Source organism: Scatophagus argus, chromosome 2 (genome assembly GCF_020382885.2).
Source record: "Scatophagus argus isolate fScaArg1 chromosome 2, fScaArg1.pri, whole genome shotgun sequence".
In the NCBI taxonomy this organism is placed as follows: domain Eukaryota; kingdom Metazoa; phylum Chordata; class Actinopteri; family Scatophagidae; genus Scatophagus; species Scatophagus argus.
Window position 1 is genome coordinate 25,677,250 of NC_058494.1, and position 138,795 is coordinate 25,816,044.

Below are 138,795 nucleotides of genomic sequence, written 5' to 3' on the forward strand. Positions count from 1 at the left end.
TGCGTCCAGACTGTTCATTCTCCTGCGTAGTTACTGCGCTCTCATTTCAGACCCTGCCAATCCCTCCCGTCCTGAAATAATCCTTGCACATCCATTTCCCTTCACCTGACAGCTCCGCCCACCTGCTCACCTGTTCCCACTTCCCTATTATCCCTGCAGCACATACATACCCGCCCATTTCCACCTGTTCCCCGTCAGATCATCAGACCAGTCCAGCCATTTCCCCTTCCTTCACGCTCCTGCCTGCACCTCAGACTTCTGCCTTCGCACTCTTTAATCCCCACTTGGTTTTCAAGTCGTGCTTTTGGGTCCAGACCTGTGACGCTGCACCTCTCGCAACATGCTCTGCCAATATTGTAGTTGATTATGAGCCTGCCAATAAAGCGACATTTCAAATTTAATTTGAATGGAAACCCTCCCTTTGATTCCTGGCTTTCAAATTAAATGGAGTGAGTGGGTGGCGGACTGAGAAGCGGATAAGTCAGGAAATGAAGAAGAAGGAAAGGAAAGGAGCGAGCGAGGCATTGTGTGACGAAGAAGAGGGATAAAGTGAAACAATGTGGGAGGGACGGGAAGAAGAAATGGTATAATGAGAAGGGGGGAGAGTTAAAGAGAGCTGAGGGGGGAGGTAGGTAAGAGGAGAGAGGGTCAAGGGGAGAGACAGAGTGAAGAAGAGAGGGAAGAGAAGGAGGAATACGAGGAGAATCTCAAGCGCTCCGCTCCCGAGTTCGGCCCGTCGTCATGGTAACAGCAGCGAGCCGAGACGAGCAGCAGACAGGCAGACTCGCTCTCCCTCCCTCTCAGTCTCCCTCCATGTCTCTCGCCCAGAGATTAGTGGACAGCTGATCTCGGTCCCTGGCTGCGTCTGTCTTCTTCTTCTTCCAGATGAAAAGAGGACTGACAGCAAGGAGAGCAGTGCCTGCTGCACACACACACACACACACACACACACACACACACTTCAGTAGGACTTTTGAGTGTGAGTGTGTGTGTGTGTGTGTGCGCGTGTGTGTGTTTTGAACTTGCTCTTTGGGTTAGCGAAGATCAAGGGATTAACACACTGTAACCTTTTCTCGTCTAACCCCACACTGTAGTGTTTACACCACAGCCTCACTGTGGCTGACCGCTGCCTTGCTCAGCTGCACTCACTTTACGCTTTTGATTAAGAAAATCCAAATGTGAACTCGTACCAAATCATTATGCCTCCTCACTGCTGGTATAGAAACTGTTGACAAAAATGTCTGGAAATTGTCTCATTTTTCTCAGTTTACTTGCTGCCGTTTATGCTCCTCAGCCTGCATACGTTTTAGTTCAGCCGCTCAGGTTCATGTTTCCCATGACAGCGACTGTTCACTAACCTTAACCAAGTGCTTAAGGCTGCTGTCAGTTTAGCAAAGTTAGCGAAGTCCATTAACTTTAGTGGTAATTTTAATCCAAATCATGATCACTCCCTACGTTACATTTGTGCCCAAAACCAACCAAACTTTAACCTTGGCGTTTGTCACATTACATCACTTGTGTATGTTTCTCCATTGACTGGTAAGAAGTGAGGTCTGTGAAGACAGATGACGTCCTGTCAGTAAGGGCGTCAGGTCACAAAATATTTTCCTGTTATTTCCTGGTTGGGCCATAGTAAGCAATTCAAGATAAATAAAAAATAATTCGATTGTAATTTTTAGTATATTCCAAATTTCTCTTACCTTCTAAATTAAAAGTAGAGCATTTTGCTCTGGCAGGGTGCAGGGCAGCTCTGAGATGAAGCCTTTGTGCCATAAGGGGAAAAAAAAAACACTTTTCTGGGTTTTGATTGACATTACTTTTGTTGCTAACACTACATTATCAGAGTTGACTACACAGCTAACATCCAGCTCACAATCCTCAGTTTCTGACCACTCTGCTCCAGTCTCACAGTTTCAGCGCTGCAAAGAGGCAGAGCCCAGTGCATTATGGTCCGTGAATCAGAACAGCTGAGTGGTTTATAAAATGAAAGGAAAAAAAAAAAAAAAAAAAAACCTTTTACCATAGTGGTGCCAACAGAAATGCATCACATGGTGCCTCAAATGCACTCCAGCAGGAACCAAGCGGAAAGCAGCTCAGCAGGAAATGAATGTGAGCATCATAAAAATGTCCCTAACGCAGTAACAAATTGCACAGCAAACTTTAAATGTGCTACAGCAGCAGAGCTCTGTGGCAAAGTGGTGTAGTGTGATGATTAGTGGCCTGAGCGTAATCAGTGTGAACGAGCTGGGTTTGATGAAGAACAATCGCCTCAGCCCTTGTTTGGATTGAATTCCCGACATGGATGATGTATGCACAAAACGTACATCACTGCATCGTTAGCTGCCCGGCTCACGGTGGCTCTGACCTTTGACCCTCTTGGGTGCTTGTAAGGTCACATATATAGAATGTGATTCATTACCTCAAAGTCCAGTCTGGCTGATCAGCTGGACAAACTCCAAACTCCAAAGCCGCTGAAGCCACCAGACTGCCACAGAGGCCACAGGGACATTCAAGAACGCTAAACTCGCCCACTCACTTTGCCCGTGCAGCCTCATGTGGGCGCTCATACTCACACTCCTGCAAACTCAGACTTTCCAGTTTGTTATCATTTTATGCAGTGAAGGAGGATGCTTTTCATCGTGGGAACCAGGGCGATGCTAACTCCACTGTTGGCTGTTAAACGTGCATCCCTGCAGCATTGCATTGATGGGAAGCTGGTGGGAATCCTAAAAAAACAAGATCCAGACTGTGCAGCTGCTCTCTATTAATTCATTAGCCATTCAGACCGTTTGTAAGGGCAGATTCACTTGTTTTCGTCAGATTATGTGAGCTGTCTGACCTGCTGTTACTCATCTGGTGCCTGTAGCTGCTAACTGATCTCCTGTTGCTGATTTTTTTTTCTGTTTGTTTTATTTGCATGGCTTTGTTTGCCTAGTGTCAGTAAACCTGCCCAAGGACCAAGTAAATCTATTTGTTTATTTGTATTTAATGCTACCTGACCCGCCCAAAGAGTCTGCTCTGGTGCATAATCACTACAGCGTGATGTGTTCACAAAGCCCTCTTTGGACTGTAATTAGGCACTGTTGACCTAAACACTTTAGAGCCATTAGAGACCAGAGAAATGTAAATGGCATCGCACCATTAGGTCTGTCATGATGCTGTGTGGTGATGACTCCTGCACAAACACACGTGTGTTTTCACTCCCCTTTGCTGATTAGAACATGGTCAGAACGGAACATGTATGATTCCTAAAAAGTCAGCCTCCAAATTGGTCGCCCCAAATAATTTTTCAATTTGAATTTCTGATAAAACGTTTGTCTTTGCCTTGTAGGTTTGTGAGGCCTGATGAAGATGGAGTTGAGGTCGCAAATTGATGCCAAGTTCCTTCAAAACAGTGATGTACCGGCCCTCCAGCATCCAGTCAGGTTAAAGGAAGGAAAAGAAAGGAACACTCATTCATATTACACTATATAGACAAAAGTATTGGGACATCTGACCATCACACCAACAGGGACTTTAATGACATCTCATTCTAAACACACAGACAGTTTACAGCTCTAACAGCTTCCACTCTTCTGTGAAGGCTTTCCACAACATGTTGGAGTGTTTCTGCGGGAATTTGTGCCCATTCATGCAGTAGAGCATTTGTGAGGTCACACACTGATGTTGGACCAAAAGGCCTGGCTCACAATCTCCGTTCCAGTTCATCCCAAAGGTGTTGGATGGGGTTGAGGTCAGGACTCTGTGTGGGCCAGTCAAGTTCTTCCACACCAAACTCATCCAACCATGTCTTTATGGAGCTTTGCTTTGTGCACTGGGGCACAGTCATGCTGGAATAGAAAAGGGCCTTCAACAAACTGTTGCCACAAAGTTGGAAGCACAGCTGAATCATTTAGTGGATGTATAATCAAGCAGATTGTCTTTGATTGGTAGAGTAATATTTACATCACCTACCGTAGTTAGAACCAGTCCCAAGGCTCAGTATCTCAAATCTAGCCCTCTACTATGAGAAAACTTAAAAGCTGTGGCCCATGGTGACAAGTGCTTGGCAGCATTTTTGGTTTACTCCTTTGCTTACTCCAACACCTCTCATCTGGTTTGTTTGTGGTCTGTACAAAAAGGCAGTTTGAAGTGGAAAGAGAACAAACTTACCCCCCAAGAGTTCCCAAGTGGTGCTTACGTTGGCACCGCTGTCGCATAGACAATCTGCTTTCTGTTTTCCTCTAGCAACAACACAGGACCAAAGCGAGTTTGTTCACTCATTTAGTCTATAATAGAGGCATAAAAGCAGATAGAAATGGCACCAGACTGCCTTGATTTTCCTGTGGGATTTCGTACCCTGTGATAGACAGAATTGAAAACCGTCGCCCCTAAAGAGGTCTGAACTGCAGAGAGGACAGGATGCTGCTTGGCTGTAGTGAGTGCAAGGACGATGACAGAAACAAATGATGGTGAAGTGGTCAAAGCTGTAAAACGATGAAAACACAAAAACGACACGTCATCATTTCTTGGCCTGCACAGAAATTATGTTCATATCACAGCATGTTCAGGCAAACTGCGTGACGATCGAGACTGAACTGCTTCAGTGAATGTGCCCTCGGCTCTCTGAACATGGCGGATGGTCTTCACTGCCGGGCTCAGTCTGAGCACAGCAGCAACAACACCTTCCTCAGTCCTTTTACTTCCTTGTCTGTTTTTTTCGTTTTGTTTGCTTGTTTCAGTGACTGTAGCTAAAATAAACACCATCGACAACTGATCACCAGCAAACAGAAGCAGGACGATATCAATTCTTCATTCAGATCAGCATTACCCTTCCCTTTACAGTTTCTTTAGTTTATGTCTGTTTCCTCCTCTCTTTAGTGGCCAGTTGGTGAAAACACAGGCTGAAACACAGACTTCACATGGCCAGTGGCATCAGGGCATCCAGGCGCTGGGAGTCTTTCATCTCCTGTGTTCAGACAATCTGGATGTCAATTCTCCGCTTGTCTCCCCAACATATACATATAAGGCCCTAAATGGACTTGCCCCATCATACCTGCAGGATCTAATAGTCCCATATATTCCCAATAGAACACTCAGATCACAGAGTGCAGGTTTACTTACAGTTCCCAGAATTTATAAAAGTAGAACGGGAGGACGAGCCTTTAGCTATCAGGCACCCCTGCTGTGGAACCAGTTGCCAATCTGGGTTCGACAGGCAGACACCACCTCCACTTTTAAGACTAAACTTAAAACCTTTCTGTTTAGTAAAGCATATAGTTAGCACCAAATAAAGTGTGTAGGGCTGGTAGGCATAGTTTCACCCACCTCATGATATATAGCCACAGGTAGAATAGGTCTGACTAACTGTTAATCTTTAAATCTCTATCATAGCTAAGCTGCTATAGGCCTACGCTGCCGGGGGACACAAACATGATCCACCAAGCAGTTTCCCCTCCTCCTTTTCCTCTTCTATCCTCTCCCCTCGTCAGATTAACATGCAGTTCATTATTGTATGTCACTAACTGTGTGTCCAGTGCTCCTCGTAGTCTTGTGTCTCTCCCTCCCTCCCTCTCTCTCTCTCTCTCTCTCTCTGTATCTTTCTGCAGGTATCTCTCCATCCAGATCTTCAAGTTGAACTGTAGCCGGCTCTATGACCAACCCAATGTGTATTGTTGACATCTGCCTGTCATTCCTCTATGTACCGACTATGGGCGGGGTGGTTCTCCCTACGGGCCGAAATTGAACTGATAGGATAGTGATTCTCAACATCACATAAAAAAAAAAAAAAGAATACATGAATGTTACAGCAGTTCATTATAATTTTCAATACTATAAATTTCCTATAACTTGTGAAATGTTAAAATCATATTGAGGTGGTAGCAAAAAGTGAAACTAAACCGTTGAGATTTTGTTTTGCTTATCTTTTTAGTAATGTCATTTCTCATGTTGCAAATTGCTTTCCTGCCTGTACAACATCCATTGCACGTCTGCCCGTCCTGGGTGAGGGATCCCTCCTCTGTTGCTCACCCTGAGGTTTCTTCCATTTTTTCCTGTTAAAGGTTTTTCTGGGAGTTTTTCCTTAGTCGATGTGAGGGTCGAAGGGCAGGGGATGTTGCTGATGTTATGTTAAGCCCTTTGAGACAAACTGCTTGTAAAAATGGGCTATACAAATAAAGTTGACTTGACTTGACTTGACATAACGTGAGATGCCTTGGGAAAAGTGACTCTGGATTTACTGATTCATCACATAGAAGAGCTGAAACACCTTCTGTTTCTGCTGAGAGAAATCAATTGATGCTTATTTTATCTCCTGACCCCCCCATCCGTTCATTAGCCTGCATGGCCTGTGATCGACTCGGTGTACCAGGAAGTTATTTCAATAAGGTTCCTAAAATCGTGCTGAAATGAGAATGAAAAGCTGAGTGAGGAGGACCTTTTCCCCCCTTTGCAGAATAAAGTTTTTCAGCTCTTTTACTCACTAAAATCTCTTGTGATGGAGGTGTTTCGCTCCCACCAACACCTCCCAGAGAAGATCACTCACAAAAATTCAAACAGGTGCAAGAATTACAGGATCAAGTGTTGGCTCTTTAACTACACGTCTGTTACACTTTGCTGTTTTGCCCAACATTTTCAAATTGGTTTTAGATTTCCTTTTGTGCTGTTACAAGCAGCCACAAGCAGTGAGTTCTCATGAACTCTCTTTGGGAACTGGGCTTTTCTGTCTGATATTGAAATAGAAAAGAGACCAAATATCAAAAGAAACTGACTTAAGAGGAAGGAATAGAAGAAAAATGAGATCAGTGAGCTTAAGGACGCTGTGGTTCTTGTGGAGCTTCCCCTTTCTGCACAAACTAAGCAATTAGAAGGTGCCAAAGGTTTCCCATTAATGTCAACGTGAAAGTCGATTAGCCAACTAAGACTGCATGAGATTTGGTCAAATGGACATTATCAGTGGCTGGGAAAGCAGTGCAGACTTTTCAAATCAGTCTGCACTCAAACTGTAGCAAATGTCAAGTGGCCACCAATTATCATGTATTGGAACTGCGGGAAGACAGAATCTGACTTTAGCTCACTTCCAGTATAAAGAAGGTTTTTTTTTTTGTGTTTAGACCCCATTGATGATTTGTAATTTGTTGTCAGTGCAGCTTCTTTTGGGTTATAACAAACGTCATTGTCCTTATACGGTCTAACTTTTGAACTTTGCCATCAGTGTTTTTGATCACAAGAGTAAGATAAGTATTTACAGAACAAGAAGGGATAAACTTCGGTCAGCAACCCAATGAGGATTTTCCTCCATTAAAAACACAGATATTGACACATTTTACTTGGATGATACTCGTTAAAAAGTGCATTGTCTGTACCAGATAGAGAGAGAGTATAGCTACACTCATGGTGGAAAGAAACCAGTGACTGTAGAAAACAAATCTGCTGTGTTAAAGTTCCTGGATTATATGTTGGATTTTTGGGTCTCTTACAGACGTGTTGCTTTACCGTCAGCTCAAAGTGGGAAAACCTGCATGGTTTTTGAAAGGTTAGCTGCAAAACATGTAAACCCACTGCAAGAGTCCTTTTAAGGGTGTCTGAAATGTTTTGGCTCCAAAACAAAGTTGAGGCAAAGGAATAATTTTAATCATTTTGTGTTGGTACTGATAAACAGCCATATAAATCTCTCAGATACATTATATTATTGTGAGCGATGGGCCAATAAAGCTTATTGCATCTCATAGACAGCATCATATTGTTTATTTTTTTCAAACATAATATTTTTTTTCTTTGTTGGCAGGTGATCCCTGAAATAAAATTTCTTCTTCTGTGGAAACGGGGCGACTGCTTAATAGAGCAGCAGGTCGGACAGCAGGCAGGGTGGCGACGGACCTGCCTGACCCTAAACTCCATTAGTCATCCCAGGCCGATCCTCAGAACCTTTTCCCACAGGCGCACAGCCGGCCGGACCAGAAGCATCGTCACCCCAGCAACAGGAACGTGAGCTAACTGCAGAACACGAGGGGCGAATAGCCGGGATGTCCAAGGATGACGCTGGCATCTGCGCTGGCTGGAAGGGATTGTGGGTACGTGTCCGCGGGGAAATGAAAAAATGTCAAGAGCGATTAGGGTGGTGGTGGGGGTGAGGATTGTGTGTGTGTGAGGAGAGGAGAGCTTTCTGTGTGTGAGTGTGTGAGGGGAGAGAGATTTGTCGATGTGTGTTTCTGAGTGTGTCTTCATGCTTCACTGACTGGCTGCTCTGCCACCTGCCAGCTTGTTTGCAAGTGTGTGTGTGTGTGTGTGTGAGCTCATGCATGTTCATATCACTGCTGGTTGTACTGTATGAAGTCACGTCTCCGCAGTTCATTTTCTTTCACACAGCAGGACCTTAGAAAGAAGCACACCACCACCCTCCGCCTCCCTCCCCACACTGGGCTTTGGGCTTTGTAAATACAGGTCAGCCTTTAAGAAAATGTGTTTACATGTAGCTTGTATATAGCTTACATGTAGACATACAGGTTCATCCGAGTGTGAATGTCTGATTCTGTCATGTTAATCTTCTCTCCGGATGATTGCTTGTCCATGTAGACAAAATGCCAAATGTTTTGACATTTTGAAAAATACACTAATTGGCTTTCTTGCCAATAGTTAGGTGGGGAGATCAATATCACTCTCGTGTCTCCACAGTAAATATGAAGCTAGGGTGAGCGGCAAGCTGGCTTAGCTTAGCATTAAACTGGAAACATGGAGAGGCTGTAGCCTCTTGTCATCCAAAATTCCCGTACTGAAAATACTGCACGTACAGTACAAGATGTTAGGAAGTCAAAGTTGCAAACTAAGTCCATTTGCTTTAACGTTATGAAGTAAATGTTGATTGCACAGTGGAACCAGTATAGATTGGTTGATTATAAACTTTGTTTTCACTATTCAATTCTGTCCATCACAGGGTACGAAATCCCACAGGAAAATCAAGGCAGTCTGGTGCCATTTCTACCTGCTTTTATGCCTCCATTATAGACTAAATGAGTGAACAAACTCACTTTGGTCCTGTGTTGTTGCTAGAGGAAAACAGAAAGCAGATTGTCTATGCGACAGCGGTGCCAACGTAAGCACCACTCGGAAACTCTTGGGGGGTAAGTTTGTTCTCTTTCCACTTTAAACTGCCTTTTTGTACAGACCACAAACAAACCAGATGAGAGGTGTTGGAGTAAGCAAAGGAGTAAACCAAAAATGCTGCCAAGCACTTGTCACCATGGGCCACAGCTTTTAAGTTTTCTCATAGTAGAGGGCTAGATTTGAGATACTGAGCCTTGGGACTGGTTCTAACTACGGTAGGTGATGTAAATATTACTCTACCAATCAAAGACAATCTGCTTGATTATACATCCACTAAATGATTCAGCTGTGCTTCCAACTTTGTGGCAACAGTTTGTTGAAGGCCCTTTTCTATTCCAGCATGACTGTGCCCCAGTGCACAAAGCAAAGCTCCATAAAGACATGGTTGGATGAGTTTGGTGTGGAAGAACTTGACTGGCCCACACAGAGCCCTGACCTCAACCCCATCCAACACCTTTGGGATGAACTGGAATGGAGATTCTCTACCGCATGAATGGGCACAAAGTCCCACAGAAACACTCCAACATGTTGTGGAAAGCCTTCACAGAAGAGTGGAAGCTGTTAGAGCTGCAGAGCTGTCTGTGTGTTTAGAACCAGATGGCATTAAAGGCCCTGTGCACACCCACAGGGTAAGGTGTCCCCTTTTGTCTATATAGTGTATGTTTATGAAATTTCTGAAAAGAGTGCGCAAACGAAAACTCACTTCATCAGACTGTTTTCTCAAGCCGTAATACACGAGGTCTGGCTCCATACATCCTCAAGCGTCCTTTATAATTGGAGCAGTCTCAGATCTCATCTCTGCATCCGAGATGGGGAGCCTCGCTTCCTTCCTGACTTGCTGTCAGAGAATCTTGCATCAAGGGACAGAAGCTCTTCCAAGCTGATGTTTTGCGCCTTCTTTCTAAGCACTTTTTTATATGTGCATTAGAAGATAAATATAATAAATATTTTGTATATCATTAATGGTCTTAATTCTTTGTATGGAAGCCTGGGGGAACTTGTTTCCTGGGGGAAATGTCTCTGTAAAATACGTTGTGTTTGCAATAAAAGCCGCCCCTCGTTTCTCTTTAAGAACAATTTGTCCACAAATGAAATTGGTGAGATGAAATTAGAAAGACTAACACTGCGTTACATACACGCCTCATCTCCTGTGAGTCACTTGCTCTGCGGACGGCGAATTCCACTTCCATTAAAAGTTTTAGCTTTAATAGTATCATAGACTTGTGCGATGATTTCATGAAATCTTCACAGATCCTCAGATTTTTGGACCTTCTCCAAAAACCTCGTTCTGCTGACCTCCTCCGTTCAGAGGATGTGTATATTTGTAAATGTATAAAATTTTGAACTGAAGTAACGGTGCAGTCATTAAAAATATGGCTTTTTGGATGCGGCTTATTTGTTCAGTTTGATTGATCTTGTTATAGTTGACCATACTGACATCACTGGAACAAGCAGACAGGATATCAAGCACAGGTGACATCAGTTTCATAACAATGGCTCCTGTCACCATTACATTGTTCATCATTTTGGCCTCCTGAGAACAGTTTAAAGTGTATATTCTCACAGCTTTACAGTCAAACATTCTCTGAAACGGAGAATTAAAGCTCAAGTCGAGCTAAAGGATTCTTTTTCAAAAGCGCCTGGATGTAAAGTCACGAGCGAAAGGCGTTCCAAGCGTCATCCTGTAACTTCAGCTCTCCTGGTCAAGCACCACTCAGGTCGAGAAGTGCCAGAGTAAATCACACATGGAGAGGCTAATCCTCGAAAATCCAGCAGAATCGCAGTGTTTTGTATTAGACTCTCAGCTGATCCTGGATTAATTTGAGCCAAAATGGAATCTGAAATTGGCATGCTGTTGAATAGTCGCCTACCTCTCAGTGCTTCGCGGGAAGGAGGACGCGGCTGTACACACACATAAAAACACAGCTTGACCCGTCCTCTCCGGTTCATACTTATGGAAAGCAGAGGCCAGATTGACACAACACATAACTGTAGGAAAGAATCAGGGTCCGGCTATGAAAATGATCAAACTGGGACAAACAATGCGGTTTGTGAGGGTTGGGATGGTAGAATTTATGTCCTTTCTTTCCTTTGCTTTTTTCCTGTGTGACTCTTTCATCCCTCCATTCATGCATTCTTCTTTCTCTTTTGGCTTTGCATTTCTCTCAGTGCTCACATCTCATCTCTCTTGTTTCCACCCGTTCCTCCCTTCCTGCCTCCTCGTGTACCTCTCTCTTCATCAGCCTCCAGATTCCCTCCCTCGTGTTATTTTTCCATCCTTTCTGTGTCTCAGTGACTCTGCCTTGTTGTCTCCCCTCCCCTCCCCCTCCCCTCCCGTCAATTCCACCTGAGCCACTGGAGAAATCTCGAGAAATCCCCTCCCTCCGTTTGCCACCCACGTCGCTGGCCATCGGTCTCTGAATCTATCCAATCCACGGGATCACACGGGAGCTCACCGTGACCGTTTGGTGAAAGTGTGGCATGTGTGAGCCTCTTTCATGCACCAGAACAAGGCCGTGCTGCCGCCAGAGCCTCTGAGTGGAGCTTTTCCAATTCATTAGCGGGTGTTTGTTGGCAGGCTGCTGCCTCTCGGTGGCTGCCGGCGGTATGCTTGGTGCCATTCACAGCTGGAGTTTTGTGCTTTGCGGCGTTTCCATAATGTGAGGAGGATTCTCCCGGCGCCCCTCGCACCATCTGTCTCAGGGAGTTTGCTTTGCCCAGCTGAGCCCTTCTTTCTTTCCACCTTCCACTCCTGGTCTTTTATTTTCATTTCCTTAACCGTCTCACAGGTGCTGCTTTTCTTCTTGTCGATGAAGCACTTCACGGCCCTGTTAATTAGATGAGCAGCAACTTTGGTTTTAATCAGAGCGATGTGAGCGATATGCCTTTTCAGAGGCTGTGCCCGATTCTCCAGAGTCACGTGTTCCTCAAAGAAACCAAAATCGTCAGCGGTAAGCTTGTGATGAGGGCTTGTGGGATCTTTGAGCGACGTCTGAGGCCCAGAAGTGAGGCATTTGTGTCCAACAGCATCAGAAGCATCGTGTCCACTTCACCCGGCGACAAGGCAGGAGCGTAGACGTGAGGAAACTGGCTGTCATGTGTATGACGGCTGGCACTTCCTTCAGACATGTTTCTGACCGCTCTTGTGAAAATGAAGCATGGTGAGCCTTGCCAACTGCCCCGCCACGTGACCTCTGCAGTTCATCCTGAACGCAGCATCCTGGCTGATCTTCAGCCTATGCAAGTTCTCCTTACGCCAACACGGCTAGGAGCTTTCATCCCACAAACTTTTCAGTAGTCCATCGCAGGAAGGTCTAACTGTGCCACTAGACTGTTTACTAATGTGCAGCAGAGTCACAGGGGCCGCTTGCATCATCTAAATTCAGGGAAGAGAGAGCTGCTTTTATTGGATCCTTTTCAAATAGGACAGGCCTCGTTGACCCATTATGACAAATCTGATCTGGAAATGCAGACTTCAAAGGATTCAGACCCTGAATTGGGACACAGCAACTATCTGTAATTTGATTTGCTCGCTCACCCTCTCTCTCTCCTCCTACATCATTCAGTATTCCCTTTCTTCTTCATGTCAGAGCAGCATCTTCATGTGTTGATCAGGGAGGGAGAAGTGTGGGTTTTCGTTTGGATATTTTCAATACAGTTGCTCTGGAATTATTTTTGCTTTCCATTTCACACTTATATATAATTTACAATGTTTGCAGGAGTGGTCACTTTTTTTTTCTTTTTGTAATGCATCACAGGTGGGCTTAACTGACTGAGGCGAAAAAGGTAACTGTTGGCGGTTTTCAAGTGTAATAAGGGCCTCATCTTTGCCAGAGGATGCTGACCACAGCTTGTTTAACAACCAGAGGTCACTTTGAAACACAGACCCTCCAAATATAAGAGAATGGGGCAAACGAGGAAGGGAATATTTTAAAAGAATATTTTATTTATTATAGCAGCTGAATCATTACAAAAAGCAGTTAGCAGCGGTTACGTCTTCATCGGGGTGGCCAAACCTTTTTCTCTACCGGATGTCTCGACACATGAAGGAACAAAATTCATCCCTCATTTAATCAGAGTCATTCAAAATCAGCACATCTGGAAATGAAAGCATGAAAAAAATGTCAGATGAAGAGTAACTAAAGCTGGCAGACAAATGCAGTGGAGTCAAAAAATACAATATTTGCCTCTCAGATGAAGTTAAGTGGAAGTAGAAAGTTGTATAAATGAGGAGTATGAGTACCTCAAATTTGTACTACATCTTTGCATTAAGCCCGTGCAGACTGGGCCAGTACAGTCCTTTTAAACTTCTCCTGAGGATGCTGACATCATCAAAGTCAGTCAACTTTGCTGCGTGTGTGTAAGTGTGTGTGTGTATGTGTGTGTGAGCTGCAACTTCTGTCATTATTTTTTTTGTCGCTAGCTTGAATCCATAACGTGCAAAACTGTTCACAGTTGACAAACATGCGAGTAGCAGTAAACAAGTTTTCACTTTCCTTCACACATCTGTCACACACACACACACAAAATCATGGCCGGCAGCCCAGTCACACCTGCCATGCCTGACGTCTTTCCATTAAGCTCGACACATGCAGGAGAGGCGAGCCAGTAAAGCACGACCACGGAAGGACAAAGGCAGCGAGATGTGAGCGACGAAACAACTGAGGCAGAAAACAAAAGATGGAAACATGAAAGAAAATCTGAGAGGAGAATGACGGAGGAAGGAGGCGGGAGAGAAACGGAGAAATAACAATAACGATGCTGAGAAGCCACAAGAGACTTTAGAAGCAGGAGGCTGAGGATCCAAACTCATGACACAAAGTTGGAAGCACACTGTTGTCCAAAATATCATCATGTGCTGTGGCATTAAGATGCACCTTGACTGGAACAAAGGGGCCCCACCCAGCCAGGGACAGCTGTAGACATGTGGACAAGCCTGTAACACGTCAGTGCTGGTGTCCCGCATGGGGACGAGCTTTCCACTTGCTGTTGCTTGAATCAATGGGAACTTTCTGCAGTCTGTATCGTTCTTTCTTCATTCTGGACTGAAACCTAAAAGCCACCTCCTCCATCATATTATTCTTACTTTTCTTCCCAGCGCCCTTTCTGGCCGGCTCTCCTTTACAAGGCCCCATCGATTTACTGTGATAGACAGGGGAGATGAAAGAGCGTTCCTCTGACAGCTGTAACAGTGTGTCTCCGCTTGACCCGGTCCTCTGCTAGCACAGTTAGTCCTGTTTATGGACAGCAGAGGTCATAAATCTACTGTACAAGCAACACAGACAAAACACGTGGGAGGAGGAAGCAGGAGTATAATATTCACGACAAGCTTCATGACATGACAAGCTCTCTGTCTGTGCAGTTGAATATACAAGATGTACATAAACTGTGCATATGAAACGTTCTTCACGTCTTTAAAAGGTGCGATATGGAATATTGCACCTTTTGCTAGATTAATATCCATCAATCATTACCAGGTTCACAATGAGATGTTTGCTGTAAACACATAAAAGAGCTGGGAACACTCAGCATTCATCAGCCTTTATTTTTTTCTGCAGTTTTATTTGCTTTTCCAGAAAATCTGTAGCTTGGCAGAAGCTTCGCCCCCCTCGTTTTATTCCCGTTGATATCCTGATGATTACCATTTCGTTGTCCATTTTGACTGTTCCTGTCCTGACTGGGTCTTCCTTGTGTAAAAACAAGAAGGGATGCAACCTCAAAGACAGTGAGAAACAAAGAAAAAAAATACATTTACCTGCAAAGTCACAGCAAAGGGCCACTTTTATATGACTGCATTACAGATTTAAAACACACGTTGGTGCACATATGGTAACGCTTGTAATTGTGTTAAGACTGAACTAATTACATCCCAACACATACACAAATTTAATTGCCATTCAAGTGTATCAGCTGAAGTGATTTTAATCAGATCAGTTAAAGAGGCGTGTGCAAAGAGGCAAAATTATTCCACTGGACTCTTTTTTGAAGGTCTTTCAACATTAATAAGAGTTATTTTCAGCCAACGTGTGGGTTGAATATTCTGATTTCCCAGCACCTGAGCACTTTGATGTCACATGCTGTCATAAACCTGCACTTTGCTCTCTGTTACCTGAAGAAAGAAAATAATTAGCACCTCGCGTTGGAGGAGACCAAAACAAAGCGAAAAGGAGAGCTGAATATCGAACTTTTTCTGGTCTCCAGAAGGCCTCCTGATTGTTGAAGTATTGTTGGTGTGTAAAGAGGGAATTAATGCTGTAACACCTTAACAAGGCAATAAAAAGTGCTGTGATTTCCAGGTTGGGGATCTACTGACTTTTCATTTATAAAACATTAATGTTATAAGGTGTCCAGTGTCGGCACCCAGTTTGTTCTCTGTTCTGCACAAGCTTGTACAGAACATCTGTAATGTGATGTCTGAAAAACTATCCATTAAGTTCTCACATCTTTTTAAACGACTGATAAAACTGAATTGTAACTTTCTCAGTTTCATTTTATCTTTACCTTTTTATTCATTCGGCGGGTTTTCTCTGAGAGCAACACTCTCTCTCTCTCTCAGGAATGTCCTGATTACATTGACACATTCACAGTTTGATCTTCTGCACACTGAGCAGCTCCACGGGAGCTTCAGAGGCTGAGGGCCTTGCTCAGGGGCCCCTCGGTGGTGGTAACGAGGGAGAGGATTTTTTCAGTCCAAGTCTCTAACCTTTAGGCCACCGCTGCCCCTGAGCAACTTTTCAGACAAAGTCCAGTACCCCCAGTAGTTACTGTTACAAACAGCAAACGTCCATTAATGCTCTTATGTAACAGGGTACTATTAAACATGATTTAAAAACATTTTGTTATTCTGATTGAAATGATTTAGTTTGAGGGAAATTTGCTTGTAATCAGTCAACATGATGGTTTGCATGTTGGCAGATACCACGGATACAAACTCTTTCTATATGCTGTTATTTTGTTTCAAAGCTTTGTTTTCTTTCCTTACGATGTGCCTCCTTTAAACCATTTTTGTTATGTTTTTGTGTGGCACTTGGACTCTGCGTGTATCGGCGGTTGTGTTTGGATGAAACCACAAAATGTTCCACACAGCATGTGCAACACAAGCGAAACAAATCTGCATTGGTCACACGTCTTCTAAACGCCGCTTATCGTCTTACTTTCCATTTATGAAAGCTGAAGCACTTTGTAAAGTGTAAATACGAACACAGTTAATTCTGTAAGCGCTGGAGCAAATTGATTTCACGCTCACGGCAAACTCTGGGGCTCGCGTTCGAACACTCGTGCTATTTACTCCACGTGATGAGTCTTGGCGTTCTCGTGCAGGAGTGCCAGGGCCACGCGGTCGCTCCTGCACATTTTCAACCACTTTCCATCCACTTCACACAAGCTGGCCTCATGCGCATCCTGCAGCACATCTGTATTCACCACATCTCCATTCACAGCAAACAAGCAACCTGCAAGCTGCCGGCAGCACGAGGCCTCTGCCTCCCAGTCCTACGCTAACAGTTGATGGTGTAGGTGTTAGTGTGAGATTCGTATTCACACTCTAACCTGGTCTTTACCAGATCGATATGATTGGCCAGCAAATGGGAGCCAGTTTTTCAGGCCGTGGCGGAGGATCAGGTTTAAGGTATGTCAGACGTGATCTTTGTCAAGCTCTCAGTTTTTTATCAAGCTTTCATCTGAGGTTAAAAAAAGAAATGAATAAATGCAACTGAGACAAACAAGATGAGCGAAAGTTCATTTTACTTTCAGCCGTGGCGTTGGAGGTGCCAACACAGCGATTGTGGACAAAACTGAGTAAACACAGAGACAGATGGAGGGGAGGAGGAAAGGAGGGAGATCACGAGGTTTGGACAGGGAGGGAGGGAGGATGGGACTGGGTCAGGATGGTTCATTGTGTGCAGACTTCATAGGCACAAGGACATCGTCCCCTTTAAAACACAACACACACACACACACACACACACACACACACACCAAGTGTACGCACAGAATCAATGGAAACCAAAATGAATTAATCAGCTTCAATTGCTGCACTGCCTGAAAGTAATTCAGGTCCTGTTTTTATGATCATAAAGAGACAGTAAAGCAAAAATATACATCTAAATTTAATCCCTGTGAGCAGAAACTTTAAGAAATACGTACAACAGAACAGCTGTGAAAAGTGCTGCCTTGTCTTAAGTGCTTCACTCCCTCATCTAAAATCTTCCAAACAAAGCAAAACGTTCAGCAGTCAAGACACGTGAAGTCCTCATCTTCTTCATGCAACACTTTGTTTGTCCCGCACACGTGAAGAAGAGAAAACCATCTGGTCACTCCTGTAAGCAGCTCCTGGAGGCGAACGAGACCTTTTTACCTCTGAAAGTTCCACTTCTGCACCTCAAACTGTTTCATCAAATAAAATCCATCAGTTTTTTCTCTGCATTCAGACAGAACCCAGGACGAGAGCTTCATCCAGCGGGATCACCAGCACGTGTGCTTGGAGAAGTCAAAGTCTTTTCCTGAAGAGTTCAAGGACACCAGCTGGTGAAAGGATACAGTATGCAGTGGACAGTCTTAAACCTGCAGAAGACAGAAGTGTTGAATACGAACTGAGTTTTCAAAATCAAAAAAAGCCCCCCTGCAAGGCTGAATTCTGCATGTTTGATGCAGTGTAAATGCTAAGATAAGTGTTTACATATTCTGCAAATAAAGTGATCTGCAAATAGCAAACCAAATGTGGCTCTCCGACAAAAACATTTTGCAATCTGTTTTTGCAGTTATATGGTTGTCGGGCCTAAGAGCAAGGCTCATAAGCTCAATAAATATAACGTTTTAACATCTGATAAAGTGCATCTCAAAAACAGGCAGTGAATGAAGCAAGTCAGCGTATACTGAGTGTGGATCAGCAACATGGGCTGCTGTAAGGTCAGTGGCTGCTAAGGCAGTCAGGATGGCAGGATCTTAAACTTCTACGTTACATTTAATTACTTTTGATACAACACTAAACAGTGACCCTCGCCGACATATGAACATTAAAGTAGGAGAATCTCAGTCGCAAAACTTCCAACCAGATGAGGCTAAAAGTAACAGCGAAGAGCAGCACCGCCTTTCATTTGAGTCCATGCAGCGTGCAGCGTGCACAGTGAACTGTGGCGACTGTCGGTTTGCAGTGTGCGTGTTAGAGGGGACATTAAGTTATCTCTGACTTTGTGTTGTCCTCTGTCGACTGCACTCATACAAACGAGCTGCTGCAGAAGCTTAAGCAGCTAAAAATAGTCGGGCAGAAACATCTGACAAAGAGGCCACACAGCGATATCACAATGTTTAGGCCTCTTTATGATTCTTTTTATTTACCTCCAGCACGGAGATCACAACATGTCCTCCCTCCTGTTAGCTGGTGTCGGTTCAGGGAGCTTCCCTGAGCCCCACCTGGTGGCCCTCTTAGCTTTAACTTCACTCTGACTGTCCTTTTCATGACATGAGGTGCAAACAGGTGATGCAAACCTCTGCAGAGAAGCTCATTAACCCCACTTCTCGTGCTGTGTGATGACACGTATCTGACATCTTGTCCCTCCCCAACTGCTGGGCTGTGAAATTGTGTCAGCAAAGTCTTGTGTCCTAGACAGTCCACACAATTTTGTTTTCATCTTTTCATTTCATCATGCCATTTATTATTGATTGCATTTCCACTGACATGATTTGTGATCGCAGCAAATCTCATGTTGCTGCATTCATGACCTGATTTCTCTGGTAAAACAAACTTAGTTTCCACAACTATAAAACGAAGAAAAAGTCACATATACAGTGGCTTGCGAAACTATTTGGCCCCCTTGAACTTTGTGACCTTTTGACACATTTCAGGCTTCAAACATAAAGATATAAAACTGTAATTTTTTGTGAAGAAACAACAACAAGTGGGACACAATCATGAAGTGGAACAAAATTTATTGGATATTTTAAACTTTTTTAACAAATAAAAAATGAAAAATTGGGTGTACAAAATCATTCAGCCCCATTGAGTTAATACTTTGTAGCGCCACCTTTTGCTGCGATTACAGCTGCAAGTCGCTTGGGGTATGTCTCTATCAGTTTTGCACATCGAGAAACTGATATTTTTGCCCATTCCTCCTTGCAAAACAGCTCGAGCTCAGTGAGGTTGGATGGAGAGCGTTTGTGAACAGCAGTTTTCAGTTCTTTCCACAGATTCTCAATTGGATTGAGGTCTGGACTTTGACTTGGCCATTCTAACACCTTGATATGTTTTTTGGTGAACCATTCCATTGTAGCTTTTGCTTTATGTTTTGGATCATTGTCTTGTTGGAAGACAAATCTCCGTCCCAGTCTCAGGTCTTTTGCGGACTCCATCAGGTTTTCTTCCAGAATGGTCCTGTATTTGGCTCCATCCATCTTCCCATCAATTTTAACCATCTTCCCTGTCCCTGCTGAAGAAAAGCAGGCCCAAACCATGATGCTGCCACCACCATGTTTGACAGTGGGGATGGTGTGTTGAGGGTGATGAGCTGTGCTGCTTTTACGCCAAACATAACGTCTTGCATTGTTGCCAAAAAGTTCGATTTTGGTCTCATCTGACCAGAGCACCTTCTTCCACATGTTTGGTGTGTCTCCCAGGTGGCTTGTGGCAAACTTTAAACGACACTTTTTATGGATATGGATAGAAATGGCTTCCTTCTTGCCACTCTTCCATAAAGGCCAGATTTGTGCAGTATACGACTGATTGTTGTCCTATGGACAGATTCTCCCACCTCAGCTGTAGACCTCTGCAGTTCATCCAGAGTGATCATGGGCCTCTTGGCTGCATCTCTGATCAGTCTTCTCCTTGTATGAGCTGAAAGTTTAGGGGGACGGCCAGATCTTGGTAGATTTGCAGTGGTCTGATACTCCTTCCATTTCAATATTATTGCTTGCACAGTGCTCCTTGGGATGTTTCAAGCTTGGGAAATCTTTTTGTATCCAAATCCAGCTTTAAACTTCTCCACAACAGTATCTCGGACCTGCCTGGTGTGTTCCTTGTTCTTCATGATGCTCTCTGCGCTTTAAACAGACCTCTGAGACTATCACAGTGCAGGTGCATTTATACAGAGACTTGATTACACACAGGTGGATTCCATTTATCATCGTTAGTCATTTAGGTCAACATTGAATCATTCAGAGATCCTCACTGAACTTCTGGACAGAGTTTGCTGCACTGAAAGTAAAGGGGCTGAATAATTTTGCACGCCCAATTTTTCGTTTTTTTATTTGTTAAATAAGTTTAAAATATCCAATAAAGTGTGTTCCACTTCATGATTGTGTCCCACTTGTTGTTGATTCTTCACAAAAAATTACAGTTTTATATCTTTATGTTTGAAGCCTGAAATGTGGAAAAAGGTCACAAAGTTCAAGGGGGCCAAATAGTTTCGCAAGCCACTGTATAAACGACTTGGCAGCGACAGCAACGCTTTGAATATAACAGACATTCATCTAACGTGCAGTGATCCAGCTTTAAAAATTCATGGCTTCCTGATTACAGTGCTTATGTTATTTGGATGTTCAAGCAGCATACAGTTTCAGTCCAGCAGAGTCAGTTAATCTGTCCTTTAAACGATGCTGTGAACTCTTTCATGTGAAATTTCATGTGGACGTTTGTGGTCTTTTTCAACATCAGGCCAGATTGCACATCATAATCTTACTGTGATAAATTTTCTAAGCACAGAGAGTAAACTAGTAACATTACAAAATTAAAAAAAAGTATGCAACACTACACAGAATAACGTGGGCAGAGTTGTTCATACACTGCACGGACAAAAGTATTGGGGCACCCGACCATTGCACCAGCAGGGACTTTAATGCTATCACAGACAGCTTTGCAGCTCTAACAGCTTCCACTCTTCTGTGAAGGCTTTCCACAACATGTTGGAGTGTTGCAGTCATGCTGGAATAGAAAAGGGCCTTCAACAAACTGTTACCACAAAGTTGGAAGCATAGCATTGTCCCAAATGTCATGAAGTCAGGGGCGAGAAACAGCACCATAAAGAGGTGTGTCCCAATACTTTTGTCTATATAATGAATCTCCTTGCCAATGAGTTAGCGGAGGAAGAGACCAACCTGGACGGGTCTTCCTCCTTCGAGAATTTCCCCTTCACCTCGATGCTGTTCATCTTGTTCTCAAATATCCCGTAGCTGAGAGTCACCTGCAGTGCAGAAAACACACACACACACATCCATCAGTGTGTGTGTGTGTGTGTGTATGTGTGTGTGCATGTGTATGTGTGTTATGTGTGTCTCACTACCTGGTGTGATATGCTTCTGTGGCTGATGAGCAGCAGGTTTTCCAGGTGGGAGTGGAATAAAGGACAGTGGACCATGGAGACTCCCAGCCTCTTCTCCACGATGAAGCCCACCGTGCAGTCGTCAGGGAGACGGATTTTCGCCGACGTTTGCTCGAAGCGGGAGCCACTGAAATACATACACATCCAAAACATTTTCACAGACAGATCGCATGTCGTTAGAAATCAACAAATTACAGTTTAAAGAAACTTCACCAGTGAGGCCAAACGGAGGCTGAACCTTGGAAGCACTTCACGACCTTCCATTGGTTCATTCCGCTGCCTGTCAAAATCTGTCTGTGATCCTATTGGCTAGTTTACGGGAGCTTCTTCTCTCATGCAGCTTAAGTTAATTAAATGTGTCGTGTGTCCAAATAACTTCACACTCCCTGCATTTCCCTGCGTCCTCAGTGATACGCGAGTGGATGAAAGGCTTTTGAGATATGCAAAGGAAATACAGACAGACAGAGATTCTTTGCTTTATACTGACACGTCATTTGTCGAGTTAACAGGGAACTTTTCAAGTAGAAACACTATTAAAGTGTCCAACTTTCATCCTAAACTGATAATATTGGTGATTTTGCATGTTTTGGCTCATTAAAACTGTCTGTATTTTACTGCTGACCTTTTCCCATGAACACCATAAATCGTACGATCGATTCCCTCCCGTCCAGCCCTGGACGGCCATTAGTCTCAGTTCTTTGAGAGAAGCATAAAAACACACTAACAGAGACCTGAAGTTTTCATAAGATTTCTGATTTATTACTCTAAACACTCAGTCAGTTTTTTAAATTTTTGGCTGTGCTGCTGGTTGATGCAGTTTTTGAATGGATGAAATTGTGACAAGAGAGTTTCCACCAAACAGCAAACGTATGAACTGTACTGAATTAAAGAGAAACGATTATGTAAGGTGGGCCAAAATAAAAGTTTTAGTGTCTTCGAGTTGCTTAGCGTGCCACTGAGTCAGTCAAATACCTGGCCCAGGGAGCCATCTTCTCCGCCAGTCGCCGACTCAAACAGAACCCTGCTCCTCCTGTCGCGAACCAGAACTGCACCTCCCTCTGGGACAGAACACACACACACTGATATTAACACACACACTGTACATGCAGACACAGGACATTTACATACACACATCTGTTGGCCTGCAAAGTGTTCGGGTTTGGATGTCTGCCTTTGTTGAGTCCTGTTTACCCCTCATGTGGACGTTTTGACACCCGTAAACACACATGAAAACAGCTCAGGAATGTCTCAAGTACCAGACTCCCCAGATCCCAACCTGATCCACAATCTGTGGGCTGTGCTGGAATAAGCCGAATCCATCCTCCCATCAGGTGAGGCCTCCCACCTGGAGGCTCCACCCTCAACACACAGGACCAGAAGGTTCCAACATTTGAATGCTGGGGCCCACAAACTCCCCCCAGAGGTCCTGTGTCCCCCCATCTGAGAGGTCAGAGCTGCTCTGGCAGCACAAAGGAGGACCTACAAAATACTAAGCAGGTGGTTTTAATGTTGGGGGCGTATTCCTGTGAAATATACAAAATCTGAATTCAGAGAAGCATAACACATTCCCACTGTATCTGTAACAGATAAGAGAGAGAGAAGAGAAGGTCCGCTGACACCCAGTAATAAAGTCTAATATTCCCTCTCTGGTTTCTTCCTCAGTATCAATTTTTCGCTCTTTTCCAAACCAGCCTGATAAGAATCGCGCGTCTTTATCTGCGAACTCTCTGCCATTTCTCAGGCAGAGGCTTCGCTCGCTGTTTGTTTCCTGCGTTCAGGTGGTTTTTGCCAGGAGAAAATGTTTCTTTCTGCTGGTTTCTTTGTGCGTTCGTCACAGGTGAGACTGCATGAGCTCAGTGCAGGCTGTAACTACAGACTGTGTGCGTTTTCTGCTTTCCCTCAGTGACTTCTCCATTTGTTTCTCTTCCTTTCCTCTTCTCTTTCCTTTCCCATCCTTCCATCCACTTTCCTTTTTTCCCCTTCTTTTCAGGCATTTCCTTCCTTTCCTTTTCTGTCCTCCTTCTGTCCTCCACATTTATTTTCCTTCAGTTTCCATCATTTCCACACCTTACTTTCCTTCGTCTCCCTTTCTCTGCCTTTGATCTTCTCTTTCATCCTCCCCTTTTTCATTTCTTTCGCATTCCTTTCATTCTTTTGTCTTCTATTTCCTTCCTTTTTGTGGGAAGGCCATCCTTTAATTTCCTTTTCTCCCTTTCATTTCTCCTAATTCCAGCTATTTATTTCCTTTGGCTTTTTTGTTTTATTGTGAAACCCTTTTCCTGTTCTTTCCTTTCCCTTCCTGCCTTTTCCTCCTTCCTTCTCTCGGCCTCACAATGGTGACGGGAAATCGAAAAATGTAAGAAAAAGAGACGAGGAGGAGACAGCGAAGAGCCTGACATCCGTGTTTGTTTTCTCTGTCAGTCATCCGCCCTCAGCAAAGGGTGGAAAGATGATGAAAAAGGAGAGAAAAGTGAGGGAGAGCATCGAGAACAGAAGGAAGGAGGAAGGGAAGAGGGGAGAGTTAGGAAGCAGGGATAAGTAAGGGTCTATTTTTCAGTGTAAATGGGAGCAATCAGAGTGGAGAATGAGACACGGAGGAGATGGAGAGCAATTTGAAGAAACGAGTGAGAGAGATTGATAAGTGCAAGGAGAGAGAGAGAGAGAGAGAGAGAGAGACAGAGAGAGAGAGAGAGAGAGTCAGAGAGAGAGAGAGAGAAAGAGAAAGAGACAGGGAGAGAGAGAGAGAGAGGAGCGACATGCTATTCAGAGAGCTCGCTGGAATCAGGATCCACTTTAACTCAATAGGAACCTTAATTTGACTCTAAAGCATGTGAACTCAATGACACACACACACACACACACACACACACACACCTGTGAATAGCTGCATCTGTATTCCAAAAACAAACTATCGACCTCCTGCAGTTTGACAACCTCCTTCCCCCGGGGAGTCTTCCTCATTGTGTGTGTGTGTGTGTGTGTGTGTGTGTGTGTGTGTGTGTTTAACACCAGTCAATATCCCAACAAGATACTAATCACACATTGATCTACTTGGGTCTGAAAATCCTTCCCATGGGAACAAAAGCCACGGAACCACATTTCCTGTACGGTTCATCCATCCATCCATCCATCCATCCATCCATCCATCCTTCCCTGCCTGCATCTTTCCCTCGTGTCTCTTTGGGAGTCAGAAAGTGTCAGTATAGGTTTGTACAGCATGGATTTCGACTGGCAGCAAAACCAATAAAAGGAAAACTCAGCTTAGTTTTACGGTTCGTTTGCTCATTATGTGGCTTTTACTTCTTCTCCGCACATTTCCCAACGGGTGGATCTTCAGTGACAGGAAATAGGAGATGAAGTCTGAATGGATCCCAGTGGAGTTTATGACTGACCAGATCTGCACTGTAGAAACATTATGGATGAGAGACAACTGAGGAGCTAAAAGTGTTGAAGCCCTTTCTTTAAACAGAAACAGTTACTGTAGCTGCTAAGCTAAACGCGTTAGCACACAAACATGCTGTGGGATCTCGCAGCTTCTGGAGACTCTCATTATGCCCGGTGGGATGTATGGAGCCATTTATTTTAAATGTGGGGGGTTTTTTTCTGTTTATTTGGGGGGTTTTTATACATTTTAAAACAATTCCAAGCTGCCTCAGTTGTTTAGCAGAAAGCTTCAAACCTGTTTTTACTGCAAGGCTCCAGAAATGTTTTGTAGACGAAGAAACTCCACCCAACTTCCCATCAGCATGGGGGTGAGTTGATTTTGGGTGAACTGTTCCTTTAATAGAGGTGAACTTTTGATCAGGAAAACTATTCTTTTACCCGCTTGGGCCTGTAATTTATCTTCTCATTTGATCATCTCCATCTCATCACTTCCTGTTGTCTTTGTCTGTCCCGACTGAGATGCCCCTTTGACCTCCTGAACTACCACACTTTGCTGTCTTTAGCTGTGATGAAGCATTATTTCGGATACGTACAAAACTGTCTCACGCAAACAGAAAAACCTGCACTCGCCGTGTCAATAAAAAAAATCTATTTTTGATATGTTTCCTTTTCTTTAAGGAAGAACATGGAGAAAGGTCAGAAAACTAGTGGGATGTGCAGAAGACAACCTGAACCTGAAGGACTTTGGGCTGGTTTGACTCGTGATCCATCAACAGCGCAGCAGCATCAGGAAATAACAAAGAAGCTAAGAAAGCTAAGAAGGAAGGCAGGAAGGCAGAGAAACAGCGAAGGTCTCGTTGGGATGGAAGAAAGAAGTGGTCAGGGGAAAGGAAGAAGGAGGAAAGATGGAGGACGAATTCAAATGGGTGGAGAAGGAGTTAAAGAATCAACAAATGTGTAGAGTTAAAGACAGTAACGCATCACAGAGGGGTCAGCCGCCTCGGGGAGTCGTCAGTCCATATGAAATCAATGCTGTTTGGCTTTCAGGGAAGCGTCCGGCTGCTGTGCTGTAAATTCTGCTTCGGGGGGAGTTTTGATCTTTTCTATCTTGGAACTGCTGAAAAGCTTCACGCATACGTAACGGTGACTCATCAAACGCTTATCTTTAAAACGGCAGAGTGAAACGTGGCTCTGAAGTCACGTGTCGTGAGAACAGCAGCGTAGACATACAAGTCAAGGTCGTACATTTAAATTTAAAGTGCAAACTATAAAAGTATTAACATCTATTAACATATACTTAAAAGTACCACAAGTGAAAATACTCATCATCTTTCTATGTTTCCTGTGTCTTTATCTTAATCCCTAATATTACATCATAATGCATTTGTTGATTAGATTTTGTATTCATGGACTTCATGGTGCATTCATGTGCACCTCGTAATCTCAGGAATCTGTGCTCATAATCATGGCTGCAGATGTTGTTTAAAACACGTACGTTTTGTTTTTTCCCCTTGTTTTCCACATAAACGTACATCAGTGGTAACTTTCTTGTTCTTTCACTGCAACATGTTTAGTAATCAGATGCTATAATCACGATGATTAGTCTACAGAAGCATCAGTCTGGTACCGTTGCATTCCCCTCCAGCAGTTCGTGAGCGGTGATGGGCTTGTCCAGACTCGGTTTGCCCACGTAGATGTCGCCGTCCTGGGGGAAGGCTGAGAGCAGAGAGAGGAGGGCCTCCGGGTTCACGTAGTTATCATCGTCCACGTGACAAAACCACCTGAGGAGCCACACACACAGACAGTTCAGATGTAACACTGGTGCTTTCAATGATCTGAATACCGATTTTCCTCCTGGCTGGGTTCATTCCTGCACAGAGTGAAAGCGAACAATCTGCGCTACATGATGCGTCACATCCACATGAACATTTGTGTTTAAAAGTGGAAAGTTTCTGGCTCATCGTCGTGCCTGAGTCGGTTGCTTTTATACCAGTGCATCCATTTTGTTGCGATTACGTTATACTCCCATAGGAAGAAATGTGAGTCTCGCACATGAAAAAGGTGTTGCTTGCCTTTGCGTCATTTGTGTGGCGGATTCACGATTTTAACTGATTCGGTTTTCCACAAAAAAGTAAAACATTACTGACCTTTACTGTACCGACTTCTGTAAAAACCAAACTGCTTGAAAAGTGCTCTAAAAGTCAGTGATTTATGACGACTTTTAAATCTTACAATGGGAGGGTTTCCTCCACCAGTGTGGCAGTCTTTGACTCTTTTTACATTTAACACGTACAGCACCTACGGAGTCTCGGAGGAGTCAACGCAGAGGCGACAGCATATCGGGCCATGTCTGTCCTCTGTCTGTCCGAGTTTCCTCTTGTCCTCATAGCATGAGTTTCGCACATTGAAACAAGCGGTTTGATTTCCTCTGCCACCTTAATTACTCAACATGATGTCAAAGCCTCCTTCCAAAACCAAACAGACTCTCGCTGCAACACATTACAGAAACTCAAGTGTCTTTCTCCCTCTGCCATCTTGATGGCTGCCCAGCAAAAGGCTTCCATCCAACCCAAACAGTCTCACTCCCCTCCTCAGTCCAAATTACAAAATGGGCCCCCGGAACCTGGAACGAGACTACAGTCGAGGAACACCAGACACAAGCTGCTGAGCCTCATTGTCTTCTCTCCGAATCGAAAATACGATCGAATGTTAACAACACTTTGCTCAGTATGTGATGTGACAGACTGAGGTGAAGCCAAGTCAGACAAATCCGCGTCTTATTTCCTGAAACTTTGCTTCTTTATGCTTCAGTTTTCAGTTTTACATTATGACAAAGCTGTGCTTCAGGTCTGGTTCGGTTTAGGCACAAAAAGACTCTCGGTCAGGGTGAGGAGAAGATCACGTGTTGTCTTAAAACACCTGGTTTTGGGACCACAAAGACAGCTGGAAGAAAACTCTCCCGGACGTGTCCCTCAAAATATCTGCACCACCGACGCCTCCACCTCCTGATGCCAAAGTGGGCTCAGGTATACGTGATCTGAACAACAAAGATGCAGACAAAATAAAAGCAAAAGTCCCACTGTACTAATGTTCTCTTATATGTAACCTTGGAAGACTGTTAACGTCTCTGATTTCTCCCGTCACATCCCCATTTCCCTACGGTGATCATTAAAGTTTGTAATCTTAATCCGATCTCTAAATCCAGTTTGGGCCGGACGATAGACGGACGTTAATCTGTCTCACCTCTTGTCTGAGGCCATGAAGCCGTCGTACTCGGCAGACATCTTGCAGGACAGAGCCTGCTGGCTGTGGTCTGACTGGCAGCCTGTTACCACCATGTTATGGCCTGGACGGAGAGACATGGAGAGACAGGTGTGATTTGGACAGCTGGATTTCCTCAGATTCAGAAGTGTTTATAGTACTGAGGATTATGTGCTCTTGTGGAGGACATTTTCACACCACATGTTCAGGCCAAACAGGACAGGACCTTTCATGTGTTGTTGTTGTTGGCTGCTGCCTAAAATATCACATTTTACATTGTGGCATTAAGACCTGCCTTGTGTTTTCAATTCCATTGTATATGTGACTGTGCAAAGACAACAAAGACCTTGTTATCTTATCTTAATTTCAAGCAAAGGGAGTAGACATCCAGTGTGTAGATCTGAATCTAAATCTAAATCTGAGGGGATCAGTTTCGAGGGAGATGCTTACCTTTTGAACGCAAGTCCTCGTCCTCCATGTCTGTGAAAATGAAGGTCTGGGCAAAAGAAAGGAGAAAGAAATGAGTTTAAATACACCAGCTTTCAATATAGCACAGATGGATGGATAGATAGATAGATGGATGGATGGATGGATGGATGGACTGATAGGTTGATGGATTTCTGTAGTGCCACACTGACCTCTGGTGGTGCCAAATGGTAAAAACACTCGCACAATGAAGCAGCAGATTTAATCTTATTTTACTCTTTCCAGAGAAACTTTGTCACACACTAAACTGTAGAATAAAAAGGTTCAAAGTCATCGTCTGACGTCTTTGTCTACCGACATCCGTGACGAAGGTGCTGCCATAATGACACACACACATGCCATGAAACACACACGAGCAGACAAATGATGATGATGCGTGTAGCTGTCGTGATATGCCATCTAACTGTTCAATGTAAGGACACAGTTTGCAGACTTCTGTGGAAAATATCACCAAAGACAACATTTCCACCCAGCAGACTCTTCACTCAGAAGGTAAACAAATCCACGCGGCTCGTGACTGGTGGGACTGGGGAGGCTTCGTGCACCAGGGGATTTCAACTGGCAACCTTTGCGTCACACTCGATCTGCGCGCCTCCTCGGGCTGAACCGGACCAGACTGGGACAAATCGCCCGTTAGATGAGACAAACACAAAGCATAACTCATGTTTAATTCAGCTCCTGGAGACGTGCGTCGCTGCCTGTCGAGGACCACGAGAGCGCGAACACCTGCGAGGCCCGTAACGGTCAGGCACCATTAAGGAGGACCCGATGATCCATCTGGAACTCTGAGCTCCCGGGATGCGCGGTTACCTGCGGTGCCAAGAGTCTCCGAAAGCAGAACGAGAGCCTTTGGCTATCGAGCTCCTCCCGAGTGGATCCGGGTCTGCTTCGAGGCACACGCAGCTCGCTGCCATGAACTCAAAGCAGGACAGAAACCTCACTAATACCTGCAAAGACCAGCGCGACTGAGAAGTACCGCCTCGTGCTACTGTGTTGTTAAGATGTGTGTGTTTTTGTTTTGGAAAACTTTTAGTCTCATGAAACATTCAGCATCAGATTAACACATTCAGCATCAGACAAGTGCCTTTAAAACGATGACAGCTGAAGAGACGAAATTAAAACAAAAAAGCAACACAAATTTGACTTAAAAATGTCATGAAAATGTTGAACAGATATGACAAAGGACAGCGGAGGAAAGAGACGTGACTTAAACCAGACAGGAGAGAGAGAGAGGACTGTGTGTGTGTGTGTGTGTGTGTGTGTGTGCGCGCGCGCACAAATGGCACACAATAAGAGCCATGCAGAAGTCCGAAGGTTTCCAGACTACCCAACAGGCAGCTCCAGCTGAAGACCGGATTCTCTGGATTACGTCATCATCAGATTTGAAAAAATATCATCTCGTGACACTTTTTTTTTAAAAAAAGAAAAAAAGTAAGTGGTCTGTTATTTTACATGAATGAATACTTCTGACTTCATCGACATCTGATGGTGAAAAGCGATCAGAAGGCCTGAGGACCAAGAGGAGAAAAGCTGTTCTGCAGCCGTCCAGCAGAGGGCGACAGAGGTACTGTTTCATCCAGGTGTGTGTACACGTGTGTGTGGCTCCGTATGCTAACACGTACAGACACACTGCATGTCTGTGTGTACGTGTGGGAGTGGGCACGTCATGGGGGAAAACCTGGTCACACACGCACACACACGTGTTGTGGGTTCCACAGAACTTGTCACCGTTGGGGTTCGTATGTGGCTTTCAGTTTCACGTTACCAAACAGTTGAGTCTGACAGTAAATTCTCTCTTTTCTGTTTCCTATCCGGATTTCAGCCAATCACAGCCTCTTCGCTCAGCTCGTTGCTCAAATCACTTGATAAATGTAATCAATTATTCTTGACATTTTTTGAAGGTAGTTACATCACTAATTACTCAGCAGCAAAGGTCATCAGAGTTTCTCCACCTGATGTGATAACTAATAATACTGCACAAAAAAAGGTTCATAATCTGCAGTTTTTGCCCATCTGAAGGCAAGAAAGGCTGAGCTGTAGTGAGCAAAGATGGATGATTCAATGTCCCACAGTTCCCCTGCTGTCCGAACTCAGTGTCAACATGTGTCTCTGAAGACAGAAACAGTGAAGGGACACCAGCCCCCCAAAGTGGTCAAATTAACTCACAATTACTGATAAATAACTTTTACATAATGAATAAATTCCTGTCTTTAATCCCTCAACGCCGTTCAGTCCTGGTACTCATGTGAGTGCAGAACAGGTGATGATGAGGTGTGTGTGTGTCCACAACGAAGACTGCATACGTACTGTACCAACCCCAGCTCGCCAGTGGACGCAATGGATTTGCCTTTGGCCACCCCTCCGTCTCATCCCTCCATCACAGGAGGAGGTGGAGGCGGAGAAGCAACGACAAACGAGTAAAAACTCCCTCGAGAAAGCGGCACCTCCCCCTCTGCTCGTAACTCAGACTAAAGTACCTGCACTGAAACCAGTCAGCCCCGTCCGAGGGACCAAAAATGGCCGCCAACCTGCAGCGGCTCATAAGCGGAGTTTGTAAGGACATTTCGCTGAGGTCAGGCAGACGCGCATAAATCTCAGCTTGCTTTTCTATGCTGTTAAAGGGCCATTAAGTAATATTTGTGCTGCCCCCATAGCACAGAACGACTGCAGTTTGTCTCAGTAAGCTTCCTGAGTGCTCCAGAGACTCCTTGGCTTTGTGACAGGAAAGGGTTTTTTATTTAATTACTTTATGTAGATTTATCCTGTTGCTCAGGTGATTCAAGCCAAAGAGGGTCACAACAGTTTATTTACACCACATTAATGTCCAAAGTTACTCATTTTTACAACTTTATAATCTGCAGAAGTGTCTGACCAAAGCCTTTTAGGATTTAATTGAGAAAATCAACACAGCGCTATGGCGTAAAACAACAGAGAGAAATTTAGGACATTTTAGGTTACAATTATCTTTCATCTGAGAGCGCTAGATTGAACAAGCGACCATAATGTGAGACGAAAATACTCAACGGGATGTCATACGTTATGATGTGTCAGATATTACATCCTGACAGGCCCTGACAGTCCACATTGGTCCATTTTTTTCTTTTGTAACTGTTTTTGCACACTTTTTGCTTTTTGCACTCTTTTTCTGTTCTTGTGAGCTGAGCTAAATTTCCCCACTGCGGGATCAATAAAGATCATCTTATCTTATCTTATTACAGCCTCACAGAATAACATTAGCTTGTCTGTTGAATTTTACTCTTGGTTCATTTAAGTCTTTTCTAGCTGGGGGGGTTGATTAGCTTAGCTTAGCATAAAGACACAGAGGGAAACAGCTCACCTGGTTCTCTCTTCACCACACACAAAGATGTAAAAATGATAATTTGCAGTTTTAGAGCAACTGATGAGCTGAGGATGCCTGGAAGCCAACGGTAACAACACTTAACTCCGTCTAAAACCACATGTTGTTGGTTTTAGGTTTCTGTTTGGGTGCTACTTTGTGAGCTTTATAGGTGCTAGAAGAAGACGAGTTTCATTTTTTTTTAGACAAGCTGTTTCCTCCTGCTTCGTGTCTTTTATCGCTAAGCTAAGCTAAGCTAATCGCCTCCTGGCTCCACCTCCAGACAACTCAATGCACAGAGCTGTCAGTGGTATAAAGCTTTTCATCAAACTATTCCTTAAACGTAATGTAAATTAGAATAAAAAGTGCACATAATATTGTCTGACTGACAGGGTAAACAAGTTGTGAATGCAGAAACTCCTGCAGCACCAGCTAAATCAGCTTTTCTGAAAACGCACACCTAAACGATATGTTGACTGTTTATCGGATTTAATCAGGCAATGCTCGTAAAATCATTCGGTCACAGTCATTTAAGTAGCCAGAGAAAATTAAATGAAATGCAAAATATGTCACGCTTCCATACACATGCAAGTGTAAATTGAATTTACAACATGCTCCTTTTCTCTCCTTTGTTGTTTTCCACTGCTTCCCTCCAAAGTCGCTTAGCAACACTTTAAATTTTAAACTGAATTTGACACAAGCTGTAAAACTCACGATGAGCTCTCACGTCCAATAAATAACAAACACTTCAACCTTGACAACAAGCGTAGGCAGCTGTGGCCTGGAGGTTGGAGAAGCGGCTTGTGATTGGAGGGTTGCTGGTTCGATTCCCCCACCGGATGGGCAGGAAAAATGAACAGGAATACCAGCAGCCTGAACACACCGTGTCATTAAACACAGCCATACTGTGCTGTAATTTCCTGTTAACAGCAAATGTCCTAAAAGCTTTTGGACCACGGGGGGGACTATGGGTGGACAGTCATGTGTACAGCAGCCATGAGGCCCAGATGAGTTTTCACCACCAGGATATCAGCATCTAAAACATGAACTGGCATAAGATTCTTGATTCCCGCATGATAACTTGCCATCACTTTGTTGATCCCGTGACTTACAATGACGTGTTTAAACAGGAAGTGGGAGGGGACTAACCCAGAAGTTGGGACTTTCCTTCACATTTTCCTCGATAATATGGTTAAAAAAGTACAATTAAATACAGTCCCATCAGCCTCAGCTGCACTTGGTGTGCTTTGCTAATTAGCTGATGTTAGCATGTTAACACGCTAAACTAAGATGTGGAACGCGGTAAACATTTCACCTGCTCACCACAGCATCATATCAGCATTGTGCTTGACATTAGCATGTTAGCCATTAAAATGTTCATCTCTGGCTTTGCCCACTTCACTTTATCTCCACCAATAAAATCATTTCTGACCAGCAGGTGCCGTTAGAGGGATGGAAAATGATTCAAGCTGCCCCGAGCAGTAAAAGGCCCCTCAAGCATGTCGTCATATTGTCAGTAAAGTTCAAGGGCCCCAAAATAAGTTGTTGCTAGGGAGCAGTTTCTCTCTAGACGCTCCTGTTTCCGGCTTCTTAGCTGATATGCTGTTTAGTGACAGCAGCTGGTTAGAAACGACTTTTCACCCTGTGATGTGACAAAGCCTTGTGAGGTGTGTGTGTGTGTGTGTGTGTGTGTGTGTGTGTTTGCGGGGGTTGGGGGGGCAAAATGAGGTTCATTCTGCTACACAATCTGCCTTTCCACTTCCTGTTCTATGACCAGCTTCCGTTTCTGTATTGTTAACAGGGTCGCTACGCGGCGGCTGCTTCCCTTCGGCCCAGACAATCTGCCTGCACAACTTCCTGTGTGAGAGTGTGTGTGCGTTTGTCTGTGTTTGGGTTATCTTGAGGTGTCTTTGTGTGTTAATGCATATCTATCTATCTATGTACATATGTATAAATGGGTTTGGGTTTTGTGCTCACACGTACATTCATTGGCCAAAGCAGAGGCAGAGGAAGGCAGCGTCAACCTCTTCCTCTTTCACTCTTGAAAATGCTGCCTCTTTTACAGAGCATTTAAAAAGTTCTTCTCCACAGCGAGACAGAAAAGGAGAAGCTGCGACACGAAGGCTTCCTGTCGAGATCATTTCTCATCTGTTTGACTTACTTCGAAGGGGGAAATGAACTCTCTCCCACGAACCACAACATGGAATCAAATGAAAACCCAGCGCAGTCACAGAGCAAAAGTGGCCATTTTGCAGTTGATGTACATTAATTAATTCTGGTGAAATCTTCCCTTGTTCCTTACTGTCTGCATACCAATAATGTCATCCTTTAAGTCATCATTTCTGGGCCAACAGAACCAGTTCAGAATTTCACCAGGCAGCAAATCAAGCCTCTGCAGCACCGACATCCAGAACTTTAAGGTAGTAAAGTTTTGTGTGTGGTTTAAAACAAGCCAGTTCACTGTGGAAGCCAGCCTACAGTGTGTGTGTGTGTGTGAGTGTGTGTGTGAGAGAGAGAGAGCAGCGAAATGCTCTCTGAACCCGATTAGACTCTGTCGTCGATTATGTTGATGATTTTGCTTCGGCAGTAACTCGTTTTGTGTCTCATTTCAATGAACCATCTTTGAATGTCACATCAACTAAACTGACGGAAAAGACGGGGAGAAAAAACAATCTGTCACCGATTCCTGAAACCCAATAACACAACTATCACGTGGTCTCGGGGTGGACGTGCGGGGGAATAACACATACATCCCAAATACAAGGCTTGTCTGACAGCCGTGTTGCTTTCTGACTGAACCTCGAAAGCTCCCGAACTTCAAACCCAATCTCACCCTCACTGGAGCACTTCAGCCAAACTAACCGAAACTCGTCTACCAGTGTAATCCCTAAATGCTACAGGTGAAAACAAGAAAATCTGGGGATTCAACAGACTCCGAAAAGCAAATGGAGACCATTTCTAATGTTAGGATTCAAAAAGTTTTCATCTGTCTTTACTTTAGTACATCAACCTTCATCAGCCGAGGCAGCCGTCAGACCTGCAGCCGGAAGGAAGTGAGTGTTTTCATTTCATCTTAGGCCTTACAGCACATGTCTGCTCACAGGCCTGCTGATGCGTCACATGTGTTTTTGAATAAATGAACAAATAGCAAGTAATGGCTTTCAACGAGTTCAGGGGTCCCATCTTAATTCCCTGACAAAGTCTAAGAAGTGACTTCATAAGTCAGACGAGGCTGAAACTGCAACCGCCAAACTCCTCCTCCACCTCGGGACTTTTCTATCCTGATCACCCTGCGTTCACAGGTGAGCAGCTCTGCCGGGGTCTTACAGGTGCAGGTGTCTTTGTCTGAGAGCATCCTCTGAGTGTAAGCGAGCAGCATTCAACTCACATGCGCCTTGGTCCTGGAGATCCACGTCTCCAAAAGGAGCGCAAGACGCGCCTTGTGGAACCTCCCGGTGGTCTTCACGGCGATGAAGATGTCTTCCAGCTTCAGTTTCGGAGGGGTGACATGTGCGCCTTCAGTGGCCCGCTGTCCTTCGTCCCCGCTGCTGCTCTTCTTCTGCGCCTCCTTGGCCGGGGATGGAGCCTGCTGGATGGAGCGCTGAGGCGCGCCGGGTGACGGACGGTGAGCCACAGTCAGTTTGGGGGGACTGCTGGAGCGTAACTGAAAATCCACGTAAAGAATGATGAAGAAGGTGAAGATCACGACAGGCAGCCTGCGTCGCATCCATCTCTTATGCATGATAGAAGTTAGTCCGAGTCCACGAAGCACTCAAACGGTCCCCGCACAATAACTCATCGCGCTCATCTGTTCTGGTCTAACGTCGTGGCGGCTCCTCCATCACCTCTGCGTCTTCCTTCGGTGTCATCGATGTTGTTCATTTCTCAGCTCATAATTACGCTTGACCTGCTGTCAGAATAATAATCCAAACTTAATCCCAAACACTTTTCAGAGCTTCTGTAGCTGCATGACAGGACCGACTCCCTCTCACTTTCTGAGCAGAAGCCGCCGCCGCCGCCGGGTTGCATTTGACTTTGTCCCAGCCGCGGCTCCGCTCCCTCTGCAGCGTCAAGCTGCACGGAATCAAACGAAGCGACTTCCTGAGCGCAGATTTCAAAATAAATCGACAACAGAGAGACACTTCCGGTTATAATTGGCTCTTATTTGAGAGCACTAAATTAAACAAGCGACCATAATGTGAGACAAAAATACTGTAATATCATACGTTATGATTTCTCAAATGTAATATTATGATTTGTCAAATATTACATCCTGACAGGCCCTGACAGTCCACATTACAGCCAAACACATTAGCATTAGCTCATCTGTTGAATTTTACTCTGGGTTCATTTAAGTCTTTTCTCGGCCTGCCTGATATAAGTGCCATTCTTCTCTCAGACTGGAGTGAGAATATGGTTTGGGTCACTTCTTCCCTCGAGTCACTTTCACAAGACTCGACGTCGCTGACAAATGTGGGACTTGTACAAAGTGTGACTGACAGGATACGAAGAGAAGGCCAAACTTCACAACATGACTATCAGTCGCAAAGTGCACAGAAGACAACAGAGTCTGTTGTCATGTCTTCACTCAGCCAGAAACAGCAGACCACAGCAAAACACTCCGCCTTCTTCCTTCCTCTTCAGCACGCTTTTCTGAGAAGTTCAGCTGCATGCAAAACTGCTTGACATGCGTAGAGGGTTTCGTTCCAGAAAGTACAGGTTTTGTCTGTTATGCTATAATTAAAAAAAAACAACTCTGAAATGAATCAGTTAATATTTTAGGTTGGTAATATCCTCTGAGATGTGATGATTTTGAAAGTGAAAGACCAAGGATGACTCATAACATCTGTGGTAGGTTTACTGGCACTAAACGTCATGATAAGCAGTTTTGTCATCTCATTTTGAGAAGTTGAGCTCAGCGACAAATGGTGCATTAAAGAACCCCCGAAAGGTACGTGACTGTTAAAGAGCTGCAGGTCTCTCTGGGCTGGTCCACACTGGTCCAGTACTGTAGCCACTGTCTACTGTTCCCTGTGCTGTCTCTGGAGACTGTCACCAAAGAGAGAAAGAGCTTGATACAATTAATTCACCTCAGACCCTCATCGCCACCTTTGTTTATTTGTCCTTTCTCAGCGTTCTCGCCTTACATCCATCCCTCCATCCCTCCCCTCTCCTCTCCTGGGTCTCTCTCTCTCTCTCTCTCTCTCTCCCTCTCTCCCCCACTGACCAGCTGCTTTCCTCTTCTCCACACTCTCCCCTGCTACCTGGCCCAGGAAGGACCAGCCCGCCCCACCCCACCCCTCCTGGTCCCGCAGGTAAACCAGAGACGCCCAGGGCACACCCAGGCTAGGAAAGGCCCAGGATCGCCTTACGGCCTACCTGAAAAGGGCCCTTTCTAAAACAGCGAGTACATCACAGCCCCACTTTGAACAAAGGGCCACGGGAGTCGAGGGACCAGACCCCTTTCAGGGCTTTGTCTGTCCGCCTGCTCTGAGCTCTGAGTCAGACAGAGACTTGGACTGCGCTCAAGGACTGGGATCGGAGAAAAGTGGGGAAGCCATAAGATCAGGGGCCGCAGGAGATTTTGCTGCATTTTAAATCTGTCTAAGAAGCCAAATTAAACATAACCTTTTAAAAACAGAACATAAGATAATAAGATTAAAAACAAAGTGAAGATATAGTTTTTAGACACCAGGCTTAGTTGTAATCATAATTATAACAACATTTTGGGTTACTTGAGTCAAGTGTGAAGCTGCTCTTTACAAAAAATATGTAAAGTGTTATTTCAGTCCTCATTTTACCTGCTCGAAATCCTTTTGTAAAAGCATCAGTGCATTTAAGGGGACATGGAGGACTAATCCTGAGCCCCACTGACAAACTAAACCTCACAGAGGAAACCACTTAACTCCACAGGCAGGTAAAGTGACCTGTGTGTGTGTGTGTGTGTGTGTGTGTGTGTGTGTGTGTGTGAGACATGGTCAGAGCAAAGCTTAAGAACCTGAAAATCCCCCTCTTAAGCTTAAATCTCCTGCTGAATTGCTGCTGAAATTCAATTCACAGCTGGCACAGAATGACAGGAAACGTCTGAGACGACAGCAGACGACGTTCAGTTCGCTCAGCGTTCATACATAACAATTCGAATTACATGAATTATAGCCTGATGAGAATTAACGTAATCACTCGTGCCAGTAACTCCACTGTGACTGACTGACTGAGTTTTTCCATCCTGATGTCTCATTTGAATCCAGCTGTCAGTCACAAAACGTGACAGAACATCAGCGTAGTTACTGATTCACTGACAGCGTTGAGGCATCAGGATAAGTCAGGTGTGTGTCGCCGACTGGAATGTGGGTTAAATGAAGGAGTGTGTACACAAAGCACCGTGGAGGTGTGCATCCTCACTGTATCACTCAGACACAACAACTTTAGGCCTTTAAACTCCGTCCAAACAGTTGGCTTGCACATAAATCACAAGGTGCAGTGTTTACTGTGGCTCATCCCTGCTGCAAAATCTCTATCAAAGCTCTGCATATGCATCAAATGGCTTCAAAAAAAGCATTTAATTTAAAATAATTTTATTTGGCTCCGGCAGATTAAGTACAGAATACCTTTGATGCACCCTTGAAGTTCTAAATAATGTCGCTGATCTGGATGAGCAGCCCTCAGTGTGTCCATCCGTTGATGCTGTCTTGTTTTCATTTTCGCTTTTAATTCCCAAATGTTTGGAGAAATTGCAGCGTGTCGCCACTAGGGGTCAGTGTGCCCCCGCGTCTGAAAAAGTGGCCCCTTGGGTGGCCCAGTACGAGAAGACAAGTGTCCTGTTGACAAAGTGAGACTGGGGAACCCCCTGGGGTCGGTGAAGCGCGGGTGGGTTTGGGGGGGGGGGGCAGTTTTGGAGTCTTTATGCTCTTTATGCTGGGAGTCCCCCAGCATAAAGGGGAATATTGTATTTTACTTTAATTTCATTCATGAACAGCACATTTTCACAGAATGTGTGTTTGGTCATGAGTTTCATGCACTTTCTTGTAGTAAATCATTTAAAAGCAAAATCAGATGGGGGCCACTGGGACAAGGTAATTTGGGGTCCTTGGTTTAACTTGAGTTACACAATACGGCACTTTAAATCTTAATCAGACCATTTCACCATGAATATCTCAGCTGTACTGAAGTGGAGGCAGAAATGTCAGAGGCAGATACGCGCAGTACCTCGTTTTCTCAGAACTGAACCTTTAATTCCTGCCGTTTCCTGTGAGACAGAACTGAGGGCACAAAAGTCGTCACCACAGTGATGGGATGGATGACATTGCGGAAGGGCTATTCCTGTATCCTGACCCCTCCCCTTCACAACAACACACCGGGAGTCAGGAAAAGCTTCTTCATCAACAACACGGGAGTCAACAGGCGGACCAGGAACCGCCCGAGGAGCCGATCCCCGCCGCAGTGATGGCCCAGGCGAATATCTCGGTGACGGAGAGCCAGTTCAGGTGTCCCGTGTGCCTGGACATCTTGAAGGACCCGGTGTCCACCCCCTGCGGACACACCTACTGCATGGCATGTATCAACAACTACTGGGACCAGGCGGAATCGGGCCACTTCAGCTGCCCCCAGTGCCGGGAGTCGTTCAGCCCGCGGCCGGTGCTGAGGAGGAACACGGTGCTCGCCGAGGTCGTCGACAAGCTCAAGCTGAGCGAAATGGTCTCTGCGCCGGAGCTTTACCTCGGGGGAGTCGGCGACGTGCCGTGCGACTTCTGCCCGGCGGAGAGCAAGCTGAGGGCGGTCAAGTCGTGCCTGGTTTGCCTGGCGTCCTTCTGCGAGCTCCACGTCCTGCCGCACCGGGAGGTCGGCACGCTGCGCCGGCACAAGCTGGTGGCCGCGGTGGAGAGTCTGGCGGAGCGGCTGTGCGCGCAGCATCGTCTGGGTCTGGAGCCCGCGGGAGCCGGCTCAGAGCCGCAGGCCGCGGCAGAGTGGAGCGGGGACTGCCTGCTGTGCGAGGCGGACCAGGAGGAAGTGCATAACGTGGACGCCCAGAGACCCAGGAAGCAGGTACGGACACACAGGGGTTTTCAGAAGGCAGACACTGCTGGTTCCCAAAGCTTGGAGGAAAACCAGACCCCCAGGTCTGCGTGGTTTCACTGAGATCAGATTCTCTGGGAAAACTCATCAGTCTGGTCCCCAAACAGTTAAATATGGAGGGTCTCAAATGTTTGTTTGTTTTTCTGTGGACCCCATACAGACATGTGCCACCATTAACCCCACCTGCATATTATACTTATACACTATATAGACAAAAGTATCGGGACACCTGCCCATCACACCAACAGGGACTTTAATGACATCTCATTCTAAACTCTCAGACAGCTCTGCAGCTCCACCAGCTTCCACTCTTCTGTGAAGGCTTTCCACAACATGTTAGAGTGTTTCTGTGGGAATTTGTGCACATTCATGCAGTGAAGCATTTGTGAGGTCACACACTGATGTTGGACCAAAAGGCCTGGCTCACAGTGCAGTTATACAAAGAATATACAAGTCTGAAAATATAAGGAAAACACAAACCCACACATACACATGGACCTGATCAGGTAGTGAGACGTAGTCTACCAAATGTCCAAAAAGTGTGATCAATCATCGTCAGTTTCCCAGAGTGTCCAAAACAGCTTGTGATCGGAGGGTCACTGGTTTGATTCCCCCACCAGATGGGCAGGAAAAATTTGGGTGTGGTGGAGTGATTAATGCGAAAAGTGCCCCCCCCCCCCTCCATTAGCTGGCGTTTCACTGCATGTAATTTGCTGGGTGTTGCATGTGTGTGTTCAACTAAGGATGCAGAAGACAAATTCAGTGTGTGTATGTAAAAATATATATACTGCTAATAAAGTGATTCTTCTTCTTCTTCTTCTTCTTCTTCTTCTTCTTCTCTATCAGCTGCAGCTTCAGGAGTCTCAGAGGATAATTCAGGAGAGGACGCAGAGAGGAGAGAGAGAGCTGGAGGAGTTTCAGCAGAGCTTAGAGTCCCTCAAGGTGAGACACACACGCACACACATGTTATCAGGAGCCTGAAAGCTTCCAAGAACACACCTGGATACACCTGTTCCTGGAACAAAGCAACTGTTTGTTCCCCAACAAAGACAACATGAAACAGTGAACAGAGTAACTTTACTCTTCTGGTCTTTGTATGATGCAGCTCTGTGAAATTAATTCAGTCATAGTTACAATAACAACGTTGGTCTCCACGGCTAATTAAATGAGATATCCAATATCCTGTGGCGATACTTTATTTGCATAGAATCTTGCAAGCATACAAGTTTTATTGAAGTTTAGCTAAATGGAAGAACACCGAGACGAGGCAGAGGATGCAGAAGTTGCACGGCGGGTGTGTGTGGTCAGAAATGCAGCCTCTCCACGCGTTTTTTTGTCTTAATCTCTGATACTTTTAATGTTGTAACCTTTCCTGAGCTAATGCGGCGGTTAGCGGCGCAGAGGGCGACACAGAAGGACGAGCGCAGAGCTGCTAAAACCCCTCAGAGCCTCAGAAATCAGCGGTAAAACTTTCAGATCAGTTCTGAGGGAGACAGGAAGTCGATGTCAAAAGAGCGTCGAGACAGAAAACAGGAACAGCAGCGACTGGATGACTTTGTGTCAGGATGTGGTCTGACTTTTGCAATATTTCTCAGGTGATTAAACGTGTCTTCCTGATGTGTTCAAGAAGCAAAGATTCAACTTGTTGTTTAATGAGGCCTCAGATTGAGTCCACTCTGCCAGACTCCACTTAGAATTTAGCGTTTTTTAAGATTGACAACTGTAACTCGCATTCGTGTTAGAGTCTCCATTGTGGTGCGTTAAATCAAGTGCTGCTCATCCACAGGTGAACCGTATTATTCTAATTACACAGCATTTTGTTATACATAATTTGTCAGTACGATTTGCGCATTTGAATGTGAGTTATTATAGTGATGTCAGTTAATATTGTGCAGTGAGTTGTATGAGTAGTTGGATCAGACACAAGTGTTTTCCTCCCAGGGATGGATCTTATATTTCCGCTCACTAACTGTGATCCCGACACTGAGAAAAGAAATTCATGGCAGGTCATGCAGCCCTGATATGAAGCAGTTTATACACCAGTCTGTTATGGTATGTGCCATGTACATGAGACAAGGACTTATATAAATAGACTCAACCTGACAGCTGGACAACACAACAACCTCCTTTGTAACATCAGTTTCACCTACTCGCCTCTCTCTCTCTCTCTCACACACTCTCTCTCTCTCTCACACACACACACACACACACACACACACACACACACGCTCCTCCTCCCAGGAGCTGTTGTATCAGTTTCCACTGCAAAGCTAATTTAAGTTCCAGTTTCTGTGCAGCTCCTTCGGGCTTCCGGGAAAGCCCGTGGTCCTCCCTGAGCGCCGTCTCCGTCCATCCATCTCCATCCATCCAGCTCGTGGCTGCTTTAGCTTTTTGGAAAAGCACTCAAACACGACACTGAAACTTTTGTCAGATGTTGGATGTCAGTTTGTTGTCTTGTCCACTGCTCAGGCCGTTCGTTCCTGATCACAGCTACGTGAAAGTCCGGTCTGGATGATCTGCGCTGTTCCGAGAGGATTTGAATGACTTTTCTGAGGGTTAATAATACAATCTGGCAGCAGGCCATAAACCCTCATAATATAAATGGAGCATTAGCACCAATAATCAGCACAAAATATTACTGTGGTTTAAAAATTTCAGAAATCCAAAACTTAATTTTTTTTGTGATTTGTGAAAAAGCATATCAGGTGTTGTTTTTTAGCTCGTAGTTAAAGTTATCATCCTTAAAACACGAGGTTTTCGCTGTGGCTGCAACGTACAATTATTTTTATGATTACATGACACAACATGACGTCTTCAGATTGCTTCTTTTGTCCAACCCAACATCAACTGCCACTGCCACTTGTGTCAGAGCACATGTTTTGTGTTAGAGGCACAAATTGGCACATTAAAGACCACTTTGCTCAATTAATCTGATACGATTCCTGCCACGGGATGCCGGAGCCGGACGGGACACGTCGGTCTACACTGTGAGACTGATGAGAAGCAGATGAAGTTGCCCTTAAAGATCCTTCATTTGCTTCATGTTGTCTCTGACATTTTGCCTCTGCTGTTTAGCTTCCCTCTGAGCCACTTCTGCTGTCTGTGTTTGTGTTTCAGGTGTCAGCGTCGGCTGTTTTGGAGGACAGTGAAGCTCTGTTTGCAGACATGGCACTGCGCCTGGAGAAAACCAAGGCGGAGGTGAGGAGCGGCGGCTACGAGTATCAGCTGTAATGTCAATGCTAGTGGGAGTGAGAGTGTTAATAACAGCAATTCTTTTAGAAACCGGTGCAGTAGTACTACCAGGCAGTACTCAGAGGAGTAGCTGAAGTACACTAAGGAGCAGTAGATCTTAAAATAGTACCACTATCTGTAGTTGTGCTTGCAGATAAAAGATCAACTGTAGCACAAGTAATAAACTTGAACAGATCTGAGGAGGTTAATGGGAGAAACCCTCCAATGGAACAGAAGCTAATGCAGAACATGGCTGGACTTTCAGCTCTTCATCAAATAAAATCGTTTTATTTTCTGATTTTATGAAATGAGAAGACGCCTTCCACAGCTTAACACCTCGAAAATGAAAGGTGTCTCTTCACTCACGGGATTCAAACATGCACTCGTGCACCTGTAGGTTCGAGCGAGGCTGGAGGCGAAGGAGCGGGCGGTGGTCGGGAGGGCCGAGCGGGACATCGAGATGCTGGAGAAAGACCTGGAGGAGCTGAGGAGGCGAGATGACGAGATCAGCCAGCTTCTACACACAGAGGACAACGCCCACTTCTTACAGGTGAGCTGCAGAAAGGCCATGCTGACACACGGCTAAAGGTTACAATCCTGATTCTTAAAAAGCCACTGATTTGTTTCACAGTATTCATCATTAGCATCACAGGAAATGCCTTTGAGGGCTGTTGGAAAGAAGTCCAGACATGAACTGGGCTGTGACTGAGAGGTACTGGTTCGACTGTATCATTTAAACTGAACCGTGGAAGCTACATCATGCTAGCAGTGCACTCTTTGGCTCAAGTCCTGGACCTGAGAGCAATTCACTTACTTTTGTCTGTTTCATTTTATTTGATACTTCAACATCACAACATTTATACAGCTTTAGTTAGATTCATCACGACAAGCTTCTAAAGTAGACGGCAATGATAAAGATCAAACATGAGGCTTGTGACATCTAACCAAAAAGTGCTTTCACTTTTGGATACTTTAAGTGGCCGATGAAAGCCATTAGCCTGATATGATAGTTTAGTCCTTGAGCAGGATTTTAAATGCAGGACTTTTACTTGTAATGGAGTTGTGGTATTGGTTTCTCCATATAAGTACAGGGTCTACATGCTTTTTCCACCGCTGCACATTAGCAGCTCACACATTTGATATTCACCCATTACATCTAATGCATTCTGGAGAGCCGTATTAACTTAAGCCAGAGAGTGCGCTAAGACATGCCGAGGGAGACGAGTCTGTAGATGAGTGACGGAGGAGGAAGAATGGATGAGAGGGGAGAATGAGTCAGCAGTGACCAGTGGAAAAAGGCAGCACACGCTTAAGTGCTGTTTTCAAATTCAATTGTACAAGGAAATAAGGGCGAGAGGGAGGCAGGGCTGTGGATGCCATGTGAGGCTGTATTTTCCATTCTCTCTCCTTATCGACCCAGGCGGCTCCTCTGCTATGCGTCCCTCTCGCCACCGGTCGGCACTCCAGAGCCCTCAGCCTGCCCACAGAGGCCTTCAGCGGCGCCAGGAGAGCGCTGTGTCACCTCCGCAGCCGCATGGAGGAGGTCTGCAGGGAGGAGGTGGACAAGATCTGCCGCACAGGTACGGCAGATGACTTCCACGAAAGAGGACATCATTACGGATGACGTGATGTGCTCAGTGTTGATAAATGAGACACCACCGAATATTCAGCGGGGATAAATTACTTATCAGAATTTTATACTATGATTGCATTTCTCTTGCAGTTAATGAGAACTACGTGTCTGGTGGAGAGTGTGTGAAAGGTAAGCATTAGAAACACGATACGCAAAACACACACAGAATCAGGTCTGAGGTGACCCATTTTTACCCGCCTAGAGGTTTTGACATGACATTTAACACTGCGAGGGACAGTTGGACGTGTTAATTATTTATGCTGAAGAGGACAGGACGATGTCTGACACAACACACTCTGGCTCATGTCAGTTCAGTTTACTTTTAATTGGAAGCATTCAAATTCAGTCCAGGTATTTAGGTTTGAATGACGCCACAGAGGTTGCAGTGCGTTTCATGGGGTAAATGTTACAGCGAGTGGTTGCATAACATACCGAGACTGGAAACACTGACATACCTGAAAGCTTTCATGTTCTCACTTTGACCGTGTTAAATTAAGGTAGACAGCGACATCTTCTTCCAACAGCTTTGTCCTGGTTATGTCATAACGTGGTAGACAGGAGTGAAAACTGTCCACAGATGTTTATGTGGATTCTCCTGCCTAACTGGGACGTTGTTATTAATACATCAAATACGATTCATATCCATTTCATTGGGGAGGTGGCAGAAATGTGAGTGCAGAGAACTCCAAACCGCAGCAAATGACACAATCTGCAGGCCATCACGGGGGTAAGTTAATAAATGTGGGCCTTTCTGGTGGACTGAACCTTTAACTCACACAAACAGCAGATTTCAGCTTTGTTAGCATGCTAACTAACCGGCCGGGTGATTTATTTTACCAACTGTAAAGAGAGAGTTTGGCATTTTGGGAATCACAACTTAATCACTGAGTTAAGTGAGGAGATTGACATCACTTTCATGTTTACTTGTTTGATGTGTACTGTATGATTTATGCTAAGATAAGCTGACTGTTTCCTGGCCCAGCTTTACGTTGCACAGACCGATATTCGAGCGGTACATCGTGCTGAGGTGGGAAGTTATTTCGGAGGCCTCGCACAGATTTTTTCACAGACAAAGTTACTCAGTGACTCACATTTGGCACCTTTAGAGTCTGGAGGGACACGAAATTATCAGTACAAAAGTTTAATTACTGTGTGAGAAAATGTCTCACCTGTTTGATTTCAGAACAAACGTTTTGAAGGTTCAGGATTGTGTACATAACCTCTGAAGGCACGGGAGGCAGATGTTAACTGCCTGGTAACTCAAGCTGCATTTTGTCAAAGAACATTCGATCACTAAGCTTATAATTCTGTGACAAGCACTGCTAGCACACGGGAAACGTTAGCCTTCAGGGCATCCAGTGTCTCTCTGATCAGTAACATTAATGCTATTTGCAGGTCTATTTATCTTATCACACAACTCCTATCAAGGCAGTGAATGAGTGTTTTTCCAAAAATGCTGAACTACTCTTTGAATGATAAAGCCACTACGTGTAGGATTTAAAAATTACATACTTTGGCTTCATCAAAAACATGAGGTGATGGGGCAACATGCAACGATTTGGACCGACGTCGTCTCATTTTTGCATGAACAAAAGTGCCAGTGAGACAAGTTAAAAGGTGCTGCTCAAATTCTACACCTGGTGACTTTGGTGTTTTGAACTAATCCTGCAAAACTAATCAGAAGTGTCGTGTTCATGTCATCGTTCCCTGGCTGTTGCTGTCCTCATTACTTCCTGTTTTACAAGTCACACGCATTCTGTTCATATTTTCCTCAGTTTCCGTGTCACTCCTGCACAATAACTTCTGGTCTTATGTTTCTGTCTCTCCTTTTTTTTTTGTCAGTCTCTCAATCGTTTTGTTCCTTTCTATTTATTTCCATGATATGGACAAAAGCATTAAATGCCGGTTTCTCTTCTTGTCTCATGTGTGTCTTATCAGCAGTGCCGGTGTCCTTCCCTCTGTCCTCTTTGTCTCTGCAGCCAGCTGACCAGAGGATGCGGGCCGTGTTTCTCAGGTGTAAGTACCAGGTCCTCCATCCTCCGCCCCTCTGCTTCTTCAACTCTCCATCTCTTCTTTAATTTTCTGTCGCCTTTCCTTTCTCTCTGCAGCGTATCTCCTCTCTTTCTTTTGCCCTCTTTACTTTTCCATCCTTCTTTCTTTCTTCTCTCCGTGCTTGTGGTTCCATAGAGAATAAGAGTCTCGCTGTGAAATCTGAGAGCCCTCATTAATGATGGATGGCAATCATACTGTATTTATGACATCCAGCTTTGTCATTAACACCAGCGTCTTGTCCCAATAGAAACAAGCCAGCCAACACAATGACAGCGTACCATCACCTTGTTAGGCATAAATAATCAATTTGGTCAGTGGAGGATTAAGGTCAAATGTGTCATTTATCCCATCTGTGCCAAAATGTCATGTGAAACACTGGACGGCTTAACGTCTTAGCATCTGTTGGCTGATCCGTGTCTGAACTGAACTCTGGGACTTTGGAAAAACTCAGAAAACTATGATGGTGACAGAGCAGAGAGGAGAGACAGGGAAGGAATGTCTTTGAGGTGTGCAACATAAATGATTTCAGCCAAATCTGGTTCACTCTTAGCACTGAGAGCAAAATTCATTTTAAGCATGCAGATTGCACTTCGGGCTGCAGTTTTAGTTGCAGGTTTGCAGTCAGATTTAGTGTGGGGTCACCATAGTTAGGACAAGGTTTCATCCTCTGGGAAAATAAAGTTTCATGGTATTCCAGTATTTGATGAGATGTTTGAGACAGAACAACATTACCCTAACTAGAGCTATGCTAGCTATGCTAGTGTAGCTATAAATAATGAAAACGACAGTTCAAAGTTCCCAAAGCCAAAGCATAAGACTTTGAAGAAACACTGAGTAGATTTCTTGAGAAAGATATTTGGGTTTGCATTGGCCCCGAGCCACCAACCCAAACCCAACCACTTGGTTAGGATTAGGAAAATATTATATTTTGGCTTAAAACACCGAGATTTAGATTCCTGATGGAAAAATCTCAACATCATGTTAAAAAAGGTGGCTGCTACACCACCATGTCCTCCTCCACCAGATGAGGAACTCAGCTCATATACATAATGTGAAGTACATGTCTTCAGAAACGTTGATATGATGCACATGAAACGCTCAAAGGTAACATATCCACGGTTTGCAGAAATGTACAAAGCCAACATTTTATTCTCGTGACTGGGCTGCAGTTTAGGCAGCCAAACAGCCGCCTTCACAGAACCAATTTTAGTCCTTGGACAACAAAGTGTATTTAACCATCTGACCAGTTACTTCAACAACGAGACAACTTCAAATTTCAGGATTTGGGGCACTAGTTGTATTAGTTTCTGAAGATCAAAGGAAGGTTTTTGGTTACAGGTTTGTGCCTCCACAAAAATCCCCTCATGGCTACTTTTGAATCTCGGCATTCGACGACTCAGAGTCTTGAGTGGTAACCAATAGCCCGTCAGTCAGAATGTCATGGTCGCTTTCTTTCGAGATGTAAGTTCTCTCTTTCCTCTTGTTTTTTTTTTTCCTCCAGTTTCATGCCGTCTGTCTTTGGACCCTGATACAGCCCATCCCACTCTGGTTCTCCTGGAGGGGCCCCAGGGTGCCCACTGTGGCGAGGAGCCCCAGTCCTACCCCCCTCACCCTCAGCGCTTTGATTCAGTGGCCCAAGTCCTGTGCAGGGAGGGCCAGTTTGGTGGTGCCAGCTACTGGGAGGTGGAGTGGAGGGGTGGGGGATGGGTTGACATTGGTGTCACCTACCGTGGTATCGGGCGCAAAGGCGGCGGAAAACCATGTCTGCTGGGGCGCAACGAGAACTCTTGGCGGCTGAGGTGTACTCACGCCGGATACGCCGCCTGGCATGACAACCGCAAGACCACGGTGGCTGCACCGCCCTGCCCCAGAATCGGCGTGTTCCTGGAACGCCAGAAAGGAGCGCTGTCCTTCTACAGCGTGTCGGACACAGTGGTGCTCCTGCACACCTTCCGCTGCCCGTTCTCTCAGCCGCTGTACCCGGCCTTCCGCCTGGACCTGGACTCCACCCTGCTCATCTGCCCCCCTGAGGGAGGCAATGGAAACCAAACCTAACCTCGCCGCCTCCTCGTTCAGGACCCTGAATACTTGAGGAAAGGGCTGTTAACTCTATGAACATAAACACTAAAGAATGAATCAGGATGGCATTACAGTCAGGAAACAAACACTCTTCTTCTTCCATACGAGTCTTTTTGCATAGTTTCTCCTTCTGTGAGTGTCTTTTTTCTATTTATTGTTGTCCAAAATGTTCTCTTTGATTGTAAATACCCAATTGGATCATAGTCAGGCTGAGTGTAAAGCAAAAATGCATTTTTCACAGGGCACATTGTGACTCGTCATAGTAGGAAAAGCATCAGTGTTGCTCGTGTTGAGGTTTATCAGCACGAACAACACCAGGACACCGAAACTGAAGCAGCTAAGTCATTCATCTTCAGATGTTTTCTTTGGATTTATGTATTGCATCTTGTGGTTTGTTTGTTGGCAGACTGTGTTTGTGTGTTTGTATGTTTGTTGTATTTTTATTGTGGGATATTTCCTGAAGGGGTTATTAAGGGGAGGTTTGTGTTTATGGTTGGCTGATGCTGATGTGTTGTGCTATTAGAGGACGGTGGGTTAACATGTTAAGACCAGACCTGAAAACAAAATATTCATTCATGTGCTTTTCCTGCTGTGACAAAATGTCCACTGTGAAAAAGGTCTGTTCAGCACAGATTTTCTAAGCAAAGAAGGACGGTGATGAATGGAAACGTGAAAACTGGTGTCCGCTGGCAAGATCTTTTTTTAAATTTGCTAATCAACAGGAACGGTATGTGTGGGACATTACCTTTTAGTCTGAATCAACTATATGAACACGCTAAAAAGTATTCACCCAAACTTGTGTTTGACATTGCTTACTTTGTATAAAATGCTGTTTGTAAGTACAGTTATGGGGACTTTTTATACATTGTCAGAGGGTGGATATTTTTATTTAACTCCCAACAACGACTGGCTGAATATTTAGTACCTGTGACTACTTGAATACCCACAGCAAGAGATTTGTCTGTATCAACCTCACTGCCATGTGTCATGGGAAACCTCACTCAGTTTTCCAAAATGAAAACCTGCAAAAGTGACCTCAGCTTCAGTTTTAGACGAATTAAGGCCATATTGTAGCATATGTTTCTTCCTTTGGGTCATCTTTGTCATGTTTTTCGAGGTAATTTTCTTTGATTTGGCTGAGTATATCACATTGCAGGTCTGTCTTTAGATTAGTGTACAATTAATATCATTAGCTAAAGTTAACCACCTGCTGGTTGTTACAAGAATCGTCCTCTAATCCAACTCTTAGCAAGAAGGCAGAGCATAAATCCCAAATTTCAAACTGTTCATTTCCACATTAAAACTAAAAACTTGTGGATCTTTGCTATATATTTTGCTGTGTTGCGTACTAAAACGTGACTAAATGTAGCAAAACATTAGCTCATCTGTCAGCATTTCTGACTCACATCAAATTGTTTTTCATTTGCAATAGTGTTTGTTTAACCACAAGGACCACAACTCCCATGATGCCTTGCCACTTTAAATTAAACTTCTGTTGTTAATGTTTTGACTGGTAGATCCATGGCTGCAGAGGTTGCATACTGGGCCTTTAAGGCAGCAGGACTTCTTTCTCAATTTCAAATTTCTGTTAATGTGATTGTTTTTCCACATCACGTGTCAGTGTACAACTAATAATCAGTAATAACAGATGATTACATATTTTAAAGTTGTGTTTTCAGAGGTGCATGCACACGCTGTAATGCTTTTTTTTTGTCTCCACTGTGCTAATGCTGTACCAGACAAGCCATCACAGCCTGAGATGCAGACACATGTGCTTTGCATGCTTCCAAATCTGATCCTATTATTATTATCTCATATCCAATCATATTTAATCAAGTTCAGTCTTCTTATTAACTGGTACCCATTCGATCAAGGTTCCATTTGAAAAAACTGTGATTTGCCTCAACTTCAAACTCTTCACATGGGTAGGAGAGCATCAGATGGGTGTCAGATAAAGGGAAACATGTCAGAACAAGAACTTGAAAGGTTTAACTAAGTCGCCCACTGTTATCCCTGACTCCTGTTTCCTTCCTTCTGTCTGAGAGGATGTCATACTGCAGCCACAGTTTTTCCCAGATTATGACACAGTTTGTCGATGCCTCATTGAAGTTTTGTTTTTGAATGGTGCTATTTCATTGGTTTGCGATCACTTGACCGAGCACTGTGTGAGGCCTTTAAGCCAAACTATTTTTGGACCGGAAATGTCACACCAAAATGATCAGCTATTTTAATTTCCAGAGACAATAACACCACACAAGTACATATTAAATTTGTATGTGAAATATTCTTCAAGGGCATGTTCAAAAGTAGCCTTAAAAAGTCAGAGTTTCTTTAAAACAGTAGGAACAGAAATGTATTGCACATATTACTAACAGAAATCCCGAAACGTATTATAAACATGCTGCAAAATACCTTTTAACTCCACACAAGTTATTTCTGAATTTGCCAACCTGGACTTATCAATCCAAAGTAAGAAACACTTTTTTGCCATGAAGTGCATTATTCCACTCCTGTAGGACACCGAACTGAAAATTTTATCTTGTAGCATTTATCCACCTGTTCACTCACTGTACTTTAATTAATGTTTATTAATGTGACTGTAAAATATGTTGTACATGTCTGAGTGTTGCTTTATGATGAGTTCTGTTCATTTCACCTTGGCTCACAATAAACTAACCCATGGAGGTCTGAATTAGCAATCTGAGCCTGGTTTGTGTTGTTAACTCGAAACATTAGTACACATTAACAAGGATTCATCTTCTCTCCACAGCTAGATACTGCCTTTGTTATTATATGCACAAAGATGAATTTACGGTAGTGTAGACTATATCCAGTATGTACAATAATGACTAAAAGTAAACGTTTGAAATTGTAGCGCATCCTCCCCTGAGTGCATTATCTGTGGTGTCCTACAGGGCCCTGCTTTGAGCCCCATCTCATTTTCCCAGAACATGCTGCCATTCTTTCAATGCCAGGCAGAAAACACTCAAGTGTGACCACGCCATGACCTCCACAGTGTTGTCAGGCCACCAGGGCGCCCTCCAAAGGCCTTTTTAAATGTTAGAAGGTGGAGTCGCATAATTTTACAACGAAGGGTTTTGAATTGCTCAATCATTTACTTAATTACAAAAAAAATCAGATCAACAAATCAATTGATAATGGGAAAAAATCCATGGGTGGGAAAACCAATAATCCAAATATGTGGCTCAGCTGTTCGGCCATCAGTAACATAAGATTTAGTTTGCGTGTTTTTCCGGGTCAGGTCACTGAATACTCCTCACTCAGCCTCATTTCGCCAGTTCTTATTTTTTAAATCACCATTCTGAGCTGCCTGAGAGTCAAAACGGAGGGGCGACACTCCGCTTCTTCATCGAGGAAGTCCGGTCACGTGACCCGCTGCACATAAACAGATATCATATGATCTGCGCTTCATTCTGTAACATGGCGGCCGGCTCGCAGCAGCTGGCTGTTGGCTTTCTGTTCCTCTTCAGTGGCGGTTTAACTTTTCCTCTCGGCCAGGACAGCAAGCAGACAAGCACCTGCGGATACGAGGTCAGCTGTGTTCACGTTTACGTTTTGCGGTCGTGTTTTAATGGCTTAAATGGTGTTTAGTGGTTTAGTTGGCACTGGATAGCTGAAGCTCAACACTTTTTGTTTGCCACTTTGCGGCTACTTTCAGTTTCACTCATTCGCCTTTTTGCTTAGTCTGCTTGTTTGTTTGAGGAGATGAAAGAGCATTTATATTCGCTGATAATGTCTTAATATTAGCTCTTTACTGGTTTTCCTAACAATAGAGTAGCGTTGCAGTCCAGTACTGTAGATGTAGTGAGTGTGTGTGTGTGTGTGTGTGTGTGTGTGTGTGTGTGTGTGTGTTTGCAGTCATGTCACGCCACCAAACCCAACATGCTGAACGTCCACCTGGTCCCTCACACGCATGACGATGTCGGCTGGCTCAAGACGGTTGACCAGTACTTCTATGGAGGTCAGTCTGACACACACACACACACACACACACACACACACATACACATCAGTGGTGGGGTCTAACTGGTACACAGTCAAGTACACATTCGAGGTACTGCTACTTTGCTTGAGTATTTCCATTCTTCACAGCTTGTACTTCGCTACACCTCAGATGCCTGCCTTCATCTTACAGCGTTTGTTTGTTTATTTATTTGATCCCCATTAGCCACAACCAAAATAGCACCTTTCCTTTTTTGGGGGGTCCTTGCATTTGTACATACACTTCCTGTCCAGTGAAAACCATCTCCAAATCTGAATTGACTGAAGGATTGAGGACAAAAACAGAGCTGTTTTCATATTGGAGTCCCGTCATGGCCTCTTAATGTCCACTCATTTGTCCTCTGTCCTCCGCTGTAATAACAGGTGACTCGTTTTAGTGCGGTTTGCTTGTTTCTGCATCACATGTCTTTTTTATTGTGCGAAGAGGTGGCAGGTGACCGTCCTCTTGTGTGGTTATGTAAGCAGAGATCATCAGCCATCAGCCTGTGCTGCTGCATAAGCACAGGAGTTTGAATTTTAAGCTTGAGATAATTGAAAATAGTGTAAAAACATTCATTTTACAGACACACACAGTTTCACAAAGTCATGATTCCCCCATTATGAATTAATGTCACTTTTGTCTCCAGTCCATGCATGTTTTCATGTGTGTGTGTGTGTGTGTGTGTCGGTCTCTGAGTAGCTCGTAACGACATCCAGCATGCGGGGGTGCAGTACATCCTGGACTCGGTGGTGGATCAGCTGCTTAAGAATCCGGACCGCAGGTTTATCTACGTGGAGACGGCGTTTTTCTACCGCTGGTGGAAACAGCAGAGCTCAAGCATGCAGCAGACAGTCAAACAGCTGGTTAATGAGGGTACGTGAACCAACACTGTACGCTCATGATGGGGTTTCATTCCACAGCCTGACTGAACGCTTCTCCCCTCCGCCTTCCTCCAGGCCGTCTGGAGTTTGTGAATGGCGGCTGGTGTATGAGTGACGAGGCCACCACCCACTACAGCGCTGTTATCGACCAGATGACGATGGGCCTGAGGTTCCTCAACGAGACTTTTGGGGCTTGCGGTCGCCCCCGTGTCGCCTGGCACATCGACCCCTTCGGCCACGCCCGCGAACACGCCTCCATGTTTGCGCAGGTGGTTCATCTTGGAGGAATAGTCTGACATTTTAGGGAACTTAGAAAAAGTTAAAGTCTGAGTTAAATTAGAAGGTGATTTGTGCTGGACAGTATCTTGTCTGGGTGCAGTGACTTACTGGAGTCCCTGGTGTCAGACTTCAGGAACACTTGAAGCAAACTGAAGATGTAACATGTCAGTTAGATTTGAAGGTCCTGGTAGGCACATTCTTCCTTCAGACAGAGCCTAGCCAGCTGTTTCCCATTGGTTTGCTTTTTATGTTAAGCTGACTGTAGCTTCCCTACCAGCCAGAGACCACATAAAGCAAGAAATAAGCATATTTCCCAAACTAACCATTCTTTTAAGGTATATGTGGCCATAGCTTTCATAGTCAATCCATGGCTTCATGTAAGCAGCAGAACATCTGACTCTGATCTTTAGACTAACCGTTTCCTGCATGTTTTCTTCCAGATGGGGTACGATGGCTTCTTCTTTGGTCGTCTGGACTATCAGGACCGAGCTCGCAGGATGGTTGAGCAGGAGCAGGAGCTTCTGTGGAGGGCCTCTGACAGCCTCACACCTCCCATGGCTGACCTCTTCACCGGTAACAAAACGTCTTGCTTCTTGATCTGTTCTATGTATATTCCCACACACATTCACACACTAATTTTTTGTAATTTGTTTGCACTGATCCTTTAAACTTTGCCCTGTTTGCCCACCACACCCAACAGGGATCCTTCCCAACGGGTACAACCCTCCTGAAGGCTTCTGCTGGGACCAGCTCTGTGACGACCCACCAATCAGAGATGACCCTGACCTGGAGGACTATAATGTTGTTGATGTGGTGCAGCGTTTCCTTACCATTGCCAACGGTCAGGTTAGACAGTTTATCAGTGTAGCCGTAAAGCATTATGAATGCATTATAATACACTGCTCATGCCTGCAGACTGTACATGTGGAATTTAACTTCTGACTTCGACTGATTGGATCTGAGCAGATGTTGACATGCGGTACCTTCTCATACGTCATTATTCTCATGATTTTTGTTGCCTCTTTGTAACCATCAGTTTTCCTCATCTTTTTCCTCTCTCTCAGTCTACCGTGTATAAGACCAATCACATCATCATGACCATGGGCTCAGACTTCCAGTATGAGAATGCCAACCTGTGGTACAAGAACCTGGACAAGCTGATCCACTACGTCAACGCCCAGCAGACTAATGGCAGCAAAGTCAACGTGCTCTATTCTACGCCCTCGTGTTACCTCCAGGAGCTGCACAGAACAAACCTCACCTGGTAGGGTGAACTTTGAGTGAGCTTGTTGGTGTAAAGATGTCAGAATTGCATCCAGAATAAAGAGATGCTTTGTGTATTCATGCCATAACTTCCTCCTCCTTTCTCCTCAGGCCTTTGAAGACGGATGATTTCTTCCCCTACGCAGATGACGCTCATGATTTCTGGACAGGCTACTTTACCAGCAGACCAGCGCTGAAACGTTACGAGCGGATCAGCAACAGCTACCTGCAGGTAGTTTGAGGTTTGCTCTTCATGTCTGAACACAGATTCATCCAGTCTTCACATTGGAAGCTGACGGATGATGCAGTATCACATTTGGGAAGTTGCTTTTTCTCACTGGTTGGTGCGCAGCAGTTCTTTGCTGATTTTTAACCGTTTTTGCTTTCAAGGTTGGTAATATGCTTAAATTTGAATATATCAACATAATCTGATGTTTGATCTGTGTCACTCATTAAATAATCTTATGTGATGGTCTGGTGTAATACTTGATTCTGATTGGCTCCACTGGATTTTAACTTCTGAAAATGGACTGAGTAGCTCCAGTTCAGCTCTCAACTTCGGGATGCGGCTGACGGCACACGTGGGCTGTAATTTATTTGTGTGGATTTTGATATTGACATGGCCGGCTGGCTTTTCAAATTATATTCACAAATTAAATTTATTTGTATTCTGTCAATCATAAGGATCATTATTGACTCTGAATCTTGCTAGCATAACGTTATCTTTCTGGCATGTTGTTCTCTGCATTAGTCAACAGCATCTGGACCACAAATGCTATACTAAATGTTACATTAATCCACGTGACGGTTGTAAAAGCACAGGACTCTGGTGAGGAGGTCTGCAGACTTCACAAACTGTTTTGCTTTTTGGTTTTTTTACAGACATGTAACCAGCTGGAGGTGCTTGGTGGTCCTGTTTCCAGGAAGGGGCCGTTTGGAGAGGGCGACAGCCAAACCATGAGTGAGATTTGGTTTCTTATAGTTCGTACTCACTGACGGCGTCTGGTTAGTGGGGGGGCAGTCATTGTCTTTTTGTAAGCCAACAGTCAGACTTTCATAATTCTCAGCGTCACTTAATAATACTGATTGATCTGACTGGGAAGCAGGCGGAGGGCTCACTCACGGTCTGTTCTGTCCTTGTCAGAGAAAGCCATGGCGGTGGCTCAGCATCACGACGCGGTCTCGGGCACGGAGAAGCAACACGTAGCTAACGACTACGCCAAGAGGCTGGCTAACGGCTGGCAACACTGTCAGGCATGTCAAGCTTCATACGGCAGAGTCTCTGTGTATTCTGTTTGTTATTTTTACGTGATCTGTTTTCTCAGATGTGATTGTGGAGGACGTAATGCGCCTTTCGTTTGCCTTTCAGGTTCTGGTCAGCAACAGTCTGGCTGCTCTGAGTGGCTCATCTGCTGAGCGAATCTACTGCGACAACCTCAACATTAGTGTGTGTCCTCTCACCGAGTCCAGCAAAAAGGTGTGTCTCACACACACAGAAAAATGAAGTGCGTGTCCATCAGCCAACAAAAGAAAAACACACAGAAAAGTTTTGAACCAGCCTGGCCACAGAGCGTGATGTTGCATGTGAAATGGGATGATATGAAGGAATTGTACCGTTTCTAACCTAATTTGTTGATGAAAGATGGAAAAAGTGGTCTTTGAATAGAACCCTGTGGAACCCCTTTGTTAACAGTCAGAAAGCTGGACTGAAAAGCCACCGGCCACAAACAGCTTGTTCTACCGCTGAGATATTTTGCACACCAATGACATGATTTTTCATTAAAACCTCTCCCTCTCTCTCTCCCTCCTCCTCCCCCTCTCCCTCTCTCAGTTCTCTGTCAATGTGTACAACCCCCTCGCTCGCCCCGTCACTTGGCCGGTCAGGCTGCCGGTGAACGGAACAGCGTACGCCGTGTCAGATGCTAGCGGCAAATCTGTGGACTGCCAGGTCAAGTATAAGATTAGTCACAGCAGGCCTGTAGACTGTAGAAGATTAATTCATTTGCTTCTGATCTGCATGGAGCATTTTGTTTGACAGTGAGTTGGAGTATCCAGCATTTATATCAACTTGCTTGTGTTTTCAGTCAGTGCGCTTTTTATATGGGAGCCGTTTGTCACTTTTGGGGTAATAATTACTTAAAGGAGGAAGTTTTCTGTGGCGGTAATATAATCTGTAAATATTGTGAGTTTGTAAATGTTTTACAGTCACATCATCTGAGTGGCAGCACTATATTGATAAACCCGTTGAAGTTACTCTTCAAAGGTGCAGTATGAGCATCTCTAAAAATGCTCTGTAATAATTTGTACTAACGTGACAAGATTTCACAAAATAATCCAAATCTTATAGAATTCAGATTATTCTTCTAGCCACAACACCACAGCTCTGGTGTATTTGTTTCTCTTTTTTTAAGGCTTTAAAGCATTTGTAAAAGACATGAGGCTAACAGCTCCTCCGTGTGTGCTCCAGGTGGTTCCAGTGTCCACAGCCACCTGGGCGCTGAGGAGGAACCGAGGCTCAGCTGTCCGCGAGCTGGTGTTCCAGGTGCAGGCTCCTCCTCTGGGCTTCACCCACTACACCGTGTCCCTGCTTCAGGACGAGCATCCACCTCCCCGCGTGGAGCACCGCCCACCCACAGCCATCCAGAACAAGGTGTCCACCACAGCTTTGTCAGCTTCATGTAAAAAATAAACACAGAAATAAGTGTGTCATGGTGTACAGACAGGAAGTCCAAAGCGGCTTGTTTCGCACTGAGGGAATTAAACAAAGAGTCAAATATAAAATTGGAAGAAGAGTTTGGAAAACTCGTTAGGATTTAAATGATTTTATTTCAAAACAAGTTCAAAAATTCAAAAAACAAAAGTTATCATTTCACAGTCGATAACAGCTTAAAACAGATTTGATCACAGGATTGGGTTGTTAAAGCTGTGCGGTTTGTACATGTTAGTTGCATCTGTGTGTATGATGTGCTTCTTCCTGTGTTCCTACAAGTTCCTACGAGTGACCTTCGACCCCGACACCGGCCTCTTGAGCAGCCTCAGCAACCTGGAGACCAAACAGACCATCAAACTGACGCAGAACTTCTTCTGGTCAGTGTGTGTCTGATTGAAATGCGCACAAACACCAGCACATGTCTGCTTTTGTGACCTTCCCTGACCTTTGCTCCCCTGCGTGGTGCCTGTTCCAGGTACAACGCCAGTGACGGCAACAACTCGAGGAGCAACCAGCCTTCAGGTGCTTACATCTTCAGACCCAACTCGTCCACACCTTTCACCATCAGCAAGACGGCCAAGACGGAGACCATTCAGGTGGGGAGGGAGCAGCATCGCGCCCGGCTTCATTTCCCTCCAACCCTTTCTTTCTTTTAAACGGCACAAACATAAAGATTGTTGTTCATTGATCCTGAAAGCCCCTCTCGTCCCTCCAGACGTCTGTCGTGCAGGAGGTGCGGCAGTGGTTTGCTCCCTGGGTGTCTCAGGTGGTTCGTCTGTACGCCGACAGCAGAGCTCTGGAGCTGGAGTGGACAGTCGGGCCGCTGCCCATCGAGTGAGTGTGACCCGAAGCTGTTTTATTTAACACTTAGAGCGTGTTTTCTCAGTCTGGGGCCAAAGTGCATCACTTCGTGTCTCCCTCACTCTGTTCATCCGTCAGCGATGACCTGGGGAAGGAGGTGATCACCCGTCTGGACACCAGCATCAAAACCTCTCAGTACTTCTACACCGATTCCAACGGCAGAGAGGTGCTGCAGAGAAGGTTCGCTCGCTACGAGTTTTTCAAAATGTTGGAAACATACTGTAATTAATTTGACCTTTGATAGATGTGACTCGGTGAGGCTGTTCTCGCCAGCGTGTTTCATTGTTGTTGTTCTGGCCTAAAGGACAGATTACCGGCCCACTTGGCATCTTAAGCAGTCAGAGCCCGTCGCCGGAAACTACTACCCCATCAACTCCCGCGCTTTCATCAAGGTGCGTGTGAAAGCTTTTTCTTTGGTTTTGATGCCTCAGCACCTGTGAGAGCTACAGGGATTCTGATTTGGAGTTTGAAGTCGGTATCTCAAGAACACTTTGAGGGGATTTCTTCAAATTTGGCACAAACGTCTACGTGGGCTTGAGGATGAACTGATTGGATTTCAGTTGTCACAAAAAACACAGCGCGACGATTCATACGCTAATTATGACGACCTGATGACACTTCGTGTTCACAAGGTCAAAGGTCAACTTCACGTGGCCACGTCACCTACCTCCAGCTCACAGAATTCAGCTGTAGTAGCGGGGTTTCAGCCTGTAGGGGGCAGCCGCTATGCATATTTCTAACACAAAGCGGAAAGTTCAAGTACTTTCCACTGAAATGTCAAGACTTGGACCTGAATCAATCAGTAACACTACTAAACACATATTTAGATTGATTTTCAGCAGAAAAAGGTGGTTTAGGGGTTTAGTTTCTAACAGTGAGCTTTTTAGCCTACCCAGAGCGTAGTCTTCTCTGCCCGATTCTTCTCCCTGGACGTTTGAGGTTTTCTAATGATTGTGATCCAGTCTAAAGTCATGTTACTTTATGTGTGTGTGTTTTCAGGATGATGAGGACCAGCTCACTGTGGTGACAGACCGCTCTCAGGGAGGAGGCAGCATCTACAACGGCTCTCTGGAGATCATGGTGAGAGTCTCTGACGCACGCACGCACACACACACACACACACACACACACACACACACACACACACACGGGTAATCCTCGTCAGGTAGGTCACCTGGATCTCATTGTTTACTCCATTTTTAGAGTCCACGTGTCTTTGTGGACTGTAGTAGAGATCTTTGCCTGCTACAGAGGCTTGTGCACTGGGGTCAGTTACAGCCAGCCTCCCTCATCACACCCTCCTCCCCCTCAGCTCCACCGCCGCCTGCTGTACGATGACGTCCGTGGCGTCGGCGAGCCTCTCAACGAGTCCTCTGACATCTACCCGGACGGACTGGTGGTCCGAGGGCGCCTCCTCCTCTCCCTGGACCGCCCGCCCAGCGCGGCCGACGCGCACCGCCCCCTGGCTCAGGAAGTGGTGCTGCAGCCGCTGCTGACGTTCACCGACGGCGACCTGCACGCCGGCACTCGGCTGGAGGTGAGTGAGGAAGAGCAGTAGGACGAATCCGCTTCGTGGTCGCAGTACGGCTCACAGAGCAAACACGTCTTGTGCCATTTTGGAGATCTTGTGAGGACGTGGCCTTATGCAAGCACTTTGTAAATGTAAAACGAGTAGAGAAAAGACGCGAGCATCTTAACCTTACCTAACTTAGAACCGTGAACATGAACGATTTCTGCTGCTTCCACTGTGCGTCCTCGAGTCTCTAGCTGTCTCACCTACCGACTTCACTTCTCTTCCGTTGTCTACATATTTGCGTTTCGAGAAGTTGTTCTCGTTTCACCGACTCTCAGGGGAGTTTGCTGAGCTGGTGTGGCTTTCAGCTGTGTTTGCTCTGCATGCTGACGTGTTCTCAGTCAGTAACGATCACATTGTTTTACTGCTGACCGTCAAAGTCCTCAAACAGAACCACTGAGTGCTGTGAGTGGACCCGGGGCCCGTATGACCACTTCCCCTCTGTCTGTCTGTCTGCAGTTCTCTGCGCTGCAGGCTGCGCTGCCCCCTGCTGTCCACCTGCTCACACTGACGCAATGGGACGAAGACTTGGTGCTGCTGAGACTGGAGCACCAGTTCCAGAGCTGGGAGAGCAAACTGAACTCACAGCCCGTCACTGTCAACCTGCAGGTCATACATTCACACACTAACCGTGAAATGGCGTTAGATTTAATTGAACCCAAGAATTGCTTGGTTTAAGCTTTTTTTTTTTTTTTTTTTAAAGTGATTGTTTTGTTTGTCTTCCTCATGCTGTCTGGACATTTTACACATGGATCATTTCTTTTTTAAAGTAATATAAACCAGTCAAGTACATTCAATGGAGTGTAAGTAATTACTGATTTGCTGTTTCATCTTCTGTATTTCTTTCTGTCTGTGCAGAAGCTGTTTTCCGCTCTGGAGGTTTTGGGCATGTCTGAACTGAACCTGTCAGCCAATCAGTGGAAAGACGAGATGACACGTTTTCAGTGGAGACCACAGACAGGTACGCACACCTGCCACTGACTCCACTACGGTAGACGCGAATGTGGTAAAAGTCATTTTGGGCTTGATAGTTCACAGAGTTTGTGATTTAAAATCCCAAGTGTTGACAGATTTGACTGTTTTTAAGTTTACGTATTCAGGTGTTTACTCAAAGAGTTAAAGCAAGGCGTCTGGACTTGTGAAGATTTGGCTTGAAGTCCAGACGCCTTGCTTTAACTCTTTGAGTGAATATGACCTGGATGACTGAGAATCTCCACAGATATATTCAGGTGTTTGCGTTTCAGAACTCGTTCAGCTTTCGTGGCTTTGTTTATTAAAGGAACAAAGGAGGTTTTGTAGAAAAACATTGCTATTATAATGAGATGTCTTTAAAAAAAATATTCTTTTAGTATCTGAAACTTAACCATTGTATCAGCAACAGTGCGGTTTAGTGCAGATTTAAAACGCCCACTGCTGCAGCAGAGTAGAATAAAGTGAAACATCATCAAACAGAAGTTAAATCCTGAGGCTCAGTGAGCAGCTGCAGTGTTTCCAGTACAATGTGGTACAAAAGCGTCAGTTAGTTTGGTATGCTGAGACCTTCACCGAGCAAAAGATTAACGTAAGACTTGTCTTGGAGATGTAATCAGCGATTCAGCCACTCGAGGCTTCCTCCTCTCTGGGACTTAATTGAAATGAGTGACTATGTGCTGATAAAATTATTGGATCGAGTTTTAAAGAAAAGTGCAAAGCGTAAAGCTTCATTTTCTGGTGAACATAACTGTTCCCGGTTGTAAATTCACCCTGTAGATTTTAAACTTACAATGTGCAGAAGAGTTCATTTTAGGCTCATGGCAGCAGTAGAGGAAAGGTCGGGGGAGTCGGTAGAACAGCAGACGGTTACCGTAAAGCTTCGAGAATCTTTCCTGTGGCTGTTAAAACACGCTGACGTTTAACCTCCCGTTAGGGAGGCCAGACGGCCAGATGTTGTCCAATTTGTCTCATCTGTCAGCTCTCTGGCAGGAAGCCGCCGCTGGTTAGCTGCCAGTCACTGATGGGCCACTTGGCTGGTGGCTCAGGTTCCGGTTCGGTCTGAGCAGAGGAGGGGAGAGCGAACGCGGAAATCCACAGACGCTGGCGCTTTTTAATTCTACGAGGGTGGTAATCACCGCTCCATTACAGCCACAGACTACTCCCCTGCAGGGACTAATCAAGCAGGCGGCGGAATATAATGAGTCATAAATGTATTGTTGTGGTTAACAGCTTTAACAGTAAACTGCAGGCTGTTTTTAGTGGCCCAACAAGAGGAGGAAGATTTTGCTTCACTTTCCCTGCATACGGTCGTCTTTCCCCATTCATGTGTTTTGTTCCACCTTTGTTCCAGGTGAGAAGCCCCCGCTGAAGACGTTCGAGGACCCCTCCGCGTGGGAGGTGACCCTGAGGCCGATGGAGATCCGAACCTTCCTGCTCAGAGTCAGGCTCAGATAGCCAATCACACGCCTTGGTTTTTCTTTTCTTTTTTTTTTTCTTACATGAAATTGCAGGTGAATGAGCAACCGGTTACAATCAGACTACATTACTGTGGCCTCAAACTTGTCTTTGATTCGATCAAGCGCGGTCAGTTTTTCGCGTCACTCGAGAAGGGATTCAAAGGGCTTCTGTTTAGGGCTCACGACTCGGTTTATAGAGTGAACAGAGACGCCACTGCCCACCAAACAAAATCAGATCATGACAGTCATGAATGTCTAAACGGGGAAAAAAATGGACACTTTTACTCTTTCATGATGCACACAATTTGCTGAAGCTGCCTTTTGCACCGCAGACACATCAGTCCCTCCAAAACTAACCCTGGAACATTTTTCAGCCCTTAACTGACTTTTTAAACAGATTTTTTTTAAGCACAAATAACACATAAATCCAAACTGTTCCTTTAAACAGTTCACCAAAAAGTGCAAATTCAGTTATCACCCCCATGCCGGTGGAACAAAACATTACTGGAGCTTCACACCCAAACAGCATCATCCTCCAGCAGCACAAAGTTTTGCGGACTTCACTTCGTCTTTCCATCGGCACAGGGGTGAGCAGATAAAGTCTGGACATTTTCAAAGACATTTTCCTTCCTACAGAAAAAACTCAACTTGTACTGACAGGCTGATGTGTGCAATAACGTTTATATTTTTTGCTTATGTCTATGGTGATTATGAATGAAGTGATTTTTTACCGATCATCAAGTAGCTGACAATTAAAATCTGTCTTTCTTACTTTGTGTTCCGCTGCGTGTTGATGCCACAGCTACAGACGTGCTGTCTCTGAAGAACAGACACGAGGTTCTGTCCTATCATCAGCGTTTTCTTTTTTAAGTTAAATGCACGTTTAGATGCGTCTCTCGGTTATTGAGAAGCTATAAACGTGATTTACAGCTTCTCATCTATTCATGAAACTCAGCATTGAAAAAATGAATGTGCCGAAACTTAAACGTCCGTATTTCATATTTAAACTGCGGCTGACGCACACACCAAGTCACACTAACATCCTGCGGTGGTTAAAACTGATGAGTGAGACTCAGGTGTATCACAGGAGGAAACCGAGTGAGTAAAGTCAGCACGAGGACTTTATTGGACTGAAACACTTTCTTTAATAAAAAAAAAAAAAAAATCTTAAAACAAAAAGGATCCAACATAAAACTGAATAACTGACATGTTCCCCACCCAAATACTGAGTGCAGCCACTCATTCTCACTTTATCCCTCCATTTTCTCCTCTTCTGTCGGCTCTGAGTCGTGGGAGTAGCAGCATTTGTCTCCATAGGTGCAAATTCCCTGTAAAAAGACAACATAAATAACAAAACTCAGAGGCAGGTGGACCCTGATGTTGCCTCAGTCTCTTTACAAGTGTACTGTAACTCTGAGCAAACCTAAATGCTACACTATTTATTTATTTCAAACAATTTTCCACCTACTTTTCATCACTGATATATAAAACAATGTTGATTCAGCCTACAGCCAGTTCTTAAAAGTGGCTCTCAACACTGCAGCAGGTAGGCAGCGAGGACTTCTGAATTATTCATAAATCGTTAATGAGCTTTGGTGTCATTAGCATTCGTGTTAAGAAGACTGAATCATTTCAGGTTTAAAAGGCAAAGACACATTGTTCAAGTGCTGATGGGCTGTTCCAGGACAACAAAAAGAGAGTCGGGTTGGCTGTTTCTCAGAAGAAACGAAAAACACACACACACACACACGCAGGTTGTTATTTCCAAGAAAGCAGCCGTTGTCACACAGGAGGAAATGTGTCAAATGTTTAGCAGGAGCTGCCATGAATTAGTAAAGAGCTGCACCAACAGAACCTTCATCGGGAGAAAGGAAAGAGACGACAGAGTGCCGCTCAGTCTGCTTGACTGACGGGTGAAGCTTAGGCAGAGCAGTAACACACTACACACTGGAGGTGTGTAGTGTGTTACTGCTCTGTCGTCATGCTCAGCAGGCTCCCACGCGTCACACGTCTTTTCACGTCCCTTCGTGCCGTTTCCTGTCTGTGGGTGAACTGACCTGCCTGAACTTCTTGCAGGGGAAGTCTTTCAGCTGAGACGAGTCTGTGATCTGGTTCTTCCTCTTGTTCTGGCACTTTTTCCTCTTGTCCTGCAGGTCAGTGGAAATGCCACCTCTGGGGAAGGAGGGGGAGGGAGGGGGGGAGGAAAGGTTGGAAAAACAAATAAGATGAAGGTAGACAGGAGTTAAAAACAAGAGGAATGAAGATAGTAAAGCAGAATGGAAGATATTTGATTTGTACTTGGGCTCAACCGTTTGTCTAATTTCACCTTAACATCTAAACTGTGTTTTGGCGTTCTTGTTTAATGAGCAATCAATAATTGTAATTGTTACTTATTGTCAATGAATTGATGAATTTGTTCTTGAAAGTAACTGCAGTAATTCTTAGCAGATTTAAAAATGCAGAGAAAAGTCTTTCCTTCATCACAGTGTCAGAAACATTTCCAGAGTTGCAGCTCAAGTTCCTCTTTAACACATTTAACAAAATACTGCCTTTGCTAAGACCATCTGCAAAACCGTGGCTGCTGTGTGTGTGTGTGTGTGTGTGTGTGTGTGTGTGTGTGTTGTGGGAGCGTGTTGTGGGAGCTTGCACGCTGTGTTAGTTACCCTGCTTTGGCACGAGCTTTGGGTCCCCAGAAGGCCTGAGGATTCTCCTGGAAGCGGGTCAGGTGGCGTTTACGGGACTGAGGGTTGGCGTCCTCCCTCACGGTGAAACAGGCTTCTAAGCTACACACATACACACACACGTAAACACACTTTGAGGTTACACCAAATGTGTTTTTGTGAGAAAAGTTAAGTGTAAATGAACTGTCCTGCAGTTTAAGACCATCATTAATGCAACTGAACCCTCAACCTGCCGTTGCTGACCAACTGAAACAGCTTGAACATTTTTAGCTTTCACTTCTAAAAGCAGCATTTTAAAGAGAGGAGGAAATTAATGCACCTTTTATAAAATTATCTTCACAATCCAGTTAATTTGGAAGACCGGTCTAAAAATCAGATGAGTGGATTTTAAACTTCTGAGAGAGCCTGAGTATCAATCACTTGATGCTGGGATCCTGCTGACAAACTGCTTTGACTGTCACGTCTTCCTTGTGGTCTCACCTGGGCTCCGTGGACAGGATCCTGAAGGCGGGACTCGTCTCTGACAGCTTCTCCCTCTTGACGGGATTGGTCTTCTCCTGTGGCCAATGAACCAATCACATCACAAGCGTGTAAGGTAAACGACGTGTCATGTTTTACTTCTTGTTTTTAGCTCTGTCACTGTCTCATCGTCACATTCTTGCAGCAAAACGTTGAACGTTTAAATGTATTACAAGTTAGATAGCGTGTGGGAGTTTGTCCTCATCTTATGAGGTCACTAATTTACCCAGCATCGCATGATGTCCCAGAGGACTGCAGGAGGAGCGTCCGTCTTGATGGCGTTCTTGCAGGCGTGAGAGAGGGAAACCCTGTGGCCAGCATGAAGGAGAGCAGACCTGCAGAGGGAATTTAACCCATAAGGTGGGGCAGAAACACATTTAATTTACAAACGTTGCTCTTCGGGAAGAAAAAGTGAAAAAACACAATTTTTGTTAAAAAAAGGAAAGATGTTGGCAGTCACTAGGAGTAGCTTGTTAGCCTTTTTAGCCAAACTTTAAAGCTGCATTTTGGTCACTTGACGGCAGCAGAACAAGCTGAACATGAACATGAAAGTATTCCCATTGAATATCTGAATTTCTGAGAGCCATAAAGAGCTAAAACAAAAGGCTAAAAGAGTCTAAAAGGCACCCCAGAACGTAGAGTGTTTGCAGAGCTGTCTGGTAAATCTGCGAGTTTATCGCCACATATCACAAAGTGCACTATAGTCCTGATACACTGCATGGTGTGTGTGTGTGTGTGTGTGTGTGTACCTGAACTGCAGCAGGGGTGGAGTGTTGCAGTGCATCGTGCTGCTCAGACTGTCCACAGTGTAATAAAGAGGAACGTCCTCCAACTCCTGAAACAAACGGAACATCACGGGTGAGAAAGTGTTGCTCTTGCGGCAGGAAGCGGTCACTGCCACACAATGTGAAGTCACCCGACGCAGCACAGGGCAACACAGCGCATATAAAAAGGAAAAGGAGTACCTCAGTCATCATGCTCAACATGCCCTCGATGCGTTTGGACGTCCCAAATCGGGACGGGTTCCCCGACACGGCGGACAGAACCTTCTGGACGAACGACAGGTCGTGGATGGGCTCGGCCCACAGAGGACCACCCAGCTGCAGGAGAAGGACAGACGCAGGCTGTTTGAGCACTGACAGCTGACAAACTGACTGTTTGAGCACTGACAGCTGACAAACAAGCAGAGACGTTGTGACACAGCAGCGCCCGTCAATAAATTGTCATTATCATTATCTACACTCCCAATACATCTGGTATTAATACTGCTGCTATGCATCTCTGCTTGTGTGCTCCTTCTCTTACGCCACCCCCCCCCCCTCCTCCTCCCCCTTCCTCTCTCTCTCTCTCTCTCTCTCTCAACCAGTCAAGGCAGATGGCCGCCCATCTTGAGCCAGGGTCTGCTCTGAGGTTTCTGCCTTCTAAAAGGCAGATTTTCCTCGCCACTGTCGCCAAGTGCTCGCTCAAGGGGGAATGTTGGGTTCTCTATATTACAATTTAATTCAAGAGTTTGTTTTTGTTGTGAATTGGCGCTATATAAATAAACTGAAGTGAACTGAAATGAGGCAAAACATGAAAGTCGATGTAAAGGTGGTGAATAAATTTACAGACTGGGAAAATCCACCAAACAAAATCCAATCTAAGGACGTCCTGTGTGAGTAACTGAATGCAGAAGAGAAACAAGCTGAGACAGTGTGTTACTTCGTGTGTGTGTGTGTGTCCAACCTGATGTCTCTGTCCACAGTGCTCACACTCTGGTCCGACTGGGGGTCCGGTGGCTGGAGAATACTTCATGCTGAAATCACATTCATCACATTCACTTTTCACACTGACTTTGTACAAACAAACGAGTGAAGAGGAGGAGAAGTAAACATGAAGTTTTACAGACCAACAGGTAACTCACTGATTGGACAGTTTTGGTGATTGTAAATTGGACCCAAATCAAATTGCGTTCATTGAAGTTCTTTGGAGTCACAAAGAAGTAAGTGACTGATTATAACAACAGATGCTAACGGTACAAAATGCTACACGGCATCGTGGACAGCACGGACTCAGTCGACTGTTACTGCAGGATGGCTGTCAGTCGGATGAATTTATTTGGGTTTTAGCTTGTTTTGTCCTGGTCTCTGAGAGGAAATGCTCCTGAAACAGCTGCTCCAAACAGCCTCAGAGTCCGGACGGGTGCAGAAGATGATGCTCACAGTCTGTGGCGCCGACATGCTACACATGTGGCGTGCTGACGGTGAATGTCGTTCACCTTGCAGGCGTGTGTTAAAAACCAAAGTGCTGGACTAACTGAGATTCTGACCTGCTGATGGCGCTAGACTGAAGGTTCATCAAAGTGATTAAAGTCCATTCAAAGAAACCGACCCCACAAACATCTTGAGATTTCCCTCTAAAAGTTCAGATGTTCAGGTCTTACTGTTTTCCATTGGCTGTCCTCCTGCCCATCCTCTGAAGGTGAAAAGACCCGCAGCCGACACAGTTGTAGACCAGAGCCTGTTTACTGCAACACAAGACGGGAGACACGAGCTGCGAGATAAGTGAGACTTCACCTGTGTGTTGTTGTTCTGTGTGTGTGTATTTAATCACCTTCTAGCATAAATGTACCCGATGGAGTTACCTTTCACTTCCACTGGAGCACGTCTGCATGTGCAAACACACTGTGCATGTATCTGCAGGGCTGTTCATAAAATAATCACAACATTTCAAACGTTCCCACAGTTCTAATATTTTTCTTTCATTTCTCCATCTCGCCGAGTTCTGCTGCTGCCATTATTTTTAGCATTTGTTGCTGCTGCAGTGACCCAGTTTCAGTTCATTTAACTTTCATCGTATATCAGCTTTTGTCAGAAGACGGTACAGTATACGTGTGTGTGTGTGTGTGTGTGTGTGTGTGTGTGAGAGAGAGCACCTGGCGGAGTTTTTCACTGTGGCCTGTCCTGTGAAGACACGTACAAAGACCCTGATGTAGAAGTCGGCGCTGATGGCCAGCAGGGGCTGGATGTATCGCTGGTGCACCCCCGCCCTCTGGTCCAAACTGTGGAGGATGATGCGAAGAGCCTGCAGGGGCAAAGAAAACAAAGAGAAAAGCACAACGTTCTTCTTTTTTTCTTGTGGGAAGAAAAACCACACAGAAATTTTTAATGGAGACGCAAAGACAAGTCAAATTGTTGGGTTTGTGAGTCACTCTCACTGCACTGCTTCCTCCTTCCAGCTGTTTAAATGAAATAAATTTAGCAAGAACAGAAACAAAAATGTTTACACACATGCATGCGTAGATGTAGAAAATTAAATTTAAAAAAGTGATCTGCCTCACTGATGAAGCAACTTGTAAAAGCAGCACGTGACCAGAGCGACTGACGGCTGCTGCTCCCTGTACGCTTCGCTGTAGGCTCCTCTGGCTGTAGCCACCGTTAGCTCGTTAGCCGTGGAGCTACTGGCCCTGTAGCTGACTGGACTGGGCCTGGTCACCGCAGCAGAGGGGGAAGTGATTTTGGAAGGACAAACCAAGACAGTTTTTGGTGAGTTTTGTTTTGTTTATGTCTTGTTTGAATTGAGCACGATTATTCAGCTAAAGAAGGAAGCTTGATTTCAGTAGTCGAGCAACATTTGGGAAATTCGAACAAATCTACCATCCACTGTGCAGCAGTGCTGACTGCCACAGAAACTCCTGATGCATTACTGTCTCTCAGTTTATCCTCCCAAACCACAGAAATCACTCAGTTGTCATATGATTAAATCATCTTTCAGATTATTCTCACGGAAAAAGCTTTTGCTTTGCGAACAAATATTTTTATGCAGTAGCTTTAAGCTCGTTTGTCTTCGCTTTGGGGCCCTGGCTCAGTGCTCTTTGCTGTGGGTATCTTCATCAGTCATTTCTGGACACAGAATCAGTTTTAAATGTCACAGGAAGTGATAAAACAAGAAGGAGCCGCAAGCAAAGACACGGAGGCGACAGACTGCACATGTCCGACTCCTCAGCAAGGTGAAAAACTTCACTGCTGTTGTGTGGGAAAACCACTTGGCCTGCGCTCAGTGTGAAAAAAGGCCAATTATTGACTGACTTCCTTATTAAACATCAGCTGCTCTTCTCTTATGTTTCTGACTAAAGTAGCTGCTGAGTTCTGGGCTAACAAACCACGCCTGCTCTGACTAACAGTAACACTCAGCGTCGCCAAGTCAACCAGGACTGAAACCTCAAGGATTTCATCTTTAAAGACGCCAGGAGCAGCAAAATGTCGTCAGCTCGTAAGGTTTTTCACTGAGTGAGTATAGAAATACAAACGCTCACACACACAGGACAACCCAGTTCACCAACTTGTAGCCTCAGGCCACAATCCATAGCAACATGTTCCTGTCAGAGCCACACACACACATCCTGTAATGCACTCATTCACCAAGGATTAAGACATCATGAGTGGAAATACAGTGACGTGTCTGTGCAAGCACTTAATGTGTACTTTGTACATATGTGCGTGTGTGTATGTGTGTGTGTGCGCACACTCTGTATCCTCACCATCTCATGACAGTATTTGGCTTTGATGGAGACTGAACCGTATTTGCTGTAGCAGGTCTCTCCACTGTTTCCTGCCATCACTGCCATGTCTGTACATGTTATACACAACAGACCTGAAACACACAAACACACCGAATGAGTCACAAAAGAGAAGAGCATGAAACAGAGGAGACTATCTGTAAAATGTGGAATGCAGTACAATGAAGTGACTCGTGGTTTAACCTTCTGGTTGCACCACACTGGTGGAGGTTTTCAGATCAGGGCGGGTCAGATAGCGGATCAGATAGCGGGTTGGATAGCGTCCCATTCACTCGTCAAATCTGAACAGTTTTCACCTTTCTGTCCCATAATGCAGCCTCAAACGGGATAAAAGCAAACAAGACTTACTTCACAAACAATATCTGACCTACTTCTGATCCAGCCGTCAGGCTCATTTTATGCCAATTGTTGAAGTGTCATGAAAAATAAAACGTGGTTTCCTTCGCCCAGTGAAAGCAAATTAAGGTGAAAAAGCGTCAACCAAATCCACTAGAAAAAAAGGAGAGTGAAAGAAGACTTCCAGGCTTGGACTGTTATTGGGCAAAGTGATGCCAATTCCTCCAAAAGCAACCAACAATATCTGAGGGCACCACACACGGGTCACAAGTTACAGGTGAGATTATTTTTGATACGTTTCCTTTCCAGTTTTACTACTGACCTCAGTAAACTGCACGCGGACCAATAGCAAGCAGCAAATAATCTACTTAGAACGAGTCCAGTGCTCTCTGGAGGCAGTTTTTCATTTTCAGTCTGATGTTGTTTCACTACAGGATTGCTCTGATTGATCACGTATTTAATTTGGCCAAACAGAGGGAGTCTACAGGACTCTGAGCTGAGCTCTGAGCTCCACGTCTCCGCATTTCTCAAAATTCTGTTTGTGCTCATTTCCCTGGAGCCGCAAGCTGTTTATGTTTCACTCTTCTTCCTTTTCCTCCCTCATCTTCTCTTCCTTCTCTCTTTTCAGGCTCCTCTGCTGGTTTAGTGCATCCTTATCTTCTCTCGCTTATGCCTTACAGTCCACATGTGTCTGTGTTTTTGTCACCAGAATTTGTATGTATTGCGACTGTTTTGCTCCTCGCGTGGCCTGTCGTCTTCCAGGTTACCGCAGTGAAGAGGAGGTCGAATGGCTCAGCTGCTGCTCAGCGACACCTGAAGCTGCTCAGGTGGCCTCCTCCATCCACATTCTTAACATGTTTTGTTATCTACGCGTATCAGAAATGCTGTCACTGTAATCTGAGTATCCTGCGGTTCTGATCTCTGCTGCTGCAGGCTTAACGTCACGATGGTCCATTAAAAGCATTTCAACCTGCGCAGCTACTGCAAAGCTCCTGTCCCGTTTATTATAATATTGATGAAATATGATTTGAAATCCTCTTTTCCATGACTGCAAAACGATAATTCACTGTCAGTCTGAATGAAACCCAGAACAGACCCAGAGACAGAAGGATGAAAAGCAGAAGAGCTGACTGAAGGACTGAGCTACTCGCCTCCCTCACTGACGGCCTGCACGGCGGCATCCAGGAAGGTGGCAGGACTGCCGTAAGGATCCAGATCGATTACATCATAACGCTCCTTCTTCCCCCGCATCTCGTACATCAGCATGCTGGAGGAAAATAAAGAGAGCGGAGTGAAAGGAAACGTTAGAAAAACCCACATCCATGACCAATGACAGGGCTGCTAAGACAGAAGATAATTTTAAAAAGGAGCAAAGAGGGATGGAGAAAAGAGAGGCGTGGAAACAAGATGAGTCAAAGCCCATTAAAAACCAAGAGCAGATTAGTTCAAAGAAGAAAGGCTGAAGAGGATGCGAGAAGAGAGGCATGAAGACAAGCAAGCCAAAGTGAAAAGAGGAGAGCGAAACGACCGAAAGCAAAGGGGCCAAAAGAGTTCATCAGAAGAAACAAAAGCAAAGAGATGAGAACAGCAGCAGAGGAATGAACAGAGCAAGCGGTCAAAGGTGAAGCCTGGAGACGAATGAAGACGAGAGAAGCACTGGTTAACAGCAAGAGGCGGAGGAACAAACGGAAAGCAAATCGGTGAGGCAGAGAGATAACAGGGGCAGAGGCAGACCGGCAGCAAACAAGCGCTTCCCTGAACGTGCCGCGTAATCGTACCTGGCGTCCTTGCAGCTGGCCTGGAGCAGGTGGCTGACTCCGTTGTACTCAGCGTTCCTGGCGATCAGCGCCGCCGCCTTGGTGGAGAAGTCGTTGGCGGTGACGCTCTGCAGGCCCGGGACTTCCAGAGCGAAACGCACGGAGCGCAGACCGGACGCCGCCAGACCCTCCAGCACACGAAGACCGCGCTGAAACAGAACGGTTGAGGAAACAACCTTTTAGGCCACTTGGGGGCAGCAGAAACAAGCACAATACTGACATGTCTATACAGTAAGGTGCTAAACTGACAAGCCAGTTTAGCCAGTTACAATATGGAGAACTTTACTTTACACATCCAGGAGGCACTGAACAGCTGTATATGTAAGTATAATATTCACTTTCCTTCAAGCTCTGTTTTGGTCTCTACCAACCAAAAATTTCTACCTCTTCAGCCACTAAACAATAAACAATATCCTCACAATATCCACGTGCCAGCCAAGAATTTTGTCATTCTGCCAGACAACACTGTGTTTTTACTTCTCACAGCAACAGGAATTCAACTCCAGCTGTAGCCACAGAAAATGTAACTGAAGCTGTAGACTTTCCACTCTGAAGTTCACTTTTACATCTTTTATAATCTTTGGCTAAAGTACTCAGAAAATGGCCAATCGGATCCTCCCGTCCAGAATCAAACTGGAATCATGAAAAAGCTGAACATCTGTTGCTTCTGTCAGTGCACAGCAGGATAAAAGTTGGGTCTTTGCTGACATCTAATGTCACCAGGTCGACATAATGGAAAAAAAACTGATTCAATTAATTCTCCACCACCAGAGTGTGAAATTAGTTGGTGCAACATTAACATAAGTCATTTCAGTTATTTATAGCGTGGAAAACCCCACCGGGACTCCAACCACTAGCCCTGACAGTGTCAGAGCGTTGCTCCAAGCTACACTCATGGCCTCAGCAAAAAACAGAACAACAATCTTCATTCAAACTGCACAAGCTGCACACATATATTTCTAAATAGATCAATAAAGACGCTCAGTGGGGATTCTCGTTGGAACAAAACTGTAGCAGCGAGATCCTTCACAATTACAGGGTGAAATCAGCCCAGCTTACCTCACATTTCTCCCCCACTGTTGCAGTTACAGCTGGCTCCTCCGCTCCGTTTTTGTCCTCCGTCTGCACGTCCGTCTCGTTGGCCTCCTCTGAGAGGGAGACCACCACCCTGTCTTTGTCTCCAGGGACCACCACCTTCACCCCACGCTGAGCCAGCACGTCTCTGGCAAACTCTGTGATCACAGCACATCTGGGAAGGTAAAAATATTGATTATATATATATACATATATATATATAAACATGTACTTTATGTATCATAACGAGGTAAATAACAGAGCATATTAAATATTCATGACACTCACTTTCATCTAAATATAACTTGCACAAGATGAGAAATATTGTGCTGATCCATCTGTGGTTTAAAATCTGCAGAAGTTCAGTTCAGCAGAACTTTGAAATCATAAATTTAGTGCACTATACATAATTGGCAAGCATATGAGGCCTAATCCTATGGTAAATAAAAAAAAAAAAACAAAAAAAACAAACAAACATCGTGATTCATGCCAAACTGATGATCGGCTCAAACGTCTCCTTACTGTACTGAATCACTGAATTAATCTCTGGAGGCTCGTGTCTGTAGTGTAAAGTAATTATGTGTCTTCAAGGTAAAAATCCAAAGCAGCGCAGTGTTTATGCTCACGTCAAATCTCTGTTAAACTCCTGGACTGGGTTGTAAAACACCTCGTTAGCACTGGGAAACAAGATGGCTGCCTTGCCCTCCTTAACCACCGTCTCCCCAGGCAACAGTCCCCCAGCAGACGTCCTCTCCTTGCCTGCTGCGGTGTCGGTGGCTGCCGAGCTCGTAGCTTCAGCTGAAGGCTCGGCGGGTGCAGGAGGAGGTTTGCTGGTGGGAATCTCGGGGTCCTGAGGAGCTTTTAGGGGTTCCATGGATTTCAGGCCCCTACTGGCAGCAGCAGCAGCAGCAATGCCTAAGCTCCAATGAAACGTCTGACTGGCAGAATGAGTCCAGGAAGGATGCAGATGATGGGAGATGACGCAGGGGGAAAGCCGAGCCGTCCACAGCAGCATAAAGTTACACCCTCTGGAAAAATAAAACAGAAATAACTTAATGCTGCATATCGTTTTGAGTGCTTCACGTTTGTTTAAGGTACACAACAAATTATGAGAAGGACGTCCCTGTTTATAATTCTGTGGCTCTGACAGCACTATGAGCAGGATGGACAAACAGCGTAATGACAACACTGTCCTCCATACATGTGGCACCTCTGCGTCGCAGTTTCTTCTGGTTACTTGTAAGCCAAAATATACACCAACACTGATACACTGAAATCAAGCGATAAGGTCATCCTTGTTAATGTCGGGTCAGACCGGATCATGTGGGGTAGGATAACCCTGCTCAGCACTATGGTGACCATGTGACCTGCGGTTAACAGAGAAACATCAAAGTGATCATCACATCAGCTCTCCTCTGCTTCCTTAGCCATTAATCTGAGGCTTCATCCGCCTGGCCACATGGTGTGAATGCAGCCCATGTGTCCAAGGCTCCACCTGAGGGGTCAAACGTCAGCATGCTGAGTGTGGCTGCATGAGGCGAGCTCAGAAAACTCATTTCTTATTCACTGAGTTTCATGCAGTCGTGTTTATCGCACAGGTTCATATCACAATGACGATGAAGATATGATTGGCTTATTCTAACGATTTAAATCTGACCATAGCAGCTGCTCCTGAAGCCTACACGTCATCTTTACGTCGCTTTAAACAGTCCCAAATCCCCGATTCACACCGACAACACGCAGAAAAGCAGCGATTCTTCACATCTGAGAGGCGGGGACCAGGAAACACATAACATGCAGTGATTCTTTATCAAAGTTACTGTTGATTCCGAGCAAATCATCACAACTGAGAGATCCTACTTTGCATTTTGCTCAAAGAAATGCCCAAAATTACTTACGGGTGACCAAAACTGTTAAATTATTCGGCAACTCTTAAAAATGAATTAAAAATGAAAGAGTCGTTTCAGCAGTAGAGCAAAGCAGGGATGAATTCGGTGCCTTTAGCTTCATGTCTCTCAACAGAAAAACAGTCAGTCAACATGTCAGACTGGCTGCCATTACGGTGTTTGCTATTGTGGTTAAACGAGGGTAAACATGAGCTGTTAAACGAGTCGAAAACATCAAGCATAAGGTCACTTCATAGCAGCAGTTAGCCGCTTTAATGCTAATCTTAGCCTCGTAGACTTTGAGTTTACCTGCGACACGCCCTCCTGGTGGACACCGCTTTCTTAAATTGCCAGGGGTTTAACTGTAAAAGCGACACGGGTGGCCGCACGGTAACTGTTCCCTCACTGCGCTAAGGCTCGGTGTGTGAGCTTCGCTCTCACGTTAGCGCATGGAAGCGGCCATGTTTGGAGCGCCTCTACGGAAAGCCCGGCGGCCCAAAAAAGAGAAGAAGCGCTAGCGCCGCCAGAGTCAGAGAGCCGAGTAACGTCAGGGAAGCGGTGTAATGTAAGGACAAGAGGGAGAGGGTCGATCCGTCAGCCGCTGCACACACTCTGGCCTACTTTTCCCCCCGCAGTGAACATGTGAGCAGACTGGAAAACACATCAGTCCGCGTTCATGAATAATCTAATTTAATCTCACCGCGTCTGAAGTTGGTGATGCATTCTAATGGAAATGCTAAACATAGCCTATGGATTAACCAAAAATACAACAGACCCGTGATGTGAGGACATGAAAACTGCCTCGGAGGAAATAAGGTCGGTGCTGAGCCGTGGACAGTTAGAAGTGAATTCAGGCCGCTGTGTCATGAGTGCGATGCTCTTTAAGGACTGTGTGTAAGACAGGCTGTGTTGCTCACAGTTTGCAGGTTTGAAAAGAAGAAAAGGCGAAACTTGCACTGACAAGTATGAAATACAAGCAGTTCGACGTTCAGAATCAGGATCAGGATTGGCTTTGTTGCCATGTAAGTGAAGAGGTTTCACATTACTGGGAATTTGTCTTGGTGATTGGTTCATATGTACAGCGTAAGAACGAGTAACATATAATAATAGAAAAATAGAGTAAGGTGAAACAAAACAAAATAAGATAAGTAAAATAAACATGGTTCTGGAGGTAGTACAGAGTGGAAGTAGTGCAAGTAGGTGCAAATGATCAGCAGGTGGATCATGACATGAGCATAGATCAGTGTGCTCCAGAGTACCTGAAATTTACCAGAAAATTAAAATATAAAAAAACCCCCAAATAATTAAAACGAGTTTTGTTTTTTTAAATAGAATTATAATTGAGGATGGTGGGGTGTGTGAGTGATGGGGAGCCCTGCTGGTAGATGAATATTTCCTGTGTAGTATTACTACTTCTACACTGTCAGAGTACTTGCACTGAAACGCAAGTGTTTAACAGCTGCTGTCATATCATCCACCATCACTCTGTTTTTGGTTTTTTATTTCCTTGTTTCCACCGAGTTGAGTTCCCACAACACGGATGACTGTGGATGGGAGCGGGAGTGTGTGTGTGTGTGAGGGGGGGAGAGGAGAAGCCCCCCCTCTACTGTATGCCTGTACGCACCGGAGCCTGAACATCTGGATGGGGGCGCTGTGACAATAAATGCCCAGAAGAGCGTGGCGCTATACATCTGACACAGGAGAATTATAGAGTTAATAGTATTTGGTATGACAGGGAGAGAGAGCGCGGAGCGCAGTGCCGTGCCTGAATGCAGTCTCATCCTGTTTAGTATTCACTGTGCGCAGCGCCTGGAGGCCCCGGAGGGCTCACCTGCCCGGAGTCTAGACGCACTGTCACACACGTTAAGACAGCGGGATCGAAGCGGAGGCCCCCTGCGCGGCGGCGTCGGTCAGGAGAGACTCGCTTCCACCACCCGAGGGAGAACACACTCCGGTGAGTAGTGGTGAATGGGTTTGAGTGGGTGGACTGGTGGGTGGGGCTCAGACAGTCGGGTCGGCTGGGGACGCTGCCTGTCTACCTGCCTGCCTGCCTGCCTGCCTGCCGCGGCGCGGGGGCTCCAGTCTGTGATCAAAATGTAATCCCGTTACTTCTGTTTCTGAGACCTCTTTCGTTACTTTAGATATTCCAGGCAAACGAAATCGTTATATCAACACACAATTGCTAAATAAATAAATTTAAAAAAATGATACAAAATGACCCGAGGAGGATCGATTTCAGTTATGTCGCCCTTTGTTTTGACTGGATGAATAAACTTTTCAGTTCTTGTCCGCGTGCCAAGTTATTTTTAGTAGCCAATGTTGAGGAAAACAAAGTAAAGGTGTGGAGGTGAGCCAGTCATACGGTTTAAAGGGTTTGGTGTCAAAGGTAAGTATTTAATGAGATCTGCTGTGATAACCTGCCAGGTAAACTCACCTTCTGCTTTGGTTTAAGGTACCTGGCCTCATCACCAGGCACGTGCATCTTTGCATCGTTTGAACATTAAACGAACACGTTGGCGGGTTTAAATGAATAATTTCCGTTTGGCCTATGAATCAGCCCCGTTGACATGTTCATATTTGTCATCCATGATCGCAACGTATAAATAAGGCGCGTGGTCAATTCACAGGCAAAAGTGATGAGACGAGGCCTCCTCGTCTACCTGTCTGTCTGTCTACCTGTCTGTCTGTCTGGCCGATCGGTAGCTCTGCGATCTGTCTGCAACCCCTGGGAGAGTTAAAAAAAATCCCCGCTCTGCTCCTCTGCGTCCCCCCTCCTCCCCCCTCCTCCTCCTCCTCGATGGCTCTGCGCTCATCTCTTCTCCTGCATGTGTGTGTGTGTGTGTGCCCAGTCGCGCGCGCGCACGCACGTGAAAGTATGTACGTGTGTATGCACGGACTGTGTGCGTGCTCTCCGGCTGCTGGTTCACAGCATACAGTCACAATGAATGGCTGCCTGTAGCGAGGCGGAGGGAGACACTAGACTGCTTATTCTGAGCTGGTCCTCCATTGAAACACTTTTCCAGCGGAATACAGCCGAGGGGGTGAGTTGAGCGCGGCGGGTCACCGAGGACAACGGTTCGGACTCGGCCCGGCGAGGCGAGGCGGTTCGTCCGAGCTCCGAACTGTATGCGTGTGTGTGTGAGTGTGTGTGAGTGAGTGTGAGTGATGGTGGGTGTCTTCGTGAATTCGGATGGGTGAATTTGGATGGAGCTTTGCTGTATGGTCTGCGGCGCTGTGCTGAAGTGTTGAGGGGGGTGAAGCTATTGTTGTTTTATTGTTTTGTTAGGGGATGGGATGGTAAAGTTGTGCTGGCTACTATGGGGGATGGGCTCATGGGGACAGACCAAACTTTAACCACTTCACCGGCTTCACTCACTCGTCGCCGCGGGCTGCCTCCCCTCTCTCCCCCTCCCTCCCTCCCTCCCCTTTCCGTCGGTGGGTGAGTGACTTAATGGATCCTCCGCTCTTCTTTCTCTCACATTCCTGAACTTTCTCATAAAGTACTTGGTGTTTGGGGCAGCAGATTTTCTTCTCAGAATCACGCTGCGTTTGAAAACCGCAGGCAGTCACTGATTCGCCCAGTATCACGATGTCCTGTCGGTAAACGGGTTAAGATTTTACAGCCAGCCCCCTGCTTTCCTTTCCCCTCCTCTCTCCTCTCGCCATGCCGGATCCATCCGTCTGTCTCGCCCACAGTTGCAGCGCATTTGTGTCCCGGGATGACCTGTTGATGTCGGGTAAAGATGGAGTGCCAGTATCGCCCTCCCGTGTAGACCCCTTTCTGCTCTCTGGGTAAAAAAAAAATAATAATAAAAAAGAAGAAAAGAAATAACGTTAACGCAGAAATATTGAGCCAAGTGACTGTAGCTCGTGTGGCTTCTCGAGTTACCGACGGAGATTTAAGAGTTAATAAATAATTTATTCGCTGTGATATATCATAAGCGACATTTTGGAGGGGAACAACGCGTGTCTGTCCCGTATCGGTAGCTGCCATTCGGCCGGAGGAGGAGGAGGGAACTCGGTCTAAACGGACATCGCACCGCGCTGGCACGGAAAGAAGGGAGACGGGCAGGACGCTTAACTGCTGAATATTTTATCCCCCCTCGAGTATTTTGTGGCAGATTTCGTGTTCCCGGTTCCTCGGACGACAAATGTGTGTGCGTGCTGGGGGAGGGAGTTGAAACCGGGGGTAAGCATTCAAAATAAAATTTAAAAAAAAAGAAGAGCTTTCTCTTTTTGTCCCTTTTCCGCTTGCCGCCCGCTCCCTCCCTCCCCTGAACGCACGCACGCACGCACACACCGGCCCGGGCCAGCCGAGGACTCCCAAATCCTACCGGGCATCGAGGCTGGCACACGGCGGGGTACCGAGAGCTCTCTGGCCAGCCTGTCTGCCCCGCTGCCCCGCTGCTGGTGGGCTCCTTCCCCCTGTCGAGGCGTCTGTCGGCGAGACATCGGCTCTGCTCGGACTTCCATGTGAGATTAACTGATGTATAATTGATGTGTATAAATAACATTCCGTTTTTGAAGTTTCAGCTCTAGTCGTGCTCGGGGGAGGCTACACTTCCAGCCGTATTTTGGTGCCCGTCTAGCAGCGAGTGTCGTTAAATTCAGCGTTTTCAGCCCTAAACGTCCTGAAACTAAAGGCCACACGAGGCTGGGTGTTATTACATGTGATTTAAACGCGTCTTTGTGCATTAAATGTATGGGTGAAGTGGTTTACTAATGCTAGCCTTAGCTTTAGCTTGCTACTTGCTAACAGGCCACCTTTAACCTCCCTAAACCAGGAAACTGAATATGATAAGTTGGTGATTGATGTTGATATCACGGGCTTGTGTTCGTATCGATTCAAATAGTTGCCTGGATTGATTCTGTGCAGGCGATGCTGATTGCAGTGATCAAGTTACTCCTTTTATAATTTGGCATTGGAGTGTTAGCTGGAGCATGTGTTCAGTCTGCATGAAGTAAACCAGAGTTTGTCACACTGGGGATGAATTTGAGAAGTTGTGGAGGGCACACACACACACACACACACTCACACACACACACACACAGTTTAGCATTAAGTCTGAGCATATAATGGGGCTCATGGGGGACGGCAGGGCAAGGGTCAAGTGGTGTGAATTAACTCCCCTTTATGTTTCCTGGAAGTTGTTGTGACCTCTCTGACCTGAGAGGAGGGAAAAGTGGCTGGTAGGATGTCCTTGGATGACATCTCAATGCTCCACAGTGTGTTGAAAGCCAGTCCGGCATGCAGCTCGCCGCTCAGCAAAGAAAGTCTGCTTTAATTGCCTCTGCTTAAGCAATTTCAAGTTTTAACACAAATAACGGCGTCTTATAATGAATATCAGCCTAAGAACAGAATTGTGTGTGTTGATACTTTGTGTTTTCGCTTTGATTATTGAGGGGAGTTGTCTTAGCAACTGCCTGCTTGTTATTCATAATGACTGCACAGATTTACACCTGGAAACAAACAGATGCATTGACTGTTGGTTGCGTTGAGGCTCTGTGGGGACGCTTGTCCGTTCGAATCGCTCGCTCCAGGCCAGGTGAAGTGCGGCTGTCGGGCAGAGCACAGTGTGGATCGAGTTTTCCCAGCCACTTCACGGGTCACAAGCAGCAAGTTTTAATCTTAATCCTGCTGCTCTATCAGCAAACTGAAAGTTCTGCAACCCGTGTTGATAAGACAGAAACCCACAGTGCCATTAAGATCATGATATACTAATTAAAGTAGGAGTAATGTATGTAAACAAATCCTGGATAAGGCACAGCGTGCTCGGAGAAAATATCACCCTGAGCCTCTTGAGCTGAATAATAATTACGTTAATGTAATGCATATTGATTTCTTTGCATCGACATAAGCTGCAAAGGAGCAATAATGTGTAAAGGCACAGCGGCCAGCAAAGACTGACCAAGTTGTCTCAAAACATTATCGACTTCAGAGAATAAATTTAGAAAACAGCACTCAGGTGCTGATAGTGTTTTAATGTTTTATAGATATTCAGATCAAATTGTACAAAGTGCTCCCAAATCCAGTAAGCAGACTTCAGTCTTAATTGTTTTTTGTTTTGTTTTTTTCAGAATGTGTCTGCCCAATTAATTAAGCATAATCAAATTTTAATGGCAGTTTATGCAATTAATACACATACTAATATTGCCTGCTGACGTTGGAAACACCCAGACATGCTGATACCCGCCGTTGCTAATTTAACCCTGACTGAGAACATTTGAAAATGAAGTGAAAACACTTTGAATGGAGCACTGGGATTTTAACGAGTCATGCTTTACTGCTCTTCCTCCCAGCCCGCTGCCCCACACACTATCCTCATATCTGTCAAAGTTAAGCAGTTGCTATAAACATAAAACTTAATTATGATGAAATGCTGATGGCCCTGTAGTCTCAGCGCTGCCCTTATGTGGGCGTTGGACAGGAGCTCAGGACTGCTTCAGCACGCCTTTGTTCCCCCCCCCAACCTTTCAACCAGGGAAGGTTTGCTGAGCGTGCATGCTACAGCACCCTGTTTCACCTTCACACCTGGAAGTTTCCCTTTGCAACTGCTATCTTTTATTGTTGACTGGGGAGCGGCTCCGCTGAAGGAGAGGAGCATTTCTTTTGCCCCATGTGCCACCAGCTTGTAGGATTAAATGCTTTTTAGTGTAAATTTTTTTACTTGAAGAGCCTTGCTGGGGAGCAGCTGGATGTTAGCTGGTGAAGGAGTGGAGGACCAGCCTCTCGTGTGTGAGTGCGTGTGTGTGTTTCTCATAGATGTATATGGTGAAGACATTTTTGTCCCCAGGCTATTTCCAAGCTTCCTCTCAGTAAGTTGTTTTGATGAATGTTTTTTATATCATGTGAGGACGGTTGTGCTGAGTGGATTGTGTTTACACTTTTTCAAGCTAACATTCAAGATGGACCCAGTTAAAGTCCTTCTCTGTGCCTCTTAACGCTATGACCCAGAGCGAGAAGTCGCCCAGTTCCTCAGACTGACACTTTGCAAAAGCCAGTCAGTTAAGTTTAACAGATGTGATACCCTGCGATGCACAGCTTCTTGTTTTCACTGCGTTCGTGATGATTCGCGCTGCGATTTCCTACGAGGGAATGAATTTCAGGGCCTGTAAGCTCCAATCAGTCTGCATTTCTGCGTTCGCTTAAGCCTCAAGCACAGTGCTGGGCAGTACATCAGGATTTCTTAGGCAGCATTTATCGTTGAACTGTAAAATACATATCCATTACTAACCCGGGTTTCCATCGTAATGGTGAAATTTGAGATGTAAGCTTTTTTTTTTTTACACTTTTTTTTTCAACTAAATGCTCCAGCAGCACAAAGCTAAATCGACAGGGAATACACACATTACATAATGAAAGTGCAAATACAATTTTTTTTTTCCCCAAATCATTTCATATACTGAGCCATTAGTTCATGTACATGAATCTTAATACTGTGCTGAAATAATTAGTCGATTAATCAATTCATCATTCACTGCACTTTCTTGGAAATGACAAGGTTGACATGATGACCAAGTTGAATCGGTTGACGGACTGATAATTGACAAAAATAATTACAATCAATTGTTTTAAGTTGTTTCTTGAACATAAATGTTGGCTTGAGCCTCGTTTGGGAGGATTTTCAGGTTTTTTTTTTATTACTTCATGTCATTACAGACTGAATCCCTTTGGGTTTTTTGGTTGTTCACACAAAACATTCATGTGGAAGTCAACACCTGGAGTTTATATTGGACATTGTCTTCAGAGTAAGCAATCAATCATAAGACTATAAGATAATGGATTATTAATTAATAATGGAGATCATCAGTTGCAGGCGAGTGGTGCAGCAGTGAAGCAGCTTCCTGTATGTACAGCTGATGATCGTTTCTTTTTCTGTAGACCAGAGCTGTTTTGCTGAGAAACAGTTTGACAAGTGTTGCTTATATTATATTCTATACTGTTTATGTTTTGCCAGCGAACCCTTATCGACACGCTCACAGTTTGTGTTTCTTGTGACTTTTTTCTTGTCTCAGTTCAGTCAGCTGGATGGCAAAAGTCGGTCACCTCGAAACACGAAATTTCTGTGGGCGAACCCTTTTAAAGTGGCTGCTGCGTCAGTGTCAGGGATGGACATCGTGAGGATTTTACTGATGCAGCTTATCTTTGATACCCTTATTGACTCTATTCTCCATTATTTGGGGAGAAAAATTTAAGACATGACATAAAAAATATGTGGAAAGATTCAGCAGTTAGTTTATGATTATTATTATCATTATTATTATTATTATTATTATTAATATAGATGTATTTTGCAGGAACAAATTGTTATCTGTGTTTAAGGGAGGAGCGATTGCCTCAAATGTCTGGTTCAACAAATGTTTGGTTTTGATGTGCCTTAATGCTGCAGTGTGCCAGAGTCCTTCTGACAAGGCAGAAGACTCGGTGAGGTTGAGATGTTGGCTGCAGCAGCTACTTTGGCTCATTTTAGTTAAACTGCCATGTCGTCCATCTTTATTTTAGTCAGTGAGATTGTTACAGTGCCCTAAAGAAACACAGCCCTTATAAATGTTAATAGCAACATAGCTTGTCCAAGAGCTTCTCAATATTTCGGTTTGGTTCTTCATATCCATCCATGAAGAGTGCACATCCTCCCCAACTGTCATGAGGACAGCTGGAGGCTGATGAAGCCGCCTGCTGTGTGAGCTAGTAGGTCTCGTCTGCTGGAGGATTTGTTTTGGGTTGTGACCAGCAGCTCGACGCCATCTCCTCAGAACCTGCTGTAGTCCAGACGCTTGTGGGTGTCCACTAAGCTTGTACACTTTAAGTCACTTCGAGGTCACAGCCTTGTATAAAATGCCTGTCACCCACCTTTCGTTCTCACCTGTTCACTTCCTCTCGATCATACTTGGCCTTAGAGAAGTTCTGTGTATGTGTGGTGCTTTCATACACAAAAGTAAAGGGTCCTCTCAAAAGTGATGGCACCAGTCCTGAGGAAAAAAGAAAAAGATTTGAGAGCTGGTTTCCTTGTTTATTTTTTTGTCACGAGCTTGACAGTTCCTTCACTTTTGATCACAGGCTTCTTTGTTGGATGGTGACGAAGACGAGCAAAGTGGCTGAGTTATGTAAGCGACTGTGTTTTGACTGAGAAGGAGCGTCGAGAAAATAACAAAGTAGGCCGAAAAAAAGCACCAAACGGTTTATTAACTGTGAATTAGATGTAATGAAACAAGGTTGAAAAAACAGAAAAAGATGGCTTATATAACCGTCGCTGGTGGCCCAAAATTCTCTTTCATTTGGAGGTTAGAGTTCTGAATTAAAGTTGTTTACCAAATACTTAATTAATTAATCATCATACACTTGTACTCTGTTTCTTTATTTTAAATCTCTTTCCTTCCTCCCCATTTATTTCCTGTTTGCCTCCTGCACATCTTCCAGTCCTCCTTTACTCTGTCTTTGACTCATCGTGTCTTTAATTTGCCCCTCTCCTGTCCTGCTACCTCGTCTTGTCCCCTCTTCCTCATCCCTTCTCTGGTCCTCCCACCACTCCTCACCTTCCCTTCAACACGTCCCTATAATCCCTTCATCGAGTCCCTTCTTCCATCCATCCAGATAGCTCATCTGTCCTACATCGATAGGGAGATAGATTCATTCTTTATTCATCCCCAAGGGAACATCCCGTCCATTCGTCCCTTCATAACTCTTCGGTCACCTCCTACTTTAACCTCCACCTTTGTGCTTCCTGCAGACCCTGTGGTGCTGGGCAGAGCGTTATGGCTCAGACGCTGCAGATGGCGATCCCTAACTTTGGCAACAACATCCTGGAGTGTCTGAACGAACAGCGGCTGCAGGGCCTCTACTGCGATGTCTCCGTCGTCGTCAAGGGACACGCCTTCAAGGTCCTTCAAACTTCTTGTTTTATAACAGTTACCCATTCAGGCAGCAGCAGCTGATAGTCAGAGAAAAGTTCACCTGGGAGCGTCGCAGTGTGACCACAGTCCTCTGTTGTGGGTCACTTAACAGCTGCACCGGATTAATTGGCGGCTAAGGAATTTTTTGAAGAGCTTCACACTGACCTATTGAGCTCGTAGATGCCTCAATAATTTAGCATTTGTCTTGAATTATAAACGTGTAACTTGAGCAGCAGAAACAGATTACTAAATGCTCAAATAGAATTTACAACTTCAGTAACGGCAATTTTCATTGTGTTTGCTTCTAGCCAAACTTTGCAGGGTCTGTGTTTTGACATTCATTTGTCCAGCTGTTCATTGGCCCTGTAGGACTGGTTGTGAGGTGTTCCTCGGTGAAGAAATTGACTTTGATATTGGTTAAGATCAATAACCAAGGCAGGAAAATATGGCCCAGGTCAAGATCTGTCCTGCTTTAAATAATTTCTAATAGATTTTCTGAGTTCCCTCTGGTCGCCACTCTGGCCAGGGGAGCAAGTCTGAGGATTTACGACCGTTCAGTACAGAATGTAAGGCTACCATTAAAATTGACTGTGGGGCTGCTTGATTTTGGCAAAAGTCATGATCAGGATTATATTTGGTCAATACTGAGATCGCGATTAATTACCACAAATGAGTTTTAACTTCAGAGATAATTCAACTGAAAAACAAACAAAAATTAAGTCTTATTATATTAATACTTTATGGTATGACACGGAATATAATAAGGCTCATTTAATATATAAATATAATGTCCTTTTTATTTGTGTGTAAAATAGGAGCAGTGATTGCTGAAATGCAACGCTGTCACCCTTTTTGATTGCTCCAAGCACCCGTACTGTAACAGCAGTAGGGAAAAAAAACAGATGCAGCAGAACATCATTTTATCTCAATCATCTGACCAATTTGGAATTAAAAATAAATACTGATGAATCGTTCAGTCCCACGTACGGCCGAGAAGTTACCCCGATCAGCTGCGTTCCAGGATAAGGATCATAATATTCCCACAGATTCCACTCAGACTCACCTTATTTTTACACTCCTGTGGCTTGCCTCTCCCTGCTGTTTACCCCTCAGGCCCACCGTGCGGTGCTGGCAGCCAGCAGCTCCTACTTCCGTGATCTGTTCAACGCCGGGGGGAAGAGCTCGGTGGTGGAGCTTCCCCCAGCTGTGCAGCCGCAGAGCTTCCAGCAGATCCTGGCCTTCTGCTACACAGGACGCCTCAGCATGAACGTCGGAGACCAGTTCCTGCTCATGTACACCGCCGGCTTCCTCCAGATCCAACAGATCATGGAGAAAGGCACAGAGTTTTTCCTCAAGGTAAGCCGCGGTTTCGCACAGCATTGTGTTGTCTGTGTTTGTGACTGAGATGCCGTACTGACACTACAGGTTCCTTCTACGGGAGCCAGATGATCTGATTAGATCTGGGATACCTCACTGCATACATCTGCATGTTAATGAGGAAAATAAGTTTTGCTTGAAGGAACCACGTAAAAGCTCCCAGATAGGAGTTAATACGGCCCTCGTCTATGTGTTACCTGAAGTGTGTTCATGGCTGCCGGACATGTTGGTCTTTTTGTAGAGTTTGGTTACCAAGGAAAACTGGGAGCTTTACTGAAAAAAAAAAACAGGCCAGCTTGTAGTTTAGTGAAAGTGCTTCATTTAATACAAATATATTTGTCGACACAATGTTTGTCCTTCATATTACATTATTACATTAGATCTAAGAGTGTGCTGAGTATCTTTAAAAGCATTTTTTATACTGTTGATTTAGTGTTTATTTTCAATTATAAAACATGTCAGGACTGTCAGAAATGTGCATCACAGCAGGCCTACAGTCTAAAACAAGGAGACATTCAGCTCGCAGTCATACGACCCTCATTCCCAGAAATAGCTGTGACACTGAGTAAAGCACAGTACACATATTTGCAAATGAACTGTGTTTATAGACCACAGTTTTACAAAGTGCTCCCATAAAATAAAATAATGTACTTTCACAGAGGGGTGAACCTCAGCCTGTCCTGCCCCTGACTTCTACTGAAGGGAAATCTTAATGCTTCAGCACACCAAGACATTTTGGACAATGCTATGCTTCCAACTTTGTGGCAACAGTTTGTTGATGAGATATTTTTCAGCTCGGTTGCCTGCCTGCTGAGGATGGGGAGTTAAAACCTTTCCAGTCTACATTTTCATATTTAATTCAGTTGGTGAAATGAAAACTTCATTATTCTTTATCACCACCACTTGTCCAGGTCTCTTCTCCAAGCTGTGACTCCCAGGGTCTCCACAACGAGGAGACCCCGACCTCTGAGCCTCAGAGCCCCGTCACTCAGACGGTGGGAGGCGGCGGAGTCGGCGTGGTTGCCACAGCCACGGGCAGACCCACCCCGTGTCTGACGCCCCTCCCCCTGGTCTCCAAGGTGAAGACGGAACAGACGGCCTCCACGCCTCAGCCCACCCCGCAGCCGCAGCAGGTAGGCCGCCTCTGATCGTCTTGACAACAAGCAAAGTGTTTGCACTGATGAAGCAATTAACGACATCTGAGGCTGCGAATTATGTGAAGTAGTCTGAAGAGATCATAAATCATCGTTCGGTATTAACGTCATTTCAAACAGGGCATCATGAGTAGGTGTCTCTTTGAGTTTGAGATTTGAAAAGGCTTTGATAGACTTTCAAGGAGAGTTCGCTCCCAGTAGCTTCAGCTACAACAAGGAAAAAAAAAATTTCATCTTCCCGTAACTGCAAGCTTTTTAAAACGCACAATGTATCCATATTTTTGATGAATCATAGCCCGAAGGTTACTGCTGAGCTGTGGCATATACAGTTTTAAAATTTCTTTCAGGCAAAGGCATCAGTTATTGTAGCGGTCAGAGATCGTCATTAAAATTGTGTGCAGTCGCACAAATTTCTAAGTGCTTTCACTGGAGGTGTTGAGAGACGAACGCGGTTTGTGTTTTTCATCGTATCACCGTCCATACTGTGGGTGTTAGAGGAGCATGAACTGTAGTAAAGGGTTTGTCTCACTTCGTTTGCCGCCACATAAAAGTGGCTTAATACAGGAACTGGAATGGTTTTCTAGAGTTTTCTTTCTGTTTATTCTCTTACTTTGACATTAAATTATTGATGTTTAGAATTTGGCTCGCCGGCTAAAACACACACACCCTCCATGAACTATACACAACACAGTTTTCAATTTCATCATAGTACCAGGTACTTTTTCAAAATTTTTAGATCAAATTTTAACAGTGATACAATGAATAAGGGATAGTAAATGTGTAAAAGAAAAAGAAAATGGGAGCTGTTGAGTCATTCCAGCTAAAGTACAGGTGAAAGAGAAAGTGGAGGAATCTATTTAAGAGGAAAGCATCTGTTGGCTGTTCAAAAATAGCCACCGTGTGATGTCAGGTGCTTTTCTGCATCGCAGCTTATCTGCTCCAGTCCTCACTTTGACACCAGCAGAGTCGTCCTCACGTGGAGTCAGGTAGCCCAGATGAGCATCACATGTACAGATCTGTCTGTTCTTCATCGCTGGGAGCCGTCACCACATTCGTCATCTGTTGTGAGAAGGAAATGTTAAGACTTGTGATAACCGATTGGTGCATATAAAACTCACCTGTCCTCTACGGTCAGCCATGTTTGATTTGCTCACAGCTGCAGACGTGTACAACAGAAATGCTTTAATGTTAATGGGAGTATCCGCAGCAGCCAGTGAAGTGGGATTTGTATCTGGTTTTATTTGCCAGAGATTCACGCTGCTCGTGAGATCTCGCCATCCAAACAGGGTCGGGAGGTTCATTTTGGTGGTTGTCGGCGTTGTCCTTCACACCCCTCGCACTCTGCGCTTCCGTCACTTTGGATTTGACCTCGACGCTGTGTCACAAAAGACTTGACACAAAAGATGGAAGAAGTTGTTGTAATCCATCTGGATGGATTTGGGCTGACAGTCTTAAAATTTGACCCGTCCCATAAAATATTATCTTGTTGTTTTTGATAGAGTTCATATGCAGCTGCCCATTTTTAGATAACATGTTATATTTGTGAGCTTTAGATATTTGGTTCAATGAAAATAGTGTGAAGAAAAGGGCAGCAGTAAGATTTCAGATGATTATGATCATTTTTGGATCAGTACCAAGTCTCGGGTGTGAGACTGGCACAGATGAAGTCCAGCTCTGTGACCCCGTTCTCAGTTTAAGAAGAAGCCACATGAAGGGAGTTTTGGCGTTTTGTCCGCTGAACGCCTCTGTGTAAACGATATGAATCTCCTTATTGTTAGTGTTGTTTATGTCTGTCAGTTTTTTGTCTCCAGCTGAAGATGAATAACTGGTGTTTGTCCCTCAGCAGGAGGGCTCCCCCTACTCTGTGGTCTGCACCCCCGTGGCCAAGCGGCTGTGGGAGGGGGGGAACCGTGACGGGGGAGGGGGTTTGGGAGGGGGCGGGGGAGGCGGGATGAGGAAGGCCGCACGCTACTCTTCTTCCTCCTCTTCCTCCTCCTCCTCCAACAACACTACCCAGGATGCCTCAGGGCGCGGACCTGGCGCCAACGCCGCCGCAGCCGCCGCTTCGGCAGGAGCAGCCGGACTCAACAGTAACCATAACAACAACAACAATAACAACGGCGGGACCCCCGAGGGCACCAGCCCGGGCACACTGAGCATGTACACCAGCGACTCGCCAATCAGCTACCACGACGACGAGGAAGAGGACGACATAGCGGACGACAGCGCCGAGGAGCAGTACAGGCAGATCTGCAACATGTACACCATGTACAGCATGCTGAACGCCGGAGCGGCAGGTGAGCTCTGACGGCACACGAGCACGGCAGCACGAGTTCAGTTCAAGGTCCCCGTGTTTTCATGGAAATCTCAGGTTTCTGTCTTCTGATCTGCGACTCTCGCTGAAGCGCTGCAGAGTTTGTTTATCCAGAACTTCTCAGGAGTGCAGGATGTCGAGGAGAATGAAATGTTCAGAACACCGAAAGCTGCACATCCTGCCTGAAGCTTATGAATTGTTTACAGTTTATTTAATCAAAGGGACGATCGGATGGTTGATTGAATTAAATATTCACAACACTGTGCTGGTCACACAGACTGACCTTCTAAAGTTAAGTGGTGTCCAACCGGACTTCATTTCTCTAATTCTGACTACCTACAGTGTGACTGAAACACACACGGCTTTGGCTTAGGAGGTTGCGTTGCGAGGACTGCGTTGCTTCTTGTCAATAGCAGATGTTGGTTGTCAGTGTAATTATCAGTGTATGGATTCATAATCATTTTTTGTTCTCAACTGCGCATCCCTAAATGTTTTTTGTTTGGTTTTTTTGTGCAGACACCAACCAATTATAAGTAATTATTACCTCAGAACACAGTGTTACTTAGTGTTTACTTGTATTTTCATATGGAGAATAAGTCAGCTGTATGAAATCAGGTATTTAAGTATAGAAACACTTAATTTTCTTCAGTTGACTCATTCACTTTGTGTTTAGCACCTGGAGAAGTTTAGCATTGTTTCCTAAATAAAAAACATCAGTTATCTTCCTCAAAGTGAGGTTCTGTATCCGTTCTGAAGTTCTGACACTGGCATCATCAAATCTCTTGCTCTTCCCTCCTCAGTGGTCGGGGAGCGGGTGGAGGCTCTGCCTGACTTGGCTCCGGACTCGGGAGGCGGGCGGGGAGGCAGAGGTGGGCGGTCCCGGCAGGACCTGGCGTCGCTGCCCGCCGAGCTCATCAGCCAGATCGGAAACCGCTGCCACCCGAAGCTGTACGAGGAGGGCGACCCGGCCGAGAAGCTAGAGCTGGTGAGCGGCACCTCCGTGTTCATCTCCCGCGCTCAGCTCATGAACTGCCACGTCAGCGCCGGCACCCGCCACAAAGTGCTGCTCAGACGCCTGCTGGCCGCCTTCTTCGACAGGTGAGTGTTTCTCGCACCTGACGGTTGGTTTGTGGAGTGTTGTGTTGTTCGGGATGAGCGATAGCATGAAGAGAGAGAGCTGTGCAAGCTGCAGTGGATGATGGACTGCAGCACTGGACTACAGTCATAATTAGTCCACTTTGAGTGTTTCTCCACACAGTCACTGTGTGTGTGTGTAATTCTCTGCTGTGTTTAATTGTAAATACACACACACACACACCAGCTTGCCCCATCCTCCTCATAAGCAGGATGTGTCATAAAGTCACCCACAAACACGGTTCGCGTTCTGGATTTTTCTCACAACAGCAGGTGAGCCTCGTGTGGAGGAGGTTTGCTGTTACAATCAAAGCCAGAGTGGACGATAACACAAGTAGGCCTGCAGTAAATGAGAGCTCGCAGCACAGTCAGTGCCTCTTCAGGAGGCTCCCTGTCTGTCTTTCTCTGCAGAGCGAGGAGACATCATCCAGTTGTTGATCGATCACTGATGCCGTTGTTCACTCGTACAGTCAAAAAAAAAACAAAACAATTTACTGTCTGAATGGGAAACTTTGGATTCAGTTTTTTGTCTGTCAGCAAACTCTGCGTCTCGGAATGCAAAACGAATCTCATATCTCATGTTGTTCTGCGTTGATGTTGCTCAGGAGCACTCTGGCTAACAGCTGTGGAACCGGCATCCGCTCCTCAACCAACGACCCGAGTCGTAAACCGCTGGACAACAGAGTGCTGCACGCTGTCAAATGTGAGTCTGAGTGGGATTTTTGAGCTGCCTGTTTGAAAAGCTGCAGCTGTGAACTGTAGCCTTTAAGACCCTGCATCACCCGTTGTTTTCCTCTTTTGCCTTTGGTGTTTGCCGTTCTGGTTTCATTGTTCGACCTCCTCCATTTTTCACCTCTTTCCCTTTTTCCAGTTTACTGCCAGAACTTCGCGCCGAGCTTCAAGGAAAGCGAGATGAACGCCATCGCGGCGGACATGTGCACCAATGCCCGCCGCGTCGTCCGCAAGAGCTGGATCCCCAAGCTCAAACTGCTGATGGCTGACAGCGACGCCTACTCCGCTTTCCTGGCTGACAGTGTGAAGATGGAGGCCGACGCGCTGGGGGCAGAGCAAGGCTTTGACCCCGCCTCCCTGGAGGCTGTGGCGGCGGCGGCGGCTGCCGCCAACAATAACGACGTTGGAGGCGGAGCCACGCCGGCAGACACCCTCCAGGGGACGGGAGGAGACGGCAGCACTTTGTTTTGAGTGAGTGATCGGACAGATAGATGAATGGACGGATGGACAGATTGATGGAGGGGAGGGATGGATGGCATTTTTCTGGGGCGATGAGTAGAGAACGGCGGCCGCTATGGCCGCGATGTTAGCGGTTACTTCTTCCCCCGGCGCCACGTGTTCGGGGATCTCTTTCTTCCTTTCTGTTGGTCCGTTCGTTCTTTCCTGGCTTTTTGTTTTGTCCACCGTTCTGTCTCTCTCAGCAGCCCAGAGCGCTTCTCTCCGGGTTGTTCCTCCTTTCTTTTCTGGTAAAGAGAGAGACTGAAAGATGGATAGAAAGGTAGCAGAGGGACGAGGATGACAAATGCCCCCCCCCAACACATCTTCATTCCTCTGCGACCTTTCAAGATTGTTTCAGCCTTTATTTTTTATGTTTTTAAAAGTGTGGACTGTCACCAAGGCCCTTTTCTTACCATAATCAATCAGACATTCCCTGGGGAGGGGAGGGGAGGGGAGGGGAAGGGAGGTCATCCTGTCTGGAGAAAGTGATATTTCCTTCTCCAAACTCCGGTAACACTGTTGTTTTGATATTGAATGTATGCGTGGAGGAGCGCGTGGGCCGCGGCATCGTGACGTCGGTGGAGGATCAGTGAGCGTGTGCAGAGCCCCGTCTGGGTTTGTTTGTTTGTTTCTTTTGCTGCCTTTCGTCCGGACGGCCCGATGAAAGCTTCTCTGAGAGTGTGGGGGTTGAGGGGGTCAGGGGATGAAATGGATATTAATATGTATATTGGCATGGTTTATGATGTCCCCAACCCCACCAGCCCTGCTGTTCCAACCCCCGCTGGGCCAGAGAGTTTAGACTGACACTGTGGTGGCAGATGGGAAGAACGAAGGTTTTCTTCCTTAAAAACAAAACCTTTCACCCCCCCAGTCTCCCCCACTTTTTGACCGTAAAACAGAAAAGTCAAAACATTTCATTTTTTTATTAATTTTTAATTAATCCTTTTTGTGTGTGATTTCTTTTTTTTTTTTTTTGCCAAGCCTCCTGAGGGAGAGGAAACTTGTTGATGATGATTGTCAAAGAGTTTGCGTGTGAGAAATGCACTGTGTTATTTCCTGCGGTATGAGTACAATCGAATTACGTTTTTGTGCGTATCAAAAAGAGAAGAGAAGGGGTGGATTTATTTAAAAAAAAAATACAGGAAAAAGGAGAAAAAATATGAGCTGAAATCCAATTTATATATCTGTTTATCACCCATTTAAAAAAAATCTCAAGGAAAGTTAAGAAAAGTTTCTGCCTGTGAGCTTAGGATTGTGTGTGTGTGTGCGTGTGTGTGCGTGTGTGTGTGTGAGGGGACAGCAGTGATGTTTCGCTAAGGAAATTTGCAGCCGTGCCAGTTAGCGGCACAAGTTTCCTCAGGCTCTGCTGCCTGGATGCGCACTCGCCTGGCATGAACAAAGGCGCTAATTCAGGCATCGGTACACGCAGCTGTGTGTGTGTGCGTGCGTGCGTGCGTGCCGCAGCAGAGAGGAGAGCGTGAGGCCAGACGGTGTGTTTTCACACACGCTCGGTCAATTCATTCACCCATCGCTGCAGTGAGCACACACACACACACACACACACACACACAAATGCTAATACGCATTTGGGCGCCGTCAGCTGCATCAGCTACAGTACACCAGAGTGACGTGGGAATTAAAGGCAAATTACACCAAAGCAGACGTGGGAGGCTGTTTGTTTGCCACATGCAAGCATTCGCCTTAAGTGTATTTTGTAGACGGTAAACGTTCGCCACGCCGGCTGAAAAGTTGCATTTGTTGGGTTGACAAGTCGAGTTGCTGGATTTATGTGAGGGATTTCAAATTGTAAAAACAAGAAGAAAGCTGCTCAGTAATTTGCAATCACAGAGGAATGTTGGCATAGAAACAACCCTGAAAGTTTTATTGGAGTCACGTTCACTTTTGATACTGGCTGAATGGTAGCTTTTGCGGGGGGGGGGGCAAGAACAAAAATACAGAAGGAGATCTTTTGTCCTGCAGGAAAACCGACCTCCATGATAAAATACACTCATCAGCTAAACCCTGGAGAGAGGGCTTGTTTTCTCTTGTTTAGTCTGAGGCTGAGTACGTGGGCTGCAGATGAACTTTTTTGATTGAGTGCCACTGATACCTTACAGTCAGTCTGTGTCTGCTTTATCCCAAAATCAATCAGTGTTTCTTGGGACAGACCTGACACATCTGTCTGTCTGGCACTGGGGAACCATAGGCTTAATGAAAGCAGCAGAGTGAGTAACATGCTAGCAAAGTTAGCCAAGTGTAAATGGATGTACTTTTGTGTGTGTGTGTGTGTGTGTGTGTGTGTGTGTGTGCGCGTGTGTTGAACAGACTTGACACGTGTGCAGCCCGTGAACTTGTATCTTACAACACAGTGAGGTAAAACTAGAAGGAGTCTCCTCAGCGTGATCTGAAATAAATCTGATCCCGGTTACCCATTGGTTACCTAACAGCGTGATGATACTGGCTGCTTAATCGCCGTAGGTTACTAAGAAATTGATTATAGGGTTGATCCAGTTTGACCTCGGTCTGTAGTATCAGAAATGCCTCCAATGTGCATGAAATGCTGGATCAGGTATTGGCAAGTCTACAAGTTTATGCATCGTTACCACATAATTTATTTATAAGAACCTTGCTGCTTTCCAGCACCTGTATCAGACTTTACAGCACAAGCTGCCGTAAAAGGCAGGTGGTTCAGTAGCGTACAGGTATCTGTCAGCATGCAAGGTTCAGGTGTTGGAACCACTATGAGGAAGGAATTTCTGATTGATTATATACCAACAGCTGTTTTGATTGTCAGCGAGAACATTAAAAATGGATTGAATTTTATTGAAAGTTTTGACCTTTTTTTGAAAAAAAATGTCTTTTGGTCCAGTAATGAAGTGGCATTAGATGACATGGAGAGTTTCACTGTGGAGCCCTGAGTTTTCTCTGTGTGTCAGACTTTTGGCAGAAGTCGTTAGACTGGAAACAGACTTTGTTCCTCTGAAAGTTTGGAATCGAGGAAAAGCAGGCCTGCACTGTGATATGTTGTTGTGAGGACTGAAGGCACCGTCATGTAGGCCAGCAGACACCTGTGAGCCCCGACCAAAGTCCTTCTGGTTCTGTTTGTTCGCTTGCTTCGGTGTGTTTGGCTAAAACTGTGATAACTGGTGGCCACATCGAGTGTGTGTGAGATGAGAAGTGATGGACGGACTGTAGGGGGCAGCAGTGAGCCTTCGGCGTCAATGGTGCCATCATGGTTAACGTGTGTTTGATGTGAAAGATAATCCACATGTTGCATCAACATTTATCGTGTATAAGTTCCCCAGTGTTTCTTAAGCGTGATAATCATGAGGACGAACACTTTAATACCCAAACGCGTTTTATTGTAAACTCAACACGTCAGACCCAACTGACACTCTTTTGTTTATTTCTTGTTTGTTTGGTTGCTTGCTTTATGTGTATTCGGCCTGTTTTTGTTCCTTTTTTTTAAATGAGAAGAAACCTCGAGCACCTTATTGCCAGTTTGGCATCAGAAATGGGCAGAATCCGCTGTGGTGATCTGTTCAGTGTCACTGTCGCAGCTTTATATTGATGCCTGGACTGACACACACACACACACACACACACCCGCGCGGCCCCTCAAGGTGAAGGGCCCGACGTTAAACCGTCTCTTGAGCGAAACACAGAAACGCATGTCGAAACACCCCGGACGAGAACCAAAAACCAGCCTTTAAGGCTTCGTCACGAGCTGAACCCGTTTTGTAGACCAGTGTTATATAGACGAATGTCTGCTTTTTGCAGCCTGGCTTTTTGAGAAGATGTTTACGTGACTGTTAGTGGGGTGGGGGGTGGGGGGGTTAATATGTATTTACATGTATATCAAGGTTTTTTTATTATTTCTTCTTTTTTTTTAAAAAAAAAGGCTATCAGTCAAAGAACCCTTGGTCCTGAGACGAGCACCTAAAGGTCCTGTGGTCAGGAGGTGGAAGCTAACTGCCCACCCCGCCCCACCCTCTGTTCCCGGAGCACATGGTACGATCCGCAGAGACTTAACCAAGTTCAGTGGCAAGAAGAAGAAGAGAGAGAGGGATAAAGAAAGAAAGGAAAACAAAGTGTAAAGGATTGGGGTGGAGGACAGGGAGGGAGGGGGGGTGAGATAGCAGAGACAGTTTGCACATTTCCGTTTTGTTTTTCTCTTTTTAAAAGAAATCTTTTTATTCCAATGCTTTGTTTAAAACCGCTGCCTTAAACGAGGAAAAAAAATGTCAGAGGGAGATAGAGAGGGAAGAAGAGGACAGTCTGAGCCTCCCCAGAGAGGACGCATGAATTGGGGAGGGGTGGGGGTGGTGGAGGGGGGACTTGGATGATTTGGTGTGAATGCATGCATGCTGGAGTGTATGTAAGTGTGTGTGTGTGTGTGTGTGTTGTAGGGTGGGTTTGGGAGCTGTTTGTAAAGGCTTTGTGAGTGTGTGTATGTGCGCGCATCTGTGGGCAAACACAATACGTGGGTGTGTTTCTGACGTTGGTGTGTGTGTGCGTGTGTGTGTGCATATTAATGTATGTATGCAGTTTTTTCTCCTTCCCTGCTCGCTTCCCTCCATCTCCATTTATGGCATGTTAATGTCTGCCTCCTCACTCGAAAGAGCCTTTGACAGTGGTACTGTGTGTGTGTGTGTGTGTGTGTTCATTGCGCATGCCTATGCCAGGCTGGGTCTGCGTCTCGATCTATGTGCTGCATACGTGTGTGTCTGGCTTCGTGTGGCGACTGCGCATGTCTGTCACTGTGTGTGGGTGGTTTGGGTGCACAGCTCTGCAAGGTCTGTGTGTGTGTGTGTGGGTGGGTGGTATGTGCGCAGAGGTTGAGATGAGTGGCTGTTTGTTTTTGTCTGCCTCCTCTGCCTCACACACACACACACCCCTCTGCAGAGTCACATATCTGTATCCACTGCACACAGTCTATACGTCTGTGCCAAGCCAAGCTGCAGACGCATTACAGCCGTGTTGCACATCATGGTTGCAGCTCTGCTGTTCCTGGATCAGCCTTTTGTTTTGTTAGTTTTTGTCTGTTGAGAAAAACCATTTAAATGTAGAATCAGACAAAGCAGATCATCAGCACCTCTGTTGCCTCCCTAAATGTCCCGTCGCTGCTCCGTTAAATGCCCTGCACTCCTGCGTGGGACAGCAACACAACTGCAGCCAGGACACACACACACACACACACAGTTTTTCCCGCTCCATCTCTTTCATTTCCATGTTCCACTCTCCTCTTCTTTCCCTCCCTCTCTGCCCTCGCCTGCCTCTCTCTCCGTTTTCTGTTTTCTTTGTTTACATCTCTTTTTGTCTCCTCTGCTCTTTATGTATACATTTCTCCCGCCCTCCCTCTCTCTCTCTCTCTCTCTCTCACACACACACACACACACACACACACACACAAAAGAGCCAAATAGTCTCTCTCCCTTGTTGCTTCATTACATAAACCATCATTTTCTATCCACCGCTGCTTCATTTCTGTGTCGACTTCATTTCCTTCATAGGATGCAAATCCCTGCCAAACTCTCTCCCGTATATGTGTATCCCTGTGTGAGAGAGTGTGTATGTAGTGAGTGTGTGTGTGTGTATGTGTGTGTTTGCTGTCTACAACAACAGATGGGGCTGCCAAATATGTGCTGCTGTGTGTGTGTGTGCATATTTGAATGCAAATATGCAAATAAATGAGTGTAGGTACATCTGACCAGGCATATCAGCCTTTTGTGTGTGTGTGTGTGTGTGTGTGTGTGTGTCTGGTCCACCGTGTGTCCTGCCCCTCCCCCCTCATGGGACACTTGTGTCCAGTTGTGTGATTGTTTTGTGTTTAGTGCACCTTTTAATAGTCAGACGATTGATGAGGAAGGTCCCTGCGCTCCCCGGGCTGCGGCGGCCGACGTATCCTAACGTCCACATGCACCCAATCGTGACGTAAATATCGACCACACTGTCGATCCAAGTGACCAAGTGGAGTTAATAAATATAATTACAGTCATCCTAGACTTGAGCAGTGAGCAGGAGGAGGAGGAGGAGGTGGTGCTGTTCTTCCTGAGGAGGAGATGTTTGTTAAGAATCTCCCAGGACAGATGAGGCATTGCGGCAGTCTGCCATCACATGAGCGAAGCCACAATCCAGACAAAGACATGAGTGAGGGAAGAGAGAGAGAGGGAGAAGAGGCTAATGACAGGGAGGTGGAGGAGGACGTGGAGGAGGAGGAGGAGGAGGAGATCGTCTCTCTATGGCCTTGTGCCACCAAGATAAATACCTGTGTGCTTGTTTATTTATGTAGCGTGGCATTTCGCAGAGGGGTGGGGTCCTGGGCTGAATGAATAAACGCTAGTCTTGTCTAAATCCCTAAAAACAACCCCAGAAAGACAAGCACCCCCACCCCACCACACTGGACGATAACAGGGATCCAGACAAGGACGAAAGCTTCCAAAACTTTAGCTAAGATTAAGGAGAAAGAGCTTTGATCTTTTCTTTTTGTTGCCCACAAAGTAGAAATTGCACTAAATATCAATAAAAGAGTGGAGAAAATGTCTTTAAAGTCCAGAAACGCATTTGGCTGAATGTGCTACCCACACACACTGTCCTTTAGAATAATGTGAAGACATTTTTACTGCAACTTGGCCGTCGCCGGCAGGCGCTTTGTGCTTTGTTGAACACCAGGCAAATCCTCATCTGTAGCCAACAATTACGGTGGCTTTTTGAATTAGCAGAAGGCTCATATTAAGGGGCGGTGCTGTTTATTTAGTAGGACGGCGGCTCCCAACCTGTTGTGCTTGTGAGCCCAGACTCCATACAAAATACACGCAGTCCACCTGAAATTGCATGTCCCACTCGACCCGTGATGCTCGCTTCTTAGATTGTTTCATTTAAGTATTAAGTATAGTATAATATTTGATTAGTTTATCAACAGGAAATTAGTTGGATTTTGATGACTGAAAATTTTGGCTTCAGCTTCTGTTGTTTTCTTAGTCATCTATGACAATAAATTGAATATCATTGGGTTTTTTTGGACTGTTAAACAAGACTTGCAGTTTTGAAGATGTTCAATTGGACTGAAGCAAACTGTGGCTGGCATGTTATCTGAAGATTTATAGACCAAACCATTTCACAAGAAGGCGTGAAAGTAAGTGGAATAATAATAATAATAATAATTAGTTGCAGAATAAGAAGAATAATAATGTGTAATCTCGTGTAGCAGAGCTTGGCTGGTATCAGATGCATCTCTCAGCTGCAGGCGGGGAGTCGCTGTAGCTGCAGCATCAGACCCCAGTGTTGCTTTTACAAACACACTAAACACAGGCAGCAGATCAAGGTTGAAGATAAAATGTTTTGTACTTTACTTTTGAAAACTTTTACTTTTTTTATCACTGTGAAAGACTTTGAAAAAGAAAGAAAGAATGTAGAAGTTGTAATTAAAGAGGGTTAAGGTTGATCCGACGAGCTTTTTGTCCGAGTTTCTGCCGTCTGCGGGGGTCCAGCGGGTTCAGATAACATTTCAGAGAAATTTGACGTACTTCAGAAGAGCACAGCAAAAGGGATATTTTCCGCAATATTTGTCTTGTGTCTTGTGTTTTGTTTCCTCTTTGAATGCGAGGAAACGTTTCGAGTCGGTAGCTGAGCGCTGCTGAGCGGTGAAAGGAGAGAAGGATTTTCATGAATAAGTTTTGAACACTCCCCTGCCCTGCAAAGAGCAAAAATGAAACTGAAGAGTAGAATTTGGTCAGCATATCACAGAATCGCTTATATCCTTTTGTTTTGCTAAGGAAATATTAAACCCATAAGAGCTCACAGGTTTTTCCTCTTTGTAGGGCAGCCGTGTCTGAGCACAGTTTTACTACTAAAGGTTGAGCGGGGCCAGAGCAGGTGGTTTTTCAAAGCGATACGAGTTGAGTCGCGCTTTTAGAAGAGCTTTGTACACATTTCAGTTTTAATTTTTTTTTCTTTTCGTTTGAAACATACACATTTCATTTTCTGTTGCATTTTGTGTTATTTTCTACATTTGAGCTAGTGTACTGTAGTCCTTTGGAGAGTTCTTTTTAAGACAAGATGCTACTAATAATTCGACATTAACACCTGTATGTAGAGTTGCCAAGTTGTGTAAAAAAAAAAAAAAAAAAAAATTACAAAAAGACAAAGTGGAGACATGATTAGCTGTAAAATAGTTTAGAGAAAGAGAACCACATATTTTTGCATTGCGATTGTTGTATGACTGAGGTGCTGCGGGCGGGAGGGATGAGGGTTGGGCTTTTAATGCTGGACCAGATGTTTGCTTTTTACTGTACTGCAGCTGTGGTCGGGGCGGGAACAGGGATCACAGAGAGCAGACGGACAGACAGACTGATGGACGGATGGACGGACAGTCGAGGCAAACAAAACACTGTTGTGCTTACATCATTTTAAGGCTGCAAGTCTGAATGTCTGTTTTAAAAAAAATCTCTTCATGGATTAAATCTTACTCTCTGTTGTTGTCTTGTGACGATATATAAATACATTTCTTATCTAAGCTTGCATAAACTTCCATTAGAAATCGACCCAAAGTAAGTTTACTTGACCTGGTCCTTGAGCCAGCCTTTACTCAAAGAATAAGCTACTGCTGCTTGAATGTAGTGTTTATTTTCTTCAGACGCCACCTGGTGGCTAAATGCAGCTACTGCGGCTCAGAGAAGGTTGGGGGGGGGGGCTCAGTGGCCGTTGTAGCTGACAGCTCCACCAGGTGGCGATGTCCCACGAAGCAGTGATCCTACACAAGCTACGATTGTACTGAAAGAGTCTCGATCACTGTATTCATCCGAGCACCTTAACAGCAGACCGCCGGAGGCTCCTGCTGCTCATCTTACAAATCCGACACAAGACGCAAACCCGCCAAAACGTCCACCGCGTGTGGACCAAGATGCCAAATAAAGTTGTCAGTGGATTGAAAGTTGCTGGCAAGACTTCCAAACAGAAAGGGCACAGCAGATGTTTTCACGCTTTGACTTGTCCGTCCACGACTTCGTCTGTCTGTTTTTTGGTTTTCTGGTCTCCGTCTCGCCTGCCGACCCACAGAGACGGACAAAAGTGACAAGGAGAGAGTGGGATAATCTTTAAAAATAAAAAAGCACCTTTGGGCGAGTGCTCAACTGTCCCGGAGAGCCAAAGCCCTCTGCACCTTTCTGAGCATGCTCACTGTGTCACTTCCTGTCCATGGGTTTGGGTTTGGATGCAGGTGTCAGAAGTGGACTTTTGTTGATTTTTTTTTTCTTTTTTGGGAGGGAGGGGATCAAGATGTAATGTGAGGGTTCTTTTTGTAAGTTTCTTATTTTTGTTGTTTTTATCTTTTTGTACTATTATTCCCTTTTTTTATTTTGTATGTTTGTTTTCTCTTCTCTCTATGACATTTGTTGTTTACTGTAAAAATGATGATGTGCCCATCGGCCTGTCTCCCCCCCAGGTGGGGAGTGGGAGCATAGACTGAGCAAACTCTTCCTCTGAATGGGGGTGGGGGAGGAGTTAAAGTGGGGGGGGGTTCAGGTGGGTGAGGGGTTAAGGGTGAAGGTTGGAGTTGATTCAGACGGGGTTCCTATGCAGATCTGAAAACTGAGACCAACTGAATTCTGACAAAATCAGCAAGCCAAACAAGCCCTAAATGCTTAGCGGCAGTAAAACCACAGTCAGAAGTTCTCTAAAAAACAGCTTCAGTCTGATGATCAGGCAGATGTTCACATCTGATTTCAAAATTAAACAAAGATGGACGACTTTGATGTCTTTCCAGCCGTCAGTCCTGTCAAAATGCTTGTTGAGTTGAACCTGTGCTGTCGTATGCATTACATGGAAAAGTGTACGATTTGGTTGAGGGTTGTATTTACCCATCTTAAAGAAAACTGAAACGAGTAAAAATGTTAAAGGAAAAATCCACCCTCAAACACCTGCACACATATTTTGGTGTTTTTGAAGTCTTGGTGTGTCTCCCATCCAGCATCCGTTTGGCATTGCCTTTCTGACCACCTGATGAATGTAAGTCTCATAAACACTCTGCTTTTAGCTCCGTTTTTGGTCTCCTCCGACTTCTGAGGGAAGCATCTGGCTCTTCAGCCATGAAACGCTCCACCGTCTTCACCAGCTAACTTTGCCCATCTGCTGTTCGGTGCGGGACAGTCGGTGCACCGTGAGTTAAAGCTAAGAGCAAAGTCTTTCACATTACACACTAATCCGATGTGAGACGTGTAGATTAGTGCAGCGTTAGAGGAAGAAGCACAGGAGACCTGCTTCTATATGAACCACAAAACCAGACTGCCAGGCAGCTACAACATGTTACGGAAAGCTAAAGCATGGTGGCTACGGCGTGTGACTACAACAATAACAAAAAACTAAATTTCAACACTTAATACCAGACTAACTATTGGAAGCAAAGGGTGGATTTTTCCTGTGTGGGGTCCTGGCTGAAAATCTAAAGGAATGCAAGTGTGTAAACGAAACAAAAAAATACAGAGGAGCGAGGGAAGTGGACGCGAGACTCTTGTCGAAAGATCAAGATGGTGATGCTGAGGTGAATCCCCATCGTTTATCTCTCCCTCTCCGCCCAGCCGCCTTCCTCCTCATCTTCCTCGGCGCTGCGGCCCGACCTCATCGACCCTCGCCCGACCTTAACCCTCGCGCTCCTCAAGCTCCGCGAGTCTCTTCCTCCTGCCATCTGCAGCTCTGTAGTCTTGTACCCAGAAACATTTACTCCACTCCTTCCCAAATCCCCACACACCAGAGACAACACACACTCACACACACATATATATATATATATATATACTGTAAATGTATAAATGAATACAAAACAGGCAAACCTCTGAGAGACAGAAGTTCACACACACACTCTCACACACACACACCTGCAGACTCTCAGGATGTGTTGCAGGACGTGTGTGTGGTGCGCGTGTCTTCGTGTCGCTGATGCAGTTTTTAAAAAAAAAAATAAAAAATAAGTACCAGTTTACCTCGGGAGCTCTCAGCCATAGCAGACCTTAATCTCCACAGATAACTCAGCGCTGCGAGCAGCTTCTGAACTGCTGTGGCTGCCGTTACAAAGCAGGTACATTTTTGTTTTTCAGGAACAAACCCGGGAGCCTCAGCAGAGAGCTCTCGGACCATCTGAATGCATACACACAACGCAGGGTTTTTACACAAACGGGACACGAGTTGAGAGTCCATGTCAACACAGTCTTACCTCAGAATCATACTACAGAACGGGGGAGGGGCGGGCTTCTATATGAACACAGCAGCCGTGAATGACTATTTTTTATTTCTTCTCTTCCTTGTCTCTGGTGTTGTTGGGTGAAAGTACTCTGCAGAACTCTTTTTTTTTCTTTCTTTTTCTCGTTTTTTTTTCCACTATAAATATATAAATATATAAACTGTACATTACGACATAGAAGCACTATCGAAGTTTGATTGTTAGATGTGCACTCGCAGCATGAGGTATTATTCTTTATTATTCTTCATAACCCAGAAAAATGACAAAGTGAAACGAGAGCTTTTGGAAGTAAACAACAAAGGATTTAAAAAAATAAATAAATAAAAATTAAAAAATACAATGCAGTAGCATCTACTGATGTCAAAGAAAATACCCAACCTCGCCCTGCCACACACACTCCAAACCCTTCCCCCGGTGTTACCCCACCCTGTCCCACCCCATCCAGCCAATCGCCCTGATGGCCCCTCGCGGCCCGCCCCGGCCCCTGCCCCGCCCCGTGTACATGCCAGTGTTTCCCCCATGTGTTCCAAGTGCCAATAACTTTGTGAATTCCTAACTGTGACCCAGTAATAAATTGCACATTAACTACTGTAAAGAGAAAAAGAAACCAGACTGATTTAAAAAAATGAGGAAAAAAAATCTGAATATCTTAATAAAAAGGTTTTTAACAAACAGGATTGACCTTAAGGCTGCGTAGCGTCTTTATTTACCTTTTCTGAGATCCAGAAGCTCCGCTGCTGTTTGTTCCACTTGTCAATAATCCCGCATTGAACTTCCCATGATGCCCTTGGGTCAGCTGCTTTAAAGATGGCACCATGAAAGGAACAGAAACATCGACCCAAGAACCATTTCAGCTTTTTCAGCTGCGTAATTGAAACTATGTGACGCGGTTCTGAGATGGTCTTCACCTGGAACGCGAGCAGCTGCTGTTTCCTTCCCACTTTTAAAATCTTCATCTAAAGCCAAACAGCAGCCTGGTGAGTCGGGAGGTTCGTGTTTCTGTCAACATTACGAAACTTCAGCATCCAGAATTCAGATTCTGTTCCTGAACGGCAGCCGTTTTGATGACTTGATGCCAGTTTAACTTCACTCTGTTCTAAAATGAACTGAAATTGGTGGCTGACCAGAAGTTGAAGGAGAATCCTTAAAAATGTTGGATTTTTTTTTTTTTTTCCCAGTTAAAAATGTGGCTTCATTTACAATTTTCTAGAGCCGTTCAAGAGGCAAATCCCCTACGGTGGCTGACAAGTACAAAAGCGCTGCAAATACAGAAACGTGCTGCAAATAAGAAAAACAAATGCAAAAAGAAAACGCCGCATATACAGTCATACAACGGAAGTGCTCCAGGCCTCTAGGGGCAGTGCTGAGCTTCACCCGAGAGACAGACAACCGACGTATAAACGTGTGGAGCAGATGAGTACATGAGCAGAAGAAAGTTATTGGTGGGAGAAAAACTGGAATCGGGAGAAGCTGCATGAAAAAGTTGTCTTTCTCTCGGGTGGAAGCTCAGTGCCGCCCCTAGAGGCCTGGAGCACTTCCGTTGTATGACTGGATACGCGTTGTTTTCTTTTTGTACTTGTTTCCTTATGTGCTGCGCGTTTCTACTTGTCGGCCACCGTACAATTCCACCGGTGTGTTTCTTCAGCTGCTTCTGCATCAGAACATTTGAGGAAAGAGTTTCTCTATGGTGAGTGCTCCAGCCCGCGCTAACAAACATTTACATGAACTTTTATTCACTGAACCACCACATTCTGCCACTGCTGCATGTTGGTGGAGTAAAAAGGCCTCTTAAAGGGCGTTTGGACAGCGGCAGCAGAAATCTGTGCTGCAGAATCATCACTTCCTGTCCTGGGAGCAGGTCAGAACTTGGCTGACAACAACTGGCATTTAGATCAAAACTCTGTGGCTGCAGACAGTAAGTGGTAATAATTTGATTTAGCACAAGCTAACGGGCTAACAGCGTGAGAATCTGTTATTGATTTAGCACAAGCTAACGGGCTAACAGCGTGAGAATCTGTTATTGATTTAGCACAAGCTAACGGGCTAACAGCGTGAGACTTTGCATTGTGATCACTCAGGTCACTCAGCTCCTGCAGACTTCAACAGGACGTCTGCTGCCTGCAGTTCACTGAGCCACCAGGGATTCGCGCTCTTCTCACCGCAGCCACACTGCATGTAATCTCACATGATGGCTCTGATGATGGTGATGATGATGTCTAAAACCCGAAGTTACCTGAAGTGCTCACCGCAGGAGGGGAAGTGGAGCCAAAAAACGCTGTGCTCATCCAGACATGCAGCAGTGTAACAGGGTAATAGCTTCCCTTGGTGTTGTTGTGGTTCCACTATGGTTGTGGCTGTGTGTGGCAGTTGTTGGTTCCCCATGGACAGTATGGATTGGTGCACCTGTGGAGCCCCTGCGAACTTGGCAGGGGACACCGCACTACTGTTACTGTGGTCAAGCCAGCCTGCGATTCCAAGACTTTCATACATTTATTCAGTTATTATGTTTCTTTTATTTATTTAATGATTGAATGTAACTTTGCCTAGTTTCCCGGACGCTGCTTTTATTGCGAAATCGGTTCGAACTCGGTATTACCATAGTGTCTCATATACGGAGGCACTCGAAAACACTGGGGAGGCCGGCTTGACCACCGCAGTCTACTGTTGCCAGTAACTCCATTCTGTCCATGTGGTGAGTTGTGTAGCGATAAGCTCTGCCAATCAAAAGGACGAACTTTTATTATTCTACACTGTAACTTTATATAGTATTTGTATGGCTTGACATTTCTTAAATGCGACAGTAACTGGCCTGTAAACGTTCCGTTTTACTTTTATACGTTTAAGTGCACCCCATTGTAGGAAAGCCGCAAGCTTAAATGCTACAATAGTGGCTAATCTTAGTTTGTATATTTCAGTGTGTGTTCGTCGCGGAGTTTGTTACAGTCCTGCCTGTGAGACGCTTTTGCTCCTGTTTTCCCAGGTACACATTATTATTATTATTATTATTTTATTGACTACTGTTGCCAGTTTGCTCCATGCTGTCCATGTGTGTATGTTCGTCGCGGAGTTTATTACAGTCGTGCCTGTGAGACGTTTTTGCTCCCGTTTTCCCAGGATTTGGGCAATAAATGGCGAGTTGAACCAAATTCACTGAGTCGGCTTTTCACTAAAAAAGGACACAACGCAGGGACGAGTTACATCCTTCATAACGGTGCGATTTATGCGATTTATTCATGTTGAGAAAGTCTCTTAGCGAGTCTTTTGGACACATTTTAAAGACATCAGAGGGAAGCTCGTGATTTAAAAAAAAAAACACCAGACGTGTCAGTCGTGTCTCGTGGAAGAAGTTTAATGCAAGTTAAAACCTCAGTGAACACTTTGAATTATCATAACGTCTTGTTTTTGTCAAAGCAACGACAGGCGCCGTGTGACGTTTACGTTTCAAAGTAAATCCCTGGAATTAAAGCAGTGAAATAAAAAGCGACGAGTGATTTTTATTTCAGTGGAGCAGGACACACTGCAGACACGCGTGTGCTGCTGGGCATTGAAGGTCACCATGGCAACCAGTTTTGTGTCCTCCCAGAACTGGTTCGTCAGCTGATCATTGGCACTTTAATATGTGGCATTACTGAATTAAAATGTCTCTTTAAAAGGAAACGACCAATCCAACACAGCGAAGTCCGTCGCTTCCGGCTATCGGTGCGTCTCGTTTGTCACTTGCTGCTGTGACTGTAAAGGAAGTCGTGCGTAAAACTTTAGAACTTCAGCTCGTGCGTGAACGCTTCCGCTTAAGACCACAACTCCCATGATCCCACACTGCTTCACTGTGTGTTGTGGTTTCATTATTTGGCTGAGAAACCCGAGGCAGCAGGATCGCGTGCCTTTCACGTTTGGAGTCTAAGAGCTGCAACAGTTATTGGATTAATTGATCGAAAGTAATGCTAATCGATATATCATTTCAGTCATTCAGATCAATCAAAAATGAAACCGTTCATCAGTTGCAGGTCAAAGTCAATTCTCCACAGTTAATACTATGAAGGTTTGCTTATTTATTTATTTATTACCAAAAATCGAAATAAAATTGTAAAGCTTTGATGCTTTAAAAATAAATTGACAGAAGAAGAAGCAGCAGCAGGTCAAGATGATGTGAAAAACGTACCAAAGAGTTTTGACGCATGTGCTCGTAATGTGCGTGATTTCACCGCGTCGACGCAACAAAAGAATCAGCTCGGAGAGAAAACCTGAAACGAGTCTTAACTTAAGACCAGATCTGATAAAGACCCAAAGCGCAGCAGACCCACTTTAAGACTCTTCCACACAGAAGTGATGTTACAGTATCGTGATACAAACTCAAACACACACACACACAAATCAAAAGCTTCTGTGAGGATCCTCCGGGGTTTCCAGGTGCTTTTACCTTCACGGGCCTCTCGCTCTCGCGTGTTTCCCACTGACTCATCACCGGAGTGGAAACCACATGAGTGCTTCAATTATGCTTGCAGCCATTTTCCAGGCATTCACTTCATTCCCCCCACTGAAGCATTTGGGCAATGAGGGCTTGCATATGCAAAAGCACGCGTGAACTACTGAGCGGATACGACGAGCCGAGCTGTGACGGGGACCGGACGTCCCCGAACCGCATTAAACTGCACTAAGTCCTGTCCATCTGACCTCTGACTCCTTCTGGAGTCCGGAGAAACCTCACGTAACTACCGCATGCCTCGTTTTCTCTGCAGCTGGGGGACAAAGAGCGACGTGAGGAGAAATGTGGACGACACGGGACTGAGAAATCAAGGGTGAGTCGGGGTAAGTACGGGAATCACGTCCATTTATACACAAACTTAAAGCATCGTGGTGTGTGTGTGTGTGTATTTCTACAGCGCTGCAACACACCCTGGCGTGGGCGGTGTTACCTGACATGACACAAAGAAACAACACGACCGCCCGCCTCCAGCAGAGGGCGCTGGAAGCCCAAAGCTGCGCTGCGTGCAGACACATCCTGCCCAGCAACTGTTCATCCTCTCATCGGCTGAAGCTTTTCAATAAACCAGACAAACCCATTCGCCCTGAGCCACGGCTCCCCGTCATCACCCAGCGCGAGGAACAAAGGCGTCAGCCAATTGTGCGCTGACCCTCCCGCGGGGCGCGAAGGCGGCCGGCTGCAGCCCCGACTTCACCTCGCCGACACGGATCACAATCAGGGCGGCAGATGAACCGCGACGGCCGGGAGTCATTTCGGACAAAGTGAGCAGCAGAGCGAAACCGGCATCAAGTCTCAGCGATGGGCAGCCTCGTGTCGAGTCTGCTTCGGGTCTACGTGCTGTTTGTTTGTTTGTTTGTGACCAGAAACAACACAGCAGCTGACGTCACAGAGGAAGGAAGAGAAGCGGAAGGAAAGCCTGCAGACCACAGCTGCCCACTGGGCCCACGACTAGTGCGATTTGTTGACTTCCCACCCTGATTAACATGTAGGCACAGGAACTTACTGCACATTTCACAATATAAAAATATATTTAAGGCAACACTGAAACTCTCCCCATCCTCATCTCCTGCCTCCCACGCTGCTCCTGTGAGCTTAAAACACAAATAACTGCATTTTCTGGATTAATAAATCCGTACTTAACGTCCCAAAATCACTTTCTTTTTGGGCCGGAAGCTGAGCCACAAATCGTCACAATCTTTCCCTCCGTCTGCAAAGCACTTGTGAAACAAACATTTTTCTGGAGGTTCTGAGTTTGCGGTTCATCGTGGAGTGCAGCTTCATTCAATGACTAACGGTGACCAAAACGACGGCGTTTTGTTGTTTGTTGGAGGAAGGAAACTGCGGCCGAAAAGTGCAAATGCTGTTTCTCTACTTCAATATCAACATAAAAAAGTGTTACTGGATACTTTAAAACCCCGAAGTTTGTGGGAACAGACATAACATGATCTTGAATGCATCCTGATTTGAGAATGCAGATTAGTGTTTTGAGCCCGACAGCAGCAGCCTCCCATTCAGTACCATAATTTCCAAAAACACCCTAAATGCATCAGTATGAAGTACAGAACACTGCTGGGGTTTGGCTCCTGCGCCGGCAGACGTCGGCAGGACTTTGTTTGGGTTTTTTTTTTTTGTTTTTCATTAAACGCAGAGAAGAGGAGGATCAACGCCCCAACTTCTCCCTGCAGGTCACCAGTTCCTCCTCAGTGTGAAGAAAGTGAGGAGACGCGCTCCTCTTCCTGCACCGCCTGTCCGTCCTAACGGGGGAGGAGTCGCTGAGCGTAGCCGGGAGGTCGGAGGTCGCTGGGATCAGAGAGCGAAGAAGAGGATGAAGACAACGATCATGATGGCGACCAGCACGCCGATGGCACACCACTGCCTGCGACCTGAGGAGCAGGGAGATCATTAGACGCAACACGGGCCCCAAAGCGCCGAGTGGTTTCTCAAAACCAGATGTTACCTTCAGTGACTTCAGACGTGTGCAGTGCAGCGTTTCGTTACAGGACTAACAACGCAGTGATTTTGGGTGATCTGTGAGACTATCTGTGCACACTTTAATATCAGTTCATTTCACTAGTGCAAACCAGACACATCACAGTACAAAACCTTTTTCTCAGTATGAACTCTGAGCTCTTTTTCCTCTGCTTTCGGTTTCTGGTCGGTCTTCAGACTCTCAGGTGAAGCAGCTACAAGGTTTCTCAGCCTTCACAACCCGCAGTCAATAAAACAGTCTGAACCATAATTTCAAGATCCTTTCTCTACCTTTGTGTGTGTGTGTGTGTGTGTGTGTGTGCAAACTCACTGCTGGTCATGTGAGACACCTTCTCCAGCTTCTTCAGGACCGAGTCCATGCGGGACGACGTCTGGTCCATCTCGTCTCCGAAATCCCCCAACATGCTGCACAACAAGAGGAGCGATTCAACAGAACGTCACAGAAGCAAACGCCGAACTCCGTCAAATCAGGTCGCCCGCACTTAAACTTCCGACATTAAAAACCGCCTGCGCCTGCAAACTCATTCAGCCGCTCAAAGCGACTCTTCTGATCGAGCCGACGTGACCCTGGCCGTTCCAGGTCGACGTGATATTACGAGAGGAGAAATGAAATCTGGGGGTCTGAATGATGTAACTTCTGGAGGACCGCTGGCACCTTCCAAGGCCACAGTGTCCACTACATCCCATAATAACTGAGTGAAAGGGAAACACTGATGATTTTGCTTTTCATGGAGAAAAATGTAAAGTCTGTCCTGAGGGTGGAGCCAGAGGAACATTCAGGGGGTCAAACAGCTTTAGAGACGATGGGACCCTGCAGGTGGCAGATAATCTGAGCACCCGTTTTATTTAACTGTGACTCCACTGTGACGCGCTGTGAGTCACCGCCGACTGACGACACGGCTTGCGTGTTTCCGCTGCGAGGACGCGTACCTGGCTCGTTTAGTCGGCCTTGTGTTGACTAAATCACCTTTAGACGGAATAAGTGAACGAGTTAAAAACCCTGCAGTGGGATGTTCAGCTCTGCCTCCGCTGTCCTCCAGAGGAACAATCAGAGAGTTCAATTTAAAAACACATAATAAAACAAAAACAATAGAAACGATGAGGTCCAAAGCAGCCAACGGCCATAAACAAGCTTCATTATTCAGACTCGGCCATTAAGACTCTCCTTAATAAGCACCAAAGGGATTCTAACTCTGTGATTAACTACTTATTACTATTTCTGGCTGTCGGCTGAGGGTGGCATGTGGACGTACGGCGAAGTGAGGGGCTGCTGTTTCATCAGTTTAATCTGCTGCTTCCCCGAATGATCGAGGTATCGCTCGGTCTGCAACATCTCAGAAAACGGACGGAAATCACAATTTTTTACGACCAAAATCTGCTGGAGGTCAGAAAAAGAAGCTGCAGGCTGAAGCTAGCAAAGACACTTCACATAACGTGGTGAGTTCAAGTCCTCCAGAAACGTCCAGCCTGAATCCGCTTTCGTCTTGTTTAAGGCTCCCTTTTTCCGTTTGACAGCTTATAAAAACTTCTGTTGTGTCATAAAGAAGAGACAAGGAGGGACCTGCCTGTGTGTGTGTGTGTGTGTGTGTGTGTGTGTGTGTGTGTGTGTACTCACACAGCCTGCTCATCGAGCTCGTCCCCGATGCGACCTGACATGTCTTTTAGGACTCTGATGCTGCCCGACACCAACTCCAGCTGCTCGTCCTGCTCCTGCATGATCAACTACTCTCACACACACACACACACACGCAGACAGGCTGTTGAAAACTCCTCAATGGCAGAAACTCACTTTTCTGTCAATAAATCAAAGGTGTGAATAAGCACGAGCTTTTTCTTTCACTTCCTGCTGAAACCACAACCTGACGCGGGACGTGTGACGAGACGACACTGAAAATAACCTCAACACGTGGCTCGAATCCTCTCGCGCTTCATTCGATAACGATCTCGGCGGGTTCTTAAAAGCACTGCGGTTCTGCACTCGTTCTCGGGTCCTGATCCTTTGATTACATCTCCCGCCTCGTCTGTTAAGCATCATGACGTCTTCAGTCTGACAGGCAGGATGCTCTCGCACCGGAGTTCACATGAACTCTCATTTTACATGAGACCATTTGTGTAACTGGGGATAAAGTGACGCACAGCACATTTTCAAATGTTGAAATGTAGTGCGACTCTACAGATGAGGGAAGAGCCATCATTTTGGAAAGTAATTCTGGTCACAGCTGCGTGTCAAATCTTCCTCCAACTTTATACTCTGACTTGAATTCCCTGTCTAAAAACTAGAGAACAGAAAACAGATGATCCTCCTTTTTCACGCTCTTGTTCCCTTCTTGCTTTCACCTTTCCATCGGCCCACATTTGATTCCTCTACCTGCTGTTGCTCTTGTTGCTCCTCGATGTATCTGGAGTTTGCAGACACCATATGAGCCTCCAGTCCGGTCGACCGGTCCTGACCTGAAGAAGTCAGCAGAGCCTGGACCAACACACACACGCACACGACACAGAGTTAACAGGACAAATACATGACTGTGTGCATCTACTGAGCATGCTCTGTAGAGCAGAGAAACTCATATTCAGAGTCATATGCACTATATAGACAAAAGTATACAGACACTCCTCTTTACGGGTCTGTTTCTCAGGGTTTGGGCTGACTTCCAGTGAAGGGAAATCTTAATGCTTCAGCATACCAAGACATTTTGGACAATGCTATGCTTCCAACTTTGTGGCAACAGTTTGTTGAAGGCCCTTTTCTATTCCAGCATGACTGTGCCCCAGTGCACAAAGCAAAGCTCCATAAAGACATGGTTGGATGAGTTTGGTGTGGAAGAACTTGACTGGCCCACACAGAGCCCTGACCTCAACCCCATCCAACACCTTTGGGATGAACTGGAACGGAGATTGTGAGCCAGGCCTTTTGGTCCAACATCAGTGTGTGACCTCACAAATGCTCTACTGCATGAATGGACACAAATTCCCACAGAAACACTCCAACATGTTGTGGAAAGCCTTCACAGAAGAGTGGAAGCTGTTAGAGCTGCAAAGCTGTCTGTGTGTTTAGAATGAGACGTCATTAAAGTCCCTGTTGCGTCACGTCCCAATACTTTTGTCTATATAGTGTAATTTAGAGCATCTAACTAATTCATCACATTTCACCAAGAAGTGTACGTATGTAGTGTGTCTGTATACAAACGTCCACCAACCTGTCTGTTCTTCTTCTCTGCCTGAGCCACAGCAGAAGGGCTGGACAACTGCTGCTTCATCTCCTGCACACACACACATGCACACACACACACACAAACACAAAGAGCAGAAAACGATTAACAACTCCAACCACACAATCTTTCTCAATCATAGCAAAAAACCACTTTAGAGGCCCAGCTGAGTGCAGACGGCTCTATTAATGAGATCTTCTGCTGCTGTTCCAAAACCGCCGGATGGCAAATCAAAATGTCAGGAGGTCTTTTGTTTGCTCTCAGCAGAGCTCTTTTCTTTTGGCTCAGATGACTCAGTCCTCCTCAGGTCTATTTAAAGATGGCACCTCTGCCTGCAGGACTCGTTTGTTTGAAAGTTGACTCATTGTTTTTCCATTGTGCCAACAGCGTGGACGCCAAAGTTAGCATCTGAACGGCCGCGGCGCAGGTGGACGCGCCAACAGGTACTGATGGATAATCAGTTAAAGTCCTCCTCATGGAAAAGGAAAAGCAGCACAGTGAAAACACACACGTTACTCTGTGCTTCAGCTGCTGCTTTCGGCTCATGTTTGATTCTGTCTGACCCGTGTGCTTTATTAGACACACTTCCAGTGCCAAAACACAACCGAGAACCTCCAGGCAACGTTTGTGTTACCGTCTCTCCTCCAACATGAGCACTCAAACATAAGACAACACGCAGCTTCTGTGCAGAGCTAAACTCCAGGTTAACAGAAGCTGTCCTCTTCTTTCATGGCTTAATAACCAAGAGAACATCACTTTCACAGGCTCTCTGTATTACATATTATTACCAATCACTATGACCCTTAAAGGTATGCTATGCAGGATGCATCAGTTGCTGAATGTAAGCACATCATTCAAAGCCGCCGTCTCAGTGCCAGGACGTAATTTCAGCTTCCCTGGATTTATCCCTCCGTGTTCAGTATCAGCCAAACCAGCGAGCTCCTGGTGGACTGCAAAGCTTCAAATATGGAGGCTGCTGCAGAGAAGCTACAGGCTCTAAAACATGGAGGCCTCACACACACGTTAAATCCGACAGCACAGATGATCTGAACAAAGATCAGTGCCATCAATTCCATATCTGATACAAAGTCTGGCTCCAGTCTGTTCCTGAGTTCTGCTGCTTAATGACAGACAGAAAACATTATGACGCCACAGTGAGGCTGAACTCTGACCTTCTGGATAGAAAATGTCATCACTTTATCATTTCATCCTCTTAGACATGTCGGTGAAATGTCGTCAAAACATGTTTTGTGGAGTCATAGTGACCTTCTGACCACAAAATTCTGTTCGGTCCATCTTTGTGCCAAGCCTGAAGAAATTCCCACAGCGAGATAATGAGATGTGGGCTTGTCTGAGAGAGGGACGGACAAGCGGAGGACATGACGCCTCCACGTAAGTGATGACTGAGGTATTACTTTTGTTAGAGTCTGCATGTTGTTGTGGGAACATCCTGCATAGTATACCTTTAAAGGAGTGGAAGCAGATGGGTTTACACAGTAGAAGAAATGCTTTATTTTAAGTTTTAAAATTTTACGTCCTGACGAGCATGAAGTATTTTTTAAATGAGGCTTCACGATCATCTAATTCACAAACATTCATGGGACACAACTGAAATACACACACAAACCAACCGGCAAAGACTTCAACACTTGACATCCCAGCATATCAGATGATAAAAACCACCTGCTGGAGGAATCAGCTGAAACAAAATGTGAGTGTGAGTTTACCTGGATGGACGTCCTGGTTCGCTCCACAAAGTCTTTCCTCTCCTGAAGTTCACTTTCTCCCAGCCTGAACTTCCCCGGGTTCGACTCCACAATATCTGAGCCAGTTAAAGACCAAACGAGTGCCAAAAAAACTCTTTCAGACCTCTTTTAATGCCTTTATTTGTCAACGCTAATAAGGCTTAAGGAGACAAACAAACACTAGTAATAAAAAGTAGAGAAAGTTTATCAGGAACCTGTCATGTTGAGTTTGAGAGTATACATGAATCTCCTCCTCTGACTGACTAATGTATATATATATATATATATATAAAAAGTATAGAAAACACACTCATGATTCACAATACGACGTTTAACCTCTAAATGGAAGCATGTTGCGTTCCTTCCTCTGCCCGGGGATCACAGGGTGACACAAAGCAACTGATTGTTTCAAAAATACTGACGGTCATGTGAAGATGCGAGTTGCTGTGAGGAGGAGGGGGGAGGGGGAAAAGTCTTTTTTTTCTTTTTACTGTTTAAAGGATACTGATGGTCTCACTGAGATCCTCCAGGTCCCAGTCTATGGCCCTCAGACAGTTCCTCAGTTCATTGGTACTCCAGTCGAGCTCATCGCGACTTACCTGAGACCACAGACACCAACAGATCGTCAATAACTGTTTTCACAATTTCATGTCTACAAACAAATGGAGACATGGGCGGTGAAGATCAGAAGCCCGGCTGCGAGCACCACACTCAGAGTCCTGACATCTCGGTTTACATGCAGAAACTGAACCACGGCAGGAACAGAGAACAGCTGGACAACAACGCAAAAATACAATATTTAAAAAGTATACATTTAAAGAGGCACATGCAATGCTAACAACGTGATTAAAGCAGGGACTAATTTTGGATTTAGTTTAATCACGGTCGTTACCGATTATCAGTAACCAAGAAGAACGACAACATACACATGGAGCTACATTTGACAAGAAAGCGCCTCACTTCATTAACCAGAAGCATTTGCAGTTGACTGCACGCATCCCTGAACACCTTTTGAATGCAGCTCGAACATTATGATCCCAGTGAGTGCAGAATGCATTTGCAGTGAATTCACAAACGGATTTAGAGGTTTCCCACTTGGGATCAGGCCTCTGATCTACTTTTGTTTTTAGTCCAAGGCTGACTTATAAGGCAAACTGAGAAAGAGCATGCAAGTGGCTAGAACACGAGCAAAACAAAACTGACAGTGCATGAATCACATTATGAAAACACCGCAAACAAACAAAACACAGGCAGATGAAGACACGTCTTAACCAATCTGACAACAGATGTGCTGCACAAAGAAACACACTGCAAATTCAGAAAAGGACGCTGAAAACGGATGAACACACAAGCACTTCACCACACACCCCAAATCACATGTCGGGGTGTGTGGTGAAGTGTTGATGCGTTACGAATCAGTCAGTCTGACCAGTGTGGTTGGCAGGAGAATCTACGAGTCTCAGGGGCTCATACTCTCAGGACTGTGATCTCTGCAGTGATACTGAGGTGGAGGTATAGTTGTGGAGGGTGGAGGACTGCTCACCTGTGTTCCATCCTGCAGCAGCTCCTCCCATCTATCATACAGGCCCCGAGCACGAGAGAGGGCCTTCTGCACCTCCCTGGACACACACACACACAAACATAGAAACATTAACAGCACGGAAACTGTTGGCTAGCTGGCTTCACCCTTGGGACACCTGGCTGGTTTTCAAGCTCAGCTCTGCAGCTACGCCCCTCGTTTAACCAAAACAAACACAGAAGCCACGTTTCGCGTCCCCCTCTCATTTCGCAGGGCCCCGTAAAGTGTCTAACAGCGGACTCCCAACGATGTCCAGGTGTCTCCAGAGACAGCCAGATGAAACAGAAACAAATCTCAGAGATCAGTCAGTGCGGAAGCGACTCCTGTTAGTTTGAATAAACATCAACACACTCACTGACCCGAGGCTGCTAGCAGCGCTGGTGCTAGTTAGCTACAGCTAGCCTTTTAGCTAACTTCGCAACTATAACTTTGTCATCAAGAAAAAGACAAACCCGCCGTCCAGTTCAGCTTTGGACGGGCAAATTCTTGAGTTAGTAACGCTGAGGTAACGCTGAGTTTTAGGTCTTAATTTTGTAATTTCTTACCCCTTCACAACGAAAAATGGGTCTTCTATCGACATGTCGCTTTCTTCCGCTTCGCCCCCGGCGCATGCGCACTTCACGGGCAGCCTCAATCGGTGTCCACTGGCACTGAACCAATCATCTGTGTAGTTATTTAAGTGTTACACACATACGTATGGTTTTTTACGACATCTTTCTATTTTAGTAATACTTTTTACTTTCACAACGGGTTGAAGATGCTTTGAGTAAAGCTTTCAGTGTGTAAAAAGTTAGGCAAACTGTCTGGACAGAGAAGGATTTAGCGGTAGACTACACATCTGTATAAGATTAGTTGCCATGGTAACGTCTACGCAATCACTGCCTGCGTCTGCAGTCAATTGCATGAATTTATATGCAGACAGAAAGCAATGAGCAGCATTTAAGTCTTTGTTTAGGCTACACTCTGCTCAGATATACACAAAAAACACGTACACACAATTACTGACTGCAGAAACGGTCAGAGCAAGACGATCGGGATGTCTTCCTCAGGAATATGTTCACACGCGGACAAATTCAAGGATTCAAGGATTCAAGGAGCTTTATTGTCATTTCACACGTGTAGAAACATGAGGTGGAACGAAATTAGTTTCCCTGGTCCCGGTATAAGCCCAATAACCCACAACACTAATGCTATAAATATAAAAACAACACTATATGAATATAAAAAACAACCAGAATAAAAGATATAACCAGTGAACTTTAAGATTATTTACAGCAGTATTGCGGAGTTGTGCAAATGAGAAATAGTGCGGATGACACAAGTATAGTGCAAAATGTAACGTCTACAGTACCGGGAAAGCAGTAAAATGGACTGGATGTCTTTGTAGCAGATAAAACGTGTTAAAGTGTCCTCTGCGGGGCCCAGTGTACAATAAAACGCCATGTTAAATAGTTAACAGTTCCCTGTGTGTTTTTATTACAGAGCAGTAGTTACACTGTAAATCCCAGTCATATTATAAAGCCATTTTAATCTTGTTCCACCATGAATGCATCATCTCTTGCTACACACAGCTGGAGCCGTTGCTATTGTTCACTATTGCTTATGTAATGTTTGGTTGCCATGAATCGTATTAATTGTTGATGAAGGTATTTGTACGTAGCAGATCTAACAAGAAATCCTAAAAATCTAAAATTTACATCACACTTTCTGCCTATTATTACCAACGTTTATGTAAACCTGATGATGTCCAGCAACATGACGTTACAGGATGAGAGGACTGTTTGCCACTGAAAGGAAACAGACACCTGGAAGAGGCTGGTGAATCTTCTGGACCACACAGAGCTCTCATTAAAAATGAATCAGTAAAGGATGGAGATGGTTGGAGAGGATCGATGTCGCGTGCAGCTGGAGAAGAAAAAAAATCATGCATGCTCAGCAAATCCTGCACTACTGTTTGCATGCTCGCCTTCCTTCCTGTCCCGCCCATTGGTCCCTGTTCCTGTGGGCTTTGCTCCCAATCCCACCCTGTCCTGTCCACCTCCTTCCTTCCTGCCTTCATCCTGTTCCTCCCCTCCTCCTCTTTCACTCAGCTTCCTCCTTTCCTGTCCTGTGAAAATTCACAGCCAGTCATAAACATCACTCTTGACACACACACACACACACACAGATGTAACTCTTCAAAGCGGTTTTGTGACAGCTGCTACTGGTTTCTCTCCGATGTAAAACCACTAACGCTGTCTTGATTCTTCAGTCAGAGGTTTTAGCTCAGCTGAAGGGTACTCGTCCAGACGGAGACCCCCTGGAGCCCTGAGAGCCCCGCCCTCTCAGCACCACTTGGTTTGGTCATCTGATTAGATCGACTTGACGTTACGGTAGCATGATGACCTTTTCTCGGGCCCTCGTCTTTTAGAGAGGCTCTCTGACTGGACTGGTGTCCCTAAAACACAGAGGGGGTTTACCTGGTCTCAGAGCACTCATTTTCCAGCGTGTAGGTTTCCATGTTTTGTAAAACCACCTCCCTGAGTCACTTTGCGGTGCATGCGAAGCCCTGAGTGAACCAAGTAGGTGTTACTTGGTTCACTCAGAATTACTGTGTCAGATGTTTCTGCACCAACATCAGGTCGAAAGATCTGAAACAAATAGTCAAATTGAATTTATAAGTCTGTACATCCCTGCACAAAATCTTCTTACTAACTGTCACACAATGGCCGTGGAAAAATCCTCCGATTCCGATTGGCTGGAAGGTGCGCATGAAACTTTGGTAACCTGGCAACATAACTGGTTTGTTTTCAGTTGTAAACTGATGTGCCACTTTAATGCATGTGAATGAGGAAACAACCTGCAGGCTCATTACGTGATCCTATTACAATCATGGACTTTAATGCTTGTCAGGTGTCATCCATTACATAAGACATGAAAGCAAGACACCACCTGACATAATAACCAATTGGCCCAGTCAGTTTTATTCCTTCACAAAATCTCAAAACGTTTCACAATCCGCCCAGAAACCTGATGAAAGACAACATCTGGGTGTTCATTAAGTTATTTCTACATTTCGTGATTTATCTCTGCTGCTGATCTGCTGCCCGGTTCAGCTGAATGCGGATCTGCCTCAGTGGAAAGTTTGAGTCACTTTAAAAAGCACACGGCGATGCAGCAGGAAAATCACGGCTGGAGCAAAACAAAAGCCTGAGGTGAACCGAGTCGTAACAAAAGAAGCCGGCTGGGAGTCAACAAGCATGCGGGGAAACAGGCAGAGAAGTGCTGGGTCTATAAATAGACACCCCATTCCCTTATGACGCCTTCAAGTGCTCCTCGTAAGGCTGACCTACTTACATCTGTGGAGGCTGGGAATGAAACTTAATGCTAAAGGCCTTCGGGAGAGTAATGAATAAAAATGGCTGTTCTGAGAGCAGTTACTACTTGGTCTTTTTCTGCGCTGAAGTGACACGGAGCTGCTGCGCAGGAGGAAGAGGAGGAAACACGCATGACATTAACTGACTGTGGACGATGCCAGGACGCGAGTGAAAAGCACAGCAGACTCCAGGCTGTGCGTCATGCACCTGCAGCACATCACAGGCTCAGCCCCCTTTGACCACCAACCTGATGTCCTCGAAGAGCTTCAGCTGCTGCTGTGAAGACATTCAGAACATTAAAACCTGCTCCACTGTGCACATTTACAGCGGAGAGCTACTGACAGCCAGCGTCACAGCCTTGCATTTGTTAGCATATTTGGCTGAAATCTGTTAAATTAAAAATGTTCATTCATATGACTTTGTTAAACTTTAATGAATTACAAAGCTTTTCAGTTTGCTGCTGTGTAACCGGCAGAATGAAGCAATGCAGTGCAGACCTCTCAACCTGAACTCAGTTGACTGACATTAGGAATGTTTGGAGGCAAATCATAGCCAACGTTTCTTCTTCGGCTGTCCTGTCTTCTTGATTGCTTTCAGCAGTTCTTGCTTTGTCCAGCCTGTGAGGGACAGGTCTTAGTGGCTAAATGCAGCACTGTGTTCACCACATAGTTACAAATGACCAAAACAGTGAAGCTGTGGGCCGTAAAAAAGCAAAAGGAGGTGCTGAAAGACGCTCAGACGCTCCTCGGAGCTGCAGGGTCGAGCGACCCCAGCATGAACTACTGTTCATATGGAGATACCGATTACAGCAGCACAACAGTAATGTGACACTGACAACTGACAGCGAGTTAACTGTGACTGACAGGCTCAAGCAGCCTTTAAGAATCTGCTCAACCTTACCGAAATGTACAGAAACCAGCGGCAGCTATAAGAACAACACATCCAGACGTCTAAAAATGCAGTCTGCATTAACATTTAATATGAAACTAAAACAAGATATGAAACTAAAACGTGCAAACTCTTAGGGTTCTTTAAAATTTGCTTCAAGTGGAGTTTAACACACTGGCAAACAGCTGAGTCACAACGTGCACTGAATTCCACAAGCTCTCTGTGAAATCAATCATGTTTACCGCCGTGTAATGTCAATTATGGCAACAGTCTCTATGCTTACTGCTCCATAAAGGTCATATTTTGGCAACTGGGTCATTTCCCGCTCCTACCAACCAACCAGTGTTTATGCTGTAGAGGGAAATACTGGAAAGACTGCAGGTCTGTGGAAAAGCAGGCCACACCCTCTGCTCTGCACACACTCACACACTCCGCCGCCCATATGGCCTCAGGCACACGGAGTGTAAGTGTAATCACACACAACACTGAGTCACCATAGAGACCAGTTCGGCACAGACCTGAAGTGAAGTCATGTTTGGATGTCTTGGGCTTGTAGAACCACTCATCTGACGTGCATGTAGAGAGCAAACTGGGCCAGAGCTCAGCCTGTCTGAGGCTTGCAACACACTCACCAGTAACAACAACAGAGCAGTTTGGGTTTCACACTTTCTCCTTTAATGGCAAACATGGCTGAGCACAAGTCGCCGTTCGGTTTTTGTGAGGCTATAATTCATTGCAATGCAGAGTTTGTGCACTTAAACCAATAGCTAAACTGTCTCGCTGCAGCCTGATTTTAAAGGTGTGACATTTTGGGTTTTTGGGCAGGTTTTTGTCACACATGACGGATGAATCGTAACTTCTGTAGGTGCTGATGAGGCATCTGGTGCCGTACCGCCTCTGGTGCCAAGTTCGCATCATATGAGGAGGAAAAGGAGGGACAGCAAAGGTTTCCATGGTTACAACTTCCATGTTTTTCACAGCATCAGGGCGGTGACTGCCAGCGTTACTGATAACAAGTGTAATTGGCACTCTGAATGGAGAGTTAGCCAGCGGGGAGTTACAGCTGTATGACAGGCCGGGTTAGTCAGGCTGCAAACGTGGCTTCACTTTGAGTTGCACTGAACAATGGAATCTGGCTGAGCTCACAAAGCGGAATATTTCTGCGTGTTTGTGGGAAATTGCTGTCTCTACTTCCCATTTAGATATTATCCTTATCCTGAATTCCACCTTATGGTGCACATCATGCATGTTTTCCCTCCAGCCCTCACTCACCTTTCTTCCTCTTCAAATCTTTTCCTCTTCAAAGGATTTATTTATTTATTTGGGTTTATTTTACTTTTAGCCTTTTAATACCTGGCGAAGGACTTCATACAAAAAATAGCCCAAACTGTGGTTTATTTATAGATGTTTTTTTCCCTGAAACACAAAAAACAAAGAAAACAAATACAATTTAGTAGCAGATAAATCAACGTTAGATTTACATTAGAGCAGCTTGCAAAATAAAAGAAAAACTGCAAAACTTTGCAAATATTATTATTGTTCTCATACTACTGTTTTAAATGTGGTCACGATCTTTTGTGCTTAAAGTACTTCCACACTATTAAAAGACAAATAATAAGATGGATCCGACTGCAGAATCGGCACTTGAAGGCATCACCACTGCGCTCTGCTCTGACAGCCGCCTGCCGCTTGACCTCAGCCGTGCGGCTGCTCAGTAATTCACACCGGTGACAGCACCATATATGGTGCTGGGATGACGGCATCACCGCTTTGCCCTGCACACACACACACACACACACACAGAGGGGAGGAGGGGGGAGGCTGCGGTTGCGCGTTCGCGTCATGGCTTTTCCACTGTGCGCGTCCCCACGGGGCTTTACTACCGGACGGACCATATATGGAGGCTGAGCGTGAGTGACGTGATATGTGTGTGTGAGTGAGTGAGTGAGAGAGAGAGAGAGCAGAAACTCCTGAGGAACTGGAGACACGTTTTCTTTCTCCCACGTAAATTCCTCGAACTGTCTGCGTGTTTTTAAAGCAGAATGTAAACACTGACTGACACCTTCTCACTCTTACTGAACGTGCTCGTGTTGTGTTTACTCCCAACAGTCGATCGCTTCCTCAAACACGTCATCTCCTTGCTGTGCTGCTCAGGACAGAAAACCGGACTCGGTCGTACAGAAGGTCTCATTGTGGACCTGGACTGATGAGATAAAACCTGCTGCCCTGACGCGTCATCAGCACACAACGCAGAGCTCACAGTAGAAAACATTATCACTAATCACCAGTTTATCATCAACAGGTGATCTCTGTAGATACTGTCAAGCACATTTGGTTACCGAGTGTTGTTTAGATAGCACATAGCTGTGGGATAGAAACCATATATAAATAATGTATTGCCCGCTCGCTTGTTGATAATCACCATTAAGAAGATGTAAACTTAACACGTCTGCTAGGACGCATTTATGGGCTTAAATGCGTTCTTAGAGAAGATAAAACCTCCTTCCTTCATGTTTATCAGGAAGAACAAGAACAAGGAAGAGGCCGTAATAAATTCTGGAGTATAATACAAATATTATATTCCAGAATTTATCATGGAATAGGCCTTTAATATTTATCCAGAGTAAATTACAGCATTGGAAATGGTAACATTTGCGTAATAGCTGCAGCCATGAGAGATGATCTGCAGCAGAAGCAGAAATCGAAATAATAAAACGAGATCAACTGTGAGAAAAAAGCGGTAGACAGAACAGATGGTGTGTGTGTGTGTGTGTGTGTGTGTGTGTGTGTGCTGCAGCTACAGCAGGTGTGGGCGGCGCCTGTTTGTCACTAACTGAGGAATGAAGTCCACGTTACGTCAAAGAGGAAATAAAACGCCACCCTGTAACTCGCACGCTCTCATTTCTCTGAGTACAACAGCTGGTGAGCGGCACAAGTCCGAGCTGAGGAAGACTATAAACCAGGAACTAAAGTCTAACTCGGGATAGACAAAAGCTCGTCTGTTTGGTGAAAGTGCCAAAACAGCCGTGCGCAATTACGCATAGAAATATATATATTAAGTTACACAATGAGTGCCACGACCGCCATGGAAGTCAACGCCGAAGCCAGACGGATCCTGGCCGTGTCGATAAGCAAGTTGTACGCGTCCAGGACCCAGAGAGGAGGACTAAGACTCCACCGGAGTCTTCTGCTCTCCATGGTCATGAGGTCTGCCCGGGACATCTATCACTCGTCCCGGGAGAGCGAGGGGACCAGCGGCGCGCCGCCAACACAGGAGGAGCCGATGGACGTCAGCTCCAACCCGGGGGAACAAACCGGGCTGCCCGAGCCTGCCCAGCCTGAGCCCCAGCCGGCGCTGAGTCCTGCCGAGCCGCCCCCAGAGGAGCCGGCCAGCGCGGAGGAGGACAGTGACAGTGAAATGACAGAGGACAAAGAGAACTTGAGCCCCTCCAGGCAGTCCAGGAAACGCCGGGGCAAGGCGTCGGCGGCGCCCGACTTCCTTCCCAGCAAGAGGGCGAGGCTGGAGCCCGGAGAGGAGCGGTATGCGGCCCCACTGGGCAGCTGTCGCGCCGGGGCCGGGGAGTCCCTGGCCGCTTTGTCTCTAAATCGGGTTATACCTGCTTGCTGAACAGATGGAGGGAGAAAATAGCCTCCAATTGGACTTTGAATAGGAGTGATTCTCAGCGTAAACCGTAAGGGCGGTGTGATCCCTTGGCGCGCCAAGGAGCTGACCTACATCGGCGGTCCCGGGACAAAGAGATTACCGGGGCCATGGTGCGAGGTCTCCGTTCGATCAGAGTGTGCCTGCCGGGCTGCTGAAGCCGCCCCCCCCAACACACATGGAGATCAACAAGGAAAGAGAAGGAACTGAAGCAGGCCGGAGGGAGTTACGGGCCACAAAGTTTGAGGAAGAGACTTAAGGGGGCGTCGCGTTTTGTTTTCCCGGTGATTCACCTTCAGTAAAATGAGTCCAAACAAGTGACTGCTGCTGACTCAAAGTGTGTGCATGTGTGATTCAGCAGAGAGCGATGTGAGTCAGTCAGAGGAGAAGCGCAAACGGCTGACCACAGAGCAACACACACACACACACAGACGGGTAGGCCTTCAGGGAATTTCCTGCCTTTGTGCCGGGATGTCAGACTGTAACAGTGAAAGAGGAAGGACAGTTGAGGCAGAGTCGCTGCCACACACACATTCAAATGCTGCTGTGGACTTTGATAAATCGATACTACTGCTTGGGGACTGTCCTGTATGCTGTGCTCACATGGTGCTTTGACTAAAAAAAAAAAAAGAAAAGAAAAAAGTCAGGCTGTCCACATGGTGTTGGAAACCCAGTAATCTAAACTCTCTGTTTATGTCACTGAAATGTTCTGGTTCATGTCTGACCTGTGAAGAAAAAAAAATAATAACATTACCTCACATTCCAGGCTGCTTTTTAAAAAAATGTTTGTATGTTTGAATTAATGGTGTACGATTGTTTGTAATAAACACACTGAAGGGTTCCCAGTCGTCCTGCTCTCTTTGTTCTGAAGTTATCTAAGCTTTAGCTGATGTTCAGAGTCGCACCTTGTTTCCAAATGAAAGGACTCTCGGTCCACGCTGGGCCGCAGTTCACAGGGTCAGTCCTCTGCGAGAGGGAGGCGGTTGGTACAACCCAGCGCCAGTCGGGCTAATCTCATGCTTACCGTTAAGACGCACACACACACAAGTTCAAACAAACAAACAGCTTCCAGGGTTGTACCATTTCCTGTGGATTATGGCAGAATTCTGAATCACATCCTTCCTTCCTTCCTTCCTTCCTTCCTTCCTTCCTGCCTTGCCAACATGACCTGACACTGATTCAGTGAGGGATAATAAAAGAGTTACACAACATCGCCACGGCAGCTGGGGACAAACACTGCTGCTGAATAACACACAGAGAGCAGCAGGTTGGTGTCTGTAGCCAGAGGGGCTCTTCATCGTCATCATCGTCATCACCAGCAGCAGCAGCAGCAGCAGCTTCCTGCCAGGTGACTGGAAGGAAACTACACCCAGAAACTCAACAGCGGTGGTGATGTAGAGCAGGTTGTTCTGGTTGCTCAGGTTGTCATCCTCTTCCTCCTCCTCCTCCTCCTCCTCCTCACGTCTTCTTCTTCTTCCTGACATATGAAAGCAGCATCTGGTCAACAAGGAAAAAAAAAACATTGATATAATGAAAAGGATTCTGCAGTTTAATTAAAGGAACAATTCACCCAAAAATGAAATTTCAGTTATTGTCTATGTAGGAAGAGCTGCATGGAGCCGATTTTTTTAATGTTTTAAAACAAGTTTCACCCGACTTTCCATGAGCAGGGAGACTGAGCAGATGATGATTTAACTTTCATTTTTGGGTGAACTGTCCCTTTAAAGATTCATCCCAGTTTTATTACATCTTGGCTGACAAGGCAAGAAACGAGCAGTGAGACGACCAGTCAGGTTGCAAACAAGCCCAGTCAAGTTTGTTTACGGCACAAAGGAGTGATCCTTTAATGCAACACGGGAGCAGGCAGTGAGGAATCAGTGAGCCATCACAAATGTGGAGGAGTTGAGGCGCTTTAGTTTCGCTCATGATGCAGCGTGAGGTCACCGAGGAAGATCAACAAACTTCCTGAAAGCTCTGTGACCGTTTCATGGTCTCTCTTCACTACCACGTGGGCTTTCACACACCACAAGCACGATGGAAAGTCACATTAAAGATGATTACCGGTCAGACTTTTGTCTTCTCGGTAATTTTGTGAAGACGTAGTGCGTAGAGAAAGTGGACAATGATGACACAGGAAGGAGATAAGAAACGGCAACAGGATGAAAGTGAAGAGGATGATTTTCCTCCCCTTTCAGCTTTATTTTCCCCTGTCTAATCATCATCATCCTCCTCCTCCTTAAGAACGAAGCTTCATCGTTTGCCTTGGAAACAGCAGTTTGGCCAGATAATCTCAGCTCAAGGTGCATTTAATAAACCAACGCAGGCGAGAAGTCCTTCAAAAGCTACGGATGATCACCAGTGGCGAGCTTGTGTGTCATCAGAAGGTTTCTGAGGTCTGCTGATAAGACCGTGTGATGCGGCTGATTCAGTGGAAACAGATACGTCACCGGACTTTGACTTGGCCTTGTTTGTTAAGTCATCATCATCATCCCCGTGTTTGAACTAATGGAGAATATGCCTCTGAGGTCATAGCTCTTTAACTCGTAGGTTTTTTTCCTCTTTGTTGACCTTTAAACTGTCCAGATTTGCCTTTTTTAATCATCATTTTGGAATTGTTAATAGTTCAGTTGTTTCTCAGATCAGCTGCATCTGGCTTTTATTTTGAAGGACTTGGTGACGTTTAAACTAGAAAGGTAACTTAGTTTTACACATCTATTTCCATGGATCATCTTTGTTATCATGCAAACCTTGTCCAGCATCCCACACAGCACTACTTTCCCTATAAATCCACCTGCTGATTAATTTTCCGATGAATGAAAAATGTCCTCTTTCCCTTAATATGAAATAATGTCTGCTGGTTTTAACAAGAATTGATCTGAAGGGGTAAAAGTATGCAGCGTTTCACCAAGAAATAAAACAACAATCAGGCAGATGTCAGAAAAAATAAAAATCTTGGGAAATAAAATCATCATTTTCGCATGCTTTAATCATCTGGTAACCCCACAGTGTGGGGGGATTCCAACCAGCAGGTCGGGAACCACCGCGGTGGAATGTTTTCATTATGACTTCACGAATGTTGTTTTCACATGAGAGGCTCAGCCGCAGTGTGGTTATCACACTGTGGGTGTTAATGCCACCTAATATCCACCCAGATGAGAGCCTTATCACGGCGACCCCGATCTGCCCGCCACGTCTCCAGCTTAACATGGAAAAAATCTGGGTCATATGGGAGTTAACGCCTTCATTTCTAAACTCGTGTACGAACTTGTGTTTCCGATCAGCCGGAGAGGAGACTGAAGTCACGCAGTGGAATGATGTTACCGGGTTTTTCATTTCGCTGTGGTCGCTGCCACAACATAAAAACACCATTTTTGGCTTCTGTTTTGTCAGCAGGTCATATCGATCAATCGCAGCTGAGCATCTGAGATTTGGAGCAGAGGCGAGAGTTTCGAATGGCACAAATCCCTCTCTGTTCGAGTCGTCGCCGAGTCATCAGCACCAGTCGTCGTCTCTTTCACCTTCTGGTGCTCCTGTGGGATGAGGATGTAAAGATCTTCAGCATTGTGCTGTTTACATGACAGCCTTGACGGTCTTGTTTTCAAAGGACTTCAGCTAAACCGCAGATGTGTCACGTTATCAGTCCGCACGATGTGGATCGATTGCATGTGCCACTTAAATGGCTCGGGTGGGATTCAGAGCTGAGCTTCTCAGGCTGTTTGTCTGAAAGGTTACCCACAGCAGCAGCGGTGGTACATTATGTTCCACGCAGCCACTTAAGACCACACTGCATGTCCTTGGGCAGAACATGTGCTCAAATCAAACAGTGTTACTAAGGTATTCTTAAAAAACACTCAGTCTGGCTCCAGTATCTTACATACTAAACGGCATTTGTAGCTCAGGGACACGATGTTATTGTTGTTGTTATTATTATTTACATTAATTTGCAGGCCTGGGCTGTAACTGCTGTGTTGAAGAGGCCGTTAATGGAGCCAGAGGTGCAAGTCTGCCTTTTGATGGAAACTAATGGTGTTATTGTTTTGCTAGTTTTATTTCACAGTGTTCTGCAGCTTTGCAAAGAAAAAACGGCTGCTCTAATCCATGAATATACAAAGCTAGACACGAGCGAGTTCAAGCACCACTGGCTCCCTGTTCTGTCTGCTGCTTGGTGAGTGAATGGACTGTTGCTGACGAATATGTTACTTCTGCATAATGCTGTTATTGTCCCTGTACTGTCATGTGTAACAGCACTGTTTTTAGTTTTTTAGTTATTTTTGTAGTCTGTTGAACAGGCCAAGACAGCCATGCTAGTGGCTCTGTGAGGCTGTACGTAACCACAGCAGCGCTTTGGATTAAACGTTAATGTCTTAAAACACACTATACAGACACAAGTATTGGGTCACCTGACCATCACACCAACAGGGACTTTAATGACGTCTCTTTGTAAACTCACAGACAGCTTTGCAGCTCTAACAGCTTCCACTCTTCTGTGAAGGCTTTCCACAACATGTTGGAGTGTTTCTGTGGGAATTTGTGCCCATTCATGCAGTGGAGCATTTGTGAGGTCACACACTGATGTTGGACCAACCAATTTTTCAATGCCTTTATGTCGAGATGAGATGACCAAATAACTCCAGAGCCAACGACATTCCCATCAGCCTCAGCTGCGCTGTATTCGGAGCTAATTAGGTGATGTTAGCGTGCTAACATGCTAAACCAAGATGCTGCTGATGGGTTAACCAAATGGTGTGTGATTAGCACAGCAATGTCCTAACACATTGCCATCTATAGAACAACGCCGTGAACATGCGTTGAAAACCTCTCAAATTTTAGGATTCACTGTCATTTTAAAATTCACATTTTGGGGTGTTTGAAGACATTAGATTCCATGAAAACACCTAAATGTAAATCTAAAATCAAAGCATAAATGTGAAGTTAAATGCTCTATTTTCTAACACATCAGGGACCTGCAGTTTTTTTTTTGTTTTTTTTTGCAAACGTAACCCAAACAGCCGTAAACGTATTTGTTATTTGTTTGTTATTTTTGCTGTTCTCATCTGCTGCAGTGAGTGTGAGTGTGTATGTGTGGCTGAGCCAAGATAAACTGCAGCGTGTGTGTTCACGGTAATGATGGAACATAATAAAAGCACAGACTATCTCTAACCTGATCCTCAGCGTAAAAACAACATGCTCCCAACATTTCCTGCTACATGAATCCATTTTCTGTTTTCTGTGTTGGCATAAGCAAACCGTAGACACGCTTTCAGCGACGGCCATTTATGTAGCAGTCTGATTAAAATGCAGGGCGCAGAGGCCAGACTCTCACAGTGACGTGGGGCTCACAGCTCAGGGCTAAAAAAAGAATAAACCGAGCAGCACAGGAAATGTCTTCACACAGGATGCATGCATGCATCGACCGGCACGCTCCTGCCTGTGACGGAGGCGGACCAATCAGAGCGAGGGAGTCGAGTGCAGATGTGTGTGCTTGTGGGGGAGGGGGGAGGGGGGTCTGAACATCATCAGGGCGTAAACCACTGCTGTGATGACAGTCTTGTCGTACTGATTAGATTAGTCTGAATTTATGCTGTTGCGGTTGTGTCACCGAAGTGACGTAAATAAAACGTGTGGGTTTCACATTAATATGAATAATGTATTAGCTGGCATATATATTAGCTAAAATTGCTGGCATATATTTCAATTTTTTTTTTTTTTTTTTTAAAAAAGCAAGAATTTCCACAGCGTTAGCAACATTTCCTGTGGATTTCCCTCAAACAAAGCTAATAAAAGGCTAAACCTGAACCTTATGTGACACGTTTGACTTTCTCTTCTGATGCTGACTGCAGTGAAGGAAGAAACGACTGTTGGTAGGAGACTTTTGATCACTAACATCAATAAAGATCCTCAGGTCCGTGAACTACTCACGACCCACCAGTTGCTCCTGTGAGGCAGTTTAAGCCCACCCACATGTTTTTATGGGGATTTAAAGATAAAGTTTTAAAGCTCGGCTAAGTGTGCAAAATGTGACGAAGCGTAATGGAATCAAACTTGAGAAATCATGACACACACAAAATATGAGACCCGAACGTCCACAGAAGCTTCCGCCGGAGAGGCGGGAAATAGCAGCAGGAAGCGAAGCGAGCTACGAACGAGGTTTGACTGCAGCTCTTCTAATTAAGTCATGGCGTCATGCCCTAACAGCACTCAACAAGTGGAGAATTAACCCCACCCCCAAGACGTCCCCCCAACCAAACGTTTTTACACAGTTCCTAAGTGGCATCATTATCATCCTACACATTTTTGTCCACTCATTTTAAACTTCTGTAATGACCTGCCATTCAAATGGTACAATTTTAGCTTTGTGGCACAATATGTCAGTTAGTAACTTCAAACTGAAAGAGACCGGAATCAGTATTAACCTCCAACAAACTGTACCAATCAGATGTGTGTGTGTGTGTGTGTGTGTGTGTTCCTGTGAACAGGAAGTCTGTTTGGTGAGAAAGCAACTTGTGTGTTTCTCAAGAAATGAAGAGGAAGTAATAATGTGTGTGTGTGTGATCGTTTGCTGATCACATGTCAGCAGGTGTGAACACGTGACCTGACGCCTCTCACAGCGCTGACTGGTTGAGACGTTTCACTGCAGCAGAGGACTGACTAACTATGTGTGAATGAGTGAAAATGCTTGCCTGCCTGCCTGCCTGCCTGTCTCTCTGTGTGTGTGTGTGTGTGTGTGGTAGAAGCAGCAGAGCTGGCAGAGACAGGAAGTGATGCGTTGATGCCGGCGGGTGACAGAATGTGTAGGAGGTGTCTATTTTAAGACTCAGCTGCATGAGAACAGAGCGCTGCAATACATCTGGCCTTGTGTGACTGTGTGTTTGCTTTTATCTGGCATGTGTGTGTGTGTGTGAGTGTTTGTGTGTGTGTGTGTGTGTGTGTGTGTGTGAGTGTGTGTGGTTCATGATTCAGTAGGCAGGCTAATGGCCAGCAGCAATGCTTTTAGTGTTCTTAAATGTCCTTTAAAGCCCACAGATAATTGCATCTTTTCACAAAAATCAAATTAGGACATAAATCTTCTTGTGTTTTTAACCGTATTTATGTGTCAGTCAAATGCCACCCAGTGTGTTTGTGTGTGAGGAGGGCAGGAGCTGGGAGACAGACAGACAGACAGACAGACAGACAGACAGACAGACGGGTGGACATGCAGACAGAGAGGAGGAGGAAGGACAGATGTGAGGCGTTCAAAGAGAGGAAGAATGTAAATAAAACGTGACTGCACAGGGAGGGGGAAGTGTAGGACACAGCAAATGGTGTGTGTGTGTGTGTGTGTGTCTCACACAGCCCACATCGCTGACGTAGAGCCAGACGTAGACGAGGAGGAGGAGGAGGAGGAGGTGGAGGAGGAGCGAAGCAGTCTGAGGACGCTCAGTAAGGGGGCGTTTGATTTCAGCATATTTTAAATGGCTAAACTCAAAGCAGAGAAGCAGCCTGGTGTGTTTGCAGTGTCGTCTCACCTGGGATGAGTCAGCTGCCTCCAAGCGCAAACCGCTTCATTCACTGCTCCTCGCTCCCACTCAGGCACGTCGTCCACAGGTAGGACTGAGGACGAGAGACAAGTTTAGTGCATCTTTTCATGTAGATTTTTAACATGAAACAACGAAAGACCTTCGTCTCCTCTGATGAGCCCAGAGGAGAAACTCTGGGGTTGTTAGGACATCTGAACCTCCTTGGCACTCAAAATAAGGAATTTATGATCAGTTTTGAGAATTTCAAGAGCATTTTAAAAGGCGGCTTCCAGTAGTTATCATAGTGGGGAAAAAAATCTTCTGTTACATTTTTCTAAAGACTACAAATAACACATTACGTGTTTATTTTACTTTTCTTAATTTCATGTAAACAGACTTTGAAAAAAGAAAGCTTGTAATCATTTCAGCTGAGATTTTACTGGAGAATAAAACAAGTATTTTGAAAACTTATTTGGTATCAGTGTACTCATTACATTTACAGCCAGTAAGATTGTTAAATGAACATGTTATTTGGTATTATAAGAATAATGGTCTAATAAATCAATAATTTGTAATAACATCTTGAAAATTTAATCTTATGCATAATTACTTTTATAATTGCAGCAACTGCATAATCACATAGTATAAGGCGAGACAAGTTTGTATACACTATGTAGACAAAAGTATTCAGACACACCTCTTTATGAGGCTGTTTTTCAGGGTTTGATTGTCAGAAATGTGCATCACCGCAGGCCTACAGCCTAAAACAAGGAGACATTCAGCTTGCAGTCATACGACCCTCATTCTCAGAAACAGCTGTGACAGACTTTGCAAATGAACTGCGTTTATAGAACACAGTTTTACGAAGCGCTCCCGTAAAGTAAAATACTGTAGTTTCACCGAGAGGTGAACCTCAACCTGCGCAGCCCCTGACTTCTGAAGGGAAATCTTAATGCTTCAGCATACCAAGACATTTTGGACAATGCTATGCTTCCAACTTTGTGGCAACAGTTTGTTGAAGGCCCTTTTCTATTCCAGCATGACTGTGCCCCAGTGCACAAAGCAAAGCTCCATAAAGACATGGTTGGATGAGTTTGGTGTGGAAGAACTTGACTGGCCCACACAGAGTCCTGACCTCAACCCCATCCAACACCTTTGGGATGAACTGGAACGGAGATTGTGAGCCAGGCCTTTTGGTCCAACATCAGTGTGTGACCTCACAAATGCTCTACTGCATGAATGGGCACAAATTCCCACAGAAACACTCCAACATGTTGTGGAAAGCCTTCACAGAAGAGTGGAAGCTGTTAGAGCTGCAAAGCTGTCTGTGTGTTTACAATGAGACGTCATTAAAGTCCCTGCTGGTGTCCCAATACTTTTGTCTGTATAGCTTATATATAGCACATTTCATGTCCAAAGGCAAAGCAAAGTGCTTTACAGATCACACAAACGCCACACACACAAAGAAACAACAACAGCAAAAAAAAACAACAACAGTAAAATCAACCAGTAAAAGCACACGGAATAAAGTCTGGGAAAAGCAATGGTAAAAAGGTAGCTTGGCAGCATCATGTCAGGTCTATTTACCTCAGAAGTTGAAAGTCGGGGATGGGAATGACGACACCCGAGTCGACGGCGTTCAAGTACAACACGTCTGAAGGCTGAGACGTACTGGTCAAGCCAGCTTACTCCCGGTTAGCGGTCCTGTGTCCTGTATGTGGCGTTTGGTACGTCACACAGACACAATCTGTTGATAATGTTAGTTCAAAACTGTACCTTTAAAGTCAAAGTTATTGTGCCTTTCTCATCCATGTCCTTTCACAATTTTAACGCTGACTCTCATAACAATTTCCATAATCAGGTGACTAAAATGTAGTTGTACTGCATGTGATGAACGTCTGGTCTGTTTGGGGGTTTTTTGGTACACTTGCTGTGATTGATTTAAGTTGATTTGCATGTTTGTGTTATACTGATCTCACCCACTGATGGTAACAAATACCGACACCTCACGTTACACCTTTAATCCACACAAAAAACACTCATCTAAGTCCATCTGTCCACCTGGTGGCGTGCCATCTGAGCAAAGTGTGTTGCCGGGTGCAGGATCAATAAAGCAGACAGGAGGATGTGTAGAATGCATTCTCTCTGGTTTATTCAGGTTCTTTAGGAAGAGTTCTGTTTGAAATTACAAAATGCACTGGTAGAAACAGCAGAGATAGATAGAGAAAGAAACAGAGGGAGAGAAAGAGATGGTCAGAGAAAGAGAGGGAGAGAGAAAGAAGGGATTTCATAGCCAGAATAAACGGGGATCAACATCACCAGATTCGGGTTCAGGCAGCTCTTTAACTCTCAAAGGGATTGTTTTTCATCACGGAAAAGTTTCGTGTTCCTTCTCCCCCTTTTTTAAAATTATTTTTTTTCCTTTTTTTTCTTGTAATGTTAGCTAAAGTGTTATCTATCCTTGTTCCCCCACGGTTTCCTCCGTGAAATAACTGGCAAATATAACAAACAAACATTCTTTGATTTTGTCACCAAAGTCATTTCTTTTTTTTTCTTTTTTTCTTTTTTTTTAAATCAGGATGATATATATTTTTTTTTAATTTTTGGGGGGTTTTTTTGGTCAGTTTTTTTTGGGGGGGGATTTTTTTGTTTTTAAAAATAGAAGAAAAAAGAAACACGTTGCTCTTAAAAACATCTATCTATATATATTTTTACATATATATACTTTTTTCTTTATATTTATTTTTTTAATTCCTGAAGTTGACTTGTTACCCCACATAGTGGCATGCACATTGCACATGCAAATCTGTAATTAAATACTTCTCTTTTATCTTAAATTGCCATGTATGTTTATTTTTTCTCTTTTTTTCCCCAACTTGCTGAGTGAATCCTGTATGGTTTTCTACTGTGGCACTGGTTTCGGTTTCTACTGGGTCGAGTGTCTGATGGTTTGCGTGGTGATCGGATGGATGGTCGGTATAGTTGCTTCAGAGTTTCCCCCAGTGCATCTCTACACCGACAACACCGTCATTCGTCTGGTGTTTGGATCCTATGAAATGATATTTAACCCTTTGTAGCTAGTTTTTAACAATTTAATTTGGATTTAAGGTTTTGGGCGATGGTTTGGGGCAGTTCATTCTCTAAAGCTTATTCCTTTAGCCTGTTTTTTTTTTTTTTTTTTTTTAAAAACCTGGTTTCATTTCATTATCGCATCCAGTGTAGCCTAGTAAGCATCATAGCTGTATACAAGGAGTATATAAGGGTGTATGAGGAAGTCACGATGATTTTGTGATACATCTTTGAGTATAATATTGCTCTAAATTCAAACTAGTGAGAATACCAGAGAAGAAGAGACATAAAGGTCCCTTATCTTTGGCTAAAGGTTATATGACTAACTCTTGACTTCTACATGACAGGTTACCAGAAACTTGTCCCTTAAAGAAGCTCTTGGTTCATTTTGGCCTGTGCAAACCCAAAACAAACAAGTTCAAAAGCTGCATAAGTGAACAATTTCGATGATCTGTTGGGATGTCACTTTCCTGTGTTTGGTTCAATGACCCCAAAATCTTTTCCGACTGATCTTTAAAGGCGTAACGACAAATGTAATGTTTTGGTGGTCAGAGAATAATCAAATCTGTGCTACAAAGGGTTAAAAGATCTTTCTGTTGTCCTGATCACCTCGAGATGTTTTTGACGTCGAGACAGATCTTCTAGAAGCAACTGGGTTCATCGTGATGGAAACAAATGAGGGGGGGGGGGGGGGGGGGGTGGAAACAGAGAGGGGGACCTTGAGGGTTGCTATGGCGACAGCAGGAGACAGTTCACTCCTTGTCTGTGAGGATTCAATTTACTGTAAATCAGCACAGAGAAGCACTGAGCCCGGCAAGTGTCAGGGGTAAAACTTTTGATAACGTGCACGAAAATGGATAAAGAATTCACTCATCGCCCTGAAGGACGAGTATGTCGCTTTTAATGGCATCTAATGTTGAGGCTGCAGACTGCAACCACCTGAATACAACATCCATCAGCCCTCCGCTTCGAAGCAAGAACCTATCGAGCTAACAGGATTAGCACGGTGCACCCAGAGTGTTAGCATTAGACTTGGAGCTGCGTTTCAGTATAAAGGTGCACAGAAATTAAAGTTGAAGTTCTTACAAATAGTACTTAACAAATTAGTAAAATTTAACACATTTTTCATGCCAAATTAGAAGTTGTTTCAGTACGTTTTTCAGTTCCTGCCCAGCACCAAATGCAACTAGCTTGTAAGTTTCTAGCAGTTTAGGAAACAAATATTTTCTTAGGACTTCTTAGGACTTAGGATGTGATAATAATCCACACAAAACATGACCCAATTCGTGCTAATTTCGCTCTGTGACTGCAACAGTAGTTAACTTTAAGCTAACACTTGAGCCATAAGCACCTCTTAAGGCGACAAGGTATCAATTAGTAGCTGATCAGTGCAGCTTTAATCGGGCTGTAATTCATGGAGAGTGATGTGTGTTTCTCTTGTTAGTCTGCACACACTCTGCTTCGTAACAAATTAAGTAATTTGGGCATAAATTATTAAATTCAAGTGAATGAATTATGGATTCATGCGCAGAAATCAGTGTATTCACCCCGTAACACCTGCTGGACTCGGCAAGCAGCACAGCACACATGCTGCAGACACACATAACACCCACACACCCAGCAAACATGAACTCATTCAACCTATACAGCAAACAGGCGCACGGAACACCTTTCATAACCGGTGAGAACGGTGAAAGCTCAATCCCACCACCTTGTGTTTGTCAATGGTACTACATGAGGAATGGAGGGGCGGACTCGACATGAAGATGCTGAGAAGAAAGAAGGATGAAATGCAGTGACAGAGAGCTAATGAACATCAGATGAACACAATGAGTTTTTCATAAAGTTTATGGATTATATACACAAGAATTACAGAGGCAAAATATACAGTGGACGGCATGGGAGAGAACGGGTGAGAGAAATGACATGGTTATCCCCTTACCCACCTCCACCCTCACCCGTCCAGGCTTGACTGAATGATCCCAGAGGAGGGTGACTGATGAGTGGGTGAGAGAGCGAGGGAGGGAAGGAGGGAGGGAGGGAGGGAGTTAGGACGAAGACAGCGGTGAGGATGATGAAATTGTACGTGTGTGCGCTGTGATTGTCTCAGAGGAGAAATCATTGTGTCCTGTACAGTGTAAGGCACTGAGGGTTACCTACTGTAGCTGATGGTGTCAGGACACGTGAACACACACACACACACACACACACACACACACACAAAGTCAGCGCTGAAACGATTAGTCGATTCCTCAACACATGGAAAATAAAACAATCTTGCTAACTGATTGTTTAATCTCCTTCTCAGATTGGATCTGCTGCTTTTCTCTGAGATCCGTGCAAATTAAGTATCTTTGAATTTTTGATTGTTAGATCGAACAAGTGATTTGATTCACTTGCACTCAAAATTCACGAGGTTTGTTGTTACTTAATTGTTTATATACAGAGGAAGCAGGGCCGTAATTATAATATATATAATGGGGGGGGACACCCCCCCATATTCAAATATGCTCCAAATGTCCTCCCAAATATATATATATAAAAAGCTATGCTAGGCCAGGCAACCACGCTGCATTGTCTGAAATAATCGTAAACAAATGCATTCACAATCTGAATTAATGCTAACAAGTTTCATTTCATACATTGTATAGACTACTTGATTAATCAGTTAAGCATAAAAATAAATTGCCAAATGAATCAATCATGAAACTAATCAGTTTCAGCTCCAAAACACACCACACCAGTCAAAACACACACACACATGCAGAGTAAATGTCTCCCTGTCGCAGCAGTAGCCCCGCCCTCCTCAAAGTAGGACCAAGTGTGGGCGGAGGTGATGGTGACAAAATGGCTTCTGAGCATGAAGATGAGCCCAAAAAGTGGTCCAGTGCCATTGTGAAATTGTGTGTTAGCATCACTACGACCTCCACTACTGCTGCCCCCCCAACCCGTGCCCCAAACCTCCACCCTCCGACTTCGTCATTAAAATCTCTCTAATTACCTTTTGAACCCTGCCGGACCCTCCCTCCCTCCCCGACTCGCTCTTAACAACCCCCCTCCACCTACACACACGCGCATGCACACATCTAGTGCTGTACAAAGGGGAGACCACGGCGTGGCTTCAGCTACATAAGCACAACTTTTGGCAGCACTACTGTACATTAAAACCCACTGTGTAGTTTTATTTAA

The 138,795-nt window shown here is 45.1% G+C and overlaps 7 protein-coding genes and 3 long non-coding RNA genes across 18 annotated transcripts; 6 read left to right on the forward strand and 4 right to left on the reverse strand.

The window, feature by feature from the left end:
* Positions 1 to 7,394: 7,394 nt before the first annotated feature.
* LOC124064687 lies at positions 7,395 to 9,461 on the forward strand. The gene is made up of 3 exons (XR_006844300.1): positions 7,395 to 7,513; positions 7,766 to 8,051; positions 9,421 to 9,461. It is a non-coding gene; the product is annotated as an uncharacterized LOC124064687 (long non-coding RNA).
* Positions 9,462 to 16,807: 7,346 nt separating this feature from the next.
* On the reverse strand, positions 16,808 to 35,926 carry mfng (MFNG O-fucosylpeptide 3-beta-N-acetylglucosaminyltransferase). Of its 2 annotated transcripts, none has more exons than XM_046373736.1 (8): positions 35,249 to 35,925; positions 28,488 to 28,533; positions 28,020 to 28,122; positions 26,404 to 26,557; positions 22,365 to 22,450; positions 21,354 to 21,519; positions 21,169 to 21,254; positions 16,808 to 17,643 (listed from the first exon to the last, which is right to left on the reverse strand). In XM_046373736.1, the coding sequence occupies exons 1-8, from the start codon at positions 35,600 to 35,602 to the stop codon at positions 17,592 to 17,594; spliced, it is 1,047 nt and encodes a 348-aa protein (XP_046229692.1). In that variant the 5' UTR covers positions 35,603 to 35,925; the 3' UTR covers positions 16,808 to 17,591. The 2 variants fall into 2 exon arrangements, with proteins under 2 accessions (XP_046229692.1, XP_046229684.1); XM_046373728.1 differs by lacking the exon at positions 16,808 to 17,643 and adding an exon at positions 17,665 to 18,681 and having other exon boundaries at positions 35,249 to 35,926.
* A 2,861-nt stretch (positions 35,927 to 38,787) lies between these two features.
* Positions 38,788 to 51,627, forward strand: LOC124050844 (E3 ubiquitin/ISG15 ligase TRIM25-like). Of its 3 annotated transcripts, none has more exons than XM_046373759.1 (9): positions 38,788 to 39,903; positions 40,780 to 40,875; positions 43,051 to 43,131; positions 43,562 to 43,714; positions 44,585 to 44,744; positions 44,888 to 44,926; positions 45,456 to 45,524; positions 46,739 to 46,813; positions 48,351 to 51,627. In XM_046373759.1, exons 1-9 carry the CDS (start codon positions 39,154 to 39,156, stop codon positions 48,902 to 48,904), a joined length of 1,977 nt encoding a protein of 658 aa, XP_046229715.1. In that variant the 5' UTR covers positions 38,788 to 39,153; the 3' UTR covers positions 48,905 to 51,627. The 3 variants fall into 3 exon arrangements, with proteins under 3 accessions (XP_046229715.1, XP_046229718.1, XP_046229705.1); XM_046373749.1 differs by having other exon boundaries at positions 38,789 to 39,903; positions 46,736 to 46,813; XM_046373762.1 differs by lacking the exon at positions 45,456 to 45,524 and having other exon boundaries at positions 46,736 to 46,813.
* Positions 51,628 to 52,325: 698 nt separating this feature from the next.
* man2b1 (mannosidase, alpha, class 2B, member 1) lies at positions 52,326 to 63,698 on the forward strand. Its single transcript, XM_046373777.1, has 23 exons — positions 52,326 to 52,480; positions 52,808 to 52,910; positions 53,631 to 53,804; positions 53,888 to 54,081; positions 54,532 to 54,664; positions 54,792 to 54,937; positions 55,156 to 55,355; positions 55,466 to 55,586; positions 56,237 to 56,315; positions 56,499 to 56,608; positions 56,724 to 56,831; positions 57,186 to 57,302; positions 57,822 to 58,004; positions 58,344 to 58,441; positions 58,540 to 58,660; positions 58,780 to 58,898; positions 59,004 to 59,105; positions 59,230 to 59,317; positions 59,925 to 60,005; positions 60,238 to 60,462; positions 60,958 to 61,107; positions 61,357 to 61,459; positions 62,822 to 63,698. Exons 1-23 carry the CDS (start codon positions 52,346 to 52,348, stop codon positions 62,923 to 62,925), a joined length of 2,994 nt encoding a protein of 997 aa, XP_046229733.1. The 5' UTR covers positions 52,326 to 52,345; the 3' UTR covers positions 62,926 to 63,698.
* Positions 63,699 to 64,036: 338 nt separating this feature from the next.
* trmt1 (tRNA methyltransferase 1) lies at positions 64,037 to 76,271 on the reverse strand. Its single transcript, XM_046373789.1, has 16 exons — positions 76,108 to 76,271; positions 74,539 to 74,940; positions 73,898 to 74,087; positions 72,800 to 72,987; positions 72,173 to 72,288; positions 70,647 to 70,759; positions 69,042 to 69,190; positions 68,550 to 68,633; positions 67,853 to 67,922; positions 67,093 to 67,227; positions 66,877 to 66,962; positions 66,354 to 66,462; positions 66,089 to 66,165; positions 65,591 to 65,710; positions 64,985 to 65,099; positions 64,037 to 64,255 (listed from the first exon to the last, which is right to left on the reverse strand). Exons 2-16 carry the CDS (start codon positions 74,925 to 74,927, stop codon positions 64,178 to 64,180), a joined length of 2,019 nt encoding a protein of 672 aa, XP_046229745.1. The 5' UTR covers positions 74,928 to 74,940; positions 76,108 to 76,271; the 3' UTR covers positions 64,037 to 64,177.
* On the forward strand, positions 76,234 to 94,070 carry nacc1b (nucleus accumbens associated 1, BEN and BTB (POZ) domain containing b). Of its 5 annotated transcripts, XM_046373835.1 has the most exons (9): positions 76,234 to 76,363; positions 77,589 to 77,752; positions 85,527 to 85,677; positions 86,803 to 87,045; positions 87,978 to 88,199; positions 90,064 to 90,517; positions 91,335 to 91,632; positions 92,274 to 92,371; positions 92,540 to 94,070. In XM_046373835.1, exons 3-9 carry the CDS (start codon positions 85,552 to 85,554, stop codon positions 92,869 to 92,871), a joined length of 1,773 nt encoding a protein of 590 aa, XP_046229791.1. In that variant the 5' UTR covers positions 76,234 to 76,363; positions 77,589 to 77,752; positions 85,527 to 85,551; the 3' UTR covers positions 92,872 to 94,070. The 5 variants fall into 5 exon arrangements, with proteins under 5 accessions (XP_046229791.1, XP_046229782.1, XP_046229758.1 ...); XM_046373826.1 differs by lacking the exons at positions 76,234 to 76,363; positions 77,589 to 77,752 and adding an exon at positions 78,616 to 78,839; XM_046373802.1 differs by lacking the exons at positions 76,234 to 76,363; positions 77,589 to 77,752 and adding an exon at positions 79,231 to 79,590.
* Positions 94,071 to 105,826: 11,756 nt separating this feature from the next.
* LOC124050894 lies at positions 105,827 to 109,967 on the forward strand. Of its 2 annotated transcripts, XR_006841707.1 has the most exons (4): positions 105,827 to 106,046; positions 106,210 to 106,440; positions 107,047 to 107,111; positions 109,012 to 109,967. It is a non-coding gene; the product is annotated as an uncharacterized LOC124050894 (long non-coding RNA). The 2 variants fall into 2 exon arrangements; XR_006841706.1 differs by having other exon boundaries at positions 105,827 to 106,440.
* Positions 107,465 to 117,828, reverse strand: LOC124050891 (syntaxin-10). The gene is made up of 9 exons (XM_046373847.1): positions 117,682 to 117,828; positions 117,101 to 117,176; positions 116,063 to 116,156; positions 115,540 to 115,634; positions 113,801 to 113,863; positions 112,972 to 113,073; positions 112,219 to 112,325; positions 110,914 to 111,008; positions 107,465 to 110,497 (listed from the first exon to the last, which is right to left on the reverse strand). Exons 1-9 carry the CDS (start codon positions 117,714 to 117,716, stop codon positions 110,421 to 110,423), a joined length of 744 nt encoding a protein of 247 aa, XP_046229803.1. The 5' UTR covers positions 117,717 to 117,828; the 3' UTR covers positions 107,465 to 110,420.
* A 1,382-nt stretch (positions 117,829 to 119,210) lies between these two features.
* On the reverse strand, positions 119,211 to 120,013 carry LOC124064692. The gene is made up of 2 exons (XR_006844303.1): positions 119,596 to 120,013; positions 119,211 to 119,243 (listed from the first exon to the last, which is right to left on the reverse strand). It is a non-coding gene; the product is annotated as an uncharacterized LOC124064692 (long non-coding RNA).
* A 4,253-nt stretch (positions 120,014 to 124,266) lies between these two features.
* ier2b (immediate early response 2b) lies at positions 124,267 to 125,882 on the forward strand. The gene has a single exon (XM_046373874.1). The coding sequence runs from the start codon at positions 124,448 to 124,450 to the stop codon at positions 125,006 to 125,008; it is 561 nt and encodes a 186-aa protein (XP_046229830.1). The 5' UTR covers positions 124,267 to 124,447; the 3' UTR covers positions 125,009 to 125,882.
* Positions 125,883 to 138,795: the final 12,913 nt, after the last annotated feature.

Excerpts from the sequence above, each read along its gene's own strand:
- mfng (XM_046373728.1), bottom strand. The coding sequence starts at position 35,602 with ATGCATAAGAGATGGATGCGACGCAGGCTGCCTGTCGTGATCTTCACC. Across the intron at positions 28,534-35,248 it reads TCTCCAGGACCAAGGCGCAT|ACCTTCATTTTCACAGACAT; the intron begins GTGAGTTGAATG and ends TCTTTTGCCCAG. Across the intron at positions 22,451-26,403 it reads TGCTGGAGGGGAATGCAACG|AGGGAGGTGCAGTTCTGGTT; the intron begins GTACCAGACTGA and ends GTTCTGTCCCAG.
- LOC124050844 (XM_046373749.1), top strand. The coding sequence starts at position 39,154 with ATGGATGACATTGCGGAAGGGCTATTCCTGTATCCTGACCCCTCCCCT. Across the intron at positions 43,132-43,561 it reads TGGAGAAAACCAAGGCGGAG|GTTCGAGCGAGGCTGGAGGC; the intron begins GTGAGGAGCGGC and ends GTGCACCTGTAG. Across the intron at positions 43,715-44,584 it reads ACAACGCCCACTTCTTACAG|GCGGCTCCTCTGCTATGCGT; the intron begins GTGAGCTGCAGA and ends TTATCGACCCAG.
- man2b1 (XM_046373777.1), top strand. The coding sequence starts at position 52,346 with ATGATCTGCGCTTCATTCTGTAACATGGCGGCCGGCTCGCAGCAGCTG. Across the intron at positions 58,005-58,343 it reads CCACAGCCATCCAGAACAAG|TTCCTACGAGTGACCTTCGA; the intron begins GTGTCCACCACA and ends TGTTCCTACAAG. Across the intron at positions 61,108-61,356 it reads CCGTCACTGTCAACCTGCAG|AAGCTGTTTTCCGCTCTGGA; the intron begins GTCATACATTCA and ends CTGTCTGTGCAG.
- trmt1 (XM_046373789.1), bottom strand. The coding sequence starts at position 74,927 with ATGCTGCTGTGGACGGCTCGGCTTTCCCCCTGCGTCATCTCCCATCAT. Across the intron at positions 66,463-66,876 it reads CCACCCCTGCTGCAGTTCAG|GTCTGCTCTCCTTCATGCTG; the intron begins GTACACACACAC and ends TTCCCTCTGCAG. Across the intron at positions 65,711-66,088 it reads ATCCTGTCCACGGAGCCCAG|CTTAGAAGCCTGTTTCACCG; the intron begins GTGAGACCACAA and ends GTATGTGTGTAG.
- nacc1b (XM_046373802.1), top strand. The coding sequence starts at position 79,463 with ATGCCGGATCCATCCGTCTGTCTCGCCCACAGTTGCAGCGCATTTGTG. Across the intron at positions 88,200-90,063 it reads CCACCCCGCAGCCGCAGCAG|CAGGAGGGCTCCCCCTACTC; the intron begins GTAGGCCGCCTC and ends TTTGTCCCTCAG. Across the intron at positions 90,518-91,334 it reads GCTGAACGCCGGAGCGGCAG|TGGTCGGGGAGCGGGTGGAG; the intron begins GTGAGCTCTGAC and ends TTCCCTCCTCAG.
- LOC124050891 (XM_046373847.1), bottom strand. The coding sequence starts at position 117,716 with ATGTCGATAGAAGACCCATTTTTCGTTGTGAAGGG. Across the intron at positions 112,326-112,971 it reads AGCAACAAGAGCAACAGCAG|TTGATCATGCAGGAGCAGGA; the intron begins GTAGAGGAATCA and ends GTGTGAGAGTAG. Across the intron at positions 110,498-110,913 it reads GGTGTCTCACATGACCAGCA|GTCGCAGGCAGTGGTGTGCC; the intron begins GTGAGTTTGCAC and ends CCTGCTCCTCAG.
- ier2b (XM_046373874.1), top strand. The coding sequence starts at position 124,448 with ATGAGTGCCACGACCGCCATGGAAGTCAACGCCGAAGCCAGACGGATC.